This window comes from Triticum urartu, chromosome 2A (genome assembly GCF_056163025.1).
Source record: "Triticum urartu cultivar PI428250 chromosome 2A, HENAU_Tu73, whole genome shotgun sequence".
NCBI lineage: Eukaryota > Viridiplantae > Streptophyta > Magnoliopsida > Poales > Poaceae > Triticum > Triticum urartu.
This window is the reverse complement of record NC_141874.1, coordinates 108,488,688-108,632,866: the sequence shown is the minus strand read 5'-3', so window position 1 is coordinate 108,632,866 and position 144,179 is coordinate 108,488,688. Positions and strand designations below refer to the sequence as shown.

The 144,179-nt window shown below is 45.9% G+C and overlaps 5 protein-coding genes and 1 pseudogene across 6 annotated transcripts; 3 read left to right on the top strand and 3 right to left on the bottom strand.

The window, feature by feature from the left end:
• Positions 1–56,651: 56,651 nt before the first annotated feature.
• On the top strand, positions 56,652–71,166 carry CHR18 (chromatin remodeling factor18). The gene is made up of 24 exons (XM_087543390.1): positions 56,652–56,958; positions 58,230–58,272; positions 58,355–58,446; positions 58,578–58,633; positions 58,754–58,829; positions 59,589–59,655; positions 60,008–60,074; positions 60,555–60,621; positions 60,974–61,057; positions 61,157–61,198; positions 61,990–62,145; positions 63,707–63,784; positions 64,410–64,478; positions 64,567–64,632; positions 64,710–64,838; positions 65,122–65,178; positions 65,723–65,812; positions 66,688–66,753; positions 69,260–69,328; positions 69,413–69,517; positions 70,116–70,241; positions 70,356–70,414; positions 70,501–70,537; positions 70,779–71,166. Exons 1-24 carry the CDS (start codon positions 56,698–56,700, stop codon positions 70,923–70,925), a joined length of 2,109 nt encoding a protein of 702 aa, XP_087399516.1. The 5' UTR covers positions 56,652–56,697; the 3' UTR covers positions 70,926–71,166.
• Positions 71,167–71,312: 146 nt separating this feature from the next.
• LOC147984138 (dirigent protein 5-like) lies at positions 71,313–72,703 on the top strand. The gene has a single exon (XM_087543391.1). It carries the CDS (start codon positions 71,887–71,889, stop codon positions 72,475–72,477), a length of 591 nt encoding a protein of 196 aa, XP_087399517.1. The 5' UTR covers positions 71,313–71,886; the 3' UTR covers positions 72,478–72,703.
• Positions 72,704–77,864: 5,161 nt separating this feature from the next.
• LOC147984137 (Ribosomal protein L7Ae/L30e/S12e/Gadd45 family protein) lies at positions 77,865–83,112 on the top strand. Of its 2 annotated transcripts, none has more exons than XM_087543389.1 (9): positions 77,865–78,118; positions 78,416–78,477; positions 80,322–80,385; positions 81,090–81,164; positions 81,280–81,339; positions 81,420–81,477; positions 81,603–81,740; positions 82,296–82,463; positions 82,552–83,112. In XM_087543389.1, exons 4-9 carry the CDS (start codon positions 81,106–81,108, stop codon positions 82,627–82,629), a joined length of 561 nt encoding a protein of 186 aa, XP_087399515.1. In that variant the 5' UTR covers positions 77,865–78,118; positions 78,416–78,477; positions 80,322–80,385; positions 81,090–81,105; the 3' UTR covers positions 82,630–83,112. The 2 variants fall into 2 exon arrangements, with proteins under 2 accessions (XP_087399515.1, XP_087399514.1); XM_087543388.1 differs by having other exon boundaries at positions 77,868–78,118; positions 81,070–81,164.
• A 911-nt stretch (positions 83,113–84,023) lies between these two features.
• LOC147984136 (uncharacterized) lies at positions 84,024–86,383 on the bottom strand. Its single transcript, XM_087540983.1, has 5 exons — positions 85,628–86,383; positions 85,475–85,526; positions 85,376–85,381; positions 85,060–85,274; positions 84,024–84,287 (listed from the first exon to the last, which is right to left on the bottom strand). Exons 1-5 carry the CDS (start codon positions 86,381–86,383, stop codon positions 84,024–84,026), a joined length of 1,293 nt encoding a protein of 430 aa, XP_087397109.1.
• Positions 86,384–86,542: 159 nt separating this feature from the next.
• On the bottom strand, positions 86,543–88,839 carry LOC147984135 (uncharacterized). The gene is made up of 5 exons (XM_087540982.1): positions 88,794–88,839; positions 88,226–88,690; positions 87,006–88,120; positions 86,790–86,848; positions 86,543–86,717 (listed from the first exon to the last, which is right to left on the bottom strand). Exons 1-5 carry the CDS (start codon positions 88,837–88,839, stop codon positions 86,543–86,545), a joined length of 1,860 nt encoding a protein of 619 aa, XP_087397108.1.
• Positions 88,840–111,434: 22,595 nt separating this feature from the next.
• Positions 111,435–112,008, bottom strand: LOC147984134 (dirigent protein 5 pseudogene; annotated as a pseudogene).
• Positions 112,009–144,179: the final 32,171 nt, after the last annotated feature.

The window sequence follows — 144,179 nt, the reverse complement described above, 5'->3', positions numbered from 1 at the left end:
CTTTGACTAGTCCATTTTGAACTCCTTCAAAATCTTGTCAAGGTATATGAAAGTCCTATCAAGCGTCTTGATCTATCTCTATAGATCTTGATGCTCAACATATAAGTAGCTTCACTGAATTCTTTTATTGAAAAAAAAACTTATTCAAGTATCCTTTTATGCTATCCAGAAATTCTATATCATTCCCGATCGACAATATGTCATCCACATATAATATCAGAAATGCTATAGAGCTCCCACTCACTTTCTTGTAAATAAAGGCTTCTCTGAAAGTTTGTATAAAACCATATGCTTTGATCACCTCATCAAAGCGTATATTCCAACTCTGAGATGCTTGCACCAGTCCATAAATGGATCGCTGGAGCTTGCACACTTTGTTAGCACCCTTAGGATCGACAAAACCTTTCGGTTGCATCATATACAACACTTCTTTAAGAAATCCATTAAGGAATGCAGTTTTGACATCCATTTGCCAAATTTCATAATCATAAAATGCGGCAATTGCTAACATGATTCGGACAGACTTAAGCATCGCTATGGGTGAGAAGGTCTCATCGTAGTAAACTCCTTGAACTTGTCGAAAACCTTTCGCAACAAGTCGAGCTTTGTAGACAGTAACATTGCCATCAGCGTCAGTCTTCTTCTTGAAGATCCATTTATTTTCTATGGCTTGCCGATCATCGGGCAAGTCAACCAAAGTCCATACTTTGTTCTCATACATGGATCCCATCTCAGATTTCATGGCCTCAAGCCATTTTGCGGAATCTGGGCTCATCATCGCTTCCTCATAGTTCGTAGGTTCGTCATGGTCTAGTAACATGACTTCTAGAACAGGATTACCATACCACACTGGTGTGGAACGTACTCTGGTTGACCTACGAAGTTCGGTAGTAACTTGATATGAAGTTTCATGATCATCATCATTAACTTCCTCATTAATTGGTGTAGGCATCACTGGAATTGATTTCTGTGATGAACTACTTTCCAATTCGAGAGAATGTACAATTACCTCATCAAGTTCTATTTTCCTCCCTCTCACTTCTTTTGAGAAACTCTTTCTCTAGAAAGAATCCATTCTTAGCAACAAATATCTTGCCTTCGGATCTATGATAGAAGGTGTACCCAATAGTTTCTTTTGGGTATCCTATGAAGACGCACTTCTACGATCTGGGTTCGAGCTTATCAGGCTGAAACTTTTTCACATAAGCATCGCAACCCAAAACTTTTAAGAAATGACATATTAGGTCTCTTGCCAAACCACAGTTCATATGGTGCCGTCTCAACAGATTTAGATGGTGCCCTATTTAACGTGAATGCAGTTGTCTCTAATGCGTAAACTCAAAATGATAGTGGCAAATCGATAAGAGACATCATAGATCGCACCATATCTAATAAGGTACGGTTATGACGTTCGGACACACCATTACGCTTTGGTGTTTCAGGTGGCTTGAGTTGTGAAACTATTCCACATTGTTTTAAATGAAGGTCAAACTCATAACTCAAATATTCGCATCTGCGATCAGATCGTAGAAACTTTATTTTCTTGTTACGATGATTCTCAACTTCACTCTGAAATTCTTTGAACTTTTCAAATGTTTCAGACTTGTGTTTCATTAAGTAGATATACCCATATCTGCTTAAATCATCTGTGAAGGTCGGAAAATAACGATACCCGCCGCGAGCCTCAACACTCATCGGACCGCATACATCGGTATGTATTATTTCCAATAAGTCAGTGGCTCGCTCCATTGTTCCGGAGAACGGAGTTTTAGTCATCTTGCCCATGAGGCATGGTTCGCAGGCATCAAATGATACATAATCAAGTGATTCCAAAAGTCCATCCGCATGGAGTTTCTTCATGCGCTTTACACCAATATGACCTAAATGGCAGTGCCATAAATATGTTGCACTATCATTATCAACTTTGCATCTTTTGGCATCAATATTATGAATATGTGTATCACCATGATTGAGATTCAATAAACCATTCACACTATGTGTATGACCATAGAAGGTTTTATTCATGTAAACAGAACAACAATTATTCTCTGACTTAAATGAATAACCGTATTGCAATAAACATGATCTAATCATATTCATGCTCAACGCAAACACCAAATAACATTTATTTAGGTTCAACACTAATCCCGAAGGTAGAGGGAGTGTGCGATGGTGATCGTATCAACCTTGGAATCACTTCCAACACACATCATCACCTCACCCTTAACTAGTCTTTGTTCATTCTGCAACTCTTGTTTCAAGTTACTAATCTTAGCAACTAAACCAGTATCAAATACCCATGGGCTACTATGAACACTAGTAAGGTACACATCAATAATCTGTATATCAAATATACCCTCGTTCACTTTTCCATCCTTCTTATCCGCCAAGTATTAGGGGCAGTTCTGCTTCTAGTGACCATTCCCTTTGCCATGTAAGCACTTAGTTTCAGGCTTAGGTCCAGTTTTGGGCTTCTTCACGGGAGTGACAACTTGAGTGTCATTCTTCTTGAAGTTCCCTTTCTTTCCCTTTCCCTTTTCTTGAAACTAGTGGTCTTGATAACCATCAACATTTGATGCTCTTTCTTGACTTCTACCTTTGTCGATTTCAGCATCGCAAAGAGCTTGGGAATCGTTTTCGTCATCCCTTGCAATTATAGTTCATCACAAAGTTCTAGTAACTTGGTGATAGTGACTAGAGAACTCTGTCAATCACTATCTTATCTGGAAGATTAACTCCCACTTCATTCAAGTGATTGTAGTACCCAGACATTCTGAGTACATGCTCACTAGCTGAGCCATTCTCCTCCATATTCTAGGCAAAGTACTTGTCAGAGGTCTCATACCTCTCGACATGGGCATGAGTCTGAAATACCAATTTCAACTCTTGGAACATCTTATATCCTCCGTGGTATTAAAACATTTTTAAAGTCCCAGTTCTAAGCCGTAAAGCATGGTGCACTAAACTATCCAGTAGTACATCATCATACTGAGCTTGCCAAACGTTCGTAACGTATGCATCTGCTCCAGCAATAGGTCTGTCACCTAGCGGGGCATCAAGGACATAATTCTTCTGTGTAGCAATGAGGATAATCCTTAGATCACGGACCCAGTTGATACGTCTCAAACTCATCTATAATTTATGAAGTATTCATGCCATGTTTACAACAATTTTATATGGTTTTGGTATGATTTGCATGGAACTAACCCGGACTGACGATGTTTTCAGCAGAACTACCGTGGTGTTGTTTTTTGTGTAGAAATGAAAGTTCTCCAAATGAGCTGAAACTTTTTGATGATTTTTTTGGAACAAAAGAGACCTCCGAAGCTTCGTGGGAGGGCCAAAAGAGCCACGAGGAAGGCACAACCCACCAGGGCGTGCCTGGTGGGCCTTGCTTGCCTCGGTGGGTTGTGTTCACCTCGAGGCCCATCTTCGCATGAAATTGACGCCAAAATATCCTATAATAGAGAAACCATCAGAAATAAACCTAGATCATAAGTTCCGCCGCCGCAAGGCTCTGTAGCCACCGAAAACCAATCTAGACCATTTCCGGCACTCTGCCGGAGGGGGAAATCATCGTTGGTGGCCATCTTCATCATCATGGCTGCCACCACGATGAGGAGGGTGTAGTCCACCCTCGGGGCTGAGGGTTTGTACCAGTAGCTATGTGTTTAATCTCTCTCTCTCTCTCGTGTTCTTGAGATGTCATGATCTTGATGTATCGTGGGCTTTGTTAATATAGTCGGATCATATGGTGTTTTCCCCTCTCTATCTTGTTGTGATGAATTGAGTTTTCCCCTTTGAGATTTCATTGTTATCGGATTGAATACTTTTATGGATTTGAGAGCACTTGATATATGTCTTGCAATTGAATACTCGTGGTGACAATGGGTATCATATTGATTCACTTGATATATGTTTTGGCACTCAACTCGCGGATTCCCGAGGTGACATTGGGGTAATCTATGCATATGGGTTGATGCATGTTCTTGTATTTGTTTCTCCGGTAGAAATCTTGGGGCACTCTTTGAAGTTCTTTGTGTTGGATTGAGTATTATGAATATGAATTTGCTTTGTTGTTATTTTAGTACGAACTCTAGGATAGATCGAACGGAAAGAATAGCTTTGTGTTATTTTAGTACGAACTCTTGAATAGACCGAACAAAAAGAATAGCTTTGAGGTGGTTTCGTACCCTACAACAATTTGTTCTTATGTTCTCCGCTAGATAGGAACTTTGGAGTGATTCTTCATCGCACTTTGAGGGATGGTTATATGATCCAATTATATTAGCATTGTTGAGAGATTTCACTAGCAAATGTACGGACCCTAGGCCTCATTTTCAAGCATTGTAATACCATTTGTGCTCACTTTTGTTACTTGCTACCTTGCTGTTTTTTATTGTTACTATTACAAAAACCAATATCTACTATCATTACTACACTTTTATCACCATCTCTCCGCCGAACTAGTGCACCTATACAATTTGCCATTGTATTGGGTGTGTTGGGGACACAAGAGATTTCTTGTATTTGATTGCAGGGTTGTTTGAGAGAGACCATCTTCATCCTATGCCTCCCACAGATTGATAAACCTTAGGTCATCCACTTGAGGGAAAATTGCTACTGTTCTACAAAACTCTATGCTTGGAGGCCCAACACGTGTCTACAAGAATAAGTTGCGTAGTAGACATCAAGCTCTTTTCTGGCGCCGTTACCGGGGAGGTGAATGCTTGAAGGTATGTCTTTAGATCTTGCAATTGAATCTTTTAGTTTCTTGTTTTATCACTAGTTTGGTTTATAAAAGAAAACTACATAAAAATGGAATTGAGGTTGCATCATATTATTGATCATCTTTATAATATCTTTCTTGAAAATGATGGTTCAAAAAATTGTGCTCAATTGTTAGAAGAAGAAGTCAATAAAATGTTTGGCACAAAATATTTGAATGATGAGCATTATTGCAATGTTGTTAGTACGAATTCTTTGAATATCCATGATGCTAATGATATGCAAAGCCATAAGCTTGGGGATGTTATATTTGATGAATATGCATGGTATTTTTAGTCCCCCAAGTTTTGATGAGAAAAATTATTATGATGATTGCATGCCACCTATTTATGATGATTATATTGATGAAATTGGATTTGGAGAGGTCATGACTTTATTTAGTGATGAATCCACCATTTTGGATGAGGCTTCAATTGACTATGAGGACAAGGTCGATATCTACGATGATTATGGTGATGACATGTATGCTATATTGAATAATGATAAACGTCAAACTTGTCATGGTGATTTTAATTTTCAATAACATGAGAGTTATTTTGTTGAGTTTGCTCCCACAATTATTGATGAGAATAAATTTTCTTATGTGGAGAGTAATAAATTTTCTATGCTTGTGAATCATGAAAGGGATGCTTTATGTGATAGCTATATTGTTGAATTCATTCATGATGCTACTAAAAATTATTATGAGGGAGGAACTTATGCTTGTAGGAATTGCAATAATATCAAGTTTCCTCTCTATGTGTTGAAAATCTTGAAGTTGTGCTTGTTTTACCTTCCTATGCTAGTTGATTCTTGCCTCCACAAAGTGTTTGCTCAAAAAATCCCTATGCGTAGGAAGTGGGTTAGGCTTAAATGTGCTAGTCAATCATTATCGTTTATGCGAGCATCATTGAACTCATCATGCCTAGCTTAAAAGGCATTAAAGAAAAGCGCTTGTTGGGAGACAACCCAACACTTTTACCTACTGTTTTGTGTGTTCACATGATTAGGCTACTGTAGTAATCATGTTTTATTGCTTTCATTCCAATAAAGTGCCAAGTAAGACCTTTGGGATGGCTTACGGTGATAGTTGATTTTATCTTGCTGAAAAACAGAAACTTTTGCGCTCAGGAAAACAATTCTCATTTTTAACAGAAGCATGACAAAATGATGATTCTTTTTGAAGAAGATTAATAGACAAATTACCCAGGTTTTCTTTTTCAGAATTTTTGGAGTAGCGGAAATATGGTTGGAGTACAGATTACTACAGACTGTTCTGTTTTTGACAGATTCTGTTTTCAATGCATAGTTTGCTTGTTTTCTAGTTTCTATGGCTTATATTGCTCAATACAAATTGTGGAAATGATATGCTACATTAGGAATTGTGTGGAAACAATTATGAATCTTGTCTTTTACAGTACCAAAGTGAAATGGTTTGCTCTTTATCATACTAACCTATCTCACGAGGTTCCGTTAAGTTTTGTGTGATTGAAGTTTTCAAGTTTTGGGTGAGACGTCGATATGAGGAGAATAAGGTGTGAGAAGACCCTAAGCTTGGGTATTCCCAAGGCACCCCAATTTAATATCCAAGGAGGATCCAAGCAACTAAGCTTGGGGATGCCCTGGAAGTCTTCCCCTCTTTCGTCTCCAACATTATCGGTAACCTCACTTGAGGCTATATTTTTATTCGCCACATGATATGTGTTTTGCTTGGAGCGTCATTTTATTTTGCTAGGTTTTGCTTGCTGTTATTTAGAATAATTTTTGCATATTTTATTTCAATAAAAGTGGCATTGATAGCCTTTACCATGCTTATCTTGCAAGTATATATGTTGTTGTTTGAAAATAGAAAGTTTACCATTGTTCCAAAAATTCCCTAGAAAAGTCAGAATGTGATAAAATGTTGAAACTTTTTGCACAATAAGCTCTGATAAATTTTCTTCGGTGTGGTAAAATTTCAAAATTTTGGAGTTGAATAAGTATTGATACTCTTGCATTCTTTATAGTCTGTACTGTTGTGGCATATTGTTGTTATGTTTGCATTGTTTGCATATGTTTGCTTGTTTAATGATTCTATTTGAGGACAAGAGTATTAAATATGCAGAGGAGTTTAGTATGCAATGTTGAATAATAATTTTAGTGACTTGCTACAATAGAGAATGATAAGGTTTTTGCATTGGTTTATACTAACTTATCTCACGAGTTCTTGTTGACTTTTGTGTGGATGGAGCTTTTGAGATTTAGGAAAACCGTGATATGAGAAGAATTAAGGAGACACAAAAGCTCAAGCTTGGGGATGCCCAAGGCACCCCAGGATAATATTTCAAGAAGTCTCAAGCATCTAAGCTTGGGGATGCCCCGATAGGCATCCCACCTTTCTTCTTCAACAATTATCGGTTAGTATCAGGTGAGCCTAAGTTTTTGCTTCTTCACATGAGTTGTGCTATTCTTAGAATGTCATTTTATTTTCACTTTTATTGTTGTTTTAATAAATACTTAGATCTGGAAGTTTTTAAATAAAATAGAGCCCCCAAATAGTTGCCAGGGAGGCTAGGTAAGCGGCATTCACATCCCGTCAACGAAGCTCTTTTCTATGGAATTACTCTTGTGCTTCATTATATCCTATGAGTAAATTGTTGAATAAATTGAATGTCATGAAGTTGAAATCATATCATGCCTAGTGGTAGCTTCACATTGGGTTTAGAAAGTGAAATCTTTTGAGGCTTGACAATCACAATATTGATCATACAAGCAATTCACGAATAATTAGTATAAGGAAGAGAACCTTCACATGCAAATATACTATCTTGGAAATCTTTTGTGATTGTGAGCCCCCATCAAAATATCATGTGCCAAAATGGTTGACCTTGGACAAGGAAGACAACGTAATGGTTTATGTTTGTTCATATTCACATAGAAGTTATATTGTCATAGATCCTTCAACATGTGGTGCTTGCCCCCATCTTTGCTAGCCAAAAATTCCGCACCAAGTAGAGATACTACTTGTGCATCCAAACAACCCTTAAATCCAAATCTTATTTTCAAGAGTCCACCATACCTACCTAAGGATTGAGGAAGATCCTTCAAGTAAGTTGTCATCGGTGCAATAACGCAATAAAAATTGCTTCTAAAAGTGTTGGATCATTTAGTGTGAGCATTGTACGAACTTGTGATGGTGAAGAATAAAAGCGACAGACTGCATAATAAAGGTTGCTACCACAAAGGGCAATATAACGTGACGTTCTTTTGCACTAATGGATTGAGCATACAAACAAATAAGCGCATGGCAACCTCTGCTTCCCTCTGCGAAGGGCCTATCTTTTACTTTTCAGTATTTACTTTTATGCAAAGAGTCAAAGTTTTTATCTCTATTCCTTTTTATTTTTCTATTTTGGCAAGCATCATGTGGTGAGGAAAGATCTAGGCACACATGTCCAGTTGAATATGTGTAGCATGAGTTATTATTGTTGGCATCACCCTTGAGGTGAATACGTTGGGAGGCAAAATTATAAGCCCCTATCTTTCTATGTGTCCAGTTGAAACGTTTTGCTCATGTGTATGCGGTGAGTGTTAGCAATCATAGAAGACAATATGATGCTTGAGTATGTGGAGCTCTTACTTAAACACTGTTGAATAAGTTGAATTGCAATTGCTTGGTGACTCAGAACATAGGTTGTTGAGTTTCAAGAGAATTCATTGTTTGAACCTTAACATGTGAATTGGTTGCTACTACAACATGAGAGGTTTTATAAAAAGAATTGCTGTTATGATGCTAGGAAAAGTGGTTGAAATTATCATTGATCAAACTTATGCATTTTGCTAGCATTCACACTTCATAAATCATTTCTTTTATCATTTACCTACTCGGGGACGAGTAGGAATTAAGCTTGGAGATGCTGATACGTCTCCAACGTATCTATAATTTATGAAGTATTCATGCCATGTTTACAACAATTTTATATGGTTTTGGTATGATTTGCATGGAACTAACCCGGACTGACGTTGTTTTCAGCAGAACTACAGTGGTGTTGTTTTTGTGTAGAAATGAAAGTTCTCCAAATGAGCTGAAACTTTTTGACGATTTTTTTGGAACAAAAGAGACCCCTGAAGGTTCGTGGGAGGGCCAGAAGAGCCACGAGGATGGCACAGCCCACCAATGTGCGCCTGGCTTGCCCCGGTGGGTTGTGCTCACCTCGAGGCCCATCTTTGTGTGAAATCGATGCCAAAAAATCCTATAAATAGAGAAATCATCAGAAATAAACCTAGATCAGAAGTTCCACCACCGCAAGGCTCTGTAGCCACCAAAAACCAATCTAGACCCTTTCTGACACTCTGCCGGAGGGGGAAATCATCACCGGTGTCCATCTTCATCATCCCGGCGGCCACCATGATGAGGAGGGAGTAGTCCACCCTCGGGGCTGAGGGTTTGTACCAGTAGCTATGTGTTTAATCTCTCTCTCTCGTGTTCTTGAGATGTCACGATCTTGATGTATCGTGGGCTTTGTCAATATAGTCGGGTCATATGGTGTTTTACCCTCTCTATCTTGTTGTGATGAATTGAGTTTTTCCCTTTGAGACTTCATTGTTATCGGATTGAATACTTTTATGGATTTGAGAGCACTTGATATATGTCTTGCAATTGAATACTCGTGGTGACAATGGGGTATCGTATTGATTCACTTGATATATGTTTTGGCACTCAACTCGCGGATTCCCGAGGTGACATTGGGGTAATCTATGCATAGGGGTTGATGCACGTTCTTGTCTTTGTTTCTCTAGTAGAAATCTTTGGGGCACTCTTTCAAGTTCTTTGTGTTGGATTGAGTACTATGAATATGAATTTGCTTTGCTGTTATTTTAGTACGAACTCTAGGATAGATCGAACGGAAAGAATAGCTTTGTGTTATTTTAGTATGAACTCTTGAATAGATCGAATGGAAAGAATAGCTTTGAGGTGGTTTCATACCCTACAAACAATTTATTCTTATGTTCTCCGCTAGATAGGAAATTTGGAGTGATTCTTCATCGCACTTTGAGGGATGGTTATATGATCCAATTATATTAGCATTGTTGAGATATTGCACTAGCAAAAGTACGGACCCTAGGCCTCATTTTCAAGCATTGCAATACCGTTTGTGCTCACTTTTGTTACTTGCTACCTTGCTGTTTTTTATTGTTACTGCTACAAAAACCAATATCTACTATCATTACTACACTTTTATCACCATCTCTTCGCCGAACTAGTGCACCTATACAATTTGCCATTGTATTGGGTGTGTTGGGACACAAGAGATTTCTTGTATTTGGTTGCAGGGTCGTTCGAGAGAGACCATCTTCATCCTACGTCTCCCACGGATTGATAAACCTTAGGTCATCCACTTGAGGGGAAATTGCTACTGTCCTACAAAACTCTACGCTTGGAGGCCCAACATGTGTCTACAAGAATAAAGTTGCGTAGTAGACATCACCAGTCCGCATCATTGTTACTATCATCTTTCAACTTAGTCTTCTCTAGGAACATATCAAAAATAAAACAGGGGAGCTATACGCGAGCTATTGATCTACAACATAGATACGCAAATACTATCAGGACTAAGTTCATGATAAATTAAGTCCAATTAATCATATTACCAAAGAATTCCCACTTAGATAGCCATCCCTCTAGTCATCTAAATGATCACATGATCCATATCGACTAAACCATGTCCGATCATCACGTGAGATGTGATGTCGCTTGAAGCTACGTCAGTATTTCCCCAAAGAGGAAGGGATGATGCAGCACAGCGGCGGTAGGTATTTCCCTCAGATATGAAACCAAGGTTATCGAACCAATAGGAGAACCAAGCAACACAACGTAAACATCCCCTACACACAGATAACAAATCCTCGCAAGTCGACGTGTAAAAGGGGTTGTCAATCCCTTTCGGGTAATGGTGCCAGAAATTGGTCCATGATGGGAGAAAGTTGTAATAGATTGAATGAATAGATCGCAAATAAAATAAAGTGCAGCAAAGTATTTTTGGGTTTTTAGATTAATAGATCTGGAAATAAAAGCAAATAAAAGTATATCACAAAGGCAAATAATATGAGAAAGAGACCCGGGGGCCGTAGGTTTCACTAGTGGCTTCTCTCGAGAAAAATAGCAAATGGTGGGTGAACAAATTACTGTTGGGAAATTGATAGAACTTCAAATACTCATGACGATATCCAGGAAATGATCATTACATAGGCATCACGTCCAAGATTAGTAGACTGACTCCTGCCTGCATCTACTACTATTACTCCACACATCGACCGCTATCCAGCATGCATCTAGTGTATTAAGTTCATGGAGAAACGAAGTAATGCAATAAGAATGATGACATGATGTAGACAAGATCTATCTATGTAGACATAGACCCCATCGTTTTATCCTTAGTAGCAACAATACATACGTGTCGGTTCCCCTTCTGTCACTGGGATTAAGCATCGTAAGATCGAACCCACTACAAAGCACCTCTTCTCATTGCAAGATAAATAGATCAAGTTGGCCAAACAAAACCCAAATATCAGAGAAGAAATACGAGGCTATAAGAGATCATGCATAAAAGAGATCAAAGAACTCAAATACTTTCATGGATATAAAAAGATAGATCTGATCATAAACTCAAAGTTCATCGATCCCAACAAACACACCGCAAAAGAGTTACATCATATGGATCTCCAAGAGACCATTGTATTGAGAATCAATAGAGAGATAGAGAGGAAGCCATCTAGCTACTAACTACGGACCCAAAGGTCTACAAAGAACTACTCACGCATCATCGGAGAGGCACCAATGGAGGTGGTGAACCCCATCCGAGATGGTATCTAGATTGGATCTGGTGGCTCTAGACTCTGTGGTGGCTGGATCAATATTTCGTCAACTCCCTTAGGGTTTTGGGAATATTGGGGTATTTATAGAGCAAAGAGGTGGTCCGGGGCACCCGAGGTGGGCACAACCCACCAGGGCGCGCTTGGGCCTCCTGGCGCGCCCTGGTGGGTTGTGCTCCCCTCGGGGCACCCCCGAGGCACAGCCAGGGCCCGTTGTGTTCCTTCTAGCCCATAAAAATTCTTCGTAAAGTTTCGTGGCATTTGGACTCCGTTTGATATTGATTTTCTGCGATGTAAAAAACATGGAAAAACAGCAACTGGCACTTGGCACCATGTCAATAGGTTAGTACCAAAAAATGATATAAAATGACTAAAAATGATTATAAAACATCCAAGATTGATAATATAACAGCATGGAACAATAAAAAATTGTAGATACATGGAGACGTATCAAGATGGAGTAGTTTTCAATGGTGAACATCTCTATGTTGATCATATCTACTATATGATTCACGTTCGACCTTTCGATCTTAGTGTTCCGAGGCCATGTATGTACATGCTAGGCTCGTCAAGTTTAACCCGAGTATTCCGCATGTGCAAAATTGTATTGCACCCATTGTATGTGAACGTAGAGCTTATCACACCCGATCATCACGTGGTGTCTCGGCCCGACGAACTGTCGCAACGGTGCATACTCAGGGAGAACACTTATACCTTGAAATTTAGTGAGGGATCATCTTATAATGCTACCACCGTACTAAGCAAAATAAGATGCATAAAAGGATAAACATCACATGCAATCAAAATATGTGACATGACATGGCCATCATCATCTTGTGCCTTTGATCTCCATCTCCAAAGCACCGTCATGATCTCCATCGTCACCGGCTTGACACCTTGATCTCCATCGTAGCGTCGTTGTCGTGTCACCAACTGTTGCTTCTACAACTATCGCTAACCATAGTGATAAAGTAAAGCAATTACATGGTGATTGCATTTCATTCAATAAATCGACAACCATAAGGCTCCTGCCAGTTGCCAATAACTTTTACCAAACATGATCATCCCATACAACAACATATATCACAACATGTCTTGACCATATCACATCACAACAAGCCCTGGAAAAAAAAGTTAGGCGTCCTCTACTTTGTTGTTGCAAGTTTTACGTGGCTGCTACGGGCTTCTAGTAAGAAGCGATCCTACCTACGCATCAAAACCACAACGATTTTTCGTCAAGTGTGCTGTTTTAACCTTCAACAAGGACCGGCCATAGTCAAATTCGATTCAACTAAAGTTGGAGAAACAGACACCCGCCAGCCACCTTTATGCAAAACAAGTTTTATGTCTGTCGGTGGAACCGATCTCATGAACGTGGTCATGTAAGGTTGGTCCGGGCCACTTCATCCAACAATACCGCCAAATCAAAATAAGACATTGGTGGTAAGCAGTATGACTATGATCGCCCACAACTCTTTGTGTTCTACTCATGCATATCATCTACACATAGACCTGGCTCGGATGCCACTGTTGGGGAACATAGCATGCAATTTCAAAAAAAATTCCTACGATCACGCAAGATCTATCTAGGAGATGCATAGCAACGAGAGCGGGAGAGTGTGTCCACGTACCCTCATAGACCGAAAGCGGAAGCGTTAGGTTAACGCAGTTCATGTAGTCGAATGTCTTCATGATCCAACCGATCAAGTACCGAACTTACGGCACCTCCGAATTCAGCACACGTTCAGCTCGATGACATCCCTCGAACTCTTGATCTAGCAAAGTGTTGAGGGAGAGTTTCGTTAGCACGACGGCATGGTGGTGTGATGGTGATGTGATCCGCGCAGGGCTTCGCCTAAACACTACGTGAATATGACCGGAGGAGTAAACCGTGGAGGGAGACGCCGCACACGGCTTGGAACAATTGGTGTGTCTCCAAGGGGTGCCCTGCCCACATATATAAAGGAGGAGGAGAGGAGGCTGGACACCAGGGGTGCGCCAAGGAGAGGGGATGCCTACTAGGACTCCAAGCCCTAGTAGGATTTGCCCCCCCCCCTCTTTTCCTTCTCATGGAGGGGAAAGGGGGAAGGGAGAGGGAAGAGGAGAAGGGAAGGGGGGCGCGCCCCCTCCCCTCTCCCCTATGGCCCATGTAGGCCCAATATTTCACCGGGATGTTCCGGTAACCCCTCGGTACTCCGATAAATATCTGAAATGTCCGGAAACCATTCCCGTGTCTGAATACCTTCGTCCAATATATCAATCGTTACCTCTCAACCATTTTGATACTCCTCGTCATGTCTGTGTTCTCATCTGGGACTCCGAACAATCTTCGGTCACTAAAACACATAACTCTTAATACAAATCGTCATCGAACTAAAGGAAATATGCCCTAGAGGCAATAATAAGGTTATTATTTATTTCCTTATATCATGATAAATGTTTATTATTCATGCTAGAATTGTATTAACCAGAAACATGATACATGTGTGAATACATAGACAAACAGGATCATGGTGATGCATAACAACGAGAGGGGAGAGGTTGTCCACGTACCCTCGTAGACCGAATGCGGAAGCGTTAGCACAACGCGGTTGATGTAGTCGTACGTCTTCACGATCCGACCGATCCAAGTACCGAACGCACGGCACCTCTGAGTTCTGCACACGTTCAACTCAATGATGTCCCGCGAGCTCCGATCTAGCAAAGCTTCACAGGAGAGTTTCCTCAGCACGATGGCGTGGTGACGGTGATGATGATGCTACCAACGCAGGGCTTCGCCTAAGCACCGCTACGATATGATCGAGGTGGTTTATGGTGGAGGGGGCACCGCACACAGCTAAGAGATCAATGATCAATTGTTGTGTCTATGGGTTGCCCCCTGCCCCCGTATATAAAGGAGAAAGGGGGAGGAGGCGGCCAGCCAAGGAGGGCACGCCAAGGGGGGAGTCCTACTCCCACTAGGAGTAGGACTCCTCCTTTTCCTATTAGGAGTAGGAGAGGGGAAGGAAAGGGAGAGGAGGAGAAGGAAAGAGGGGGCCGGCCCCCCTTGCCCTAAACCAATTCGGTTTGGGCCTTGGGGGCGCGCCCCACACTCCCCTTGCTTCCTTCTATTTCCACTAAGGCCCATGTAGGCCCATTAAGCCCTCGGGGGGGGGGGGGTCCGGTAACCCCCGGTACTCCCGTATATGTCTGAAACCTTCCGAAACCTTTCCGATGTCTGAACATAGTCGTCCAATATATCAATATTTACGTATCGACCATTTCGAGACTCTTCATCATGTCTGTGATCATATCCGGGACTCCGAACTACCTTCGATACATCAAAACACAAAACTCATAATATCGATCGTCACCTAACTTTAAGCGTGCGGACCCTACGGGTTTGAGAACTATGTAGACATGACCGAGACACGTCTCCGATCAATAACCAATAGCGGAACCTGGATGTTCATATTGGCTCCCACATATTCTACGAAGATCTTTATTGGTCAAACCGCATAACAACATACGTTGTTCCCTTTGTCATTGGTATGTTACTTGCCCGAGATTCGATCGTCGGTATCTCAATACCTAGTTCAATCTCGTTACTGGCAAGTCTCTTTACTCGTTCCATAATACATCGTCCCGCAACTAACTCATTAGTTGCAATGCTTTCAAGGCTTATAGTGATGTGCATTACCGAGTGGGCCCAGTGATACCTCTCCGACAATCGGAGTGACAAATCCTAATCTCGAAATACGCCAACTCAACAAGTACCTTCGGAGACACATGTAGAGCACCTTTATAATCACCCAGTTACGTTGTGACGTTTATTAGCACACAAAGTGTTCCTCCGGTAAACGGGAGTTGCATAATCTCATAGTCATAGGAACGCGTATAGGTCATGAAGAAAGCAATAGCAACATACTAAACGATCAAGTGCTAAGCCAGCGGAATGAGTCAAGCCAATCACATCATTCTCCTAATGATGTGATCCCATTAATCAAATGACAACTCATGTCTATGGCAAGGAAACATAACCATCTTTGATCAACGAGCTAGTCAAGTAGAGGCATACTAGTGCCACTCTGTTTGTCTATGTATTCACACATGTATCATGTTTCCGGTTAATACAATTCTAGCATGAATAATAAACATTTATCATGATATAAGGAAATAAATAATAACTTTATTATTGCCTCTAGGGCATATTTCCTTCAGTCTCCCACTTGCACTAGAGTCAATAATCTAGTTCACATCACCATGTGATTTAACATTAATAGTTCACATATTTATGTGGTTAACACCCATAGTTCACATCGATATGTGATCAATACCCAAAGGGTTTACTAGAGTCAATAATCTAGTTCACATCATTATGTGATTAACACCCAAAGAGTACTAAGGTGTGATCATGTTTTGCTTGTGAGAGAAGTTTAGTCAACGGGTCTGCCACATTCAGATCCGTATGTATTTTGCAAATATCTATGTCAGCAATGCTCTGCATGGAGCTACTCTAGCTAATTGCTCCCACTTTCAATATGTATCCAGATTGAGACTTAGAGTCATCTGGATCAATGTCAAAACTTGCATTGAAATAACTCTTTACGACGAACCTTTTTTCACCTCCATAATCGAGAAACATATCCTTATTCCGCTAAGGATAAGTTTCACCGCTGTCCAGTGATCTACTCCTAGATCACTATTGTACTCCCATGACAAACTCAGTGTAGGGTATACAATAGATCTGGTACACAGCATGGCATACTTTATAGAACCTATGGCTGAGGCATAGGGAATGGCTTTCATTCTCTTTCTATCTTCTGTTGTGGTCGGGCTTTGAGTCTTACTCAATTTCACACCTTGTAACACAGGCAAGAACTCTTTCTTTGATTGTTCCATTTTGAACTACTTCAAAATCTTGTGAAGGTATGTACTCACTGAAAAAACTTATCAAGCGTCTTGATCTATCTCTATAGATCTTGATGCTCAATATGTAAGCAGCTTCACCGAGGTCTTTCTTTGAAAAACTCCTTTCAAATACTCCTTTATGCTTTCCAGAAAATTCTACATTATTTCCGATCAACAATATGTCATTCACATATACTTATCAGAAATGTTGTAGTGCTCCCACTCACTTTCTTGTAAATACAGGCTTCACTGTAAGTCTGTATAAAACTATATGCTTTGATCAACTCATCAAAGCGTATATTCCAACTCCGAGATGCTTGCACCAGTCCATAGATGGATCGCTGGAGCTTGCACATTTTGCTAGCACCTTTAGGATCGACAAAACCTTCTGGTTGCATCATATACAACTCTGCATTCCAGAAACCCATTCAGGAATGCAGTCTTTACATCCATTTGCCAAATTTCATAATCATAAAATGCGGCAATAGCTAACATGATTTGGACGGACTTAAGCATCGCTATGGGTGCGAAGGTCTCATCGTAGTCAACTCCTTGAACTTGTCGAAAACCTTTCGCAACAAGTCGAGCTTTGTAGACAGTAACATTACCATCAGTGCATGTCTTCTTCTTGAAGATCCATTTATTCTCTATTGCTTGCCGATCATCGGGCAAGTCAACCAAAGTCCACACTTTGTTCTCATACATGGATCCCATCTCAGATTTCATGGCCTCAAGCCATTTTGTGGAATCTGGGCTCATCATCGCTTCCTCATAGTTCGTAGGTTCATCATGGTCTAGCAACATGACCTCCAGAACAGGATTACCGTACCACTCTAGTGCGGATCTTACTCTGGTTGACCTATGAGGTTCAGTAGTAACTTCATCTGAAGTTTCATGATAATCATCATTAGCTTCCTCACTAATTGGTGTAGATGTCACAGGAACCGGTTTCTGTGATGAACTACTTTCTAATAAGGGAGTAGGTACAGTTACCTCATCAAGTTCTACTTTCCTCCCACTCACTTCTTTCGAGAGAAACTCCTTCTCTAGAAAGGATCCATACTTCGCAACAAAAGTCTTGCCTTCGGATCTGTGATAAAAGGTGTACCCAACTGTTTCTTTTGGGTATCCTATGAAGACACATTTTTCTGACTTGGGTTCGATCTTATCAGGTTGAAGCTTTTTCACATAAGCATCGCAGCCCCAAACTTTAAGAAATGACAACTTTGGTTTCTTGCCAAACCATAGTTCATAAGGCATCGTCTCAACGGATTTTGATGGTGCCCTATTTAACGTGAATGCAGCCGTCTCTAAAGCATAACCCCAAAACGATAGCGGTAAATCAGTAAGAGACATCATAGATTGCACCATATCTAGTAAAGTATGATTACGACGTTCGGACACACCATTACGATGTGGTGTTCCGAGTGGCGTGAGTTGCGAAACTATTCCACATTGTTTCAAATGTAGACCAAACTCGTAACTCAAATATTCTCCTCCATGGTCAGATCGTAGAAACTTTATTTTCTTGTTACGATGATTTTCCACTTCACTCTGAAATTCTTTGAACTTTTCAAATGTTTCAGACTTATGTTTCATTAAGTAGATATACCCATATCCGCTCAAATCATCTGTGAAGGTGAGAAAATAACGATACCTGCCGCGAGCCTCAATATTCATCGGACCACATACATCAGTATGTATGATTTCCAACAAGTCTATTGCTCGCTCCATTGTTCCGGAGAATGGCGTTTTAGTCATCTTGCCCATGAGGCATGGTTCACAAGTACCAAGTGATTCATAATCAAGTGATTCCAAAAGTCCATCAGTATGGAGTTTCTTCATGCGCTTTACACCAATATGACCCAAACGGCAGTGGCACAAATAAGTTGCACTATCATTATCAACTCTGCATCTTTTGGCTTCAACATTATGAATATGTGTATCACTACTATCGAGATTCAACAAAAATAGACAATTCTTCAAGGGTTCATGACCATAAAAGATATTACTCATATAAATAGAACAACCATTATTCTTAGATTTAAATGAATAACCATCTCGCATCAAACAAGATCCAGATATAATGTTCATGCTCAACGCTGGCACCATATAACAACTATTCAGGTCTAAAACTAATCCCGAAGGTAGATGTAGAGGTAGCGTACCGACGGCGATCACATTGACTTTGGAACCATTTCCCACGCGCATCGTCACCTCGACCTTAGCCAATCTTCACTTAATCCGTAGTCCCTCTTTCAAGCTGCAAATATTAGCAACAAAACCAGTATCAAATACCTAGGTGCTACTGCGAGCTCTGGTAAGGTACAGATCAATAACATGTATATCACATATACCTTTGTTCACCTTGCCATCCTTCTTATCCGCCAAATACTCAGGGCAGTTCCACTTCTAGTGACCAGTCCCTTTGCAGTAGAAGCACTCAGTCTTAGGTTTAGGTCCAGATTTGGGTTTCTTCTCTTGAGCAGCAACTTGTTTGTTGTTCTTCTTGAAGTTCCCCTTCTTCTTCCCTTTACCCTTTTTCTTGAAACTGGTGGTCTTGTTGACCATCAACACTTGATGCTCCTTCTTGATTTCTACCTCCGCTGCCTTTAGCATTGCGAAGAGCTCGGGAATTGTCTTATTCATCCCTTGCATATTATAGTTCATCACGAAGATCTTGTAGCTTGGTGGCAGTGATTGAAGAACTCTGTTAATGACACTATCAACACGAAGATTAACTCCCAGTTGAGTCAAGTGATTATGATACCCAGACATTTTGAGTATATGTTCACAGACAGAACTATTCTCCTCCATCTTGCAGTTGTAGAACTTATTGGAGACTTCATATCTCTCAATCCGGGCATTTGCATGAAATATTAACTTCAACTCCTGGAACATCTCATATGCTCCATGACGTTCAAAATGTCGTTGAAGTCCCAGTTCTAAGCCGTAAAGCATGGCACACTGAACTATCGATTAGTCATCAGCTTTACTCTGCCAGACGTTCTTAACGTCATCAGTAGCATCTGCAGCAGGCCTGGCACCCAGCGGTGCTTCCAGGACGTAATTCTTCTGTGCAGCAATGAGGATAATCTTCAAGTTACGGACCCAATCCGTGTAATTGCTACCATCATCTTTCAACTTTGCTTTCTCAAGAAACGCATTAAAATTCAATGGAACAACAGCACGGGCCATCTATCTACAATCAACATAGACAAGCAAAATACTATCAGGTACTAAGTTCATGATAAATTTAAGTTCAATTAATCATATTACTTAAGAACTCCCACTTAGATAGACATCCCTCTAATCATCTAAGTGATCACGTGATCCATATCAACTAAACCATAACCGATCATCACGTGAAATGGAGTAGTTTTCAATGGTGAACATCACTATGTTGATCATATCTACTATATGATTCATGCTCGACCTTTCGGTCTCAGTGTTCTGAGGACATATCTGCATATGCTAGGCTTGTCAAGTTTAACCCGAGTATTCTGCGTGTGCAAAACTGGCTTGCACCAGTTGTAGATGAACGTAGAGCTTATCACACCGATCATCACGTGGTGTCTCGGCACGACGAACTTTGGCAACGGTGCATACTCAGGGAGAACACTTTTATCCTAAAATTTAGTGAGAGATCATCTTATAATGCTACCGTCAATCAAAGCAAAATAAGATGCATAAAAGATAAACATCACATGTAATCAATATAAGTGATATGATATGGCCATCATCATCTTGTGCTTGTGATCTCCATCTCTGAAGCACCATCATGATCACCATTATCACCGGCGCGACACCTTGACCTCCATCGTAGCATCGTTGTCGTCTCGCCAACTATTGCTTCTACGACTATCGCTACCGCTTAGTGATAAAGTAAAGCAATTACAGGGCGATTGCATTGCATACAATAAAGCGGCAACCATATGGCTCCTGCCAGTTGCCGATAACTCGGTTACAAAACATGATCATCTCATACAATATAGCATCATGCCTTGACCATATCACATCACAACATGCCCTGCAAAAACAAGTTAGACGTCCTCTACTTTGTTGTTGCAAGTTTTACGTGGCTGCTACGGGCTTAGCAAGAACCGTTCTTACCTACGCATCAAAACCACAATGATAGTTCGTCAAGTTAGTGATGTTTTAACCTTCTCAAGGACCGGGCGTAGCCACACTTGGTTCAACTAAAGTTGGAGAAACTGACACCCGCCAGCCACCTGTGTGCAAAGCACGTCGGTAGAACCAGTCTCGCGTAAGCATACGCGTAATGTCAGTCCGCGCCGCTTCATCCAACAATACTGCTGAACCAAAGTATGACATGCTAGTAAGCAGTATGACTTGTACCGCCCACAACTCACTTGTGTTTTACTCGTGCATATAACATCTACGCAATAAACCTGGCTCTGATACCACTGTTGGGGAACATAGTAATTTTAAAAAAAATCCTACGCACACACAGGATCATGGTGATGTATAGCAACGAGAGGGGAGAGGTTGTCCATGTACCCTCGTAGACTGAATGCAGAAGTGTTAGCACAACGCGGTTGATGTAGTCGTACGTCTTCACGATCCGACCGATCCAAGTACCGAACGCACGGCACCTCCAAGTTCTGCACACGTTCAACTCGATGACGTCCCGCGAGCTCCGATCCAGCAAAGCTTCACAGGAGAGTTTCGTCAGCACGACGGCGTGGTGACGGTGATGATGATGCTACCGACACAGGGCTTTGCCTAAACACCGCTACGATATGATCGAGGTGGATTATGGTGGAGGGAGGCACCGCACACGGCTAAGAGATCAATGATCAATTGTTATGTCTATGGGGTGCCCCTTGCCCCCATATATAAAGGAGCAAGGGGGAGGAGGCATTCAGCCAAGGAGGGCGTGCCAAGGGGGGAGTCCTACTCCCACTAGGAGTAGGACTCCTCCTTTTCCTATTAGGAGTAGGAGAGGGGAAGGAAAGGGAGAGGAGGAGAAGGAAAGAGGGGGCCGGGCCCCCTTGCCCTAAACCAATTCGATTTGGGCCTTGGGGGGGCGCGCCCCACACTCCACTTGCTTCCCTCTATTTCCACTAAGGCCCATGTAGGCCCATTAAGCCTCGGGGGAGGGGGGGTTCCGGTAACCCCCGGTACTCCAGTATATGTCTGAAACCTTCCGGAACCTTTCTGATGTCTGAACATAGTCGTCCAATATATCGATCTTTACGTATCGACCATTTCGAGACTCTTCGTCATGTCCGTGATCATATCCGGGACATCGAACTACCTTCGGTACATCAAAACACAAAAACTCATAATACCGATCGTCACTGAACTTTAAGCCTGCGGACCCTATGGGTTCGAGAACTATGTAGACATGACCGAGACACGTCTCCGGTCAATAACCAATAGTTGAACCTGGATGTTCATATTGGCTCCCACATATTCTACGAAAATCTTTATCGGTGAAACCGCATAACAACATACCTTGTTACCTTTGTCATCGGTATGTTACTTGCCCGAGATTCGATCGTCGGTATCTCAATACCTAGTTCAATCTCGTTACCGGCAAGTCTATTTACTCGTTCTGTAATACATCATCCCGCAACTAACTCATTAGTTGCAATGCTTGCAAGGCTTGTAGTGATGTGCATTACCAAGTGGGCCCAGAGATACCTCTCCGACAATCGGAGTGACAAATCCTAATCTCGAAATACGCCAACTCAACAAGTACCTTCGGAGACACCTGTAGAGCACCTTTATAATCACCCAGTTATGTTGTGACGTTTGGTAGCACACAAAGTGTTCCTCCGGTAAATGGGAGTTGCATAATCTCATGGTCATAGGAATGTGTATAGGTCACGAAGAAAGCAATAGCAACATACTAAACGATCAAGTGTTAAGCTAACGGAATGGGTCAAGTCAATCAAATCATTCTCCTAATGATGTGATCCCGTTAATCAAATGACAACTCATGTCTATGGCTAGGAAACATAACCATCTTTGATCAATGAGCTAGTCAAGTAGAGGCATACTAGTGACACTCTGTTTGTCTATGTATTCACACATGTATCATGTTTCCGGTTAATACAATTCTAGCATGAATAATAAACATTTATCATGATATACGGAAATAAATAATAATCTTATTATTGCCTCTAGGGCATATTTCCTTCAGTTAGCTGTAGCACTAAAAAGAAAACCCAAAAGATTTCCTTGTTCTTCTTTTGCTTGTTGGGAGCTTTCCCATGTAAATAGTTTTTCTCGTTTTTGCTTTTTTGCTTTTATTTGCTTGTTCCAGAAAACCAAAACCTCCAAAAATATTCCAGTTTGTTTCTCTAAATTTCTTTTCTTTTTATTGAGTCATACCGAGGAGAAGACCACGATGACAATGTTGAGTGGCTCTCATATGCATTATTGTTGATCTAACAAAGAGCCCATTTTACCTTATCTTCTCCTGTTGAATAAAATGTTTGCAGATTCTAGCTTAGTCCACGTCACTCTTGCACTATTATTATTTTCATATCATTCGGTCGTGCAAGTGAAAGACAATAATGACGATATTGGATGACCTGGCCGTGGCAGAGAGAAACGGGTATGAACTCGACTTGTTCTATTTTTGTAAATATGGTTAACCTAGTATCCATGCTTTAACCCATTATGATTAAACATGTTTGCAATGAAAATTAGATATTATAGTTCCTCATGCCATGCATAAGTATCTAGGAGTGGATAATGATTTATCTTGGATGTCAACATTGCGTTAAAATGAATGTGATGTAGTATGATGATATGGTATCCTCCTCTGAATGTTCGAGTGGCTTGACTTGGCACATGTTCATGCATGTAGTTGAATCAAAACCAACATAGCCTCTATGATATTTATGTTCATGGTGATCATATCCTACTCATGCTAGTGTCCAATGTTACTTATGCATAATGCATGATCATGATCGTTGTTGCTCTCTAGCTGGCCGCTTCTCAATCTAATTGGTAGTCTTCTCCTGTACTAAGTGGGAATTCTGCTTGTAGATCAAAAACCTTGAACCCAAAGTTATTCCAAATGAGTCCACCATACCTACCTATATGCAGTATTACCCTGCCGTCCTAAGTAAATTTGCATGTGCCCCCTCTAAAAACTTCTGAAAAAAATATCCTTTTTGTGTGCCTGGATCGTTCATGGAACAACATGAGGTGGTCGGTATCTTCCATGCTAAGCGGGTTATTCTTAGGTCGAGTGTTTATTCACTCGCCATCGCACGAGAAAAGGGCGATAATAGGGATGCCCAGTTTATAACCCACAAGTATAGGGGATCTATTGTAGTCCTTTCGATAAGTAAGAGTGTCGAACCCAACGAGGAGCAGAAGGAAATGATAAGCGGTTTCCAGCAAGGTATTCTCTGCAAGTACTGAAACAAGTGGTAACAGATAGTTTTGTGATAGGATAATTTGTAACGAGCAACAAGTAACAAAAGTAAATAAAGTGCAGCAAGGTGGCCCAATCCTTTTTGTAGCAAAGGACAAGCCTGGACAAACTCTTATATAGAGAAAAGCGCTCCCGAGGACACACGGGAATATCGTCAAGCTAGTTTTCATCACGTTCATATGATTCGCGTTCGGTACTTTGATAATTTAGTATGTGGGTGGACCGGTGCTTAGGTATTGTCCTTACTTGTACAAGCATCCCACTTATGATTAACCTCTATTACAAGCATCCGCAACTACAAAAAAAGTATTAAGGTAAACCTAACCATAGCATGAAACATATGGATCCAAATCAGCCCCTTACAAAGCAACGCATAAACTAGGGTTTAAGCTTCTGTCACTCTAGCAACCCATCATCTACTTATTACTTCCCAATGCCTTCCTCTAGGACCAAATAATGGTGAAGTGTCATGTAGTCGACGTTCACATAACACCACTAGAGGAGAGACAACATACATCTCATCAAAATATCGAAAGAATACTAAATTCACATGACTACTAATAGCAAGACTTCTCCCATGTCCTCAGGAACAAACGTAACTACTCATAAAGCATATTCATGTTCATAATCAGAGGGGTATTAATATGCATATAGGATCTGAACATATGATCTTCCACCAATTAAACCAACTAGCATCAACTACATGGAGTAATTAACACTACTGGCAACCCACAGGTACCAATCCTGGACTTGGAGACAAAAATTGGATACAAGAGATGAACTAGGGTTTTGAGAGGAGATGGTGTTGGTGAAGATGATGATGGAGATTGCCCTCTCCCAAAGAGAGGAGCGTTGGTGATGACGATGGCGATGATTTCCCCCTCCCGGAGGGAAGTTTCCCCGGTAGAACAGCTCTGCCGGAGCCCTAGATTGGATCCGCCAAGGTTCCGCCTCGTGGCGGTGGAGTTTCGCCCGAGGAGATGGCCTATGATTTTTTCCTCATCGAAAGACTTCATATAGCAGAAGATGGCCATCGGAGGGCCACCAGGGGGCCCACGAGGTAGGGGGCGCGCCGGGCGCGCCCCCCACCCTCGTGGGCAGGGTGTGGCCCCCTGGTGAACTTCTTGCACTCAGTATTTTTTATATATTCTAAAAACGTCTTTTGTGAAGTTTCAGGACTTTTGGAGCTGTGCAGAATAGGTCTCTAATATTTGCTCCTTTTCCAGCCCAGAATCCCAGCTGCCGACATTCACCCTCTTTATGTAAACCTTGTAAACTAAGAGAGAATAGGCATAAGGATTGTGACATAATGTGTAATAACAGCCCATAATGCAATAAATATCGATATAAAAGCATGATGCAAAATGGACGTATCAACTCCCCCAAGCTTAGACCTCGCTTGTCCTCAAGTGAAAGCCGAAATCAAAAAATATGTCCACATGTTTAGAGATAGAGGTGTCGATAAAAGTAAAATACGGACATGAGGGCATCATGATCATTCTGAGAACAACAACTTATATAATTCTTGTCAGGTGATTTCTTATGCTAGAGTAATAATTCAATCACAATTTCAAGTATGAACCGTAAACTTCATTGAAAACTAACAAACTATAATCTCAGTCATTGGAGCAATTATAATTTATCATAACATAGGAAAGAGTCAATATATAAGAGCTTTTCAGCAAGTCCGCATACTCAACTATCATATAGTCTTTCACAATTGCTGACACTCACGCAATACTTATGGGTATGGAGTTTTAATCGGACACAGAGAAAGATAGGGGCTTATAGTTTTGCCTCCCAATGTTCTATCTCAAGGGTAATGTCAACAATAATAGTTCATGAAAACTCACATCCAATTAGCCATATATACCAGGATCTTTCCAACATACTGTGCTTGCCAAAGGATAAAATGCAAAAAGGAAGGGTGAAGATCACCATGACTCTTATGCAAGGTAGGAGATAAAAGTAAAAGATAGCCCCTTCGCAGAGGGAAGCAGAGGTTGTCATGCGCTTTTATGGTTGGATGCACAAAATCTTAATGCGAAAGAACGTCACTTTATATTGCCACTTGTGATATGGACCTTTAGTATGCAGTCTGTCGCTTTTATTTCTTCCATATCACACGATCGTATAAAGTTTATTTTCTCCCACACTAATAAGTCATACATATTTAGAGAGCAATTTTTATTGCTTGCACCGATGACAACTTACTTGGAGGATCTTACTCAATCCATAGGTAGGTATGGTGGGCTCTCATGGCAAAACTAGTTTAAGGGTATTTGGAAGCACAAGTAGTATCTCTACTTGGTGCGTTGAATTTGGCTAGCATGAGGGGGAAAGGCAAGCTCAACCATGTTGGATGATCCATGACAATATAATTTATCTTAGATTTAAGAAAACATAACCCATTACATTGTCTTCCTTGTCCAACGTCAACTCTTTAGCATGTCATATTTTAATGAGTGCTCACAATCATAAAAGATGTCCAAGATAGTATATTTATATGTGAAGACCTCTCTTTCTTTATTACTTCCTATTAATTGCAACGATGACCAAAACTATGTTTGTCAACTCTCAACAACTTCTATTCATCATACTTTTTCTATGTGAGCTCATTACTCTCCATAAGATCCATATGATCTCTTTGTTCCCCTTTTATTCTTTCTCTTTTCTTTTATTCACTTAGGCTCATGGCAAAATAATCAAGCCCTTGACTCAACACTAATCTTTATTATATATAGCTCACAGACTCGATTACATAGAGGGATCATAAAGCAAAACTCAAAACTAGATCATGCCATAAACTTTATTCTACTAGATCAAGATATTACCAAAAGGATCGAACTAAGAAAAACGGTAAAGATAAAAGTGATGGTGATACGATACCGGGGCACTCCCCCAAGCTTGGCAGTTGCCAAGGGGAGTGCCCATACCAGATACTCAATTCTTCTTTGTTGGTGGAGAAGGTGATGGTTTTGTTGATGGCGTAGGCTTGTCGTCCTTCTTCCAAGGCATAGGCTCACCATCATAGAAGGATGATCGAGTCTCCTGAAACCTCAAATCTGCATCCAAACTCATCCTCTTGAATCTATATTCATACTCACAGTTTTGATTTTGCAGGTCATAGATCTGGGCTTGGAGGTGCTCGATTTTCTCATGAAGCTTGAAGATGGCCTCCCCAATGTCCTTAACGTCCAGCTTGTGGTTGTTGGTGAACTCTGTGGTCATAATGTGATTGGAATCGAGTCCATGCTCCACCATCTCCTGACACTTGAAAACTTCTAGCTCCAATGCCTCGAGCCTTGCCTCAGTGCTTCCGGTCTTCCTTGGTCCCTCAACATCGCGGATGTGCAACAACCCCTCATGCATCTCAATGGTTTGAGGGTTCCACAAGGACACGAGGCATGTCGTCTTCAAGTGCCCCCAAGGACTATTCCTTTTCGGAGTCTGGAACGTTCCGGAAAGTGTCCCTTATGTATTCCTCCAGGGTTACGGTTTCAATAACATTGGTTTCAACATTTATGGGATTACCTGAGATATAATGTTTGATTCTTTGACCGTTCACCACCTTCGGATTTGTGCCTTCAAAGTTATTGATTTTTATGGCACCGGAACGATAGGCCTCCTCGATAACGTAAGGACCTTCCCATTTAGAGAGAAGTTTTCCTGCAAAAAATCTTAAACGAGAGTTGTATAGCAATACATAATCACCTACATTAAACTCAAGCTTTTGTATCCTTTTATCATGCCATCTTTTAACTTTTTCTTTAAACAACTTGGCATTTTCGTAGGCTTGGGTTCTCCATTCATCGAGTGAGCTAATATCAAATAACCTCTTCTCACCGGCAAGTTTAAAATCATAATTGAGCTCTTTAATAGCCCAATATGCCTTGTGTTCTAGTTCGAGAGGTAAGTGACATGCTTTTCCATAAACCATTTTATACGGAGACATACCCATAGGATTTTTATATGCAGTTCTATAGGCTCATAATGCATCATCAAGTTTCTTGGACCAATTCTTTCTAGATCTATTAACAGTCTTTTGCAAAATTAATTTGAGTTCTCTATTACTCAATTCTACTTGACCACTAGACTGCAGGTGATAAGGAGATGCAATTCTATGATTAACATCATACTTAGCAAGCATTTTACGGAAAGCACCATGAATAAAATGTGAACCACCATCAGTCATTAAATATCTAGGGACTCCAAATCTTGGAAAATAACTTCTTTAAGCATTTTAATAGAAGTGTTATGATCAACACTACTAGTTGGAATAGCTTCTACCCACTTAGTAACGTAATCAACAGCAACTAAAATATGTGTATATCCATTAGAGGCAGGAAAAGGTCCCATATAGTCAAAGCCCCAAACATCAAATGGTTCAATAACGAGTGAATAGTTCATAGGCATTTCCTGACATCTACTAATATTACCAATTCTTTGACATTCATCACAAGATAAGACAAACTTACGGGCATCTTTGAAGAGAGTAGGCCAATAAAAACCAGATTGCAATACCTTATGTGCAGTTCTATCTCCAACATGGTGTCCTCCATAAGCTTCGGAGTGACACTTGCGTAGGATCTGTTCATGTTCATGCTCAGGTACACAACGTCTAATAACACCATCCACTCCTTCTTTATAAAGATGTGGGTCATCCCAAAAGTAATGTCTCAAATCATAGAAGAACTTTTTCTTTTGCTGGTATGTGAAACTAGGTGGTATGAATTTGGCAACAATGTAATTAGCATAATCAGCATACCATGGAGCAGTATGAGAAGCATTTATGACATTTAATTGCTCATCGGGAAAGCTATCATCAATAGTTAGTGGGTCATCAAACACATTTTCTAACCTAGACAAGTTGTCTGCAACGGGGTTCTCAGCTCCCTTTCTATCAACAATATGTAAATCAAATTCTTGTAGCAAGAGAACCCATCTAATAAGTCTAGGTTTAGCATCTTTCTTTTCCATAAGATATTTAATAGCAGCATGATCAGTGTGAATAGTTACTTTAGAATCAACAATATAAGGTCTGAACTTATCACAAGCAAATACAACTGCTAAGAATTCTTTTTCAGTAGTAGCATAATTTCTTTGAGCATTGTCTAGGGTTTTACTAGAATATTGAATAACGTTTAATTTCTTATCAACTCTTTGCCCTAGAACAGCACCTACAGCATAATCACTAGCATCACACATAGTTTCAAAGGATAAATTCCAATCAAGTGGCTGAACAATAGGTGCAGAGATCAATGCTTTATTAAGTATTTCAAATGCTTCTACACAATCATCATCAAAGACAAATGTTATATCTTTTTGTAATAAATTAGTCAGAGGCCGAGAAATTTTTGAGAAGTCCTTAATGAACCTCCTATAAAATCCGGCGTGGCCAAGGAAACTTCTTATACCTTTGATGTCCTTGGGGCATGTCATCTTTTCAATAGCATCAACCTTGGCTTTATCAACTTCAATACCTCTTTCAGAAACTTTATGCCCCAAGACAATACCTTCATTAACCATAAAGTGGCACTTTTCCCAATTCAAGACAAGATTAGTTTCTTCACATCTCTACAAAACTCGATCAAGGTTGCTCAAGCAATCATCAAAAGAAGATCCATAGACGGAGAAATTGTCCATGAAAACCTTAAAAAATCTTTTCACGGAAGTAAGAGAATATAGCCATCATGCATCTTTGAAAGGTAGCAGGTGCATTACATAAACCAAAAGGCATATGTCTATAAGCAAAAGTACCAAAAGGGCAAGTAAAAGTAGTCTTTGATTGATCCTTGGCTGACACAGGTATTTGAGAGAAACCGGAATAACCATCTAGAAAGCAAAAATGTGTATGTTTGGATAATCTTTCTAGCATTTGATCGATAAAAGGTAAGGAGTAATGATCCTTTTTAGTGGCCTTATTTAATTTGCGGAAATCAATTACCATCTTATAACCTGTAATAATTCTTTGAGGAATCAATTCATCTTTATCATTAGGAATGACAGTAATACCTCCCTTCTTAGGGGCACTATGGATAGGACTTACCCGTTGACTATCAGCAATGGGGTAGATTATACCTACCTCAAGGAGCTTTAGTATTTCCTTTCTTACCACTCCTTTCATTTTAGGATTCAGCCGTCGTTGATGATCACGAACTGGTTTAGCATCTTCTTCCAAATTTATTTTATGTTGACATAGAGTGGGACTAATGCCCTTAAGATCATCAAGAGTATACCCAATAGCAGCACAGTGCTTCTTCAGAGTTTTCAATAATCTCTCTTCCTCATGCTCTGAAAGGTTAGCACTAATAATAACAGGATATATCTTTTTCTCATCAGGATAAGCATATTTAAGAGTATCAGGCAACAGTTTAAGCTCAAACGCGGGATCACCCTTGGGTGGAGGAGGATCCCCTAGGATTTCAACAGGCAAATTGTGTTTCATAATAGGTTCCTGTTTAAAGAATACTTCATCTATTTCCCTTCTTTGATTCATAAACATATCATTTTCATGGTCTAGCAAATATTGTTCTAAAGGATCACTAGGAGGTACGGCAATAGAAGCAAGACCAATAATTTCATCCTTACTAGCTAATTCTTCTTCACGGTGTTGTCTACTAAATTTAGAGAAATTAAATTCATGAGACATATCATCTAAACCGATATTAACAACATCCTTTTTGCAATCTATCTCAGCATTAACAGTGTTTAAGAAGTGTCTACCAAATATAATGGGACAAAAGCTATCTTGTGGGTAACCAATAACAAGAAAATCAGCAGGATATTTAGTTTTCCCACACAAGACTTCAACATCTCTAACAATTCCCATTGGTGAAATAGTATCTCTATTGGCAAGCTTAATTGTGACATCAATATCTTCTATCTCAGCAGGTGCAATATCATGCATAATTTCTTTGTATAAGGCATAAGGTATTGCACTAGCACTAGCATCCATATCACATAAGCCATGATAACAATGATCTCCTATTTTAGCAGAAATAACAGGCATGGCTACCACAGGTTTGTTTTTATCTTTAGCACAAGGTTTAGCAATTCTAGCCGTCTCATCAAGGAAATGAATAACATGCCCATCAATATTATCAGACAAGAGATCTTTAACAATAGCAATATCAGGTTCAACTTTAATTTGCTCAAGAGGTGTATAAGTTTTAATATTGCTTTTACGAACCACGGTTGAAGCTTTAGCATGATCCTTTATCCTAACAGGGAAAGGTGGTTTCTCAACATAAGAAGTAGGAACAATAGGATCATTATAAGTGATAGTCTTTTCTTCAACTTTAATAGGTGCAGCTACTTTTACTTCTATGGGAGGATGATATTTAAACCACTTCTCCTTGGGGAGATCAACATAAGTAACAAAAGATTCACAGAAAGAAGCTACTATCTCAGAGTCAAGTCCATATTTAGTGCTAAATTTACGAAAAACATCGGTATCCATAAAAGATTTAACACAATCAAACTTAGGTGTCATACCTGACTCCTTACCTTCATCGAGGTCCCAATCTTCAGAGTTGCGTTTAATTCTTTCCAATAAATCCCATTTGAATTCAATAGTCTTCATCATAAAAGAGCCAGCACAAGAAGTATCGAGCATGGTGCGATTGTTATCAGAAAGCCGAGCATATAAATTTTGAATAATCATCTCTCTTGAGAGCTCATGATTGGGGCATGAATATAACATTGATTTAAGCCTCCCCCAAGCTTGAGCGATGCATTCTCCTTCGCGAGGCCAAAAATTATATATATAATTGCGATCACGATGAACAAGATGCATAGGATAAAACTTCTGATGAAATTCCAATTTCAATCGTTTGTAGTTCCATGACCCCATATCATCACATAGCCTATACCATGTCAATGCATCTTCCTTCAAAGATAAAGGGAAGACCTTCTTCTTAATAACATCTCCGGGTACACCTGCAAGCTTAAATAATCCACAAACTTCATCCACATATATTAGGTGCTCATCAGGATGCGTTGTTCCGTCTCCTGCAAAAGGATTAGCTAGCAGTTTTTCTATCATACCCGAAAGAATTTCAAAGCAGACATTTTCATTTTCAGTAGGTTCAGTAGGTTGAGGAGCAACTCTTTGATCTACTGGTCAGGGTGAAGATACCCTGAACAAGCCCCTCAGAGGATTACTTTCCATAGTAACAAGTGACAGTAAATTTCAGCACACTATATAAATTTTCCTTACCAAATTCCACCTACCAAAGGCGCTTCACTCCCCGGCAACAGCGCCAGAAAAGAGTCTTGATGACCCACAAGTATAGGGGATCTATCGTAGTCCTTTCGATAAGTAAGAGTGTCGAACCCAACGAGGAGCAGAAGGAAATGATAAGTGGTTTCCAGCAAGGTATTCTCTGCAAGTACTGAAACAAGTGGTAACATATAGTTTTGTGATAGGATAATTTGTAACGAGCAACAAGTAACAAGAGTAAATAAAGTGCAGCAAGGTGGCCCAATCCTTTTTGTAGAAAAGGACAAGCCTTGACAAACTCTTATATAGAGAAAAGCACTCTCGAGGACACATGGGAACATCGTCAAGCTAGTTTTCATCGCGTTCATATGATTCGCGTTCGGTACTTTGATAATTTGGTATGTGGGTGGACCGGTGCTTAGGTACTATCCTTACTTCGACAAGCATCCCACTTATGATTAACCTCTATTGCAAGCATCCGCAACTACAACAAAAGTATTAAGGTAAACCTAACCATAGCATGAAACATATGGATCCAAATCAGCCCCTTACGAAGCAACGCATAAACTAGGGTTTAAGCTTCTGTCACTCTAGCAACCCATCATCTACTTATTACTTCCCAATGCCTTCCTCTAGGCCCAAATAATGGTGAAGTGTTATGTAGTCGACGTTCACATAACACCACTAGAGGAGAGACAACATACATCTCATCAAAATATCGAACGAATACCAAATTCACATGACTACTAATAGAAAGACTTCTCCCATGTCCTAAGGAACAAACGTAACTACTCACAAAGCATATTCATGTTCATAATCAGAGGGGTATTAATATGCATATAGGATCTGAACATATGATCTTCCACCAATTAAACCAACTAGCATCAACTACAAGGAGTAATTAACACTACTAGCAACCCACAGGTACCAATCCCGGACTTGGAGACAAGAATTGGATACAAGAGATGAACTAGGGTTTTGAGAGGAGATGGTGTTGGTGAAGATGTTGATGGAGATTGCCCTCCCCCGAAGAGAGGAGCGTTGGTGATGACGATGGCGATGATTTCCCCCTCTCGGAGAGAAGTTTCCCTGGCAGAACAGCTCTGCCGGAGCCCTAGATTGGATCCGCCAAGGTTCCGCCTCGTGGCGGCGGAGTTTCGTCCGAGGAGATGGCTTATGATTTTTTCCTCATCGAAAGACTCCATATAGAAGAAGATGGCCATCGGAGGGCCACCAGGGGGCCCACGAGGTAGGGGGCGCACCCCCCACCCTCGTCGGCAGGGTGTGGCCCCCCTGGTGAACTTCTTGCGCTCAGTATTTTTTATATATTATGAAAACGTCTTTCGTGAAGTTTCAGGACTTTTGGAGCTGTGCAGAATAGGTCTCTAATATTTGCTCCTTTTCCAGCCCAAAAACCCAGCTGCCGGCATTCTCCCTCTCTATGTAAACCTTGTAAAATAAGAGAGAATGGGCATAAGTATTGTGACATAATGTGTAATAACAGCCCATAATGCAATAAATATCGATATAAAAGTATGATGCAAAATGGACGTATCACCAGTCCCAAACTGTAAACACAAAAAGAGTTAATCTCTCAAATAATCAAACAAAAACTCCCAATGGAGTCAAAACCTTTACTTTTTATCGCTTGGGAACCGCCACTAGCGTGTTTAGCATGGAATATATTGATAACTGGTAGTCGTGAAGTAAATGAGAAGGGTGCATGTCTCAAAATATCATTTATCTCTGTTTTAAAAACTTGAGCTCTGACACCTCTGCAAACCACTGCTTCCCTCTACAAAGGGACTATCTATTTACTTTTATGTTGTGTCATCACCTTCTAAAACAAGCGCTAGAAGCTGAGAGCACTGCTGTCATGTTGATGCATTGTGTGTAGCTAATGTTGGGTGCATCATGACTGGATCTTTTCTACCATGAATTACAATGTTTAGTCGCCGCTTGAACTTTGGAGGTGCTCTGCATTTATGTTTTGTGGTCTCAGAAAGGGCTAGCGAGATACCACTATTGTCATGTTATATCATAGTTGTTTTGATAACGTGTTGTTGTTTGAGATATCTTATTATTGCTCGCTAGTTGATTATGTCATTGATATGAGTTAATATAATTTTTAAGAGTTATTATCAACATGGTTAGTTATAATGTTGGCTGAAAACCTGGGTGATGTTTAAGCTTATTTATGTAAACAAGAGCAAAAGAGTTCGTAAAAGTTTTTCTTTTTCACTTTCAATTTGTCAACTGAATTGCTTAAGGACAAGCAAGTGTTTAAGCTTGGGGGAGTTGATATGTCCCCAACGTATCTACTTTTCCTAACGCTTTTCCTCTTGTTTTGGACTCTAATTTGCATGATTTGAATGAAACTAACCCCGGACTAACGTTGTTTTCAGCAAAACTACCATGGTGTTGTTTTTGTGCAGAAATAAAAGTTCTCGGAATGGAACGAAACTTTGCGAGGATTGTTTGTACAACAAAAGAGAATTTCTGGAGCCAAGAACCACCGGATGGGGGGCACCTGGGTGGGCACAACCTGAAGGAAATATGCCCTAGAGGCAATAATAAAGTTATTATTTATTTCCTTATATCATGATAAATGTTTATTATTCATGCTAGAATTGTATTAACCGGAAACATAATACATGTGTGAATACATAGACAAACAGAGTGTCACTAGTATGCCTCTACTTGACTAGCTCGTTAATCAAAGATGGTTATGTTTCCTAACCATGAACAAGGAGTTGTTATTTGATTAACGAGATCACATCATTAAGTGAATGATCTGATTGACATGACCCATTCCATTAGCTTAGCACCCGATCGTTTAGTATGTTGCTATTGCTTTCTTCATGACTTATACATGTTCCTATGACTATGAGATTATGCAACTCCCGTTTACCAGAGGAACACTTTGTGTGCTACCAAACGTCACAAAGTAACTGGGTGATTATAAAGGAGCTCTACAGGTGTCTCCGAAGGTACATGTTGGGTTGGCGTACTTCGAGATTAGGATTTGTTACTCCGATTGTCGGAGAGGTATCTCTGGGCCCTCTCGGTAATGCACATCACTTAAGCCTTGCAAGCATTGCAACTAATGAGTTAGTTGCGGGATGATGTATTACAGAACGAGTGAAGAGACTTGCCGGTAACGAGATTGAACTAGGTATTGAGATACCGACGATCGAATCTCGGGCAAGTAACATACCGATGACAAAGGGAACAACGTATGTTGTTATGCGGTCTGACCGATAAAGATCTTCGTAGAATATGTAGGAGCCAATATGAGCATCCAGGTTCCGCTATTGGTTATTGGCCAGAGACTTGTATCGGTCATGTCTACATTGTTCTCGAACCCGTAGGGTCCGCATGATTAAGGTTACGATGACAGTTACATTATGAGTTTATGCATTTTGATGTACCAGAGGTTGTTCGGAGTCCCGGATATGATCACGGACATGACGAGGAGTCTCGAAATGGTCGAGACATAAATATTGATATATTGGAAGCCTATGTTTGGATATCGGAAGTGTTCCGGGTGAAATCGGGATTTTACCGGAGTACCGGGAGGTTACCGGAACCCCCCGGGAGCTATATGGGCCATAGTGGGCCTTAGTGGAAAAGAGAAGGGGCAGCCCAAGATGGGCCGCGCGCCCCTCCCCTCCCTTGGTCCGAATAGGACAAGGAGAGGGGGCCGGCCCCCCTCTCTCTTTTCCCCTCTCCGCGAATCCTATTCCAACTAGGATTGGGGGGGGGGGGAATCCTACTCCCAGAGGGAGTAGGACTCCTCCTGGCGCGCCTCTCCTAGGCCGGCCGCACCCCCCCCCCCCCTTGATCCTTTATATACTGAGGCAGGGGGACACCAAAGACACAAGTTGATCCACGTGATCATATTCTTAGCCGTGTGCGGTGCCCCCTTCCACCATAGTCCTCGATAATATTGTAGCGGTGCTTAGGCGAAGCCCTGCGACGGTAGTACATCAAGATCGTCACCACGCCGTCGTGCTGACAGAACTCTTCCCCGACACTTTGCTGGATTGGAGTCCGGGGATCGTCATCGAGCTGAATGTGTGCTAGAACTCGGAGGTGCCGTAGTTTCGGTGCTTGATCGGTCGGGCCGTGAAGACGTACGACTACATCAACCAAACGCTTCCGTTGTCGATCTACAAAGGTATGTAGATCACACTCTCCCCTCGTTGCTATGCATCACCATGATATTGCGTGTGCGTAGGAAATTTTTTGAAATTACTATGTTCCCCAACAGTGGCATCAGAGCCTAGGTTTTATATGTTGATGTTATATGCACGAGTAGAACACAAGTGAGTTGTGGGCGATATAAGTCATACTGCTTACCAGCATGTCATACTTTGGTTCGGCGGTATTGTTGGACGAAGCGGCCCGGACCGACATTACGCGTACGCTTACGCGAGACCGGTTCTCCCGACGTGCTTTGCACATAGGTGGCTTGCGGGTGACAGTTTCTCCAACTTTAGTTGAACCAAGTGTGGCTACGCCCGGTCCTTGCGAAGGTTAAAACAGCACCAACTTGACAAACTATCGTTGTGGTTTTGATGCGTAGGTAAGATTGGTTCTTGCTTAAGCCCGTAGCAGCCACATAAAACTTGCAACAACAAAGTAGAGGACGTCTAACTTGTTTTTGCAGGGCATGTTGTGATGTGATATGGTCAAGACATGATGCTCAATTTTATTGTATGAGATGATCATGTTTTGTAACCGAGTTATCGGCAACTGGCAGGAGCCATATGGTTGTCACTTTATTGTATGCAATGCAATCGCGCTGTAATGCTTTACTTTATCACTAAGCGGTAGCGATAGTCGTGGAAGCACAAGCTTGGCGAGACAACAATGATGCTACGATGGAGATCAAGGTGTCGCGCCGGTGACGATGGTGATCACGACGGTGCTTCGGAGATGGAGATCACAAGCACAAGATGATGATGGCCATATCATATCACTTTTATTGATTGCATGTGATGTTTATCTTTTATGCATCTTATCTTGCTTTGATTGACGGTAGCATTATAAGATGATCTCTCACTAATTATCAAGAAGTGTTCTCCCTGAGTATGCACCGTTGCGAAAGTTCTTCGTGCTGAGACACCACGTGATGATCGGGTGTGATAGGCTCTACGTTCAAATAGAACGGGTGCAAAACAGTTGCACACGCGGAATACTCAGGTTATACTTGACGAGCCAAGCATATACAGATATGGCCTCGGAACACGGAGACCGAAAGGTCGAGCGTGAATCATATAGTAGATATGATCAACTTAGTAATGTTCACCAATGAAACTACTCCATCTCACGTGATGATCGGACATGGTTTAGTTGATTTGGATCACGTAATCACTTAGAGGATTAGAGGGATGTCTATCTAAGTGGGAGTTCTTTAAGTAAATTAACTGAACTTAAATTTATCATGAAACTTAATACCTGATAAGTATCTTGCTTGTTTATGCTTGATTGTAGATAGATGGCTCGTGCTGTTGTTCCGTTGAATTTTAATGCGTTCCTTGAGAAAGCAAAGTTGAAAGATGATGGTAGCAATTACACGGACTGGGTCCGTAACTTGAGGATTATCCTCATTGCTGCACAGAAGAATTACGTCCTGGAAGCACCGCTGGGTGCCAGGCCTGCTGCTGGAGCAACACCGGATGTTATGAACGTCTGGCAAAGCAAAGCTGATGACTACTCAATAGTTCAGTGTGCCATGCTTTACGGCTTAGAATCGGGACTTCAACGACGTTTTGAACGTCATGGAGCATATGAGATGTTCCAGGAGTTGAAGTTAATATTTCAAGCAAATGCCCGGATTGAGAGATATGAAGTCTCCAATAAGTTCTATAGCTGCAAGATGGAGGAGAACAGTTCTGTCAGTGAGCATATACTCAAAATGTCTGGGTATAATAATCACTTGATTCAATTGGGAGTTAATCTTCCAGATGATTGCGTCATTGACAGAATTCTCCAATCACTGCCACCAAGCTACAAGAGCTTCGTGATGAACTATAATATGCAAGGGATGAATAAGACTATTCCCGAGCTCTTCGCAATGCTGAAAGCTGCGGAGGTAGAAATCAAGAAGGAGCATCAAGTGTTGATGGTCAACAAGACCACTAGTTTCAAGAAAAAGGGCAAAGGGAAGAAGAAGGGGAACTTCAAAAAGAACGGCAAGCAAGTTGCTACTCAAGAGAAGAAACCCAAACCTGGACCTAAGCCTGAAACTGAGTGCTTCTACTGCAAGCAGACTGGTCACTGGAAGCGGAACTGCCCCAAGTATTTGGCGGATAAGAAGGATGGCAAGGTGAACAAAGGTATATGTGATATACATGTTATTGATGTGTACCTTACTAATGCTCGCAGTAGCACCTGGGTATTTGATACTGGTTCTGTTGCTAATATTTGCAACTTGAAACAGGGACTACGGATTAAGCGAAGATTGGCTAAGGACAAGGTGACGATGCGCGTGGGAAACGGTTCCAAAGTCGATGTGATCGCGGTCGGCATGCTACCTCTACATCTACCTTCGGGATTAATATTAGACCTAAATAATTGTTATTTGGTGCCAGCGTTAAGCATGAACATTATATCTGGATCTTGTTTGATGCGAGACGGTTATTCATTTAAATCAGAGAATAATGGTTGTTCTATTTATATGAGTAATATCTTTTATGGTCATGCACCCTTGAAGAGTGGTCTATTCTTATTGAATCTCGATAGTAGTGACACACATATTCATAATGTTGAAGCCAAAAGATGCAGAGTTGATAATGATAGTGCAACCTATTTGTGGCACTGCCGTTTGGGTCATATCGGTGTAAAGCGCATGAAGAAACTCCATACTGATGGACTTTTGGAACCACTTGATTATGAATCACTTGGTACTTGCGAACCGTGCCTCATGGGCAAGATGACTAAAACACCGTTCTCCGGTACTATGGAGAGAGCAACAGATTTGTTGGAAATCATACATACAGATGTATGTGGTCCGATGAATATTGAGGCTCGTGGCAGATATCGTTATTTTCTCACCTTCACAGATGACTTAAGTAGATATGGGTATATCTACTTAATGAAACACAAGTCTGAAACATTTGAAAAGTTCAAAGAATTTCAGAGTAAAGTAGAAAATCATCGTAACAAGAAAATAAAATTCCTACGATCTGATCGTGGAGGAGAATATTTGAGTTACGAGTTTGGTGTACATTTGAAAAATTGTGGAATAGTTTCGCAACTCACACCACCCGGAACACCACACGGTAATGGTGTGTCCGAACGTCATAATCGTACTTTACTAGATATGGTGCGATCTATGATGTCTCTTACTGATTTACCGCTATCGTTTTGGGGATACGCTCTAGAAACGGCTGCATTCACGTTAAATAGGGCACCATCAAAATCCGTTGAGACAACGCCTTATGAACTGTGGTTTGGCAAGAAACCAAAGTTGCCGTTTCTGAAAGTTTGGGGCTGCGATGCTTATGTGAAAAAGCTTCAACCTGATAAGCTCGAACCCAAATCAGAGAAATGTGTCTTCATAGGATATCCAAAGGAGACTATTGGATACACCTTCTATCACAGATCCGAAGGCAAGACTTTTGTTGCTAAGTTCAGAAACTTTCTAGAGAAGGAGTTTCTCTCGAAAGAAGTGAGTGGGAGGAAAGTAGAACTTGACGAGGTAACTGTACCTGCTCCCTTATTGGAAAGTAGTGCATCACAGAAAACTGTTTCTGTGACACCTACACCAGTTAGTGAGGAAGCTAATGATGATGATCATGAAACTTCAGAACAAGATACTACTGAACCTCGTAGATCAACCAGAGTAAGATCCGCACCAGAGTGGTACGGTAATCCTGTTCTGCAAGTCATGCTACTAGATCATGATGAACCAACGAACTATGAAGAAGCGATGGTGAGCCCAGATTCCGCAAAATGGCTTGAAGCCATGAAATCTGAGATGGGATCCATGTATGAGAACAAAGTATGGACTTTGGTTGACTTGCCCGATGATCGGCAAGCAATTGAGAATAAATGGATCTTCAAGAAGAAGACTGACGCTGACGGTAATATTACTGTCTACAAAGCTCGACTTGTCGCAAAAGGTTTTCGGCAAGTTCAAGGGATTGACTACGATGAGACCTTCTCACCCGTAGCGATGCTTAAGTCTGTCCGAATCATGTTAGCGATTGCCGCATTTTATGATTATGAAATTTGGCAGATGGATGTCAAAACTGCATTCCTGAATGGATTTCTGGAAGAAGAGTTGTATATGATGCAACCAGAAGGTTTTGTCGATCCAAAGGGAGCTAACAAAGTGTGCAAGCTCTAGCGATCCATTTATGGACTGGTGCAAGCCTCTCGGAGTTGGAATAAACGTTTTGATAGTGTGATCAAAGCATTTGGTTTTATACAGACTTTTGGAGAAGCCTGTATTTACAAGAAAGTGAGTGGGAGCTCTATAGCATTTCTGATATTATATGTAGATGACATATTACTAATTGGAAACGATATAGAATTTCTGGATAGCATAAAGGGATACTTGAATGAGAGTTTTTCAATGAAAGACCTCGGTGAAGCTGCTTACATATTAGGCATTAAGATCTATAGAGATAGATCAAGACGCTTAAGTGGACTTTCACAAAGCACATACCTTGACAAAGTTTTGAAGAAGTTCAAAATGGATCAAGCAAAGAAAGGGTTCTTGCCTGTGTTACAAGGTGTGAAATTGAGTAAGACTCAATGCCCGACCACTGCAGAAGATAGAGAGAAAATGAAAGATGTTCCCTATGCTTCAGCCATAGGCTCTATCATGTATGCAATGCTGTGTATCAGACCTGATGTATGCCTTGCTATAAGTCTAGCAGGAAGGTACCAAAGTAATCCAGGAGTGGATCACTGGACAGCGGTCAAGAACATCCTGAAATACCTGAAAAGGACTAAGGATATGTTTCTCATATATGGAGGTGACAAAGAGCTCATCGTAAAAGGTTACGTTGATGCAAGCTTTGACACTGATCCGGACGATTCCAAATCACAAACCGGATACGTGTTTACATTAAACGGTGGAGCTGTCAGTTGGTGCAGTTCTAAACAAAGCGTCGTGGAGGGATCTACGTGTGAAGCGGAATACATAGCTGCTTCGGAAGCAGCAAATGAAGGAGTCTGGATGAAGGAGTTCATATCCGATCTAGGTGTCATACCTAGTGCATCGGGTCCAATGAAAATCTTTTGTGACAATACTGGTGCAATTGCCTTGGCAAAGGAATCCAGATTTCACAAGAGAACCAAGCACATCAAGAGACGCTTCAATTCCATCCGGGATCTAGTCCAGGTGGGAGACATAGAGATTTGCAAGATACATACGGATCTGAATGTTGCAGACCCATTGACTAAGCCTCTTCCACGAGCAAAACATGATCAGCACCAAGGCTCCATGGGTGTTAGAATCATTACTGTGTAATCTAGATTATTGACTCTAGTGCAAGTGGGATACTGAAGGAAATATGCCCTAGAGGCAATAATAAAGTTATTATTTATTTCCTTATATCATGATAAATGTTTATTATTCATGCTAGAATTGTATTAACCGGAAACATAATACATGTGTGAATACATAGACAAACAGAGTGTCACTAGTATGCCTCTACTTGACTAGCTCGTTAATCAAAGATGGTTATGTTTCCTAACCATGAACAAGGAGTTGTTATTTGATTAACGGGATCACATCATTAAGTGAATGATCTGATTGACATGACCCATTCCATTAGCTTAGCACCCGATCGTTTAGTATGTTGCTATTGCTTTCTTCATGACTTATACATGTTCCTATGACTATGAGATTATGCAACTCCCGTTTACCAGAGGAACACTTTGTGTGCTACCAAACGTCACAACGTAACTGGGTGATTATAAAGGAGCTCTACAGGTGTCTCCGAAGGTACATGTTGGGTTGGCGTACTTCGAGATTAGGATTTGTTACTCCGATTGTCGGAGAGGTATCTCTGGGCCCTCTCGGTAATGCACATCACTTAACCCTTGCAAGCATTGCAACTAATGAGTTAGTTGCGGGATGATGTATTACAGAACGAGTAAAGAGACTTGCCGGTAACGAGATTGAACTAGGTATTGAGATACCGACGATCGAATCTCGGGCAAGTAACATACCGATGACAAAGGGAACAACGTATGTTGTTATGCGGTCTGACCGATAAAGATCTTCGTAGAATATGTAGGAGCCAATATGAGCATCCAGGTTCCGCTATTGTTTATTGGCCGGAGACTTGTCTCGGTCATGTCTACATTGTTCTTGAACCCATAGGGTCCGCACGCTTAAGGTTACGATGACAGTTACATTATGAGTTTATGCATTTTGATGTACCGAAGGTTGTTCGGAGTCCCGGATATGATCACGGACATGACGAGGAGTCTCGAAATGGTCGAGACATAAAGATTGATATATTGGAAGCCTATGTTTGGATATCGGAAGTGTTCCGGGTGAAATCGGGATTTTACCGGAGTACCGGGAGGTTACCGGAACCCCCCGGGAGCTATATGGGCCATAGTGGGCCTTAGTGGAAAAGAGAAGGGGCAGCCCAAGATGGGCCGCGTGCCCCTCCCCTCCCTTGGTCCGAATAGGACAAGGAGAGGGGGCCGCCCCCCCTCTCTCTTTTCCCCTCTCCGCGAATCCTATTCCAACTAGGATTGGGGGGGGGGGGAATCCTACTCCCAGAGGGAGTAGGACTCCTCCTGGCGCGCCTCTCCTAGGCCGGCCGCACCCCCCCCCCTTGATCCTTTATATACTGAGGCAGGGGAACCCCAGAGACACAAGTTGATCCACGTGATCATATTCTTAGCCGTGTGCGGTGCCCCCTTCCACCATAGTCCTCGATAATATTGTAGCGGTGCTTAGGCGAAGCCCTGCGACGGTAGTACATCAAGATCGTCACCACGCCGTCGTGCTGACGGAACTCTTCCCCGACACTTTGCTGGATCGGAGTCCGGGGATCGTCATCGAGCTGAACGTGTGCTAGAACTCGGAGGTGCCGTAGTTTCGGTGCTTGATCGGTCAGGCCGTGAAGACGTACGACTACGTCAACCAAACGCTTCCGTTGTCGATCTACAAAGGTATGTAGATCACACTCTCCCCTCGTTGCTATGCATCACCATGATCTTGCATGTGCGTAGGAATTTTTTTGAAATTACTACGTTCCCCAACACAACCCACCAGGGCGCGCCCCCCTCCAAGCGCGCCCAAGTAGGTTGTCCCCACCTGGTGGCCCCGCAGACCCTGAAACTGATGCTATAAAATCCTATTTTTCCAGAAAAAATCAGGGAGGAAGAATTATCGCGTTCCACGAGACGGAGCCGCCATCACCTCTTGTTCTTCATCGGGAGGCCAGATCTGGAGTCCGTTTGGGGCTCCGGAGAGGGGGATCTTCGATCTTATTCATCACCAACCCTTCTCCATCGCCAATTCCACGATGCTCCCCACCGGGAGTGAGTAATTCCTTCGTAGGCTCGCTGGTTGGTGAGGATTTGGATGAGATTCATCATGTAATCTAGTTAGTTTTGTTATGGCTTGATCCTTAGTATCTACTATGTTCTGAGATTGATGTTTCTATGACTTTGCCATGCTTAATGCTTGTCACTTTGGGCCCGGGTGCCATGATCTTAGATCTGAACCGTTTATGTTATCACCATTATATCTATGTTCTAGATCCGATCTTGCAAGTTATAGTCACCTACTACGTGTTATGATCCGGCAACCCCGGAGTGACAATAGTCGGGACCACTCCTGGTGATGACCGTAATTTGTGGAGTTCATGTATTCACCGTGTGTTAATGCTTTGTTTCGGTTCTCTATTTAAAAGAGGTCTTGATATCCCTTAGTTTCCAATAGGACCCCGCTGCCACGGGAGGGTAGGACAAAAGATGTCATGCAAGTTCTTTCCATAAGCATGTATGACTATTTACGGAATACATGCCTACATTATATTTATGAACTAGAGCTAGTGCCGTATCGCCCTAGGTTATGACTGTCACATGATGAATATCATCCAACAAATCGCTGATCCAATGCCTACGAATTTCTATTATATTGTTCTTGCTAAGTTATTACTGCTATCACTGTTACTGTTGCTATTGCTACTACTATCAAAACTATCATATTACTGAGCTACCGATCACTTTGCTGCAGATAATTAATCTCCAGGTGTGGTTGAATTGACAACTCGGCTGCTAATACTTACAAATATTCTTTGGCTCCCCTTGTGTCGAATCTATAAATTTGGGTTGAATACTCTACCCTCGAAAACTATTGCGATCCCCTATACTTGTGGGTTATCATGGATCGACACGGAGAAAAGCCTCGCAGACGGTGATGAACGCCGCAAGGTGAAGGATAGATTTTGGGCTAGATGGTGGAAATCTAGCCGTCATAGAAAAGCACCCCACACACAAAGGGGTGCATGGGGAACCCCAGACCTCAGACGAGGTGGGGAGAGGAAGACTACCCTCTCCCCTGGCTTGGGAGAAGGGATTCGCTGGTTGGGCTCTAGGGCCCGGTAGGTGGCATCGGCGGGGATGTACCCCACGGTCCAGAGCTCCTGGATGACGCCCTCCGTGACGTTGGAGGCCACCCATTGGCCCTTCAAGTTGGCGTCGGCCATCACCGTAGAAGAGCTGCGAGCGCTGGAGAAGGCTTACGGAGGCTTTTGGAATGGATCTAGGGCACTAGAGCTCTAGAGGTTGTGTGCGATGGCGAGAGGATGAAAGTGTGGGGAAAGAGGGATTACTACCCTTTGCCTTTATAGGTTAGTAAAATACCAAAGGTCCCCTTTACTGCGCCGGATTAATCACCACGTCTCAATCCTTGGTGGCGTTATGTGCGCGTGTGGTGAAACAATCCTTGATGATATCCGCCGAAATACGGGGCACAATCTCTACTTTGATGAGACATGTTAATAAGAGCGCTGCCTCGGGCCGCGATCTGAGCTACAGTAACTGGCTCACATGCCATGTATGGTGACGGTTCGGTAAAAGTTGTCATGCCAGAACACTGTTCACACCTATGTGGTTAGCCTTCGAGGCTAAGTTATCTAAAGACTTTGGGTGGCAAAGTGGGAACCTCAAAAGCATGTGGTTGGTGGGCAGTCCCTTTAAGGACAAGCTCGATAAATGCTCTAAGTATGAAAAGACCTCGAGCCACATGAAGAATCATCTGAAGAGAAGAACTCGCCTATCAAGCCAAAGACCCTAAGACAAAGTCATTAGTTAGAGAAATTGTCATCTTCCGACTCAAAAGACAAGTTCAGGGGCTATTGACGGTGTCCTGGACCAAGGGTTGCCAAACTAGTTGGCCCATCGTCCATGGGCTGAGCTCATGGCCCACCGATCTCACAAGGAATGACTCCGGAAGCCTCGAACTCAAACGTTAGACGGTCTCAGCTAAAGACTTGGCGTGTACTTCAACGACTACTTTGTCTATCGGCATGTTTATCCCTAGTTAGTAACCGACCATGTGTAATCCTAGATACCCCTAGTGCCTATATAAGTTGGAGGGTTTAGTCCATAGAGACACAGTCACAATTACTAGCCTTAGGGTTTAGAACACAACATGCAATCCCAAGGTAGATCAACCTGTACTCGATACTCCATCATTAATATAATCAAGCAGGACGTGGGGTTTTACCTCTTCGAGAGGGCCTGAAACTGGGTAAATATCGTGCCATTTGTCTCATGTTCATCATCGATCTAAGATCCACAGCTCGGGAACCCATACCCGGGATTTGTCGGTTTTAGTACCGACACCTAGTGATAAGCATTAAGCATAACAAAGTCATAACAACATCAATCTAGAACATAGTGGATAGCAGGCATCAAGCCCTCACAAATCATACAACGATTACATATGAACCCTCATCCAAATCTCATCTACCTCCATATGCCTACAGAAAATTACTCACACATGGATGTGAGCATCATGAAATTGTTGATGGAGAATGTTTGATGATGACAAGGATGAGTCCCTCTCTCCGGAGATAGAAACGTACTCCAGATCAGGGCTCCCGATGAAGAATAGGAGGTGGCAACGGTTCTATATCGTAAAATGCAATGATAATTTCCTGTGATTTTTTGGGATATATGGAAACTTATGGCGGTGGAATCATCGGAAGGCGGTGGCCAGGGGCCCCACAAGGCCACGTGGCATAGCCCCCCCCCCCGGGGGGGTGCGGCCATGCCACCAGCATGTGTGGCCGCCTGGTGGCTCCCTCTCTGGTACTTCTTCACTCCAAAATCATTATTTATTCTAAAATAATTCTTCAAAAATCCCTATCCAATTTCGAACACTTTTTTTTATGCACAAAAACAACACCATGATAGTTTCATTCAAAACATGCAGATTAGAGGGCAAAACAAGAGAAAAATTGTTTGAAAAAGTAGATACGTTTGGGATGTATTAATGAGTTCGTCGCGGTAGGGCTTGAAATGCTTGTGGTCATGGAACCAAATATGAATGTTGGCCCAAAATATTACGCCTTTTTTGCTTCGTGCCATGTATCGGATTGATGCTAGTGGCCAAACACGCATAGCACAACAACTCGTCTCCCGCATGCTGAAGCTTTCTCCTCTACCCTTCTTTGGATCAGCCGCAGATTCGCCCGGATAAAGGTTTTCCTCGCCCTCCCGCTCCTGCTGGCGGCCGGTGTACGTGCCCGACTGGGTGCACGTGTCGGACTGCGTGTACCTTTCCGACTATTGAGCGTGCACCTAATACTCTGAGTCATCCACCTGCTTGCCCGGTTGGGACATAATGGCGAATCGAGAGCGCACACCGTGCTGCTCCACACCTAACATTCATGACTGGACAAATGAGGCGATGCAGACTCGAAAAAGGAGTGTTGTATCATGGATATCGACACAATAAGGCACGTGTACGGCGGCGGATTCCACGCATTGCCTGTCGAGCTACTGGGTAACGTAGAAGCAGGGAGGCTTGTATTGTTTCGGCCAGGACGACTGTCGGGGGTGTCGTGCGACATATGCCAAAGGATGGCTTATCATGATGGAGGATAGTAAGACATCGCCAGTGCCAGGAAATGGGATGAGGCGTAGAAATGTACGCCGGCGAACTTTACCCAGGTTCGGGCCTCTCCTAGGAGATAACACCCCTAGTCCTGCTCTGCGGGGTCTCCGCATGATCACTCAAGCAACAATAGTGGCTAGAAGCTTACTCCTTGAGCTGTTTCTCTAGAGGGGGAAGAAGAACAAGGCTAGCCCTAGCTTCCGCTCTCTATGCATGTGTGGGTGGACTAAAGTCTGAACCCTTTGCATGGGTACCCTGGGGGTTTATATAGGCCTACCCCCCAGGGGTACAATGGTAATCTGACCGGGTGTAGGACCCGACTGTCAGTGTCTATGGTCGCCGGCTGATGTCTACTACACAACCTTCTTCTTGTAGACGTTGTTGGGCCTCCAAGTGCAGAGGTTTGTAGGACAGTAGCAAATTTCCCTCAAGTGGAGGTTTATCAATCCGTAGGGGGCATAGGATGAAGATGGTCTCTCTCAAGCAACCCTGCAACTAAATAACAAAGAGTCTCTTGTGTCCCCAACACACCCAATACAATGGTAAATTGTATAGGTGCACTAGTTCGGCGAAGAGATGGTGATACAAGTGATATATGGATAGTAGATAAAGGTATTTGTAATCTGAAATAATAAAAACAGCAAGGTAACGAATTATAAAATTGAGCGTAAACGGTATTGCAATGTGTTGAAACAAGGCCTAGGGTTCATACTTTCACTAGTGTAAGTCCTCTCAACAATACTAACATAATTGGATCATAAAACTATCCCTCAACATGCAACAAAGAGTCACTCCAAAGTCACTAATAGCGGAGAACAAACGAAGAGATTATGGTAGGGTACGAAACCACCTCAAAGTTATTCTTTCCAATCAATCAGTTGGGCTATTCCTATAAGTGTCACAAACAGCCCTAGAGTTCATACTAGAATAACACCTTAAGACACAAATCAACCAAAACCCTAATTTCACCTAGATACTCCAATGTCACCTCAAGTATCCGTGGGTATGATTGTACGATATGCGTCACACAATCTCAGATTCATCTATTCAACCAACACAAAGGACCTCAAAGAGTGCCCCAAAGTTCTACCGGAGAATCATGACAAAAACGTGTGCCAACCCCTATGCATAGGTTCATGGGCGGAACCCGCAAGTTGGTCACCAAAACATACATCAAGTGAATCACGTGATATCCCATTGTCACCACAGATATCCACGGCAAGACATACATCAAGTGTTCTCAAATCTTCAAAGACTCAATCCGATAAGATTACTTTAAAGGGGAAACTCGATTCATTACAAGAGAGAAGAGGGGGAGGAGAAACATAAGATCCAACTATAATAGCAAAGCTCGCGATACATCAAGATCATATCATCTCAAGAACACGAGAGAGAGAGAGAGAGAGATCAAACACATAGCTACTAGTACATACCCTCAACCCCGAGGGAGAACTACTCCCTCCTCGTCATGGAGAGCACCGGGATGATGAAGATGGCCACCGGAGAGGGATTGCCCCCTCCGGCAGGGTGCCGGAACGGGTCTAGATTGGCTTTCGGTGGCTACGGAGGCTTCTGGCGGCGGAACTCCCGATCTATTGTGCTCTTCTGGAAGTTTTACGATACGTAGGTATATATGGGTGAAAGGAGTACGTCGGTGGACCGAAGGGGGGGCCATGAGGCAGGGGGGCACGCCCCCTACCCTCGTGAGCACCTCCTTCATCTTCTGACGTAGGGTCCAAGTCTATCTGGTAGGTTTCCTTCCAAAAATAACTTCTCCAGTTGATTTCATTCTGTTTCGACTCCGTTTGATATTCCTTTTCTTCGAAACACTGAAATAGGCATAAAACAACAAATCTGGGCTGGGCCTCCGGTTAATAGGTTAGTCCCAAAAGTAATATAGAAGTGGATAATAAAGCCCAATATTGCCCAAAACAGTAGATGATATAGCATGGAGCAATCAAAAATTATAGATACGTTGGAGACGTATCAACATCCCCAAGCTTAATTCCTGCTCGTCCTCGAGTAGGTAAATGACAAAAACAGAATTTTTGATGCGGAGTGCTACTTGGCATAATTTAAATGTAATTCTTCTTAATTGTGGTATGAATATTCAGATCCATAAGATTCAAGACAAAAGTTCATATTGACATAGAAATAATAATACTTCAAGCATACTAACTAAGCAATTATGTCTCTTCAAAATAACATGGCCAAAGAAAGTTATCCCTACAAAATCATATAGTCTGGCTATGCTCCATCTTCACCACACAACATATTTAAATCATGCACAACCCCGATGACAAGCCAAGCAATTGTTTCATACTTTTGATCTTCTCAATTTTTTTCAATCTTCAAGCAATACATGAGCGTGAGCCATGGACATAGCACTATAGGTGGAATAGAATGGTGGTTGTGGAGAAGACAAAAAGGAGAAGATAGTCTCACATCAACTAGGTGTATCAACGGGCTATGGAGATGCCCATCAATAGATATCAATGTGAGTGAGTAGGGATTGCCGTGCAACGGATGCACTAGAGCTATAAATTTATGAAAGCTCAAAAGAAACTAAGTGGGTGTGCATCCAACTTGCTTGCTCATGAAGACCTAGGGAATTTTGAGGAAGCCCATCATTGGAATATACAAGCCAAGTTCTATAATGAAAGATTCCCACTAGTATATGAAAGTGACAACATAGGAGACTCTCTATCATGAAGATCATGGTGCTACTTTGAAGCACGAGTGTGGTAAAGGATAGTAGCATTGTCCCTTCTCTCTTTTTCTCTCATTTTTTTTATTTGGGCCTTCTCTTTTTTTATGGCCTCTTTTTTATAATTTTTTATCTGGGCTTCTTTGGCCTCTTTTTTTATTCGTCCAGAGTCTCATCCCGACTTGTGGGGGAATCATAGTCTCCATTATCCTTTCCTCACTGGGACAATGCTCTAATAATGATGATCATCACACTTTTATTTTTCTTACAACTCAACAATTACAACTCGATACTTAGAACAAAATATGACTCTATATGAATGCCTCCAGCGGTGTACCGGGATGTGCAATGATGCATGAGTGACATGTATGAAAGAATTATGAACGGTGGCCTTGCCACAAATACGATGTCAACTACATAATCATGCAAAGCAATATGACAATGACGAAGCGTGTCATAAACGGAACGGTGGATAGTTGCATGGCAATATATCTCGGAATGGCTATGGAAATGCCATAATAGGTAGGTATGGTGGCTGTTTTGAGGAAGGTATATGATGGGTGTATGATACGGGCGAAAGGTGCGCGGTACTAGAGAGGCTAGCAAAGGTGGAAGGGTGAGAGTGCGTATAATCCATGGACTCAACATTAGTCATAAAGAACTCACATACTTATTGCAAAAATCTATTAGTTATCGAAATAAAGTACTACGCGCATGCTCCTAGGGGGATAGATTGGTAGGAAAAGACCATCGCTCGTCCCCGACCGCCACTCATAAGGAAGGCAATCAATAAATAAATCATGCTCCGACTTCATCACATAACGGTTCACCATACGTGCATGCTACGGGAATCACAAACTTCAACACAAGTATTTCTCAAATTCATAACCACTCAACTAGCATGACTCTAATATCACCATCTCCATATCTCAAAACAATTATCAAGTATCAAACTTCTCATAGTATTCAACACACTCATAAGAGAATTTTATTATTCTTGAATACCTAGCATATTAGGATTTTAAGCAAATTACCACACTATTTAAGACTCTCAAAATAATATAAGTGAAGCATGAGAGTTCATCTATTTCTTCAAAATAAAACTACCACCATGCTTTAAAAGGATATAAGTGAAGCACTAGAGCAAATGACAAACTACTCTGAAAGATATAAGTGAAGATCAATGAGTAGTCGAATAATTATGCAACTATGTGAAGACTCTCTAACATTTAATAATTTCAGATCTTGGTAATTTATTCAAACATCAAGCAAAGCAAAATAAAATGACATCTAAGAATAGCAAACATCATGTGAAGAAGCAAAAACTTAGGATCAACCGATACTAACCGATAATTGTTGAAGAAGAAAGGTGGGATGCCAACCGGGGCATCCCCAAGCGTAGATGCTTGAGACTTCTTGAAATATTATCTTGGGGTGCCTTGGGCATCCCCAAGCTTGATATTTTGTGTCTCCTTAATTCCTCTCATACCACGGTCTCCCTAAATCTCAAAAGCTTCATCCACACAAAACTCAATAAGGACTCGTGAGATAAGTTAGTATAAACCATTGCCAAAACCTTATCATACTCTACTGTAGCAAATCCCTAAAATTATTATTCAACATTGCATACTAAATGCCTCTGCATATTTAATATTCCTATCCTCAAATAGAATCATTAAAGAAGCAAACATATGCAAACAATGCAAACATAACAGCAATCTGCCTAAACAGGATAGTCTGTAAAGAATGCTGCAACATCCATACTTCCCTAGCTCCAAAAATTATGAAATAAAATTCCCACTGTAGTAAATTTATCATATCTTAATATGCAAAAGGTTTCAACATTTTATCACATTCTTAATTTTCTAGGAAATTATTGCAACAGCGGTAAACTTTCTGTTTTCAAACAGCAACATGTGGACTTCTAAAATAGGCATAGTAAAGGCTATCAATGCCATTTTTATTGAAATAAAAGATGCAAAACATTGTTATAAATAACATCAAGCAAATCCTACCAAAATAAATTGATGCTCCAAGCAAAACACATATCATGCGGCGAATAAAAATATAGCTCCAAGTAAAGTTACCGATGAACGAAGACGAAAGAGGGGATGCCTTCCGGGGCACCCCCAAGCTTAGGCTCTTGGTTGTCCTTGAATATTACCTTGGGGGATGCCTAAGGCACCCCCAAGATTAGGCTCTTTCCACTCCTTATTCCATAGTCCATCGAATCCTTACCCAAAACTTGAAAACTTCACAACACAAAACTTAAAGTAGAAAACTCGTGAGCTCCGTTAGCGAAAGAAAACAAAAGACCACTTCAAGGTACTGTAATGAACTCATTTTTTTATTTATATTGGTGTTAAACCTACTGTATTACAACTTCTCTATGGTTTATAAACTATTTTACTAGCCATAGATTCATCAAAATAAGTAAACAACACATGAAAAACAGAATCTGTCAAAAACAGAACAGTCTGTAGTAATCTGGATCAAACGTATACTTATGGAACTCATAAAATTCTTAAATAAATTGCTGGACATGAGTAATTTATCTATTAATCATCTGCAAAAATAATTAACTAAATAGCACTCTCCAAATAAAAATGGCAGCAATTCTCATGAGCGCTAAAGTTTCTGTTTTTTACAGCATGATCAACAAGACTCTCCCCAGGTCTTTCCAAAGGTTCTACTTGGCACAAACAATAACTAAAAGCATAAAACCACATATAAACAGAGGCTATATGAATTATTTACTATTAAACAGGAAAAAAATCAAGGAGCTAAAATAAAATTGGGTTGCCTCCCAACAAGCGCCATCGTTTAATGCCCCTAGCTAGGCATGATGATTTCAATGATGCTCACATAAAAGATAAGAATTGAAATATAAGAGAGCATCATGAAGAATATGACTAGCACATTTAAGTCTAACCCACTTCCTATGCATAGGGATTTTGTGAGCAAATAACTTATGGGAACGATAATCAACTTGCATAGGAAGGTAAAACAAGCATAACTTCAAAATTTTAAGCACATAGAGAGGAAACTTGATATTATTGCAATTCCTACAAGCATATATTCCTCCCTCATAATAATTTTCAGTAGCATCATGAATGAATTCAACAATATAACCAGCACCTAAAGCATTATTTTCATGATCTACAAGCATAGAAAATTTACTACTCTCCACACAAGCAAAATTCTTCTCATGAATAATAGTGGGAGCAAACTCAACAAAATAACTATCATGTGATTGAAAATTAAGATCAAGATGACAAGTTTCATGGTTATCATTATTCTTTAAAGCATACGTGTCATCACAATAATCATCATAGATAGGAGGCATGCTTTCATCATAATAAATTTGCTCATCAAAACTTGGGGGACAAAAAAATATCATCTTCATCAAACATAGCTTCCCCAAGCTTGTGGATTTGCATATCATTAGCATCATGGATATTCAAGGAATTCATACTAACAACATTTCAATCATGCTCATCATTCAAATATTTAGTGCCGAACATTTTATAGATTTCTTCTTCCAGCACTTGAGCACAATTATCATTTCCATCATACTCACGAAAGATATTAAAAAGATGAAGCGTATGAGACAAACTCAATTCCATATTTTTGTAGTTTTCTTTTATAAACTAAACTAGTGATAAAACAAGAAACTAAAAGACTCAATTGCAAGATCTAAATATATACCTTCAAGCGCTAACCTCCCCGGCAACGGCGCCAGAAAAGAGCTTGATGTCTACTACACAACCTTCTTCTTGTAGACGTTGTTGGGCCTCCAAGTGCAGAGGTTTGTAGGACAGTAGCAAATTTCTCTCAAGTGGATGACCTAAGGTTTATCAATCCGTAGGAGGCGTAGGATGAAGATGGTCTCTCTCAAGCAACCCTGCAACCAAATAACAAAGAGTCTCTTGTGTCCCCAACACACCCAATACAATGGTAAATTGTATAGGTGCACTAGTTCGGCGAAGAGATGGTGATACAAGTGATATATGGATAGTAGATAAAGGTATTTGTAATCTGAAATAATAAAAACAGCAAGGTAACGAATTATAAAAGTGAGCGTAAACGGTATTGCAATGTGTTGAAACAAGGCCTAGGGTTCATACTTTCACTAGTGTAAGTCCTCTCAACAATACTAACATAATTGGATCATAAAACTATCCCTCAACATGCAACAAAGAGTCACTCCAAAGTCACTAATAGCGGAGAACAAACGAAGAGATTATGGTAGGGTACGAAACCACCTCAAAGTTATTCTTTCCAATCAATCCGTTGGGCTATTCCTATAAGTGTCACAAACAGCCCTAGAGTTCGTACTAGAATAACACCTTAAGACACAAATCAACCAAAACCCTAATGTCACCTAGATACTCCAATGTCACCTCAAGTATCCGTGGGTATGATTATACGATATGCGTCACACAATCTCAGATTCATCTATTCAACCAACACAAAGGACCTCAAAGAGTGCCCCAAAGTTCTACCGGAGAATCACGACAAAAACGTGTGCCAACCCCTATGCATAGGTTCATGGGCGGAACCCGCAAGTTGGTCACGAAAACATACATAAAGTGAATCACGTGATATCCCATTGTCATCACAGATATCCACGGCAAGACATACATCAAGTGTTCTCAAATCTTTAAAGACTCAATCTGATAAGATTACTTCAAAGGGAAAACTCAATTCATTACAAGAGAGAAGAGGGGGAGGAGAAACATAAGATCCAACTATAATAGCAAAGCTCGCGATACATCAAGATCGTATCATCTCAAGAACACGAGAGAGAGAGAGAGATCAAACACATAGCTACTGGTACATACCCTCAGCCCGGAGGGAGAACTACTCCCTCCTCGTCATGGAGAGCACCGGGATGATGAAGATGGCCACCGGAGAGGGATTGCCCCCTCCGGCAGGGTGCCGGAATGGGTCTAGATTGGATTTCGGTGGCTACGGAGGCTTCTGGCGGCGGAACTCCCAATCTATTGTGCTCTTCTGGAAGTTTTACGATACGTAGGTATATATGGGTGAAAGGAGTACGTCGGTGGACCGAAGGGGGGGCCACGAGGCAGGGGGCGCTCCCCCTACCCTCGCGAGCACCTCCTTCATCTTTTGACGTAGGGTCCAAGTCTATCCGGTAGGTTTCCTTCCAAAAATATCTTCTCCAGTTGATTTCGTTCCGTTTTGACTCCGTTTGATATTCCTTTTCTTCGAAACACTGAAATAGGCATAAAACAACAAATCTGGGCTAGGCCTCCGGTTAATAGGTTAGTCCCAAAAGTAATATAAAAGTGGATAATAAAGCCCAATATTGCCCAAAACAGTAGATGATATAGCATGGAGCAATCAAAAATTATAGATACGTTGGAGACGTATCACCGGCCACTTGGGCCCGCTGCCTGATGGGTCCCGCCGGTTTCTCGGACTTCACCGACAGGCCGCGCCCGCCGCTTGCGGGTCCTGCCGGCTGCTTAGCACTGTGGCAATGCCACTGATGATGTGTGCTTTGTCAGGGAAGGCGTGGCTACAGTACCGCCGCCTGGCGGGCGTTCACTATAGCCACTCCATGTCTCTTCTGATTAATGGCACACAGACTTTGAGGGAGGGGTAGAGCCGCCTGCTGGGAGTCGGCCTCCCCCTGTGCCGACTGGTCGGAGCTCGCCGCCTTCTGGCTTCTCACGGACTGGTAGGGCCCGTCGCCTGCGGGCCGTACCGATAGTCCGTAGTGGGAGCATGGCCTCCTCCGCCATGGGTGATGTGAGTGCCGCGCCGGACGGGGATGTTCGTCTAGTACGCTGCACTGTGGCCACGCTCTGCCCTGGATTCGGGGGCGGTAGGCTGCACTGTAGCCATGCCCGTCTCGTCGTAATCATGTGGGTGCTAACTTTGAGGGCGTGAGGGGCCGCCTGCTAGGAATCGGCCCGTCTCATGGCTTTCTTCTAAGGACCGTCGCCCTCTGGCAACCGGCCGCTTGGACCAGCCAGCCCTGAGAAGGCGACTCTTTGTCTTCGAGACTTGAGGGGCGCAGCCGGCCCCGATGTCTTGAATCGCCATGGGAAGCAGATGAAGCTACCCGTGGTCATTTACTCCGACAATGATGTCTTCATGGCCGGCGACGACGCCACCCATCCCAAGCCAGGCCCACCCCCTGCACGTTCGCGGTCACGCCCACCTCCCTTCTTTTTGAGCGTCGCTGCCTCCTTTGCCTTCTGTTTGAGGCGACATGCTTGTTCGCCGAGCTGATCTTTCGGGCGACTGCCTTCGCTGATCCTCCACCATCGACGTCTCCGACATCTTTTTGTACGAATCCATGCAACGACGACGACGGAAAAGGGACGAAAATTAAGGCAGAGAACGACGGGATGATAGAGGAGAGGGTTGAGAAAGTTTTTTTTATCGTGGAAACAGTGCGGCCAACTCCAAGTATGCGTGCTCCACTTCAGTTCTATGTGGACGATGGTGTCGGAGTTTTACCTGGCTCATGTCCAAACTCGCAAACTTAAATCAACATCCAAACTGGTCCACGAGCAATGTGGGACTTTATTGGATGGCTCTGCGGTGTTCCGACGCGAGAGGTTTGGGGTCGATCGTTAAAGATGCCCTAGAGTGAAAACGTGGTAAAATATACTGTGCAAAAGTTTTCGGCCCCCCCCCCCCCACCCCCACCCCCAAACAGCTCCCTCCCAAACGCCCGCCTGAAAATGGCGGGCCTAGGCGGCGCCGGCGGCTGGGGCGGCCTAGACGACGACGACTGGGGCCTAAGCGAGGAGCAGTACGCCAAGCTCGAGCAGGACGCCTACCGCGCGATTGCGGAGCGCAAGGCCTCCTCTTCCGCCGCCTCCACCGCCCCCGCAATCTCGCCGCTCCCCAACCGCGCCCTATCGCCGGCGGCCACGGTCTCTTCGCCGCTCCGGAACGAGCACCCCGCCTCCAGGGTCTCCCTGGAGTCTCGCTTCGGCAAGGTTAGGGTTTCCTCTGTTCTTTTGCTGTTTGGGAGAGGTATTTTTGGGAGTTCTTTATTGTTTGAATACTAGGGATTGGGTTTGTGCGTGACACGGAAAATTGGAAATCTTTGTTGCTGTAATGTCCAATGAATTTGGAATGACGGGCCATTTCGTGAATGCAGTACCGTTCACCGCGGTAAATCCCCTTCTTTCTTTTACCTAGCTTTTGTGAATGCAGTAGTGATTTCTTGAAAGAAATAGACATGTTCTTGCCCAAGATTCGTGGGTTGGTGATTTGGTCGGAAATGTGGCAGGGGTTTAGCTTAATGCGCTTGTATTGTGGTAAATCCGTCAATTTTCTCATGCTTTTCGAGTCAGAAATGTTTCTTTATTCTTTGTAGTTTAGAGTTAAGAGAAACTAAGCTTTCTGTTGAAGTATGATGAATTTGGACGTTGTTTTTTACCTTTTAGGCTCACCTTTTTGTGCATAGCATAATTTCAGCAAGTCAAGAACTGAGCCTACCGTTATTAAAGTATTAAGTTTGATATGTTGAAGGTATTTGATTCCATCTTTTTGATAAAGGACTATCTAGCACCTTTGAACCATGACTTGGAAGTTTAGGTCACATGGTCCAATGGTCTGGGTTTGGTGATCTGGAACAAACTTAGATGGCTATAGTTAACTTTTTTTTCAAGCGCATTTCAGTTTCTCTTGCTGACAGTGTTGCATTGAGAATTGAAATTCTATGGTTTGGAAGCTTTGTTAGGTACAACTTCTCTTGTCAAAAGATGGTAATTTTGGAAATAAGCTGGTACAAATTTCTAAACATGAGATAAATCTTGACGCAGCTATAGTCAACATTTTCTTAAAACTGCATACGATACTTTGATGGCCTTTGGGGCATGTAATGAACAATTCGTTCTTAATTCTTCAGAGCGTTGGGCATTTTTAGGAGTAGTATCATTTGCTATTCTGTTGTTTTGAGTTGCCCATCATGATAAATCTTGATGCAGATAGTGTCAACATTATATTTTGAACTGCACACAATACTTTGATAGCCTTTGGGGTATGCAATGAAAAATGCATTATTCGTTCTTCAGAGTTTGGATATTTGGGATTATTCCATTAATGGCCTCATTCATGATTCCATAATTTTGAATTGATTATGGAGATATACATGTTTGATGGAAGCAGAAATTTATCTATTTTGTGTTATATTACCAACTTCCATCTTGCCGACAAAGGAAATCTGTATACTATTCCTTATTATTCCTTCATTATTTTTCAGGTAGAATCACTTTCACCTTCTCGGCTTAGTCAACCAAACGCAGGTATACAACATTCTCTACGTTTTCTGTTTATTCTAACATGAATTGTGGCCCATCTCATTCTTCCTTTCAATTGTCATTGAAGTGAATAATATTCAGGGCAGTTGGCCTAAGATATCTATACATCTTTTCCTTCACTCTAGTGGTGTGATTGCAGCGAAGTTCCCTTATAACCAGGTACATTTCCCTTATTGCCTAACATATCCATACATCTCATTTTGCCTTTATCACCAGCGCCAAATCTTTAATCAGTTGCCATAGAATTATATAGTCTACAATATATTTTCTTACTCCCGTTTCTCTCCCAGAAACTCGTGGATGCATTTCACAAGATCCCGAAAGCTAGCTGGAATGGAAAAGAAAGGTTCCCTTATTCTATTACTTGACAGTTTCACCAGATGTTTTCTATAGCATAGTAAAGTTTGATGCCTTGTGTAAAACACATAACTTATTCCTGGTTCGGTTTTACTTGTGAAATTCTTAGGGTGTGGATGTTCCCTCCGACATCTTTGTCAATAGCGGAGGAAGTTCTTCATGCCGTACCTGGATTAGTTGTTGAGGTAACAGTTATTTTATGCACTTCGAATAGCCGTGTTGCTATTTCTAGTAGTGATCTTCTATTTTGTTTCGTTGAATTTGTTCTATTGCCTTATTGACTGGTTGGCTGAACTGCTCCGTTCCTACTCAGCCACTGAGTCATTCTCATGATGTTTATTAGCTTCCGGGTTTGAGAATATATAATACAAGTTTTTTTAGATGTTGTTGAAGAAAATACTACCCCTGTTGGTTTTACTTGACATCCTAGAATTAGACTTTCTAAAGTTTGACTGGCAATAAATTTAAATCTAGGTGGATATATTCGGAATATACCATTGGATTGGTTATTTTTCTGTGAAGTCATAACTCTACTAGCACATCTTAATGTAAAGTTGTAAAAATAAAGGGCGGAAGTTTGTAAGTAGCATCTCACAGACTTTGAAAAGTCAAAAGTGTCAAGTATTATTGTTTGTGAGGCCATTGGTGTGCGAGGTCCACTATTCTTGTTATTTCAAGGAACTTTGAGAAGCTTGTATTTTCAGTTTCTCGGAAAAAAGAACTCCATAGCCACAAGGCCCAAGACATAGGCCTCAGTGTGCTGTCGTCTGTGCAATTGGAGCCTTTTCTACATCTCAAGCAAGAGTAACTAACAGTTTCTTGCCTGTGAATAATAATCTGTTGGTTCCTGGATCCACCAAATTGGTTGTTTGATGTTTTTATTGGTAGTGCATCTATAGACAATTCGTTTTTGACCATATTATGTACATTTACTTACCTGTCAGGTTCAAAAATTGGACCCATTAGTTCAGCGGGCTTTTGATGCTGCTTTAGCTGCCAAAGATCTCCGAGGTATCTAAATTTCTAAAGTAAACATTGGAAACACCACATGCTTATATTTTTCATCCACTCGTTGCTAAGATGCTGTTTGAATGGACCAAATTACATGCACTTGAGATATTAAGAACTGTGTTACTTTCTAGTAACCTCTAGTCCAGTTATATTCATAATAGACTATGCAGAAGTAAAATATTTCTTCAACAGTTATCACATAGGTGTAAATCCAAATGACCTGTGCAAACATTTAATTTTCCCAGATAGGTCTTGCGTTCAGGTGTGAGGCTTCCATTGCCTTGCCACTTTTCTATTTTTCTCTTAAAATGCTAATCTAACTGTTCTTTTTATTGTTTTTGTTTTGCGGAAGGTTTGTATGACAAGATTCCAGCGGATGTTGAGTCAAAACTTATGCCCTTTCAGCGTGACGGAGTCAGGTATATCCAACATCCTTGCTCATAACAGTGGGAAATGTCTTTTCTTAGATTCATACTGGTGTAATGTTGAACTTAATCATGTAGTTGTCGTGCAGCTATAGGATGTTAAATGTAGCAGATAACCATGGCCCTTAATCAAGACTAGGCAGTGGCACATCAATCATAAGCTAAGCCTAATAGATTAAGCAAGAAATTGATCCTGAAATCCTGGCTGCTTTCGTCCGTCCCCAGTCTACGTATACCTCCCTGTGTACCACTGACACCTTCATGGTTCCTGGTCATGCCATCACAGTATGGTGCTGAGGGTACCCGTCAACATCTATTACTTGGGATGAAACATTATTAGGTTGTAAAATGGGATGTAAGTTGCTTATTTGGTCCTTAACCACTCAGCACATTTAGATTTGGCTGTAAAGAACTAAAGATCAGTGGTACCTTCCCATAGTTGAGCATCGTACCCTTTCTTTCTCGTTATTGTAGGTTCGCTTTGCAACATGGGGGCAGAGTGCTGATAGCAGATGAAATGGGTCTTGGAAAAACATTGCAGGTAATTTATACATTCTCTCTGGACCATAATCACTTCTTTTTCTACAACACGCAGGAGAGCTCCTTATCATTTCATTAAGATGAAATAAAAGTACAGAGAGGGGGGGGGGGTTGCAAAAATACCCCCGCCCCAAACACACACGCCACACCCACACACCCTGAAAAAACTAGCAAAGGATCGCCACACATACAGATGCACATGACCGTCTCGCCCAGGGGAAGGACTTGTGTCTGTTCGTTTTGCTCGGCAGCATGCAGTCAGTAACTTTCAAACCTGCCGAGCGAAAATGTACAAGACAACAACGTCCAAATCTTTCAGTCATTGTTTTTGTTGCCTAATTTTCTCTATGTAGGCAATTGCTGTTGCTTCTTGCCTTCATGATGCCTGGCCAGTTCTTGTTATCTCTCCATCTTCATTGCGATTACATTGGGCTTCTGTAAGTATCTCTGACTTTTAAAACTCATATTTATATTTCAACAGCAGTTTCCTTTATCCTCAAGGGAGATTTGAATTTGCTGCTTTGCGATTATAACAGATGATTCAGCAGTGGCTTAACATCCCTACGGAAGATATCTTGGTATATCCTCTTTGTTTTTCAATGTAAACACTTCTTTCGGTTTGATTGCTCTTAAAATCTCTCACCTACATGTTGCTTGATCATAAATATTCTTAACTAGATTTTCGTAATTGTTCTAAATCCCTTGCCCCATTTTTGGTTTACCAGGAACTCTACTTGTGTCAAATTCTTTCCACCAGTGAATCTGCCCCTTATTTCTATTGGACATGATCTTGTGGCACATAGAAAAAACATTATATGTCTTGCATGTTTGTTTCCTTGAATTCTAGGTTGATTTGCGTGGTCAGGTGAACAAGGATGGATATTTTTTTACTATGTTGAACATTCTATTCATATTCTTCCCCTTAACCACATTTGAGCATAATCATAACCATCTCTTAATTGTAAGACCATATTTTCTGAACATATGTTGCTTCAGTATTTCATTTCTTAGGTGAACAGAACTTAACTCTTTACTTTTCACCCTGCACTTTCTTTGAAGTGTTTTTAACTTCTTATGCCATTAAAATGTATCTTCAAAGCACTGGCTATAAGAAGCTGGTGATAAGTTGCTACAGTTGATGGTGTCACTTGCTGAAGAAATGAAGGAACTGTTAAATCATAAGCAGTTCCCAACTAAACCGCATTTATGGTAGTTGTACTGCATGTTAATAGTTCATATCATACGAATGTTTTTTGTTAATTGGAACTTGTTGTGGAAGTAAATTTACATAGCTAGACAAGTCTTAAGGAAACATATTAGATACATCTTATTTCCTTCTATCCATGGATATCAACAACAGTTTTTTCAGGTGGTGTTACCACAAACTGGAGGATCAAATAAGGCAGGATTCAGATTGGTATATTCAAACACCAAAGGAGATTTTCATTTGGATGGGATGTTCAATGTCATATCTTATGATGTAGTTCCCAAGATACAAAGCACTCTTCTGGACTTGGATTTTAAGGTATGGATTCATCTAATCTTCTGTTTCATTTATGGATATGGGCTGTGTGATTATAAATTTTCATAGAATGTGTTCCCACTTCCCAGTACACAGGCTGTTATTTACCATTTAGCTACTGAACACGTAAACCAATAGCATAGGTTTCTTGCAAAATAACTTCTTTTTTCGAGAAAACGCGAAAGACCTTTGAGTTTCTTTCCATTGAAAAGGCAGAAGTTCAGTTACAATCCTTCGAGGAGGTGGGGGGTACAAAAAAGATGAATGGAAATTAGTGAACATCCCAGGTTGAGGGCAGTACAACCCTGATCCCTCGAGTGCCAGCCTTTGCCCAGGAGGAGGCCTCGTCTTCGATCATGCCAACTAGTGTAGCGATTGAAGGTTGGGCTCCCTCAAAGACGTACTCGTTCCGGTGTTTCCAGACCATCCAAGGCATGGGCTGGGTGATAGATGCCAGACCCTTGCATTGCAGCGTCGGCGTGCCCTGTTTCGCATGCAGCCACCAATCCATTAGCGTAGCTTCATCGTCTGGTGCACGGATCGTCATTCTGAGCCAAGCTAGGATTTCATGCCAGGTTTGGCAGGTGAAGGGGCAGTCCAGCAGCAGATGCCATATACTTTCCAGGGCTTGGCGAGGCTGCGGGGATGGTGCTGGAGTCCACGGCAAGCAAGCCTATCAGTGGTCCAGCATTGATCCTGGTCGGCCAGCCAGTGGAAGAATTTACCCGCGGCAGCGCCCAGCTTTTCTACAAGAGCTTCCAGGAGTAGCACAGCGTGGACCCGTGGGAGGTGGCCAAATAGCAGGACTGTGCAGAGTAGGTGGCATTGGCAGACCACTTCCAGATCAGCTGGTCTGGCTCGTTGGAGAGGGTGGTGTGCTGCACAGCCTGCCATAGCTGCAAAATAACTTATTCGAGTATGAATCTTTAATTCTTTCACCAAATGACTGACGCGGCACCCAGCCATATGATTGATTGCAGAGCATAATCCTGCATCCAGCATTTGCAGTTACACTGAAGTAATGAACATGATTACACAGATTTCAAGTAGATGGAAAGGGCCGTGCATGTAGACTAAAGACTGCTTTTATAAAGATATTTTTAGTTATTGTTTAATGGACGCCATTTAGCATTGGATAGAGCAATCTATATATTTGACGTCTCAAGAATTTATTGTGTTGAGAGCACTGCAGCCTGTTGGCAGGATTAATTATAATTTACCCCTATTCATTAAATCAGGAGTACTTGGGGGATTGAGGTTTCACCTCTGGGACTGACAAATGAGTTTCATCTAAACCTTGTGAAGAAAGTGATAAGTTCCATTTTGTGATGATGCATTTGTTGACTCTGGTTGGTGCTTCCATAGGCAAGCACATCAATTAGGTTTCTTGCCAATGGAAAGCAAAAGGATCAACATGTTCCATTTTACCCCCATCATATGGATATTCGCTTCACTCTGTATTGTGAATATAGCGACCTCTATCATAATTGTCCTAATTACCATGAACTCAGAATATTGCTATTCATAATCCATTTATACTTGCTTTTGAATGATTTTCATTCAGATAGTTATAGCTGATGAGTCACACTTCCTGAAGAATGGCCAAGCGAAGAGAACAATCGCTTCACTTCCTGTTCTGCAGGTTTGATGTCTCTTATGAGGAAACGAGTTTTATTTCTGGAGCAGAAATTTCTTATTTTTTCGTTGTTACAGTTTAATTTGGTTGAATAGGTTTGATAAATTTGGGTAGTCTGCATCACTTCATCCCAACCAAATGCCACTCACAGTATGATCTTTGGTTCTTGTCTAGTTATTTCATACTAGCCCTTCTGATGGCCAGAATTTCCAAACAGGGTCTCAGGTCTCCGTCTTTAATTGTTCATCCATTGAGGGAATTATGAGTATAGTTATTGCAATGTTGCTGCTCTCTATCATACTAAAATATCTTAGATGATTGTTAAGTAGCTTAGTGTGTCACTTAGTTGGGGCTATGCACGGTCATTTCTCTCATTAAATGTTTCTTAGACTTGGTGCTTCCTTGGTCTGGGTGCATGGTGGGGTGTGAACAAATTTACAGTGAAATGGAGAGAGTACATGCTGTGACCTTGAATATTTTTTTCCCGTTAATACCACCAGTTCCTTAGGATGTATTGTGCTCTCTCAGGTTTCATTCCATTGAACAATTTCTTGCCTAATTACAGCATACCAAAAGATAAATCACATGACAGTATCAACAAAATTAACCAATTGTGACTTCATACTTACAGAAAGCTCAATATGTGGTTTTGCTAAGTGGAACGCCTGCCTTATCTCGCCCCATCGAGTTGTTTACTCAGGTACAGGCTGTTTTGAGATTTAGTTGCACATACTTGATGACAGGAGATTTTCCACCATAGAGAAGCAACTAATTCTCTATTTGTGCAGCTCCAGGCGTTATATCCTACTGTCTACAAGAACGTAAATGAATATGGCAATAGATACTGCAAAGGTGTAAGTACTAGCTTAACGAAATTGCTTTCTTCATTTTCTGCCACCAATTATTACTATTTACTGTGGTTCTTTCCCAGGGATATTTTGGGTTATATCAAGGCGCTAGCAATCATGAGGAGCTACATAATTTGATGAAAGCAACCGTCATGATCCGCAGGTTGAAGAAAGATGTTCTTTCGGAGTTGCCTGTTAAGCGTAGGCAACAGGTAACCTCATTGGGTTTATTTCCGATATAAAGATGAAAAATAGAACTGGACTTGCTGTATCTACAAAATTTCATTTTTGCCTTGCATCAAAGTTTACGGTAAACAATTCAGAATGATTTTCATGAGATCTGTTGATCACCAACCCTAATTGTTTCTGGGCCTTCTTGTGTTGATTTGGTTTTCTCTTTTAAATGCTCATTTTTTTTCTTATTATCTTATACAGAATATGTGGATGATCCTTTAACATCTATACCTAATGTTCGTATGTTGCCAATCTTTTCAGGTCTTTCTAGACTTAAGCGAGAAAGAGATGAAACATATCCGCGCTCTTTTTCGTGAGGTACAGTATATCAGTATTACTTTAATGTACTATCTTTTTCCTGCAAATGATACCCTGTAGACTTGTAGTCATAGCATATGAAAACTTGTAGTAATCACTTCTTGTAGCTCAACGCGTCGGCACTTCTAGCCACATTGTTTGATTGTTGGACTTAATTCTTTGGATTAATGAAGAGCTTTTATATGGGTGCTGGGACAGCCTGTCCTCTCCACTTATTTTATCATCCAGTGAGACATTTGATTCATATATACCAGAAATTATCAAAGTTAAAACTTTATGATTGATTTATATACCAGAAATTATTGAAGTTGAAATTTTATGATCTTTTTCTGAAGTTAAGCTAATCAAAATGTTATGGGTCTCTTCGTCGCACTATTTGTTGTCAACCATATATGGATGTTTGAAATGGTTAATCTTTGTTTTTTAATAAAGAAAAGAGAGATATTATATATGATAAATTGGTCCATCCTTTTATGGTTAGATCAGTTATATGATAAGGTAATATTCTAGTGCCAGAGTCGTGATGTGGTTTGTCTTTTTGTAGTTGGAGACTGTCAAGATCAAAATGCAGTCGTGTGACTCACAGGAGACGATCGACTCTCTGAAATTTAATCAAAAGAATATTATCAATAAGGTAATCTAAATATGTATATTCTGTATGCCTTTATGCTACTCTGAAGTTGGTCATCATTTTCTTGATGAACTTTTTTTGATTTTTTTCTTGATGAACTTGAAATATTCCACCCTTTCTGTTGTGAACTTAGTAAACTAAGCTGCATAAAATATAGAGGAAAAACATACTGTTGCCGTATTTCATTTACTTTTTTTCTAGGCATGTGAAGAGATATTATTTACAATTGCGTTTTTATTTTTCTAGTTGAAGTTTTTGCCTTAGACTGGGATGACGAATAAATAGGTACTTTTGCAGTTTTTTTAGGTAGGTACTTTTGCATTTCTTTATCTTCTTAGACCATATTAGGAGCAACTTTATGATAATTAAATAGTTATTTTTTTAAAATTTATATATAACTGATGCCTATTTGATGCAACAATTGATGCAGCTCAACTGCATTGCTTTGCATGAGGATAGTTAATTCTTTTTCTATCTGCATTTAATAGCATGCAGTTACACTGTTACAGTGTTATCTGTTAGACTTGATTTCGACTTTCATCTTCATTCATTCAATATTAGGAGCAATTAAACACAGGGATAGGGTTTTAGGTTCGTCATTAGTAAATTCATACATTTTGCCATATTTTCTTGCTTTATTGAGGACATATTTTTCCTTTTTTAATGTGGTGAAGCACAATTTTTATGCCATATCTTTATATTTAATATTCTTATATGCGCCTAACATGAAGATACACTGAGGACATGCATTTGAAATAGAATATATAATTCTCTCCACAGTTCTTGTTATATTATTTACTATCACAGGCTTGTATTTTCAATCTCTTAAAAGTGATTTGTTATTGGTATCACTGCTCATTTTTCATGCCTAATCGCAGATCTATAATGATTCGGCTGACGCCAAAATTCCAGCAGTGCTTGATTACCTGGCCACTGTAATTGAGGTAACTATATGAGATATTTGTAGATTGTCCTCTTAGCTACTCTAATAAGACCAGATTTGATAAAACTGTCATGACTGCCAGTTTTTGGTTCCAATTTGAGTATCATAACTTGGCTAGCTGAAGTAGACACCCCACAGCTTTTGACTAATTTATATTGAACTATACGTGCCTCACACTTCGGTGGGACCACATTCTTTGCATGCATGATACCATATGAAAAATAGAATCCATTTTTGTAGCCTACCTGTTTCAGTTTAGTAACTTTAGTTTGAGCTGAACTAAATAAGTGAATTATAAGTGGGAGCTGGTGATGCAAAGTTCATCCACATCTTTGACCTCTCTTTCCCACTATGCGAGAAAGTCTGATAAGACATAACAGTTTAACTAACTATAAAATAGAATGAAGCTTGTTCACAGACTAACTTAACCACCTCTTGAAAAATAGAATCCATTTTTATAGCCTGCCTGTTTCAGTTTACTAACTTTAGTTTGAGCTGAACTAAATAAGTGAATTATAAGTGGGAGCTGTTGATGCAGTTCATCCGCATCTTTGACCTCTCTTTCCCACTATGCGAGAAAGTCTGACAAGACATAACAGTTTAACTAACTATAAAATAGAATGAAGCTTGTTCACGGACTAACTTAACCACCTCTTGAAAAATCTCTAATGAAAATGTAGCATGACGGGGGGGTATAGTAGCCATGCTGAGGGAAAATCCAGCTTAGTTGATGATAATGTTAGGAGTAAGCCACAATGCTTGATGGTGGCTGAGTCGTCTACGCGGAGCTGGCAACGAGCAGCAGCTTCGGCCGATCAGTTAGGCAGCCGTGGTGTGCGGTCGTGCATGCATGCGGTAGATGGATAAGATAGCGTGTGTGCCGGTCAAGTAAGAGGCGTGCACGCTGTGGTTAGTTAGCAAGATTACTGCATGTGTGGAGTTAGTGGCCGGTGTGGTGGCCGGGTCTTGCGTGCGTGCGTGTGCTAGTATGTGTGTGTGTCGGATATAAAAGCGCTTGTGTACTGATTGTGGAAGGAGCCGGTGAAGCTCTCAGCCGTGATGTAGCCTATGTGCTGAATATAAATGAGGCGTTTGGGCGCCGGGGCGTTCGTCGCCGGGGCGTTGCTCGCCGGGAAAAAAGTGTGCTCTTACTTCCACCTCTGTCCGGCGTGAGAGAGAGAGAGCGGCAACAACATTTGGTATCATGAGCTTGGTGTCTTGGGCGTGCTTGCCGTGCCGGCGGCTGTGCGATGGAGCTCCGGGCCGTGTGTCGGCCCATGGAGGTGGGCGACGCTGTGGCTATCATGGCGCGTGGCGGAGGCGGCGGGCGGTGACGTCGTATGTGCGGCGACCGCGGAGGCCGCCGAGGCGCTGCGTGGTGGCGCGGCGTGGCGGCATGGAGGGCGCAGCGGTGCAGGGCAATAAGCCGCGGCGGCGAGCCGGGCGCGACCGGTGCGTGTTATGGGTGCGCACCGGACGCGTCGGGCGCGTCGGGACCGCGGGCGCGCGGTGAGCGTCTGGTGCGGTCGGGCTCGTCGGGCGCGTCGGATGCGCGCGGGACGTGCAGGACTCACTGGTGTGGTTGGGCTTGTCGGGCGCGTCGGGTGCGCGCGGGACATGCGGGACGCACTGGGGCGGTCGGGCGCGTCGGGTGCGTGCGGGGCGTCGAGGGACGTCAGGCGTGTGTCGCCGGCGGAGAAGGAGTTCGTTATATGTCGCCGGGGTCGTGACGGAGTACGGTGTGACTGGCGTCAGTGCGCCAGGTCGGGTCCGTGCGGTGTGACCGGCGTCGAAGCGCCGGTTCGGGTCCGCGAGCTGTGTCACGGCCGTGACGACGACAATGACAGGAACTGCAACAACTCTGACGACGGTGGGGTTGTGGCTTAAGGGGAGAATGTTAGGAGTAAGCCACAATGCTTGATGGTGGCTGAGTCGTCTACGCGGAGCTGGCAATGAGCAGCAGCTTCGGCCGATCAGTTAGGCAGCCGTGGTGTGCGGTCGTGCATGCATGCGGTAGATGGATAAGATAGCGTGTGTGCCGGTCAAGTAAGAGGCGTGCACGCTGTGGTTAGTTAGCAAGATTACTGCATGCGTGGAGTTAGTGGCCGGTGTGGTGGCCGGGTCTTGCGTGCGTGCGTGTGCTAGTATGTGTGTGCGTCGGATATAAAAACGCTTGTGTACTGATTGTGGAAGGAGCCGGTGAAGCTCTCAGCCGTGATGTAGCCTATGTGCTGAATATAAATGAGGCGTTTGGGCGCCGGGGCGTTCGTCGCCGGGAAAAAAGTGTGCTCTTACTTCCACCTCTGTCCGGCGTGAGAGAGAGAGAGAGCGGCAACAACAGATAATATCTTAATTGATCAATTTTTTTTATCGGTGACAAAGTATGGGAATTTAGCTAGTATGGCATAATCATCACCCAGCCTGGAATTGGAGAAGCCCTCTGTGAAATGGCTTTGATATGTCTTTTATCAAGTCATTCACATTTGACTGATGGCTTTATTTGTCAGGCTGACTGCAAATTCTTAATATTTGCACACCATCAACCCATGATTGATGCTATTCACCAACATCTCTTGGTAAGTTCCTAAGAGTTTATTTCGATTTGACCTGTTTATGATACATCTGGAGCTACTACATACCTACATACTGCCGTGTTTCAGAAAAAGAAAGTCAAATGTATAAGAATTGATGGCCAAACACCTGTAGCTGTAAGGCAAAATTTGGTCACAGATTTCCAGAACAAGGATGACATCAAGGCAGCAGTGGTATGTGCTAATCCCTATTAATTTTGGCCATTATATTCTAGTTAGTGTTCTGCCAGAGTTGTGCTAATTCCTATTAATTCCGGGCATTATATTCTAGTTAGCGTTCTGCCAGAGTTGTGCTAATTCCTATTAATTTTGGGCATTATATTATAGTTAGCGTTCTGCTGGAGTTTTTTTTTCAATGCATAGCGTTCTGCCAGAGTTAATTGCATATAAGCTGATTAATACCAACGTGTGTGCACAACTGCAAATGATACGGCATATATTTTTCGCATATTGTTCACTTGCCCACGAAAATGATCCTTGGGTGGCACAATGCTGACTGAAACTGCCAGTGAATTATGACCTTTTCTGAAGCCTTTGTGCTTCTAGAGCTGGAAGAGAGCACCAAGGCTAGGCCATGGTAGAGATATGTTTGCCTTATTCAATAATAAGGCGAACAATCACAAAGATTTGAAAGCATATGTAGTTAAGTCACAATTGAGATCACACAGCATAATGCAATGCTCCAACCAACAGACATCATTTTATAAAATTTCTGGATGGAAAGTTCTGTTTATTTATTGTGTGTAACCTCATGGAAGCCTTAACATTGCAGTTATCCATCAAAGCTGGAGGCGTGGGGTTAACTTTGACAGCAGCAAGTACAGTTATCTTTGCTGAGTTATCATGGACTCCAGGTGACATTATTCAGGCAGAGGATCGTGCCCACCGGATTGGTCAGGTGAACATCGCATTTCTTGTTCTAGCCTAATATGTGGCTTCTCTGCAGTTGATAATTTGTGGGTCCACCTTTCTGACCCTTTTTTTTCCTCTTGTTCTCTTCCCAAATTTCCAGGTTTCTTCGGTGAACATATATTACCTTCTCGCAAACGACACAGTAGATGATATTATATGGTATGCCTGAATCTTGTTTTCCATACACAACTGTTGTACTTAAGATCATCCACTGAAGTGTCTTTGCCACTTTTATTGCTCTGTAGGGATGTTGTTCAAGGCAAACTTGAGAATTTGGGGCAGGTCTGCTATTTGTCCCTCTTTCCCTCTGTCCTTGCACTTGCACACTATTTTCTTCTACGATAACCAACATTTCATTCCATCATAAGTGCATAACGATAGCTGACCCCGTTGGCTTTTCTAGTGATTTTAGTTATAATTACCCTGAAACTGTTCGGCAGTTATAATGTCCATTGAGGTTTCTCATATCAACGGTTGATATGCCATGAATGGGTCTGACAATGTGATGTTCTGTTGTCACCAGATGCTGGACGGGCAGGAGAAAACGCTGAACGTCTCGCAGATCGAAACGAGACCAAGCCCCTCGAAGCAGAAGACACTTGACACCTACCTCAAGCGATGCAGCACTTCCACGGAAGCCCAGCCCAGCCCGAAAAGCCGCAGGTTTTGATGGAGGGATCAACGCGTCGCACTGTGATCAAGTGCATGCTTTTGTTGTTTCTTGACCCGATTGGTCCTGCCGTGTATCACCGCCGTTGTAAATGTATGGTAGCACCGTCCGCATTGCCTTGTTGTATTTTGGATAGCAGTAGTATATGTGAGAGTATTGCCATCTTAGTGCCTGGAGTAATGGTGAATGGTGAATATGTGAAAGCTGTGGACATGGTAGAGTTTTTCTAGTGGACATCTTATGGCTGTGTGCATCGCAATAATGCAGAGGCTGTGGGTTAACCTCCTTTAAAAAAACAATGCATTTTTTTAGGGAAAAACAATGCATTGTTAGGGCTACTTTCTTCATTGTCAACACCTCACAGCTGGGCCAAGTATGCTGGTATGTACGGCCAAACCAACGAAGCCAAACATCGCTGGCATGCCAAGTCACAGTCGAGTGTTACTGACGAGTAAATATCATTAAACTTTTCTCTTAGAAGAGTAGTGTTGTAGTTTTGTGACCATGTTGCCTACTAAATGTGCAGTTTGGCGACATGTTTCGTAGGTAAAGTGCACGTAGGGGAGTTTTGCGCATAAGCCTATGTCAGTAGAAAAATAAATAGTACTCCCAGAGGGAGTAGTTGATGAGGTTCAAAGTGACGCGGAAATGGCACCAACGCATGTTATTTTGCACAAGTTTTCACAGCATGGTGCTGGAACAACGACACTATACCAACCACGCCATGTGTGTCTGATCGCTACCGTTACTTTTCACTCAGATTTATGCCCGGCCGGCCGGCCCCCTTTTACCGGGTCGGTCCTTTTCACCGAACCAACCCCACTAGTATTGTCTGCTCCACGCCTATATATATGCGGATTTGCTTACACAGCATGCACGAGCCGAGCCCTTCGATCAGCTAGCTACTGGCACTGCCTGCTTAAGCACATATAGCAGGCAAGAGTTGCACCGATCGACGACAATGCAAGGCCTCGCGGCATCTTCAAGGGCCGTCATGCTCGCGACGTTTCTCCTGATCGGTTTCGGCGTCGCCGCCGCCGCCGACGGCCGGAGGAGGCTCGTCTCCGGCAGCCCCGACGAGCCGTGCAGGCAGATGACGCTCTACTACCACGACATCCTCCACGACGGCGCCAACAACACGGCCAACGCGACGTCAGCGGCCGCGACGAGCCCGCCGGCGCTGAGCAACGACACCTACTTCGGCATGCTGGTGGTGTTCGATGACCCGGTGACGGTGGGGCAGGCGCTGCCCGCCGGGGCCGAGGAGGAGCCCGCGGCGCGCGCACAGGGGTTCTACTTCTACGACGGGAAGGGGTCCTTCAACGCGTGGTTCGCCTTCTCGCTCGTGTTCAACTCCACGGCGCACAGGGGCACCCTCAACCTCATGGGCGCCGACCTCATGGGCGAGGAGACGCGGGACATCTCCGTCGTCGGCGGCACCGGCGATTTCTTCATGGCGCGCGGCGTCGCCACGCTCCGCACCGACGCCGTCGAGGGGTTGCTCTACTTCCGCCTGCAGATGGACATCAAGCTCTACGAGTGCTACGTCTGAGGCTCCGAATATCACCTGATGAGATCATGGGATGCCGTAGGGAGGTGGTGGGATTAATATGCTAGTGCCGAACTGCCGATTAGGAGTGATGCATGTGTGCTGAAGCTGCTGCCGATGTGTTTGTGTTGTGATGTGCGTTGCATGTGTGGGCATGCATGTGGATCGTGTGTCATTGTCGTGTTATACGCCAATACGAGTGTAAAATGTACCGCACCTTTATCCTGTGTTATATAAAGACTCACTTTGCAAATGATAACAACCCTAGCTCATTGCTGTAGAAGTGCACGCACCGGCCAGATCACCCAAAAGCCAAAAAAAAAAAAATAGTTGATAGCATGCCTTCCACCATGGGTGAATCTATGTACCAACCAATTCCAACACTTCACCTCACGTCTAGACTCTTTTGGTGCTTAATTAGGCTAAGATCAATGTAGACCGCAATTACTTTTTTTTTGAGCATCAGTACAGACATAAGCGCTCATATACACGCGCATACACTCATCCCTATGAACGCACACACGCACACCCTACCCCTATGAGCACCTCCGAGAGACTGAGCCGGCATATCATCTTGAGATTTATGAAGTCAACGTAGGCGCCTCGTCGTCGACGGGAACGTCTTCTCCCACTGAGCTATTTTCGCTTTTTCTAACAAAAAGTTTGAGTAGTGAAGTGAAAAGAGGGTAAAGATCTCTTCCATCCTTCCTAGCTCCTTGTGCTTGCACCCTCTTGACGCTTTTTTCATACCCCAACTAGTTACCAGAAAAGTCTAAATTTATGGACAAGAGCAGAGCTGCGCCCCATGTGTTGATTGTCAGGATCAACCAGGTTAAGCTTGAGCCACATAGAAATGAGAAGATGGACAATTACCTTGATCTTGAGGTCTTGTCATCTTCTCTTCTTCTTCCTTCTCCTTCTAGATCTTAATATGATGTCTGTTTGGTCCTTCCCAATGCCTTCAGTGCTTGCTCTGATCCTGAGCTTGGGGTCGAGCTTGAGTGAGGGTGAGAGCATGAGCTTAGAGCAGCCGCGTACGGATCTCCTCTCACATGTACTCCCTCTGTTTTTATTTACTCTGCGTATTAGAGTTGACTGAAGTCAAACTTCGTAAAGTTTGACCAAGTTTATAGAAAACAATATAGACATTTATCATAATAAGTATATACGATGTGAAAGTACATTCAATAATAAATCTAATGTTGTTGATTTGTTATTGTATATCTTAATATTTTTGTTTATAAGCTTGGTCAAAGTTTGTAAAGCTTGACTTTGACCAAAGCTAATATGCGAACTAAATAAAAACGGAGGGAGTATTTATATGCACTGTGCAGTGTGCACTAAGTTGGAGGAAAATTGCCCCCGATCATGACAAAATTGCTGTAGCAACTGGACCACTGATGCAACACTGTAGTAGCAACAAATTATCGACCTACTGTTTAGATGCAAATCACAAAATATCCAAAACTAGGCATTACATATTATTTTAATGTTTTTTAGATAAAATTTTGGAGGTATTACATATATAGAATTTTGTATGGGTCAGGGTTCAGCCCATTGACTGGTCAGCAGTTGACTTTTGACAAAAACGAAAAAAAAATCCAAAAAGCAAAAAGGTTATCGAATTCAAAGAAGTCCTTGGATTTGAAAAACAAGCAAATTCAGTAATAGTTCCAAACTTTTTAAAAACATGGTTTTGAAAAAAAGTTCATGGATTTGAAAAAGGTTCATGAATTTGATTTTTTTTTCATTGATTTTGCAAAAAAGTTCATTTATTTTGACAAAAAGTTCACAAATTTGAAAAAAGTGCACGGATTTTGAGAAAAATTCCACGGATTTGAAAAAACTTCATCGATTTTGAAAATAACAAGGTCGTTGATTTTGATGAAAAAGTTCATGGATTTTTGGAAAAAAGTTCATCAATTCGGGGAAAAAAGTTCATGAATTTTTAAAAGTTTGCGCATTTGAGAAAAAAGAAAGAAAATAAATAAAAAAACAAGAAAAAGAAACAAGGAAAAAGAAAGAAGAACCAAATAAGAACCACCCGAAACCGACTAGCAAACCGGGAAAACCGGTTGGGGAAGCTTTCCAAAACCGAAGGCTTTCGCGAACTGAAGAAGAAGAAAAGGAACAAAAAGAAGGTAATAACCATGAGCGTTAAGATGTCCTAGTTGGTTGGTGCAGTTCTCTCCCAATGAAGAAGTCACGAGTTTGAGTCATGTCGCCTGCACACTTTTTAAAAAGTTTAACAGAAAAAGGGTAAATGGTCATGAGGGGTGTGCGCCGGTTGGCGAATTAGCTTTTAACCGACGCTGAAGGCGCCAGAGAGGCCTCAGGATAACTAGCACATAGATGACACACATTGACTTAAAAAAATATACATGACACACGTGACCAGACGCTCGACCTCATGTTCGACCTCCGCCCGCCGTCGTCATAACGCTCCAGTAACTTCCTCAGCTCATTGGTCATCTGCACGAGTGTCGAGTGCACGGCCCATGTGCCTGCCATCCTGCCGCCGTTCGCTGCCCGCCGACTCCCTAGCGTCCTTGATCGTCCTCAAAACGGACACTATATTTGTCTGCAGACTAGTCCGGAGAGTCCACCGGCATATATACGAGAGCTGGTCATGCAACTCTGTCTCGCAAAACGTCCATTCTTATTTTTTAAGTCCGCAACACTTAGAATAAATATAAAAAATAACATAATTCATTCAAAACTATCCACGGACACTAATGCGGGAGTCGGCCATTCAAAGCTATCCACATACTTTTCAAAGAGTATTTGAACAGGCTGGACAATATTTAATCAAACACGCAAAATTCATTCCAGTTCGATCATAATTTACATAAAACGACCGATATCTCGGTGGTTTTACTGAAAACAAAAAAACCTACGCCATGTATCAGACGACCACCTCATACGCGTGGGCTCCCTTCCCGGCCACACCGTCGTCGTTGTCGTGTAATCGTCGCCATAGACCCTCCAATGGCAATATGGCGCCAGTCCATCATGACAACATTTTTCTGGCCATTGCCTACCGCTCGCGGAGGAGCCTATCTGCTTCCTCCTGCGTGGTGCGGAGGGTTTGCGTGGTGCGGAGGGCCGCCGCGTCCAATGCCAACGGCGCCCATAGAGCTCTAGTGGCGGCCTTGCCCCAACCGGCGTTGGCGGAAGAGTCGCTAAGCGAACACCTCCTCGCCGATCTTGATGAACTCAGCGTCAAGGCCGCGGCGCCCCTTGGCGGCCGTCTGCGATGTGGTGACGGAGCAGTCGATGGTCCAGGCAGCGGCGAGGTCTGGGTCATTGCTGACCTATTCAGCGTCGTGTCAGACTTGGCGAACACGGAACGACAGATGGCGATGCACTGCTCGTAGCATGCCTGTTGTCCTGTCGCCTGTTCCTCCTCAGGCACGATGTCCCTCGAGCCCGAGGGACCGCTGTCACCATCGCCTCCAATGTAGTGGAGGATGTGGCCTCCTGCCTTGGTGATCGCGAACGGCAGCTTGACCTTGATAAACTTTCCGCGGCGGTTGCGGCGGGGCGGGGACGCAGGCCCGTCAATACGGGTGTAGCGGCTATGCACCGGCGGCGACGCCTGCTCTTCCTTCACGTGGCGCCCAATTTGGATGTCGCGGTTTCGTGGCGGGGACAGCGGCTCCTCGTTGATCACACACGACCGCAAGGGTGGCGTCGGGCCCATCTGACGAAGCGATCGCTCCGTCATAAGTTTCATCTAACAGACGAATTCCTCGTCTGTCAGAGAGGCCTTTGCGAGGAGGCACGACTGCTACTCCCGCGGTGGTGCCTGGTCCTCCCTGTCGCGGGAGGAGATGATGATCTCCTTCTTGCAGAAGGAGCCGACCGTCGTGGATGCCGAAGGGCCTGGAGAGCGAGTGAGGTGGCACCATGAGCCTCCTGGCGAAGAACTGTCACCGCCTCCGCCTGCCTGCACGGACAACCATGACTTCGACATCGTCGGAGTTGGAGATGCTCGGGGAGGAGGAGGCGCTCGGAAAGGAGGAGTGGCTCAGAGAGGATGAAGTGTGGATGTGTGCATTGTCGGTGCACGGCTTAAATAACCTTGGCCAGTCCATGTGAAGGGCTGGTTAGCCAACATCAATGCAGCGTAGCGGCCTCAGTTGGTTTCTCAGGACGCAGCGACGCCCGAGACATCGCGTCCGTCAGCGCCGCCCTCCCGTCCAGTCACATAGCTCGGCATCAAAGCCGACTGATGCATGCTCTAGGTGGGCCACGGTTGTCAGACGCGGGCATGGCAGCGGTCCAGACTGATCGGCGGATCGATACAAACCCGCGTTGGAGGGCAAAACACATCCGGACAGCATGGTTCGACTGTTGCCGGTGGTTCGAGGGTCGGCATTGGAGATGCCCCAAGAAAAATGTAGTGTTCTGCGGCATGGCAAATTTGCTGTAGTGGCATGGCATTTTCAGAAAAAAAATCCTAAAAATGATTGATCTAGTAACAAGCTTTTTAGCTAAGTTTCCCATGATCTTTAAAACATTTTCTGTCAAACTTGCCATGGACCATGACAAAATTTAACTCTGGATGTTTTATCATACAAATACAACGACAATTTTATCTTGCATATGTTTCTTTTAATGTATTGTACCACAGGAATTAATTGTATATACCACAGAAAAATTAGCCAGCTTGAGTCGCGCTGAAACCCCGTTTGAGGGAGGGATTTAGGTTTGCTTGATCGAACCTACCCTAGCGAATGAATCGTTCACTCTAGTCGGTTTTCCACCTGATGAGTGACGATCACATGTTATGCGTATCCGTTGATTAACTCGTAATAGTTTAGCTAATGTAAGTTTAATGGATCATTATGAAAGGAAGTTCCATTGCTCATAGTTTCTCCGCAGCTACTGCTACTGGTCCGGGACGAAGTTTTTGAGTTGTGCAGCCATTGTCAAAGCAAGTCAACTTTCAGTTGCCCTGTGAATGTCCTGTATGGTCAAACGACATAGTGACGGAATGCTTACAATCTTCATCGACAGCAACCGGGAAATAGTGTTTACCGACGCGATGCAGTCGTACCAATTTAAACGCCGAATTACCTTGTCCTGTACCAACGGAACATATAAACAGTGTACCGTCAAGCCGTCGTACACCAGGCGTCGAATTCACCGTATGCTACTGTTGGACGCTACCTACCTTTCCCTCCTCCTCCCTACGATGGCATTCAATGCACGTACACAACACGTCGTTGTCCCATTGGCACATGTAGCGTGAGCAGGCGAGCTCGTCCGCTCTGGTGGCGTTTGGTTGTGTGGCTATCCACCCTAGGGACAGGGATAGCCCATTTAACTAGGGATGCCACCCGTTTGGTTGACCAGCCAGGGAGGATACGGATAGCCAGATACTGTCGAATATTCGCCCAAAATCTGGCTGAGGAAAGTCGCGAAATTCTCGCGGGCGAGGGCAGCCACCCGCGCGCGAGCGCCTCTTTTTCCCGCTTCTGTCACCACTCAGCGCGCGAACTGGTTTTCGTTTCCTTCTTATCTCACTCCTCACCCGAGACCCTCACAATCCCCTCACCCAATAGAAGAAGCGGCGGACTTGGCGGCGATTTGGATCGAGGCGGCGGCGCGATTCGGCTTGGATTCCGGCGCAACGGAGGTACAGATCTTACTCCTCCTCGTTCCCCTGTCCATCCTCCCTGTCCTTTGCCTCTCCCGGTTGCTTGGCCAGGGGGGGGGGGGGGGGGGGGGGGCGAGGGGAAGGGGTTTGCTGGGTCTATGGCAGTGGGGAACGGGAGGGTTTGGTCGCTGTGGCAGTGGGGAACGACATGGTTTGGTCGGTGGTTTCAGAGAAACATGGAGCGCCGGCGGGAGGAGCCCCTCTGTTCGTTTCGAACCTCTATATTCTTCCCATATATGCGTCTAATAATTTCTTCCTCTCGTTTATTTTCTGCAGCTTGGACGGGAGACACTCTTTTGCATCCTCTGTTTGTTTGCAACTTCTCTGCTTTTCTCAAGGTATAAACTGCTGTCCATTCTGCTATGTACTTCTGCCATGAGAAAATAAGCAAGATTTAAAAGCATTTGCTATGTACTTCTGCCATGAACATGTATTTGTTATGATATTTCAATTAAGTGGACATTGAGCAGATTCATATCAATTTACTATTGTTTCAATGCTGCATTGTAGATGGATATCAAGCAAAAGAGGCTAATATTTGCGGTTGTGTCATATATGCTTGTCTCGATGATGACATTGGTAGTTCAGTCTAGAAAAAGAAAAAGGCGTGCTGTCATATGTTATGGGCCAATAGATGAGAGGGATAGGATGAGAAGTGAGTACCTAGATAATAAAATATGGAGGGATGAAATGACATGTGTGAACATGCTTAGGCTTGGAAGAGGACCTGACAGTTAAATATCCAAGATTGAGTTGATTCAATGTTGACGTGACATTCAGAACAGAGTCCATTTAACTGTTGTTGCGCAGCTGAATGAACATTAGTGTTCTACAGAAGACAACATTTTCACTTTGCAGCTGACAGCATATATTTAGAGCATGATTTGATACTAAGGACTTGCATCGCGGTATGTAACCCCGACTAGAGTATTTTAGCCCTTCATGAATATTTGACCAGAGATGCAGCGCACATTGAAATGTAGACAGACATAGTTAGACCAGATACATGCTGCTCTTAGTTGATTTGACCTTACAGATGTACATAATGGAGCTCCAAGTCCATAAGAAGGCAACAGTTGTCTCTACTCTCTAAACTCTAAGGCCTTATAGCAAGTTAAGAAACAATAGTAACCTGAAGTGGCACCAAAGGAGCTCTCCGCCTAGCTGTGCTGGTCGGTGCTTCAGTGGAACAGCCAGAACGAGAAGCAGCAGCAGCAGGCATTCGTTCGAGAACCCTTGTCACGTCGTTGACCCCAACAGAAAATTGTTGCTACAAGGGCAAAAATCATGAATGCAAAAGAACATCGGAATATTCTGAATTCACTCATGATAACAGAAGTACTCTATCTGCAGTAAATAACTCTATAAACTTCATGTAAGCAAGGATGGCAATACCTTCATCCATATCTTTTCTGGCAAACCTCCCCTTGAAGCCTTGGCAGCCTCCACGCTCCTACAATAGTAGCTCTTTTCAATATTGGAATAATGCAACACAAAGAAACGTTGGGAGAGTAACGGTATTTGCCTACTAACCTGATAAGTTTCGACAATAGTTCATCAAGGGAATCTCCTGTGATGTAATCTGAAGTTACTCTGTTCATGGAGAAATGCCGAGTGATGAGTGAACTGAAGTACCTTAACTTGAATAAGAAGAAAAATAAAAACAGCTACAAAGATCACTAAAAATACAACACCGTGTGGCGATCATGCCGACGGTTGCAACACCGTGTGGACTTGTATTGCTGGGGCAGTTGGATCATTGGGCTTATAATCTTCGTATGCAGAATGTCTTGGGCTCTTGGCCCATAATTGGCTTACCCAACAGGCCGACACACCGAGAAAGCGGCCCTAAAAAACCCTGAGAAAGCACTGCCTTCGCGAACGCATATCCCCTGCCGCGCCGACGCCGTAGCCCCCCTGACTCCGACGCCGTCACGCTGCCGGCCACCGCCACCCGACACAATACCTGCCGCCACCCCGTGCCGCGCTCCCTGAAGGATCACTTCGCGCCCCTAAGCAGCTGTCTGTTCTGTTGGTGCAGCGTCACCCCCGCGGCACGCCGTCTTGTGCCGGTGCTCAGCCCTTCCTCAGTTTCCCTCCATGTCTCCATTGACGACTGCATCCACTCATTTCAACTGAGACTCTTCTCTCATGCCAATGTGTTTTCATACTGACATGGCAGGTCAGCAGCTGACCAGAGGAGGCTGGGAGCATTAGTACAGCAACCAATTCGCCGCAGGTGGAAGGTGAATTTTCTTCTGATATTTGTAACTGCACTAAAGTAGTCTAGGCATTATCGCTATGAAGTACCGAGTACGATTTTTTCTTTAATTGTCATTACGGTTGTTCTTTTTGTTTTGTATATATACTGTAGTAGAATCTTTTTTTGTAACTCCGTGTACCTAAATCATAAATCTTGCCCCCGCCAATATGTTGTTTTGTAATCTTGAATGTAAGTGTGTTAAATAGTTCGTGGCAGTTTTTGGGATAAGTTTAGTCTGTATAAGTTTGCGCTGGACGTACTCCATTTTGGGATCTGCCACTGTTGGTAGATGAATGTAGAAATTATTGTACATCTAGTATAATAAAAAGGGCAGCCGGTGCACAGGGTCCGGAGAAGGTTCCGACCATTTTGGGTCTATTGTACGCAGCCTTTCCCTACATTTCTGTAAGAGGCTGTTTCCAGGACTTTGACCACTGTGCCAAGGCTCCCCTTCTAGTATAATACCATAAAAAAATGCTCTGTTAGCACTGAACTTCAATTTTACAATGTATACAGTGCTGATGTATGTCACGTTTAAGTATGTTTGAAGTTCTTTGTATTTATCCCATTTCGGATGTTCCTTTCTTGCATGTACTGTGTTTGCTACATAGTGAAGGTAGAAATAAGTGAAATTATAGTTTGATTATGTTACTGCTTCATTTAATAGGTCTTCTTCTCGGTTGATAGCACTCTTTTGGTGCCGATGAGCAAGAAGAACAAACCTGAAAAGTCAATCAAGTTGCTGAAAGATGCTGAACAAACGTACACTCTTTGCCCTGTTGTATTTTTAGTGATCTTTGTAGCTGTTTTTATTTTTCTTCTTATTCAAGTTAAGGTACTTCAGTTCACTCATCACTCGGCATTTCTCCATGAACAGAGTAACTTCAGATTACATCACAGGAGATTCCCTTGATGAACTATTGTCGAAACTTATCAGGTTAGTAGGCAAATACCGTTACTCTCCCAACGTTTCTTTGTGTTGCATTATTCCAATATTGAAAAGAGCTACTATTGTAGGAGCGTGGAGGCTGCCAAGGCTTCAAGGGGAGGTTTGCCAGAAAAGATATGGATGAAGGTATTGCCATCCTTGCTTACATGAAGTTTATAGAGTTATTTACTGCAGATAGAGTACTTCTGTTATCATGAGTGAATTCAGAATATTCCGATGTTCTTTTGCATTCATGATTTTTGCCCTTGTAGCAACAATTTTCTGTTGGGGTCAACGACGTGACAAGGGTTCTCGAACGAATGCCTGCTGCTGCTGCTTCTCGTTCTGGCTGTTCCACTGAAGCACCGACCAGCACAGCTAGGCGGAGAGCTCCTTTGGTGCCACTTCAGGTTACTATTGTTTCTTAACTTGCTATAAGGCCTTAGAGTTTAGAGAGTAGAGACAACTGTTGCCTTCTTATGGACTTGGAGCTCCATTATGTACATCTGTAAGGTCAAATCAACTAAGAGCAGCATGTATCTGGTCTAACTATGTCTGTCTACATTTCAATGTGCGCCATGGATGTAAGACATGGGTGCTTTACTGCATCTCTGGTCAAATATTCATGAAGGGCTAAAATACTCTAGTCTGGGTTACATACCGCGATGCAAGGCCTTAGTATCAAATCATGCTCTAAATATATGCTGTCAGCTGCAAAGTGAAAATGTTGTCTTCTGTAGAACACTAATGTTCATTCAGCTGCGCAACAACAGTTAAATGGACTCTGTTCTGAATGTCACGTCAACATTGAATCAACTCAATCTTGGATATTTAACTGTTAGGTGTATTCAAGAGCAAAAGAATAAGGGGATTTCATAGTATTGTAAATATGTCCATATCCGCAATACATATATGCTGACACTAAAACTGACTACTATTTCACGTCTTTTTTCATGGTACTGTAGGCTGTCATTATAGCCGCTGATTGCAATCCCAAATGGCTAACAAAGCACATACCAACCCTGGCAAGCACAAGGCAAGTCCCCGTATTGTGCCTCAAGGACAACAAAGGAAGCTCGTTGAGGTTAGGTCAAGTGGCGAATGTCCGAACAGCGCTGGCCATTGGGATAAAGGTAACCTTTCTTTCTTTTCTTGCTGACCGCAGTGCCCTATACTGTCTCTCAAAGTCACTGATGAAATCTTTGTTTCAACTCATATCAGGCCAAAGACAGCATAATCAATAAGACTGTTGACGAAGTGCTGAAGGATTATTATAAGCCAGTGGCCGATGAACAGTAAATTACCCCCCATTCCCAGTCCAGTGGCATGATGAGCTAGATCTTAACCTCTGTGTGCTCAACATTACAAGAACATCTCCAAGGGGGAGGTTTCCTTTTTTGCGGGGACATGGGAGGGTCTCTGAATGTTGTCGAATTGTAGTGCATCAGTCTAATCTCAAGACTTTTGGGTGACATCTTTTGCTGGCAAAACTCATGAAGAATAAGCCTGTGGCTGTGGCTGGTCTGTCGGGTTGGTGCAGTTCGGTTGAAGAAGATGTGCCTGGAACAGCATTTTCTATAACACTGCACTGTACCACAATGCTGTTTTATTGGTCGCTGATGCTGAGTTTTTCCGTATGAATTACGCGAAGCAAAGCAATTTGCGGAAATCATTTTTGTTCGTTGTGGAGTTACTGATGATTAATCCAGTTTCATGTTAAGTTGTATATTAGGGATGGATGATTTTCTGACAATGTGAAGGCAGAAACTAAGATTATGTTAATTTTGATTAGTGTGGCCAGTAGCTCACAATCTAACTCTATGTCTCGCATCCAACGAACAAAACGGCAGAAGACCAACAGTAGAGCCTATATCCAATGGCATCGGCCACAATTTTTTGATTGGCTTAAGATTGAGGTATGCTGTAGAGGGGATCCATTGGCATTGGTAACGAAATATATGATGTGATTGAGATTATGGAAGTACAACTACGTGAGTTGGTTTCGTTGTTTCCTTGCAAGAGATTTCTTGCTATCGAAAATAAATCAGCGGGAGCGGGCGGGAAAACCGTCGCTCCAAGGCTCTGCCATTTCGTTGAGTTGCCGATTTGTTGTTTTCTTGCAAGGAAATTCTTGCTATTGGCGATTTTGTTTGATTTCTGTTGATTGATTTGCAAGGGATAACGGTGAGGGAAGGGGCATGTATCGGTTCCAGTACAGATCGGTTGGAGTGGTGAAAACGATAGAAGTGAAATCCTTTAATAGTACGGATATGCAGGTCGATCACCCACGGTGGCTAGTCGACGGAGGTTGCTCCAAGCCTCAAGGCTCTGTCACTTCGTCGACTTGCAGGCTTGTAGCCGTGTGTTCCCACGACCTGAACCGACTATCAGTGTGCCAATTGCTGGACGACTCTGACGTTATGCACGGAGTAAAATGCAAGCGCGGTCCTAATTCTTTTTCAAAAGTGTCGATTGGGTCCTAATTCTTTCAAAATGCACATCTGGATCCTAATTCTTTCTAAGTTGTTCACCCAAGGTCCTAATTTCGTCTGACCGCCGCTGACCAGCTCGTGTAGCGCTTTGACCGCCGCCACGTCGACTCGAGGGCCCACGCGGGAGATTTCCCGCGGTTGGAGGTTGGGAATTTAAGCAGTTTGGCCCCTGGAGTTTATGCTTTCATCATTCCCCAGTCCCTAGGTCTTCTGCTCACTCTCTTCCTCTCTCTGGCGCCGCGCCGTCGCCGCCATGTCCGCCGCCGCTAGCTCGTCTGCCGTGAAGCACCGCGGGAAGAAGGCTGCCCAAGCGCCTCCTCCACCTCCGGCATTAGCCCTTTTCTCGCCGCCCATCTCATCGCCGGCCCAAGCGGGTATGCTCCCGTTGGTACCATGCCCTAGCTGCCGCATTCGATCTACAATTCGTCTTGTATCAAAATCAGAGGCAAATCCTGGCAGGATTTTCTACAAGTGCCCCAACCACCATGTAAGATCTTCTACAAGTGCCCAATCGATTTGATTTTTCTGTGTTTTTTTTTGGCTGAAATTTTTTTACTCAATTTCTGTCAGATTCCACCAAATCCTTGCCAACATTATTATTGGGAAGATGGACCAGACAACTATTTAGATTTTTTGGTGAGAGGTGGATACGTCAGCCCTGGATTGAGCAGTTTTGATTCAGCTGGTGTCATTGCAAGTGAAGAAACAGATGTGCAAGTGAAGAAGCAGAGCACTGTTGAGACTGTGGTGTATGCAGAAGCAATGCAGAAGATGAATGAGCTCATTTTTCTCTGTAGGAGTATTCTCAGTGCACTTGTTGTACTGATTGTAGTAGTGGTGCATGTAGGATTTAAGAAGTGATGTGGTAGTATGATGTATCTAGTGTTCAATGCTTGTTGGTGTATCCAGATGTTGATCATGTACTGTTGCAATGAAATTGAACTAAAATTTGGCAGCATTTTGGTTGTTTTTCTGTACTTTGGCAGCAATTTTTTTACTAGCATTGACAGCACAAATAAACAGTAATATACAAGGCCTTTCTTTTACTAGTAATTGAACTTAAAAGCAGTCTGAAAGATAGATAGATGGATTCAGCATTACAAGGTCTTCAAGTTGTGCAACAAAAGTAGGAAATAGCATTACATTTCCATGGTTTGTGTGAAACCCAAAGCCACATCTCAGCATGAGGTTTCATTACAAACCATCTTGTTTCCTAAGCAAAAGAAAAACATCCTACATTGCTTCTTTCCATAACAGCTTTGTAGTCTTCACTTCTGAATTGTTGGGGCTTTGTTCTCCTTAGTTTTTTTTCACTTTCTTCCTTCTCTTCAAACCTAGTGTAGCAGTAGTATGGCTTCTTGGAGGTGGCAGGGCATCTCTGCAGTTTGCAACGAACTGGCTTTCTGGTAGAGGAGCTGGCACTGCTGTTTGAGATCGTTGAGTAGCTATAGCCTACAAACCAACCAAACATTTAGTTAGTAATGTAGGTGAATTTCTGGAAGAACATATGGCATTGCATTTATTAACATTGCATTTGAATAAAAAGCTCTCACTTGGTCCTGTAAAATCTCAATCACAGTAGATGAAGCAAGATCATAAGTCATAGAAGAAGATATCATATTGGATGTACTTTTGCCCACTTGTGGACATGCCTTTTTCTGCAAAAAAATCAGAAATGTTGTCGAGCATTGCAATTTCAGAAATCTGTCAACATTTGAGGGAAACATTTAAGGGAAATGCACCTTGCAACTGGGCCTTCTCTTGACTGGTAGTTTAGTTCTTTGTTGTGTTTCTGGAAGCACAACCTGAATTGGCACATGTTCTTGTATTGATGGCTCATCTTCAGTTGTTGGCACATGTTCTGTTGCTGCATGTTCAGTTGCTGCATGTTCTGCTGATGCATGTTCTGTTGCTGGATCATGTTCTGCTGCTGCCTCTTCTGCTGCTGGCTCCTGTTCTGCTTCTGCCTTATGTGCTGCTCCAGGATCTTGTGTTGTTGTTGGTTGTCCTCTACCTAGTTCAGGGCACTTTCTTTTGTTGTGTCCTGGTTGATTGCACACACTGCAGTGCCCAATAATGCCATGTCTGCTCATCCTAGTTCCATTGTCCTCCTCTAGTGGGTTCTGCTTTCTCTTCTTTCCAGGCCTACCAACTTTCTTCTCATAGTTTGGTGGCAACATTTGAGGCCCATTAGTTTTAGGCCACACTCTAGGATCACTACATGGCATTATGATCTTGCCATAAGCAGCTTTGAAAGCATCAATGCTGTAGCACTTGTTGACAACATCCTCTGGTTTAATTCTTTCATGTCTTAAACATGCAACTCCATGTCTACATGGAATTCCTGAGAGCTGCCATGCCCTACAAGAGCACCCCTCCTTCTGTATGTTCACATCATACTCCCCAACCATGCCCATAACATGAAATATGTGTTGTCCAGCTGGTAATGCAGTGCAGTTGTTGGACATGTTAATATTTTTATCCAGTTTCTTTCTAATTTTGGGACAAATTTGACCACACATCTCCTCAGATTCCAGATTCTTGCTATAAAACCTAGTCATTAATTGGTCCTTGATCTTATTAAGACAAGTAATTATAGGCATTTCTCTGGCATCAAGTATATACCTATGAAATCACTACAGTTAGAATAAATGAAATGCTACAGTTCCAACAGTATGAAAGGATGCAGTATGACAATTTAAATGATACAGTACTACCACTTACTTGTTGAACACTTCACAACTGTTGTTCAGAAGCAAATCACACTTTGGGAGTTCATGGAAATAAGCCTTGCACCACTGCCTTGGGTCAATTGCATCCAAGTACTCATAGGCCCCCTGGTCCAGCTCTTTCATCTCTTGCATGTACTTCTTCCAGTCTGCCTCATGTGTAGCTCTTGCAATTTGCCACAATTTATTCTTCATTACATCACCTTTCTAGTTCTTTGCAAAGTTTTGATGCAAATGCCTCACACAAAATCTATGTTGTGCATGAGGAAATATTGCATTGACAGCATTAATCAACCCCTACATACATTGCAGAATAAACAAATGAAATGCTACAGTATGATAAAATGAAATGCTACAGTATGATAATATGAAATGCTATAGTATGATAATATGAAATGCTACAGTATGATAATATGAAATGCTACAGTGTGATAATATGAAATGTTATTACTACCTTCTGCCTATCACTCATCAATGTCCATGGTGCTGTGTTTTGTATGTTCAGATCCTCCTTCAGTGTGTTCAAGAACCACTTCCATGTGACAGTATCTTCCACTTCTACTATGGCAATTGCAATGGGAAAGATACAATCGTTAGGATCAACTCCAATAGCAGTCAGCATCACTCCACCATACTTGTTCTTAATGTGACACCCATCAATGCATATAATGGGCCTACAAGCTAGCAGAAAACCCCTTTTGCATGCATCTAAGGCCATGTAGCAGTTCTCAAACTTTCCATTGTTTGCATTCACAAACATGGTACTGCCAGGGTTTGATCTTCTGATTTCAGCTGCAAAGTCCCACAGTAAATTATACTGCTCAAGTTCATCTCCATGAATTTTCTTTAGTGCAATCCTCCTTGCTCTAGCTAGCTTACTTCTACTAGGTTGCATGTTGTAGTCCAACTGAACAAGTCTGCCAAAGTTCTGCAGTGTCATCTTCTCATCTGCTCTAAATGTTTCCACATACTTGCCAGCCAAATATCTTGCTGTAAATTGCTTGAGTGCCCACTCTCTTTCACATGTATGCTCACCCACATACTTCTTCACAACCCATGCTTTGGTCCTGCTGTCAGGTGCAGCAAATAAGAACCAAGGACAATCTCCAACACAACCTGCCCTTATCCTCTGCTTATCATTCTTTATGTAATGAATTTGCACTCTCTGCTTCACAATGTACTCTTGAATTGCTGCTCTTAGTTCAATGACAGACAAGAACACCATGCCTATGTGAAAACTGACTTCTTTCATGTTCTCAGGCCTCCACCTTTTCAGCTTCACTTTCTTTTTCATTTTTTTCCTTCCTTGTGCATCTACTACTTCCACTTCCTCTGCTGAATCACTATCTTCAAGCTCTGAATCTTGTAGCTCCTGCAGTTCATCTGTATCATAATCACTGTCCTGCTCCCATTCAGATTTCTTCTTTTTCTTCTTCTCAAATTTTTCATCAACCCATTCTTCATACAGATCATCATCATCTTTGTCTACTTCATTGTCAGAGTCAACCCAGTCTGAATCCCATTCACTGTCATCACTGTCACTGTCATTTTCATTGGGGATTTCTTCTTCTACCACAATTTTCCTCCTGCTTCTTCTAAGCTCATGTCCAACATTTTGTCCCACTGGCGGAACACTGCTACTCCCTTCATTGCTGCTGCCTGCATTAAATTGGTTCAGTCTGCCTTTATGAGCTTTCACCTTAAACCTGGGACTTCCTCTTATTCCACTGCTAAACTCAGGAGATTTAGGGCTTAGTACAGGAGGTAGCTCAGGTGTACCACTAACATGAATATCATCAATTACATTGTCAAAGGCCATGTCTTTGTGATCAACAAACAACTGAAAGTACTGGAATTTTGGAACAACTGCTGTCATATGCAAAGTGTCAGTGTCACAGTCCACAATCCGCAGTCCATCGCCTAAATTCTTTCCAGGCAGTAACCAGAAAATAACATGCTTAGATTGGTCACTATATCCCAGTTGCTGCATAAAATCAGTGAGCCAGAGAGGATACCATGTATCTACTTCGCAACCATCGAACAGAGCAACTTTCCCATCGACATACGTCTTTGATCGGCCAAATCCGCAGAAAAATCCAGCATAGTTGATTTCTACGGTAAAAACCTCCTCTTGTGGTCCTAGGTATCGAGGGATTCAGTCAAATACTACCATCGATTCGAGCTAAATAGGTATCCGCAGAAAAAGAGGATCAAGGGTTAGGGTTACGGGCACCACACTGACCGTATCGTGGAGGAGGATCTCCGGGTCGCCGATGCACAGGCGCCATCCTAGCGGCGCCGCCGTCGGACAAGCGCCTGCCTCTTCTCACCGGACCACCGCCGTCGATCTCCCCTATTTCGCCAGAGCAGAGAGAGGTGGGGAAGAGGAGAGGAAAAGGACTATGGCTGCGGAGAGATTAGGGTTGGGGGGCTCTTTTGAAAAAACGCACGGCTGGTCGTTATCCCGCGTGGGCCCTCGAGTCGACGTGGCGGCGGTCAAAGCGCCACGCGAGCTGGTCAGCAGCGGTCAGACGAAATTAGGACCTCGGGTGAACAACTTAGAAAGAATTAGGATCCAGATGTGCATTTTGAAAGAATTAGGACCCAATCGACACTTCTGGAAAAGAATTAGGACCGCGCTTGCATTTTACTCTTATGCACGACTCATCGTCCCGCTTAGATCTACTACTTAATAAGGTACACATGATTGCACATACGAGCTAAGATAACCAAAGTACCGGATCTGGGACGGCGCCTCCATGGTGGGAGGCGCTCACGCCTGCATCTCCAGCCAGTCCCCATGGATTGGGCGGGAGGGGCACAAACCAGTGACTGCCGATGGCCACCACTAAGCATGCCCCGACCCTAGCCCTCTGTCCTTGAGCTAGGCGAACATGTATGCCGCCACACCCATGGATTCGCTTCCTCTTTGTCTGTCGCTCCGGTGGAAGGTGGCGGGGAGGGAAATCCTGATGCCTTCGCTCTGTTAGTAGTTTAGGTTAGGATTTTTTAGTGCTCGCAGATGCGGATTGGGCAGATGGCGATGCTTCTTCTTGTAGTTTGTCTTCCGAGCTTCGATCCTTCTTGAGTTCATTCGTCTGGACGTAGTCGATGGAGCTCTGACGTAGATTCTTGTCGTCTCCTTTGGGTGGTGAGGTTAGGGTTTTTCGTCATGCGACGAGATTTGATGTCAGGTGCTTCATAGCTATGCAAGGGTTCAACGGCGACGACTGCGGTTTCAGGGAGCTGGTTCTTAGGGGCACGTACATGAAGACTTCCCGTCTGTCATCGACAAGGTCAAGCCAGCTCCGATAGGGGAGTGGAGACAGTGGCGCGTCGGTGACTCGTTCTAGCGGCAATAGCGGTCGTTCGATGGTCTCAGAATCTTGATGTAATTTTTATTCTGTTTGAGATGCTTTGTACTTTTGATGAACTTTTATACTATACTCCCTCCTTTCCGGTTTATAGGGCTTATTATAATTTTTTCGTTTTTCCAATTTAAAGGGCTCATCTCCATCGCATTTTAAGATTTCGAGGCACATTGAATCTTTGCATGGAAGAGTTAAAAAAGAACACACCAATGCATATAATGTTCCTACTCATCTTAGTGGCCAAGCATGCATGCACTGCAATTAATATAAATTAATGCATCAATTTAATTTGGCTAGTTTTGTAAAGTACGAGATACATTCCTCCACTCACCATCACTCATCATATGCCTTGGTTGATGAGATGTAACGCCCTCGATACGGCTATATCTCCCACGTGTCGAAGCACGACTTAGAGGCATAACCGCATTGAAAGCAATGTCGCAAGTGAGATCTTCACACAACCCATGTAATACATAAGGGAAAGAGATACATAGTTGGCTTACAATCGCCACTTCACACAATTACATGAATAAAGCATTACATCAATCAGATACAATCAAGGTCCGACTACGGAACCAAAATAAAAGAAGACTACCCCAAAAGCTACACAGATCCCCGATCGTCCCAACTGGGCTCCACTACTGATCAACTCGAAACGGAACAACATAACGAACACAATCTTCATCGAGCTCCTCCTTGAGCTTGGTTGCGTCACCTACACGGTTCAACGGCACCTGCAAGCTGGTTTTGGGAAGTATCTGTGAGTCACGGGGACTCAGCGATCTCACACCCTCGCGATCAAGACTATATAAGCTTATAGGTAGGGTAAAAGGTATGAGGTGGAACTGCAGCAAGCGACTAGCATATTTGGTGGCTAACATATGCAAATGAGAGCGAGAAGAGAAGGCAAAAGCACGGTCGAGAAACTATGATCAAGAAGTGATCCTAGAACAACCTACGCCAAGCATAACTCTAACACCGTGTTCACTTCCCGGACTCCGCCGAGAAGAGACCATCACGGTTACACATGCGGTTGATGCATTTTAATTAAGATAAGGTTTCAGGTTTTCTACAACCGGACATTAACAAATTCCCATCTACCCATAATCTCGGGCACGGCTTTCAAAAGTTCAAATCCCTGCAGGGGAGTCCCAACTTAGCCCATCACAAGCTCTCACGGTCAACGAAGGATATTCCTTCTCCCAAGACAATCCGATCAGACTCGACATCCCGGTTACAAGACATCCTCGACAATGGTAAAACAAGTCCAGCAAAGCCGCCCGAATGTGCCGACAAATCCCGATAGGAGCTGCACATATCTCGTTCTCAAGGCACACTCAGATGAGACATCCTACGAGTAAAACCAACCCTCAAGTTTCCCCGAGGTGGCCCCGCAGTCTAGTTAGTTCGGACCAACACTTAGAGAAGCACTGGCCCGGGGGGGGGATTAAAATAAAGACGACCCTTGAGTCTGCAGAACCCAAGGGAAGGTGGTAGGTTGTTAGTGCAAATGGTAAAACCGAGGTTGGTCCTTGCTGGAGGAGTTTTATTCAAGGCGAACTGTCAAGGGGTTCCCATTATAACCCAACCGTGTAAGGAACGCAAAATCAAGGAACATAACACCGGTATGACGGAAACTAGGGCGGCAAGAGTGGAACAAAACACCAGGCATAAGGCCGAGCCTTCCACCCTTTACCAAGTGTATAGATGCATTAATTAAATAAGAGATATTGTGATATCCCAACAAAATATCCATGTTCCAAACATGGAACAAGCTCCAATCTTCACCTGCAACTAACAACGCTATAAGAGGGGCTGAGCAAAGCGGTAACATAGCCAAACAACGGTTTGCTAGGACAAGGTGGGTTAGAGGCTTGGCTTAGCAATATGGGAGGCATGATATAGCAAGTGGTAGGTATCGTAGCATGGGCATAGCAAAAGAGCGAGCAACTAGCAAGCAAATATAGAAGTGATTTCGAGGGTATGGTCATCTTGCCTGAAATCCCGCAAGGAAGAAGAACGAGTCCATGAAGAAGACAAACGGACGAAGTTGAACGGTTCCTCAGAAACGCGACGTTACCGGAACCAACCCGAAGAAGCAAACACCGGAAAGAAGCACACAACATAGTAAACAACCAACACATGAACATGTCATGCTATGCGGGATGCGGTATGTGATGCATATGCATGATTTGGAAAATAATGATTGAACCTGGCCTCTACTTGGAAATCAAAGAGTGCCATTGGAAAGAGGAGTTGATTTCGGTCGAAATCGATATAAAGATCACCGGAATCGGATGCACGGTTTGGAAATGGCAAGCAAAACAAATATAGCACCGGTCTGCGATTAACAGCAAGTAGCCATCTAAATGCATCAAGATAAATAAGCTACTGCACTAAAAAATGGCAACAAAATACATGGCAGGGATCCACTCATGATGCTCGACAAAAGATGAACACTGAGCTATGACTAATTCACCCAATAACAGGTTCAAACAAGCATGGCAAAAGTGCAAAATATAACAGGTTTCAGACTTAGTGAAATTAACATGTCAGGAATTTATCATGAGGAAGCAAAGTTTAGAGCATGATATCTACATGCTACAGGAACATATCATGGCAAAGAAAGGCATGGCATGAAGCTACTCAAAGCATAACATAAAAATCCCTTAGTGACCATGAGCCAAAAGGGATCAGAAAATACAATTGCAAACATGTGAACATAGCAAAAACATAAACAAATTCAGACTTAGTGAAAAACTGGAGCATGCAAAACAGATAACGAGTAGTCATGTTTACGAGCTCGATGCACTCACTATGAGGCATTGCATGAAAAGATAAGCATACACCCAGCAAATAGACATGGCATAGAAGCTAGAAATGGAAAGAACAACAACATAGCATGCATGGATCAACAACAACAAGCTCGGCAAAATTGCTATACATGTTAACAATCTGCCAGGAACATTTTATAGCAAAAGTAGAGCTCGATTGACTCAAGCTAGGGTGCTCCATAAATTCAAACAAAGAAATGGATGGATAGAGCACCACAATATCTACAAAACATCCTTATTGATCATGCTCAAAAGAGGCACGGATCACTAGGAAACAACATGAACATATGGCATAAAAATAATGACAGGGCAAGGACTTGGTGAAATTCTAAGTCCCTGAAATCAGCATCATTGAGTAAGCTACTTTGCATTCTTGTGCTAGTCACCACAAAGATCACAAAAATACATGGCATACACCCCTGTAAAGATGGCATGGCATTCATCAAAACACATGTAGAGCTCAGGATCATAGCATGCACACATTAATCATGACAAAAATGACAAAAGTGCATTTGCTGAAATAGATCTGAAATAATCATCACATAGCCCTCTTCCAACGATATTTCGGGCATCAAGATGGGCTCAAATGAAAATGATGCAATGAGATGAAATGATGTACTCGTCGAGACAAACATTTTGATATGCTACACGCACGAATCGGAGCCACGGTGATGAAATTATGATGTGTCAAAGTATGCAAATAAACTAGGATTTCGGGGGAAAAAGTCAACCGAGGTGCATCTGGATCTGGATCCAGATCGGGCGCAGAAACCGAGGCGGCCGGGATCTCGCCGGAGCTGCAGCTTGGGGGCGCCGGAGTTGACGTCGGCGTGGAGGAGAGGGCCGATCGGAGCTGGGGAAGGGGGCCGGCGACGGAGGGCGGCGAGGAGCGGCGCTCACCGGCGTCGGGGATGCGGCGGCGAGGCACGGCGCGCGTCGGCGTGGAGGAGGCGGTGGAGCGCCGGCGACGGACGAGGCAGCGGGGTCGGCGCCGGCGCGTCCGATGTGGCGGAAGGCGGCGGCGCACACGGGTGCGAGGGGCGGCGAGGAGGTGGGCCGCGGGGGCCCTCCGCGGGCCGGGCGGGTCGCGGCAGCGGCGGGTGGCGGGTGGCCACGTGGCAGGCGGCGGTTGGCGGCGACGACGTGTCCGACGCGCCCGGACGTGTCCGGCGCGTTGAGGACGAAGGGATCTAGGGTTAGGGGCGAAATGGACCCGAGATTTTTGGAGGAGGGGCTATTTATAGAGGTAAAGGGAGCTAGGAGAGTCCAAATAAGGTGCGGTTTTCGGCCACGCGATCGTGATCGAATGATCTAGATGATGGAGGGGGTTTAGGTGAGTTTTGAGCCATTTTGGAGGGGTGTTGGGCTGCAACACACACGAGGCCTTTTCGGTCCCTCGGTTAACCGTTGGAGTATCAAACGAAGTCCAAATGGCATGAAACTTGACAGGCGGTCTACCGGTAGTAAACCAAGGCCGCATGACAAGTCTCGGTCCAATCCGAAAACGTTTAACACCCGCACACGAAAAGAGGTAGAAAGGGACACCGGAGGACATAGGAGCGCCGGAATGCAAAACAGACAACGAGGAAAATGTTCGGATGCATGAGACGAACATGTATGCAAATGAAATCCACATGATGACATGATATGGAATGCATGACACGCAAGCAATGACAAGGCAACAACAGCGAATAACTGGAGGACACCTGGCACATCGGTCTCGGGGCGTTACAACACTCCACCACTACGAGAGGATCTCGTCCCAAGATCTAGAATGGCACCGGAGGGAAAAACGGAAGAGAAAGAGAAGGGGTAAAACTAAGTTGCTTCTTTGACAAAGGAGTGAAACCACGAACCTTGAGAGTTTTAATAAATTGAAAGAAAGAAAGCAACGTATAAGAAGAAAGTTGCAACCACTCAGTTACGAAAAAGGAACAAGAACATATTCGGGCAGCACTCCGGTTGAAAAGAGATGAAAGACTTGATAAAATGAAAGAGCTTGAGCAAAGGGACGCAACACTCCGGTTAAATGGATAAACCAAGAAAAGAACACGATCCTGACAAAACCAGAAGATGGGTTGAAGAGAGCAACATCACCATGCCTTAGGAACAAAAGTAAGAATGGAATGGAATGAACGAAGGAAAACAAGATGTTGAGAGAGCACGCTTACAACAAATGCTAGAACGGAGTTGTTGGAAAACCAACAACGAAAAGAATAAGCTTGATATGGACTTATAGGAGACATCTAAAATTATGAGGTGACTACTTGCCATACACGGAAAATATTTGATTGGTAAGAACAAGGAGACGAGAAACTTATTCATCGGAAGGATAAAGAAGAACTTGGGTCATTTATAAACACCATAAATAGCAACAATCCTTAGGGAAGGCTTTAGGTGAAACATGACACAAGATAACTCCAATGAAGAGATAGATGGGTTTAAATATCTCAATCTTGTGAATGAAGAATGATATATTACCACCTCAAAAGATAAGGGGAAAAACAATTTGTCGGGGGGCTGATCCACGAACACCTATGGGACCGGCGGGCCGAGTCCCTTTCGGTTCGGCGGGGGCGAAGGTCGCGCAAAGAGCAGATCGAGGCGAAGCACACGAGCGATTTACCCAGGTTCGGGCCGCACGGATGCGTAAAACCCTACTCCTGCTTTGTGGTTTGTATTGATTTCTTGCTCGGGAGCGCGGAGTGCTACAGTACACACCAGCAGCTAACAAGACCGAGCGTGAGTGTTCTTCCCCCCGAACCCCCCTCCACGTTGCGCATGGGCCTCCTTTTATATGCTCAAGGGGTCACCAACAGGTGGCAACGGAGGCGAAGGGTAAAAATGGAAAGGTACTGCGGTAGGTACAGCTACCTACTACAGTGTATCATACCTAACCCTGACGGCAGGGGACAAGGGCCTTAAATGCCCGTCTGTGTCGCCTAAATAGTGCAAAAAAGGGACCGTCAGGGGCGCCACCGCTCGCCACGATGGCGATCTTGTCAGCGCCGCTTGCCACCGCGCACCGCAAGCTGCACAGCCTCCCGCCACGTACGCCTGGAAGGGTCCCAGAGCGACACGTTGGTGGATGTGCTGGAGCGCGGGCACAATGGTCTCTTGCCGCGGCAAGCGCCTTGCCGCGGTTGTTGTCTTGTCGCGCCTGGGAGCTTGTCGCTCACCGGGCCTTGTCGGGACGTGCGACGCGTCGCGACAAGTTCCTTGAGATGCCTTGGTTGGCCTTCCCGGCAAGCTCCTCTTGCCGGGGTCTTGAGGTGCCTTGGTTGGCCTTCCCGGCAAGCTCATCTTGCCGGGGTCTTGAGGTGCCTTGGTTGGCCTTCCCGGCAAGCTCATCTTGCCGGGGTCTTGTCTCTTTGACTTGGATACTTTGTTCTTGAATGGCTCCAAAGGAGCCACGGAGGACCTTGGCAGTTACCCGGCAAGCCTTGCCGCGGGATGCTGCGACTGCCCATGCACAAGTTCGGGATACTAGGGTACCCCTACTCTAGTACACCGACAGGAGCCCCCGGGCCTGGGCCATACACGGTGCCGAGCGTTGTTGGGCGAGGCCCAAAACAGGGCACGGGCACGCGTGGCCTAGGTTACGCCGTATGCCACTCCGTATCCACCGCGCCCTCCCCGAACGACACGCGTTGAATGCGGTGTCATGGGAGAGGTCGTGGGTGGTTTCTTTATTCGGAAATGCAGAACGTCCGCCCCCTCCCTCTTTATAAGCAGGGGCAACAGGGGCAGTTTGCCCATTCGCCCGTTGCTATTCCAATCTCAGAAATCTCCGCCGCTCCCTCATCTTCCCAAAGCCGAAAGAGAGAGAGAGCAGCGCTCCGCCCCCCATCGCCACCAGCCCCACCAACGCTGTCGACCTCCTCCACTACTTCCGCCATGGCTCCAAAAGCCGACAAGGGGAAGGTCGTGAAGTCGACCGAGGCGCAGCGGCTTGCGGCGCTGCGGAAGGAGCGAGCAGTCTTCCCCCCAAGCTTGCCGCGAAGGAGCTGAGGGAGAACTACTACCTCTTCTGGTCGACGGAGACGCGAGCGCACCCGCGCACGAAGGTACTCCCCGCCGCCGCTTGGAAGAAGGCCCCAAATGGATACCCCTTCTTTGCATTGTTCTTCTACTACGGGCTCTGCCCGCCTTTCTCTGAATTCTTCTATGACATCATGAATACCTACGGATTCCACCTCCTTGACTTCACCCCCAACGCCGTTCTGACCATGGCAGTTTTCGCACATCTCTGCGAAAACTTTGTCGGAGTCCATCCCAGCGTAGCCCTCTTTCGCCATTTCTTCATACCCCGAGTAGAGAGAGGAGAGCCTCTGTCCGGCGGAATCGCCTGGATCTCAAGGGCCGGCAAGAAAGAAACCTATATGGAGGGAGAGTTCCGCGGCAAGTGGGAGGAGTGGAGAGCAGATTGGTGCTGGATTGACGAGGAGAACCCGCAGCCATTCACCACCCGGCGCCAAACCCCAGTAGCACGCGGCAGCGATTGGAGTGACGTGGCCCCGGAAGACGACAGGCTGAAGATTGCCGTCACCAGGATCCTGCGCCTCAGGCTCGCCGGGCTCACTGTAGGCGCCGTTGGCGCGGATTTCCTTCGCCGCCGCATCGCCCCCCTGCAGGAACGGGGGAGGCCCACTTGGGAGTTCAAGAATGCGGCAGACATCATGAGGCTACGGCCGGGCCTCAACTTCAACTTCACAGTCCTGGAGCTCAACGCGATGCTTCAGGAACTCTTCAAGTATGACCCCCAACATCCCGAAGTCTTCAGGTTGCCGGGGGGTGTTGTTCCGTTGTGCAACGATTCCGCGCTCGACCGCATCCGTGCAATGATGCCGGAGTGCGACTCGCATGGAATTGTGCCAACTTGGCAGGAGCCTGCAGACGACGTCATGCAGCAGTTCTTCGATGACTTGGTGGAAGTGCCAATCCGCTCCGACGAGAAAGACAGCCTCACCCGCGACACCACCGATGCAGAGATGGCGCTCATCGCCACTAGGCTAGAAGAGGCAGCGGCAGCCGCAGCCGCGGGCGAGTTTGGATTCACCGTGGAGGAGGCAGATGCAGCAGAAGCGGCAAGCCGTGCCGAGCGAGGGGAGCCCGCCGGCAAGAAGGAACTTGCCGGGCGTGATGCCGAGCCGAGCGAGCCCGCCAAGGACACGAGCGGCTCGCTGGAAATCAACTCCTCTTCCACCTCGTCTTCAGACAGCTCGCCGCAAGCAGAGCCTCCATCTCCACCAAGGAGGCGTCTCCGCAAGGTCGGTGACGTAGCGGAGCGGCAAGCGGGTCAAAAGTCGCCGCGCCGCGTGACACGCTCCACCGCGGCAAACACCATTGCCACGGGAGCGCCTCATGCTGCAACGGCAACTGGAGCAGGGTCTAGCCGGACCACCGCTTTAGTTCTTGCCGCTGCTCACGCCGCGCCGGCAGCCGGGGCGGGGTCGTCTCAGACCACCGCCACTGCTCCCGCCAAGCGGCCAAGGGAAGCTTCTCCTCCGCCTCCTCGCGCCGGGCGCGCGCCGGACTTCGACTTCTCCGCGTTCAGCTCCGACGAGGAAGAAGAAGAAGAGTAAGCTTCTCTTGCTGTACTTGCAGTTCTTCAATTCTTGCTGTTTTTCTTGTATCTCATTTGCTTTTCTTTCTGAACTTGTTCCTCTTTAGAACTCTGGCCCAGAGAGCGGCAAAGAGAGCTAAGGTCCCGATGATCGTCATCGAGGACGAGCCCACTGCGACAGTAGGTGGAGCGCCCGAGACAACCTTGCCGGACCCGACGACTTTTCTCCAGAGCAGCCCCCAGCGTAAGTGTATGATTTGCTTCCCGCTACGAGGTGCGCATGAGTACTTGTCTTTGCTGATATCTGCTTGCTAATTTGTGTAGGAGCCGAGCAGCCCCACCAGGAGCCAAGGGAGAGTCCTCCGACGAGGGAGGGCTTCCCGGTAAGGGAGAAGTCTCCGGCAAGGGAGGATTCTCCGGCAAGGGACAGCGCCAGCGGCCCTCCGACGGCGGAGAACCTGACTGCAGAAACTGGCTCAGGTAATCCTTTTGCTGCAGAACTTCCCTTGGGTCCTTCTTCTCTTGCTCTTTCTGGGTTTTTGCTGGATTTTGCTTGACTCTTCTCCCCTTGCCGGCTGTCAGACCCATCTGCTGCGGAGCAGATGGAGACCGAGGTCGCCGCCGAAGACGCAACCGGCGCTGGTGATCCCGCCGGTGCCGAGGCCGCCAAGGCTGCCGCCGCAGCAACTGGCGAGGGGTCTGGCAATCGTACTGACCGCCCAGAGGCCGCAGGAGCGCCAGGCGCTACGCCGACCGCCGACCCGTCCGCCGAAGCCGCAGCGCCAAGCACCGAGGAGCCCCAGCCGGGCGTCTACTTGAAGGCCGGCGATAACGTCTTCATCAACCTCCCCTGGGCGTCAAGCTCCAGGGCGCCGGTCGAGGGGGAGATCTTCGACGGGGAGGTGCTCGCCTCCGCCGGGTTGACGGTGGTTGACGCGCCAAGCAGCAGCAGCAACGAGTCTGAAGAGGAGCGGCTGCTGCGGAAGTTGCTGTCGCTCTACCGCGCGCGGCAAGCCAAGCTGGAATCCCGCGAGGCGCTTGTCGCGAAGGCGGGAGCAGACATTGAAAAGCGCGCGGAAGAGCTCGGGGGTTTCCACCGGGAAGCCCTTCGATCCCTGGCGGAGGAGCGGGAGCAGCTCGCTGAAGCACAGAAGGCCTTCCTCCTCGAGAAGGCCGAAGTCGAAGAGCGGCAGCGACTTGCCTCTGTGAAGCTAGCCACGGAGGAGGGCGAGCTGGTGCAGCGGAAGGTCAATCTCGACGCCCACGAGGAGGAGCTTGCCGCGCGCAAGGAAAAACTCGGCGGAGCCCTCAAACAAGCAGAGGACGCCGCCGCCACCGAGGCCGCCAAGGAGGAGTTGAAGACGAAGGTGGCGCGGCTGGAGGCCGATCTTGCCGAGAAGGGCAAAGAGCTCAGCGCCGCCAAGGACTCCAACATGGGTCTTGAGCTGAAGCTGACCGCTTTGACCAAGGCTCTGGATGGCGCCAAGAAGCAGGAGGCGGCCTTGAAAGAATAGATCAAGGCCGACAAGGTGTTGCTGGAGAGTGTTGCCGCCACCCAAAACGCCTTCAGGGAGACTGTGGAGCATTGGACGGAAAGTCTGGTGAATGCTGCCACAGACATTGATAGGGAGCTGGCACGGCTGGGGATGGAAGATCTCGCGTATCCTTCCGATGACAACCTCCAACCCAGCGCCAAGCTCGTCCTGTTCTTCAAGGGCGTGGCGACGGCCCTCCAGCGACTCCGAGAGAGGATCCCGAAGCAGCTGGCCGATGAGTCGCGCAAGATCTGCGCGGGAGCTCTTCAGAAAGTGTTGGTGAAGGTGGCCTTCCGCAATCCGGGCCTCAACCTCACCAACGTCCTCAAGACCCTGCCGCCGGATGCTGATCTGGAGGTGCTCAAGGCCCTTGTCGCACCCATTGTGGACAAGGTGAGCGGGATCAAGAGGATCGAAGGCGATCGCATAGACTAGGCCACCCATTTCTTCTTCTCTTGCCGCTGTATGTCATGTTTATGAAAACAATCTATTAGAACCGCGACAAGCTATCTTTGTAATATAACTTTATTCTGGATATTGATTGCAATGTTATTCCCTTTACTTGATTCCTCCCTTTGTATGTTTTTGCCCTACGCTTTCAGGGGACTTGCCGGTGCAGGCACCTGAGCCGCGAGCGCTGAGTGCGGGACGTCAGCAGCCTGCTGGCGGTGCCGCTACCGACAAGAAACCTTGTCGCAGCTAGTTGCAGCTCACTTAAGTTGTTGAGCGGACTCGAAACAAAGTAAGGGCGCAACTAGCTACGAGTTGGTTCCTCTGCGCACAGGTTTTCCATACAAAGTGCGGTCGTTCAAGGGAGATAACTTAAAATTTAAAAAATCTGATTGCTCAAATTTTGGCAACTTAGATTTTCTGTTGTTTGCTTCCCGGTAAGGCGAAACTTCCTTGAATGACGCCCGGTCCATACCACTATCTTCTCCTTTCCCCCCCGGCAAACTTGTGGGCGAGGGAACCTTTCTTTCCTTGAGAAAAAAGAAAGAAGAGGAAATAAAGATATGGAGCCTTATGGCTCGTTATTGCTTACCGTGGAGTAGGTGCTGCACAAAGTGTCAGATAACACATGCAAAAAATAGGAAGCATGAAATTGACAAAATGTGCGGAGCACATGAGCTTTACTTATGCACGGGGAAAGGATTACATGCAACAGTGGCAAGACTTGTACAAAAGGTGGTTGCCGGAACAGGTTCCGGCAACCGCGCCTTACGGGTAAAACTTACGAAGATGCTCAATGTTCCAGGAGTTGCTCACCGGAATGGCATCTTCGGTCTCAAGGCGGACAGCGCCAGGCCTAGTGACTCGTTTCACCCGGTAAGGGCCTTCCCACTTCGGCGTCAACTTGTTGGAATTCTTGGCGGACTGAACATGCCGAAGGACAAGGTCGCCTTCCTCGAGACTTCTGGCGTTAACTTTGCGGCTATGGTAGCGGCGCAAAGCTTGCTGGTAGCGAGCAGCTCGCACAGCAGCCTGAAGACGGTCTTCCTCAAGGAGCAGCGCGTCATCTTGTCGCAGCTGCTCTTGCTCGAGCTCATCATAAGCGAGCACTCGAGGTGACCCGTATACGAGTTCCGTGGGGATAACTGCCTCTGCTCTGTAGACTAGAGCGAAAGGTGTCTGGCCAGTGGCTCGATTTGGCGTCGTTCTGATCGACCAAAGAACCACCGGCAGCTCCTCGATCCAGTTTCTTCCGCACTTGTGCAGCCTGTCGAAAGTTCTGGTCTTGAGCCCGCACAACACTTCAGCATTTGCCCTCTCCGCTTGACCGTTGCTTCTCGGGTGAGCAACAGAAGCGAAGCAGACCTTGGCGCCAAGATCTTGGACGTACTGCATGAAGGTGCGACTCGTGAATTGCGTACCGTTGTCGGTGATTATCCTGTTAGGGATCCCGAAGCGGCAAACAATCGACCTGAAGAACTTGACTGCTGACTGTGCTATCACCTTCCTCACTGGTTCCACTTCCGGCCACTTTGTGAACTTGTCGATTGCAACGTACAAGTACTCAAAGCCCCCGACTGCTCGGGGGAAGGGGCCGAGGATGTCGAGCCCCCAGACCGAAAATGGCCAGGATAAAGGGATCATCTGGAGAGCTTGAGCTGGTTGGTGTATCTGCTTGGAATGGAACTGGCACGCTTCACACTTGGTTACTTGTGCAGTTGCATCCTGGAGGGCTGTCGGCCAAAAGAAACCTTGCCGGAAAGCTTTGCCGACAAGTGCTCTTGCGCCAATGTGGTGACCACATATGCCTCCGTGTATCTCTGCCAACAGCTTTTGTCCATCTTCCCGGTGAATACACTTCAATTTCACACCGTTGAGTCTTCTTCTGTACAGTGTCTTGTCGACAAAATGATACATACTTGACTGCCGGGCTACTCTTTCCACTTCTTCTTGCTCTTCGGGAAGTTCTCCTGTCTGAAGGAAACGGACAATCTGCTGTGCCCATGCTGGAGCTTGTGGCTCGACAACAAGGACTAAAGGCAAATCTGCTGCTGCGGGAACATCTGCTTCTACGGCGAGAACCTGAGCCTCTGCCGGAGCTTGATGTTCCTCGGCAAGCTTGCCGGAGCAAAACTCGTCGGGAGCTTCTGCTTCAACGGAACAAACCCTAGGGCTTGCCGGAGCAAACTGCTCCTCAGCGCTCTTGGCGTTGATCTTGGGGACTTTCTTGGCGGCGGCTTCGGGAAGCTCTGCCGGCAAATAGTCACCAGAAACCAACTTCCTCTTCTTGCTCTGTCCAGTTGATGGCGTTACGGACGGCTGAGTCAGCTTGAGCACAAAGATCCCTGGTTCCACAGGTAACTTAAGTGCGGCGCACTTTGACAGGCCATCGGCAATGGCGCTCTGAGCTCTTGGAACATGCTCCATCTGTAGGCCTTCAAAGTGCTCTCAAACTTGAGGCCAAAGCTTGACAGTTCCAGTGCCCACTCAACAATCCTGCCTGTCGCTTCTGGATTCTGTAATATCCTCTTCAGCGGAAAGCGAGTGACAACTGTGATCTCATGTGCTTGGAAGTAATGGCGCAGCTTTCTCGAGGCCATGAGGAGGCCGAAAAGCAATTTTTGCACGCCAGAGTACCTTGACCTAGCCCCTTGCAGAAGGGAACTGACAAAGTAAACTGGGCGCTGTACCATTTTCTTCTGTATTTCCTCGCGCATCTGCGCATATCCATCTTTGTTAGGACCAGAGCTTGCCGGGGAAGCCCGTTGCTTGTCGCTGGATGTGCTTGCTGTGGTTGCTGGCTCGTCATCTGCCTCCCTCTCTACTACTAACGCAGCACTAACCACTTGATTGGTTGCTGCTATATACAGCAGCAACTTCTCTTGTGGCTTAGGTGCGACAAGTATTGGAGGGGAGGACAGGTATCTCTTCAAGTCTTGCAGCGCAGCCTCCGCTTCCGGAGTCCATTTCATTGGACCTGCCTTTTTCAATAATTTGAAAAACGGCAGGGCGTGCTCAGCAGACCTAGAGATAAACCTGCTGAGAGCAGCCACACAACCGACAAGTCTTTGTACATCCTTGACGCGCTTTGGTGCTTCAATCTGCTCAATGGCCTTGATCTTGTCGGGATTGGCTTCAATTCCCCGCTGAGACACGAAGAACCCGAGAAGCTTGCCGGAGGGGACTGCAAACACACACTTCTCTGGGTTGAGCTTGAGGCTGATCTTGCGCAGATTTGCAAAGGTCTCGTCTAAATCTTGGATCAGAGTTGCCTTGTTCTTGCTCTTGACCACTATGTCATCCATGTAGGCTTCTACATTTCTGTGTATTTGTTGCTCAAGAGCGACATGGACTACTCTTGCAAATGTTGAACCAGCATTTTTTAATCCGAAAGGCATCCGTATGAAACAGTACGTGCCACATGGAGTAATAAATGCGGTCTTCTGCTCATCCTCTTCTGCCATGAAGATCTGATGGTATCCTAAATATGCGTCAAGAAATGAAAGCAAATCACATCCGGCTGTGGAGTCAACAATCTGGTCAATGCGCGGCAAAGGAAATGGGTCATTGGGACAAGCTTTGTTAACATCGGTAAAATCGATACAAAGTCTCCATTTCCCGTTTGCCTTGCGCACGACAATAGGATTGGCCAACCACGTAGGATGGAGCACTCCTCTGACAAGGCCTGCTGCTTCCAGCTTCTTGATCTCTTCTACAATGAATTCTTGGCGCTCCACTGCCTGCTTCCTGACCTTCTGCTTGACGGGCCGCGCATGAGGACAAACGGCAAGGTGGTGCTCAATTACTTTCCTGGGAACACCGGGGATGTCAGACGGTTGCCATGCAAACACGTCGACATTCGCCCGCAGGAAAGCAATGAGCGCGCTTTCCTATTTAGGGTCGAGAGTTCCACTGATGGTGAAGATACCACCAGTGCCGTCCTCCTTGGCGGACACCTTCTTCGTCTCTGGCGGAGCTGCCATTATCTTCTTGCACTTGCCGGTGGAGCTCGATGGTGCGTCCTCGACGGCAGCGCAGCACTCCGAAGAGGTGCGCTTGCCGGAGTGGGCATCAGAACTCTTGCCGGACTTGGTCTTCTTCTTCCCCCCGGGAGCTTCAGCGGCAAGTGACTTGCGATCTTCTGCGGCTGCCGCTTCCCAGTAGATCTTGTCGGCGCAGATAAGAGCATCCTTCTTGTCGCCGGGGACAGAGATGACGCTTATCGGGCCTGGCATCTTCAGCATGTTATATGCATAGTGAGAGGCTGCCATGAACTTGGCAAGTGCTGGACGGCCAAGTATCCCATTGTAAGGCAATGGAATATCGGCAACGTCAAAGGTGACCCTCTCAGTCCTGAAGTTCAGCTCGCTGCGAAATGTTACTGGCAACGTGACCTTCCCCTTCGGCTTGCTCCTTCCTGGGTTGATTCCTTGGAATGTGCCGGTCTCTTCGAGCTCGCTGTCAGGGATCTGGAGTTTCTAGAGTACAGCGGAGGAGATCAGGTTCAAGCCGGCCCCGCCGTCAACTAACATCTTAGTGACCTTGAGGTTGCGGATAGTTGGTGAAACCAACATCGGCAAGCACCCGACCGTAGTTGTGCGATCAGGGTGGTCCTCAATATCAAAGATGATAGGCGTGCTGGACCATTTCAGAAGCTTGCGCGACTCGACAGGTGGCTCTGCTGCATTGACTTCCCGCACCCACTGCTTGAGTTGGCGGTGTGAAGAATGCAGAGAAGCACCGCCGTCAACGCACAAGACCTCTGTGGCTTTCTGGAACTCCTGCTCACTGGTCTCGACATCATCCATGTCTTCGTCGTCGTCGTCGTCTTCATCCTTGTCGCGGCCGTGGGGAGGTCTGTCTCCTTGCCGCTGCTTGGCCTTGCCACGGCGTCCTCCCCGGCCGGCGCGCTTCTTGCCAGATTCTCCAGCGCCTCCTTGGGCCCTCTCCTTGTCTCGTCGCTCGTACTCAGCTTTTTGTTGCTGGACAAGCTGCTCGACCTTCTTGCAGCTCTGGAGGTCATGGCCCTTGGTGCGGTGAATCTTGCAGTACTGCTTGTCGGTGCCGTCCTGCTTGTCGGCGACTGCCACAGCCTGGCAGTTGGTGCATGCGGCAATCTCCTTGCCGGAGCTACCAACCTTGGCTTTCTTGGCGCCACCTCCATTGCCGGACTGCTCAACGACTAGCACATCTTTGCCTTTCTTCTTCCTGTTCCGCCGCCGGTTTTTCTTTGCCGGGGCAGCATCTTCGCTGTCAGATCCTCCTGCTCCTACATTCTCTCCGGGGAGTTTCCTCCCTTCCTCAGCACGTGCACACTTGTCGGCCAGGGCATACAGCTCACCGACGTCTCTGATCTTGCACATCGCCATCTCCTCCCGCATCCTGCGGTTACGCACGTTCTGATGGAACGCGCTGATGACCGCGGCAGGGTGGACATCTGAGATGTTGTGCTGTACACGGCTGAGCCTCTGAATGTACTTGCGCAGGGGCTCTCCTTCCTTCTGGGCGAGCAAATGAAGGTCACTCTTTTGGCCATGAGGTTTGTGGCCGCCTGTAAAGGCGCCGACAAACTGATGGCATAGATCTGCCCAGGAAGATATGGAGTTGTCCGGCAAGTGCATGAGCCAGGACCTGACGTTGGGCTTGAGTACCAGCGGGAAGTAGTTGGCAAGGATCTTGTCGTCCCGCCCCCCAGCAGCCTGCACCGCAATGGTGTAGATGCTGAGGAACTCCGACGGATGCGACTTGCCGTCGTACTTCTCTGGTACGTCTGGCTTGAAATTCTTCATGCTGGGCCACTGGACTTGCCGCAGCTCACGAGTGAACGCAGGGCGACCTACCGCGTACGGCAAGTCGCCTGGTTCCCCTAGCGCATGCATGTCAACAGAGGGCCCAGCGCGCTGGTCTGATTGACGTCGCGCTTCTCTTCGACGCTCGATGCGAGTACGAGCGTCTTCTTGCTGTCGTTCGTGAAGAACTTGGCGCTGATCGCGGCGAGCTCGTGGATCTGATGACGCGGTGGAGCCGCTGTCAAGGTGGATCCGGTGAGTCGGTGATCTTGGCCTTCGGGGCGGAGAGTGCACAGTAGTTGCACCCCCACCGGTCTTGTCGTCACCGGCTCGTGCCTGGCTGACTTGCCGCGGTTGCGACGTGCTCGGCTGCCGTTGAGTGTCGCCGTTGGCGAAGCCGATGAGACTCTGGATGGTGGCCCTCCAGTCGTCGATCTTGTCCGCCGTTGGAGGGTAGTCTAGGAGCAGCTGAGCTCACGCTAAAGCTTCTGCTATAGTGGCGGGTGGTGGTGGCGAACGGTGCGAGGAGCGGGATATGCTCGGACTTCTAACTACGTTAGAAGGAGCAATATCCTGTCCAGGCGACCGTGCCTCGCTCGTGCCAGCATGTTGACGTGCATGGTGGTCTTGAGCGCTCCGAGATCCACCAGCTCGATCTTGGTCCAGCAAACGCATGGTACCATGAGCACCATGACGCTGCCGGTCCCGCACCTCATGAGATGGGCGCGGTGCATGTACGGACGCCGAGGTCTTGGAGTGCGCCCGGTCGTTGTGGGAGCCGGCTACGCCACCGATGGGCAGTGCAGCCTTATCCTTGGAACTGGCGGCACCGTGAGCTCCTTCGTCGACGCTCGTTCTTCTGCCGGCGTCCGCCCCATTAGCCGTTTGCTCCGGCGGTGGTGGGTAAGGCGCGGACGGAGCAGCCGCCTCCGAAGCCTTCTTCTTCGGCAGCATGTTGATGAAGATGATGAAGATCTAGCTCGCGCGAACGCCGGATCTGGTTCACACAACCTCGACGCCCCCTACCTGGCGCGCCAAAGATGTCGGGGGGCTGATCCACGAACACCTATGGGACCGGCGGGCCGAGTCCCTTTCGGTTCGGCGGGGGCGGAGGTCGCACAAAGAGCAGATCGAGGCGAAGCACACGAGCGATTTACCCAGGTTCGGGCCGCACGAATGCGTAAAACCCTACTCCTGCTTTGTGGTTTGTATTGATTTCTTGCTCGGGAGCGTGGAGTGCTACAGTACACACCAGCAGCTAACGAGACCGAGCGTGAGTGTTCTTCCCCCCGAACCCCCCTCCACGTTGCGCATGGGCCTCCTTTTATATGCTCAAGGGGTCACCAACAGGTTGCAACGGAGGCGAAGGGTAAAAATGGAAAGGTACTGCGGTAGGTACAGCTACCTACTACAGTGTATCATACCTAACCCTGACGGCAGGGGACAAGGGCCTTAAATGCCTGTCTGTGTCGCCTAAATAGTGCAAAAAAGGGACCGTCAGGGGCGCCACCGCTTGCCACGATGGCGATCTTGTCAGCGCCGCTTGCCACCGCGCACCGCAAGCTGCACAGCCTCCCACCACGTACGCCTGGAAGGGTCCCAGAGCGACACGTTGGTGGATGTGCTGGAGCGCGGGCACAGTGGTGTCTTGCCGCGGCAAGCGCCTTGCCGCGGTTGTTGTCTTGTCGCGCCTGGGAGCTTGTCGCTCACCGGGCCTTGTCAGGACGTGCGACGCGTCGCGGCAAGTTCCTTGAGATGCCTTGGTTGGCCTTCCCGGCAAGCTCCTCTTGCCGGGGTCTTGAGGTGCCTTGGTTGGCCTTCCCAGCAAGCTCCTCTTGCCGGGGTCTTGTCTCTTTGACTTGGATACTTTGTTCTTGAATGGCTCCAAAGGAGCCACGGAGGACCTTGGCAGTTACCCGGCAAGCCTTGCCGCGGGATGCTGCGACTGCCCGTGCACAAGTTCGGGATACTAGGGTACCCCTACTCTAGTACACCGACACAATTGCACTCCGAATTACAGGATGAAGAAAGCAAGAGCTCCTCTGGAAAGAATCTCCATGAAAACTTCGAGAATGAATTAAATCCTTGATGAACCATCATGTAGAACCTCCATGAAGAACTCCGGTAAACAAAAGAATGATCAAACGGAAGGAAAGAGAAGTTGAAAACACAAGGTGAATCCTTGTACCGATTTAGATGAATCTCCATGGTGAAATAGTTGAAAACAGGTTGGAACTCTGGGAAAAAGAGAAGATGAAACAATTGAAATCAGGAATTGATGAGCCTCCGGAATAGGGAATTAAATCACTTGGATGAAACAAGAATAAGAATTACATTATGCTTATCCTTCATCAATTTAAATTGATGACCAACAATGGATTTGGCATACTACTTATTCTCATTGAAAAGGATTAAGAGAGATATCGATAACTTGATAAGGTCTTCAACGAAACACCGGTAGGATTGAAACAACAAATGAATTGATATGATAAGCAAGGAAGAGAAATCTTGAACGAACTACCGTAAGAATTGAAAATGAACGAAGTAAAGATAAAGAAACACCGGGAAGAATTTATAAAAAGAACGAAGATGCTTGAGAGGATTTAGATATATGAGAACGAAGAGATGATGAGCTGATTAGAGAATACTTGAATGATGCACCGGTAAGGTTTGGAGAACGAGAGCTGAAAGCTAGAATGAATAAATCTTCTGAAATGATGGGCTTCGTAGACAACAAACTGAAATACTCTTGAAATGATCCGGATGGGTGAAAATAATTCTCACAATCAAAACAATAAAGAGAGGATAGTATTAAGCTAGAACCACGAATCTTCGAGAGAATGGAGAAGTTTTGAGGAAAAACTCTTCTTCGGTCTTCAAAATCTGAGAATGACGATGAGAAACACCACCAAATTGTTGAGATACTCCGGGATGAAAAATGGAAAGGTTGAGCCAACGATGAAAAGGATTATGAAAGATCTTGGAGAAAGCATTGGACTGATGATGAATCATTCTTACATCAAACTTTGAAAAGAATTTGGGAGTAACTCCGGGAAAATAGAAGAGTCAGGTAAGATCCTGGGACAAGACCCGTGGGTTAGGGCCCACTCAAAAGAAACACCGTTGAACGATTACTTGAAAAGGAGATAGCACCGGTTGAATTAAACGACTTGAAAGAGATAACAACCTCGAGATATCTTGGACGGATGATAATGGAGACACAAATCTTTTGAGATATCTTCAGCACTCCGGAACAATTGAATAGCGTGAAATGACTGAATATGAGGTGCACCAGTAAGAGAAGGCATTGAAAGGAGGAAAAGAGATATGATCAACACCACAAGCTTGATTTGAATCCACCGGAGAAGAAAAGAATGGAGAATGATGAACTAGAAGCTCCGTTAGAATCTCCATGAGCATCACCGGGTAAGAACATTGACGGAAAAGAATGGAGAGACTTCAATGCATAAGATGGATACTTGATTAAGAAATCTGAGTCCTTGAAGAAACAAGGGTGGGAGGGTGGGTAAAAGAAAAGCAACTTGGGACGAATGAAACGACCCACGTTGAGAAGACTTTGAGTTGATCTTGTGAATGTTGAAAAGATTGGATCCACCTGAAGAGAAAACGTCGGTTGAGAAGGATTTACATGACAATCTCGATTACCATGAAGGATTAGTATTCACACCGGAGCTGGGGAAGGGGGCCGGCGACGGAGGGCGGCGAGGAGCGGCGCTCGCCGGCGTCGGGGATGCAGCGGTGAGGTGCGTCGTGCGCCGGCGTGGAGGAGGCGGTGGAGCGCCAGCGACAGACGAGGCAGCAGGGTCGGCGCCGGCGTGTCCGATGCGGTGGAAGAGGGCGGAAGGCGGCGGCGTACGCGGGTGCGAGGGGCGGCAAGGAGGTGGGCCGCGGAGGCCCTCCGCGGGCCGGGCGGGCCACAGCGGCGGCGGGTGGCGGGTGGCCACGTGGCAGGCGGTGGTTGGCGGCGGCGACGTGTCCAGCGCGCTGAGGACGAAGGGATCTAGGGTTAGGGGCGAAATGGACCCGAGATTTTCGGAGGAGGGGCTATTTATAGAGGTAGAGGGAGCTAGGAGAGTCCAAATGAGGTGCGGTTTTCGGCCACGCAATCGTGATCGAACGATCTAGATGATGGAGGGGGTTTAGGTGCGTTTTGGGCCATTTTGGAGGGGTGTTGGGCTGTAACACACACGAGGCCTTTTTGGTCCCTCGGTTAACCGTTGGAGTATCAAACGAAGTCCAAATGACACGAAACTTGACAGGCGGTCTACCGGTAGTAAACCAAGGCCTCATGACAAGTCTCAGTCCAATTCGAAAACGTTTAACACCCGCACATGAAAAGAGGTAGAAAGGGACACCGGAGGACATAGGAGCTCCGGAATGCAAAACGGACAACGGGGAAAATGTTCAGATGCATCAGACGAACATGTATGCAAATGAAATGCACATGATGACATGATATGGAATGCATGACACTCAAGCAATGACAAGGCAACACCATCGAATGACTGGAGGACACCTGGCACATCGGTCTTGGTGCGTTACATGAGATTTCAGATTTGAGCTCTATAAACTGGAAAGGAGGGAGTAGATCCTTAGACTACCCACAGTGGGAGTAACATATGTAGTAACATCACACATATCTAGATAAAATAGATGATGTGGCAATCAATTAATGAAGAAAGAGAGGCATGTGGTAACATAGCTAGTTACTAGTAGTATGAGCAACATCACATATACCAAGACAAGATGAGTCTATAACCTAATAAATGATGTATTGCATGACACCACACATATGTTACTTCCCACTATAAAGGTAGTAACATAGACTAGTAACATATGCATGTTACTAGTCTAAGTTACTCCCCATTGTGGCTAGTCTTAAGACTAGCCACAGTGGGAGTAACTTCAACAGTAACATTGAGTCCAACTCAACATATTTGCTTATATGGCAATGAGTTAATGAGGAGAGAGGTAGTTTGAGTAACTTAGCTAGTTACCGTAGCATCACATGTCCCAATGCAATATGAGTCGTCTATAACCTAATAAATGAAGCTTTGCATGACACCACACTTATGTTAATACCCACTATGAAGGTAGCAATATAGTCTAGGGATATGTGTATGTTACTAGTGTATGTTACTCTCCATTATGGCTAGTCCAAAAAAAATTAACACACAATAAAGTCAAACTTGGGGAATGACACACATAGGCCTGTGCATGCAACTCTCACACCACACCAAACATCAAAACAAACACCGCAGCAGCATATCACTCCTTATTGGCACACGCTCGCAGATATCCCACCTTCTTGCCGACATCAGACATAGCACTCGTAGAGTTTGATGTCCATCTGCAGGCGGAAGTAGTACAAGCCCTCCATGGCATCGGTGCAGAGCGTGGCGATGCCGCGCGCCACGAAGAAGTCGTTGGTGCCGCCCATGATGGAGATGTCCCGTGTTTTCTCGCCCATGAGGTTGAGGGTGCCCTTGTACGCCGTGGAGTTGGAGCATGAGTGAGAAGGTGAACCACGAGTTCAAGGACCCTTTCTTGTCGTAGAAGTAGACCCCTACGCGTGCCGCCGGCTGCTCCATCCCAACGGGCAACGCCTTCCTTTTGGTCATGGGGTCGTCAAACACCACTAGCGTGCCGAAGTAGGTGCTATCGCTCAGCACCGCCAGTTTTGTGGCCACTGCCGACGTGGTGTTCACTGTGTTGTTGCCGCCGTTGTAGAGGATGTCATGGTAGTAGAGCATCATCTTCTTGCACGGCTCATCGCCGCCGCTGGAGACGAGCTTCCTCCTACTATGGGCGGCGCCCGCCAAGCCGAGAAGAAACACCACCACGACCACTATGGTCAGCGACAACTTGGAAGATGCCGTGAGGCCTTACATCTCTATGGCTACCCATAGTGGGAAGTATCATATACTAGTATATATCATGCATATGATACTAGTATATGATACTACGTTCATAGTGCACAGTATCATAGAGTAGTATCATAGATGATCTTATTTATTACCATGCATGACACAAAGTAGCATATCATTTAATATGATACGGTATCTACCTATGTTATTGTAACCCTCTCTCTCTTCTTTAGCTCTGTATCACATCAGTGTGTTTGCTATTCCCAAGTGCATGATACTAGCTAAGATAGCACCTCTATGGCCAGCCTACTAGGAGAAATATTATAGATAGGATTTTAGCAGTGGCGCGTTACAACTGCCCAACGCTACTGCTAGTTAGTGGTAGCGTTGTACATATACCAGCGCTACAGGTAGTGAAGTAGCAGTAGCGCTGGGCCGAGGGGCAGCACTACTGCTAAGTGCGTGCACGGGCTAGCAGGTGGACCCCCATTAGCAGTCACTACAAAAAAAGACACTTCCATGATGATACGTGTTTGTCATAGTAGGTCACGTTTTCTGTCATGCATGTACATCCATGACGATTTTATGATAGAATCAAGATAGTCATACCTGTGCTGTCGTAGAAGTGTTCCATGACATTACCAAAATTATCATCACGGAAGTGTTCACTTCCATGACGATAAATGCCGCGTCATGGAAGTGCTTTCATCAAGGGTGACTGACACGTGACATCCATCGTAACGGAACACCGTTAAGCTATCGGATCCGGTTTTGGATCCGATAACCCGTTAACAACCCAGACCAATGGGGATTTTCCACGTGTAAAGTACTCATTGGCTGGAGGAAACACATGTTTGCTCACCGTTGGGACAAGTGTCACTCATCCAATGGGCGAGATGCGCCTATAATACGTTGACACGTGGACCGGCCCAAAAGTGGCCCATAAAGATTAAATGGGCCAATCAACTAAAGGCCCACAAAATTTAGCAGGCCATAATGGGCCGGCCCAACAAATGGCCCGCAAAATTTAGCAGGCCATAATGGGCCGGCCCAACAAATGGCCCACAAGATTTAGGAGCCCATAATGGGCCGGCCCAGCTAACGGCCCACAAGATTTTGCAGACCATAATGGGCCGGCCCAGCTAAAGGCTAAACATTCTCAGTTAAGGACCGTACGGCTAGTGTCAAATCGGCCCATCAACGGCCCGTCCTAAACTTGTCATCATCGCGGCCCATGGTCACTTCTGGCCCGTTAACAGTCCGCTAAGAATTTGGGCCGAATTACGACCCGGTGTGTTTCCGACCTGTTAAAGGTCTTGCTTCATTTGTGCCCATTTATAGGCCATTGAAACTTTCGGCCCATAGATGACCGTGAAGGATATGGGTCATATTCGGCCATGTCTGACATTTGGCCTGTTAGAGGCCCACTACAGATTTGGGCCACTTTCAGCCTGTTGTGACTTTCGGCATGTTAATGTCGGACGAAATCCATGAGCCATATGTGGCCCAATGCCACATCGGGCCTACTAACGGCCCATATAAAAATGACACTAATCAAGCCCGGCCGAACTTCCGGCCTGTTAAAGGCTTGTGTAGTAGGTCGGTGCATTTACGGCCCGTCTGAATTTCGGCCTGTGGACGATCTGCATTGTAAACGGGCCACCATTTCGGCCTGCTGAGACCAGTGGGTTATTTGGCACAATCAGGGCCCAATCTACCTTTCGGCCTATTAAAGGCCCTGCTACCTCTTGAGCACTTGCGTTGGTTTTCCCTTGAAGAGGAAAGGGTGATGCAGCAAAGTAGCGTAAGTATTTCCCTCAGTTTTTGAGAACCAAGGTATCAATCCAGTAGGAGGCCGCGCACGAGTCCCTCGCACCTACACAAAAAAAATAAATCCTCGCAACCAACGCGTAAGGGGTTGTCAATCCCTACACGGTCACTTACGAGAGTGAGATCTGATAGATATGATAAGACAATATTTTTGGTATTTTTATGATAAAGATGCAAAGTAAAATAAAAGGCAATAAAAATAACTTAGTATTGGAAGATTAATATGATGGAAAATAGACCCAAGGGCCATAGGTTCCACTAGTGGCTTCTCTCAAGAGCATAAGTATTCACTGTGGGTAAACAAATTACTGTTGAGCAATTGACAGAATTGAGGATAGTTATGAGAATATCTAGGTATGATCATGTATATAGGCATCACATCCGAGACAAGTAGATCGACTCCTGCCTGCATCTACTACTATTACTCCACACATCGACCGCTATCCAGCATGCATCTAGAGTATTAAGTTCAAGAGAACAGAGTAACGCTTTAAGAAAGATGACATGATGTAGAGGGATAAACTCATGCAATATGATATAAACCCCATCTTGTTATCCTCGATGGCAACAATACAATACGTGCCTTGCTGCCCCTACTGTCATTGGGAAAGGACACCGCAAGATTGAACCCAAAGCTAAGCACTTCTCCCATTGCAAGAAAGATCAATCTAGTAGGCCAAACAAAACTGATAATTCGAAGAGACTTGCAAAGATAACCAATCATACATAAAAGAATTCAGAGAAGATTCAAATATTGTTCATAGATAAACTTGATCATAAACCCACAATTCATCGGTCTCAACAAACACACCGCAAAAGAAGATTACATCGAATAGATCTCCACAAGAGAGGGGGAGAACTTTGTATTGAGATCCAAAAAGAGAGAAGAAGCCATCTAGATAATAACTATGGACCCGTAGGTCTGACGTAAACTACTCACACTTCATCGGAGAGGCTGTGGTGTTGATGTAGAAGCCCTCCGTGATCGATGCCCCTTCCGGCGGAGCTCCAGAAAAGGCCCCAAGATGGCATCTCGTGGATACAGAAAGTTACCGCGGTGGAATTAGGGTTTTGGCTCCTCTCTGGTAGTTTGGGGTTACATAGGTATATATAGGAGGAAGGAGTACGTCGGTGGAGCAACAGGGGGCCCATGAGGGTGGAGGGCGCGCCTGGGGGGGGGGGGGTGTAGGCGCGCCCCCTACCTCGTGCCTTCCTCGTTGATTGCTTGACGTAGGGTCCAAGTCCTCTGGATCATGTTCGTTCCGAAAATCATGTTCCCGAAGGTTTCATTCCGTTTGGACTCCGTTTGATATTCTTTTTCTGCGAAACCCTAAAATAGGCAAAAACAACAATTCTGGGTTGGGCCTCCGGTTAATAGGTTAGTCCCGAAAATAATATAAAAGTGTATAATAAAGCCCAATAATGTCCAAAACAAAATATAATATAGCATGGAACAATAAAAAAATATAGATACGTTGGAGACGTATCAAGCATCCCCAAGCTTAATTCCTGCTCGTCCTCGAGTAGGTAAATGATAATTTTTTTTTGATGTGCAATGCTACTTGGCATAATTTCAATGTAATTCTTCTTAATTGTGGTATGAATATTCAGATCCGAAAGATTCAAGACAAAATTTCAATATTGACATAGAAATAATAATACTTCAGGCATACTAACTAAGCAATTATGTCTCTTCAAAATAACATGTCCAAACAGAGTTATCCCTACAAAATCATTTAGTCTGGCTATGCTCTATCTTCACCACACAAAGTATTTAAATCATGCACAACCCCGATGACAAGCCAAGAAATTGTTTCATACTTTTGGTGTTCTCAAACTTTTTCAATCTTCACGCAATACATGAGCGTGAGCCATGGACATAGCACTTTAGGTGGAATAGAATGATGGTTGTGGAGGAGACAAAAAAGGGGAAGATAGTCTCACATCAACTAGGCGTATCAATGGGCCATGGAGATGCCCATCAATAGATATCAATGTGAGTGAGTAGAGATTGCCATGCAACAGATGCACTAGAGCTATAAGTATATGAAACCTCAACAAAAGGAACTAAGTGGGTGTGCATCCAACTCGCTTGCTCCTGAATACTTAGGGCATTTTGAGGAAGCCCATCATTGGAATATACAAGCCAAGTTCTATAATGAAAAATTCCCACTAGTATATGAAAGTGATAACATAGGAGACTCTCTATTATGAAGATCATGGTGCTACTTTGAAGCACAAGTGTGGTAAAAGGATAGTAGCATTGTCCCTTCTCTCTTTTTCTCTAATTTTTTTATTTGGGCCTTTTCCCTTTTTTTGGCCTCTTTATTTATTTTATTTTTCGTCCGGAGTCTCATCCCGACTTGTGGGGGAATCATAGTCTCCATCATCCTTTCCTCAGTTGGGACAATGCTCTAAAAATGATGATCATCACACTTCTATTACTTACAACTCAACAATTACAACTCGATACTTAGAACAAAATATGACTCTATGCGAATGCCTTCGGCGGTGTACCGGGATATGCAATGAATCAAGAGTGACATGTATGAAAGAATTATGAAGGGTGGCTTTGCCACAAATACAATGTCAACTACATGATCATGCAAAGCAATATGACAATGATGGAGCGTGTCATGGTAAATGGAACGGTGGAAACTTGCATGGAAATATATCTCGGAATGGCTATGAAAATGCCATGATAGGTAGGTATGGTGGCTGTCTTGAGGAAGGTATATGGTGGGTGTATGATACCGGCGAAAGGTGCGCGGTATTAGAGAGGCTAGCAATGGTGGAAGGAAGAAAAGTGCATATGATCCATGGACTCAACCTTAGTCATAAAGAACTCATATACTTATTGCAAAAATCTATAAGTTATCAAAGCAAAGTATTACGCGCATGCTCCTAGGGGGATAGATTGTTAGGAAAAGACCATCGCTCATCCCCGACCACCACTCATAAGGAAGACAATAAATAGATAAATCATGCTCCGACTTCATCACATAATGGTTCACCATACGTGCATGCTACGGGAATAACAAACTTTAACACAAGTATTTCTCAAATTCACAACCACTCAACTAGCATGACTCTAATATCACCATCTCCATATCTCAAAACAATTATCAAGTATCAAACTTCTCATAGTATTCAACACACTCATAAGAATTTTTTTATTAATCTTGAATGCCTAACATAATTAAAGAAAATTACCATGCTGTTTTGTAGGACTCTCAAAATAATCTAAGTGAAGCATGAGAGAACAATAGTTTCCCACCGACGTGCTCTAAAAGATATAAGTGAAGCACTAGAGCAAAAACTATATAACTCAAAAGATATAAGTGAAGCACATAGAGTATTCTAACAATTTCCGAATCATGTGTGTCTCTCTCAAAAGGTGTGTGCAGCAAGGATGATTGTGGAAAACTAACAAATAAAGACTCAAATAATACAAGACGCTCCAAGCAAAACACATATCATGTGGTAAATAAAAATATAGCTCCAAGTAAAGTTACCGATGGAAGTAGACGAAAGAGGGGATACCTTCCGGGGCATCCCCAAGCTTTGGCTTTTAGGTGTCCTTAGATTATCTTGGGGTGCCATGGGCATCCCCAATCTTAGGCTCTTTCCACTCCTTGTTCCATAATCCATCAAATCTTTCACCCAAAACTTGAAAACTTCACAACACAAAACTTAAAGTAGAAAATCTCGTGAGCTCCGTTAGCGAAAGAAAACAAAACACCACTTCAAGGTACTGTAATTAACTCATTATTTATTTATATTGGTGTTAAACCTACTGTATTACAACTTCTCTATGGCTTATAAACTATTTTACTAGCCATAGATTCATCAAAATAAGCAAACAACACACGAAAAGCAGAATCTGTCAAAAACAGAACAGTCTGTAGTAATCTGTAGATAACGCAAGATCTGGAACCCCAAAAATTCTAAAATAAATTGCTGGACGTGAGTAATTTATCTATTAATCATCTTCAAAAGGAATTAACTAAATAGAACTTTCCAAATAAAAATGTCAGCAATTCTCGTGAGCGCTAAAGTTTCTGTTTTTTTACAGGAAGATTAAAAAGACTTTCCCCAAGTCTTCCCAACGGTTCTACTTGGCACAAACACTAATTAAACACAAAATAAACAACCAAAAAAGATGCTAGATAAATTATTTATTACTAAACAGGAGTAAAAATCAAGGAATAAAAATAAAATTGGGTTGCCTCCCAACAAGCGCTATCGTTTAACACTCCTAGCTAGGCATAAAAACAAGGATAGATCTAGGTATGTTTAGTTGGTAATTCTTTAATGAGACATCTATCACCTTTAGGAATTCCTTTCCTTTTATCAATAACCAAACTTCTAGGCACAAGTTCGAAAAAAATCATTAGTAGCAAATGGTTCCTTAATGATAGCAAAAAGATTAGGATGAATACTTATAGATTTGAGATCCACAGTTTCTTTGCTAGAGGATTCACCCTTATTTTTAGGAACATACATAAGCTTGGCAATTTTAGTTGGAGGACTTGGAGTATTATTTACGTAAGAAAAAGAGGTTCCCAAGTTGGTAATGATACCCTCAAGTTTATCGATTCTAGTGGAATTATGATTTATTCTTTCATTAAGTATATGTTCCTTCTCTTTAATATTTTTCAAAGTTACTCCCACTTTAGATCCATATTGGGTAATTTGGTTGTGGATCTTTTTGTTGAAATTTTCAATTAACTCAACGGTAGCAACTTTATTTTCAATAATTTCAAGTTTTTGCATTACATGCTCCAAAGTTAACATAGTTCCATTAACCAAAAGAGGGGGTGAGCCAAATAAATCTATCATAGCATTATAGGAATCAAAAGTGTGGCTACCCAAGAATTTCCCTCCGGTAATGGTATCAAGGACGTGCTAAGGAATAACACCTACATAAAAATTGCAAAGAAGAATAGAATTAGATTGCTTCCTAGTAGATCTATTTTGAGCTTTGCAAATCCTATACCAAGCGTCTTTTAAATTTTCTCCTTCCCTTTGTTTAAAATTAAGAAGTTCATTTTCGGGAGACAACAGAGAAGATAGGGGACTAGCCATAATGACAAGTAAGCAACACAATCGAACAAGAGACGAGCAAAAAGAGGAAAATAGAGAAAGAGAGGGAGGATGGAGAGAGAGAGGGCAAATAAAATGGCAAGGGTGAAGTGGGGGAGAGGAAAACGAGAGGCAAATGGCAAATAATGTAATGCGGGAGATAAGGATTTGTGATGGGTACTTGGTATGTTGACTTTTGCGTAGACCTCCCCGGCAACGGCGCCAGAAATCCTTCTTGCTACCTCTTGAGCACTTGCGTTGGTTTTCCCTTGAAGAGGAAAGGGTGATGCAGCAAAGTAGCGTAAGTATTTCCCTCAGTTTTTGAGAACCAAGGTATCAATCCAGTAGGAGGCCATGCACGAGTCCCTCGCACCTACACAAACAAATAAATCCTCGCAACCAACGCGATAAGGGGTTGTCAATCCCTACACGATCACTTACGAGAGTGAGATCTGATAGATATGATAAGACAATATTTTTGGTATTTTTATGATAAAGATGCAAAGTAAAATAAAAGGCAATAAAAATAACTAAGTATTGGAAGATTAATATGATGGAAAATAGACCCGGGGGCCATAGGTTCCACTAGTGGCTTCTCTCAAGAGCATAAGTATTCACTGTGGGTAAACAAATTACTGTTGAGCAATTGACAGAATTGAGCATAGTTATGAGAATATCTAGGTATGATCATGTATATAGGCATCACATCCGAGACAAGTAGACCGACTCCTGCCTGCATCTACTATTATTACTCCACACATCGACCGCTATCCAGCATGCATCTAGAGTATTAAGTTCAAGAGAACAGAGTAACGCTTTAAGCAAGATGACATGATGTAGAGGGATAAACTCATGCAATATGATATAAACCCCATCTTGTTATCCTCGATGGAAACAATACAATACGTGCCTTGCTGCCCCTACTGTCACTTGGAAAGGACATCGCAAGATTGAACCCAAAGCTAAGCACTTCTCCCATTGTAAGAAAGATCAATCTAGTAAGCCAAACCAAACTGATAATTCGAAGAGACTTGCAAATATAACCAATCATACATAAAAGAATTCAGAGAAGATTCAAATATTGTTCATAGATAAACTTGATCATAAACCCACAATTCATTAGTCTCAACAAACACACCGCAAAAGAAGATTACATCGAATAGATCTCCACAAGAGAGGGAGAGAACTTTGTATTGAGATCCAAAAAGAGAGAAGAAGCCATCTAGCTAATAACTATGGACCCCTAGGTCTGAAGTAAACTACTCACACTTCATCGGAGAGGCTATGGTGTTGATGTAGAAGCCCTCCGTGATCGATGCCCCCTCCAGTGGTGCTCCGAAAAAGGCCCCAAGATGGGATCTCGTGGATACAGAAAGTTACGGCGGTGGAATTAGGGTTTTGGCTCTGTCTCTGGTAGTTTGGGGGTACGTAGGTATATATAGGAGGAAGGAGTACGTCGGTGGAGCAACAGGGGGCCTACGAGGGTGGAGGGCGCGCCGGGGGGGGGGGGGGGTAGGTGTGCCCCTGTCGGAGTAATGGGCCACGGGTAGGCCAACCCGAGTCCCATAACCTTTCAAGACATCGGGGCAGGCTGCGCCCCTCAAGACCCTAGGACAAAGAGCCACCTCCTGAGGAGTCGACGGCAAGGCGGCCGACTGCCCGCTCATGGCCGAGTCCCAGGGACGACTTCCAAAGAAGCCGGCTTTGGGGAGTCGGCCTGCGACTCCAACAAACCCCATGACCTCATCAAAGGGGACGAGGCAGGGGCGTGGCTACAGTGAAGCCCACCCCCGCCCCTCACCAAGGGCGGGCATGGCCACAACACGCCGTACCCCGGAAGATCTTCGTGCGGCGTGGCACTGTTGCCATGCCGGCCCTGACATCAGCACGGCAGGGCCGAATCCTGCACCCACGACGGCTTGTCTGTACGGCCTGGAGGCAGCAGGGCCCACCAGTCAGTGAGACCTCGGGAGACGGTGGGAGAACCACCTGTCGGACCCGTCGGGAGTCAGCCCGGGGGAGTCGGTCGAGCCCTCCCCCGGGGCCCACGCGCCATTAATCAAGATGAGATGGGGAGTGGCAACAGTGATCGCCCGCCAGGCGGCGGGGCTGTTGCCATGACCTCACGATCAAGCCCGCGTCATCAGAAGTACGACTACAGTAATCAGCAGCCGGCAAGACCCGCCCGTGGCGGACGCGGCCTGTCGGCTCCGTACCCGGCCAGTCGGCGGGGCCTGCCAGTCGGCGGGCCCCAACGGTCAGCAAAGAAGACGGAGGCCAGAGACACTGACGGCTGGGCCCGCGCCCAGCCGGATTACCATTGTACCCCTGGGGGTAGGCCTATATAAACCCCCCAGGGCACCCATGCAAAGGGTTGGAAGCCATTAGCCCTAGACCAGATCACATAGAAGGGAGAGAGCTAGCCTTGCCCCCTCCTACCACCAGAAAACAGCTCAAGGAGCAACCGCGTAAGCACTTTGCCATAGTGATCATGCGAAGACCCCGCAGAGCAGCAGTAGGGGTATTATCTCCCCGGAGAGCCCCGAAGCTGGGTAAGATTTGCCGGCGTGCATGTCTTCGCCTCATCCCGTTTCCAGGCACCGGCGACGTTCTACTCGCCCCCACCATGATAAGCCATCCGTTGGCATATGTCGCACCAAACCGCCGACATTTGGCGCCCACCTTGGGGCGTGGTGCACCATCGTCCGGAGATCTGTTCTGGACGGGAACCCTTTTCCTCCCTGGCGAGCGCAGCCAGCCAGGCACGCCAAATGGAGTTTGCGCGGACGCGCTAAGCAGCATTGAGATCGCCTGCACGGTCAGCTCCTTGCCCGAACTCGTCGGCGAGGTCCGCCTCTCCGACGAACTTGCATCCAACGCAGGCACGGACGGCCCCGAGAACCTCCTCGCGGGCCTCCTTGATCAACTCCATGTTTCCGGCGAGCCTGCCGTAGACTTGGAGTCCGTAGGCTCCACTGACCCGATGCTGGTCGACTCCGACACCGCGTCGCTCGACGCGTTCCCCACCAACGTGGTGGTCTACGACGAACCTCTCCCCCACGCAGAGAGTGACGGAAGCACCATCACTGAGGTGCTAGTCATCAGTCATGACGAGTTCCCTGGCGGAGGAGCACCCGACTCACTCGGCGCGGCGCTGCAAGACCTCACTGCGCCCATTCCGAAAGACGCTGATGCAGAGACGTTGGAGGCGCGCCGCCTTCAGCTCGTTGAAGGCGCGAAGAAGCTGGCCAGCATGAGGCGCTTGTCAGAAGCCTACCAGCGGGAGATGGATCGCGCCGTCGGCGGCTCGCCGGCCCCGGCGGAGCCCAGCCGCCTTGGCGCAGTCCGGCAGCGCGGTGTAGCCATCGCCAACCTGTTTGGGGCAAGCCGCCCTGTGTACGCTACACCAGCAGAGAACATCCGAGCCGCCCAGGCAGCGGCGGACGAGCTGGACAATTTCGAGGGCGAAGAACGCCGCCTCATGATGGAGCGAGTCCAATGGCTTCTCGACGCGGCCGCCGCGCAGAACGAGGCCGGCTGCCGCGCGGAGGTGCCTCAATGGCCCAACGATGACCTTCACCGAGACCAAGGCGCGACATCTCAGACGCCGACTGGCGGCGGCCGAGGAAGAAGAGACAAGGAGATGACTGTCAGCCACAGTCGGACTCGCATTACCATAGAGCGCGGCCGAGACGGCCGCCCAAGGGCAGTGGAACGATGGGACGACTGTCCGGCTCCCCCTCCCCGCAAGGAGAGGTGAGTCTCCCCGCCGCCTGTTGACCATCCGACTCTCGGTGACTGCCTTGGCCGCCGAGAGGGAGTTGGAGAGAACGACGCCCGCCATCGGATCGACCGACTCCACCGATCCTTAGCACTGGAAGAAGAAGACGAGCTGGGTCCGCCTTGTTTCGGGCCCCGCATTCGGGACGAGCCCTTTCCCAGAGGGTTCACGCTCCCAAGAGACACGCCCAAGTATACCGGCTCCGTGAAGTCGGAAGACTGGCTAGTCGACTACTCCACGGCTGTCAGCATAGCAAACGGAAACAAGCGTGTCGCCGTAAAGTACGTTCCGCTCATGCTCCAGGGCACGGCCCGGACATGGATGAACAGCCTAAAGCCCCGCAGCATCAACAGCTGGGTCGAATTCACCGAAGCGTTCGTCCGCAACTTCACCAGCACGTACAAGCGTCCTCCCAAGCCTCGTCAGCTCTCCTTGTGCGTGCAAGGCCCCAACGAGTCGACTCGCGATTACCTCACGCGTTGGGCTGAGCTCCAAAACTCCTGCGAGGGCGTGCACGAGGTGCAGGCCATCGAGTACTTGACGGCCGGGTGCAGAGAAGGCACCCTCCTCAAGCACATGCTCCTTTGCGACGAGCCAGAAACCCTCGACGAGCTGCTGATCATAGCGGACAAGTACGCCACGGCCGACTCCTCCATGAAGGCGGAAATTCAAATCAGCACGACTGGCAAAGTGGCTCCTCAAGCTCCAAGAACTCCGGCGGCAGACGCCGGCCGGCGACAACAGCAGGGCGACAACAAGCGCAAGGCCCCGCAGTCGGCTTCCAGCAGCCGGCAGGTCGCGACCGTTGAAGCCCATCAGCCAGAAGAGCAGCCTCCGCCCAAGCGACAGAAAGGCGGAAAGCCAAACTGGTTGCCGACCTTCTCCTATGAGCAGACCTTGGATGGACCTTGCAAGTTCCACAGCGGCGCAAAGCCGTCGAATCACACCACCCGGAAGTGCCACTAGCTCACCAGGATCGCCAAGGGAGACGGCCTCCTGCCTCCCCCGCCTGTTGGGCAGCCGCCTCCGCCTCCGCCCCAGTAGTCGGCTGTCAGGCCAGTCGGCGCAGTACAAGACGAATACCCTGAAGAGCATGGAGCCTATGTGGTGTTCACCAGTGTGGCTGATGATTGACACAGCAGGCGGCTGCAGCGACAAGAGGTGAATGCGGTAGCATCAGAGACGCTAGAGTTCATGCACTGGTCTGAGAAGCCCATCAGCTGGAGCAGGGCTAACCACCCAGAGGTGATGCCGAGTCTGGGCTCCTACGCCTTGGTCCCGGACGCCACCTTTGCTACGGACAAATGAGCTGCGCGTTTCTCGCGAGTTCTGATAGACGGGGGCAGCAGCATCAATATCCTGTACAAGGACACCATGGAGAAGTTAGGAATCAAGCAAAGATAGCTTCAGAACAGCCGAACTGTGTTCCACGGCATTGTTCCTAGGCTTTCCTGCTCGCCAATCGGCAAGATCTTGATGGACGTCCTCTTTGGGGACAAAGATCACTTCCATAGAGAGCCCGTTTGGTTTGAGGTGGTGGATCTTGAGAGCCCATACCATGCGCTGCTTGGCTGACCTGCCTTGGCCAAGTTCATGGCGGTCCCCCACTACGCCTACCTCAAGATGAAGATGCCCAGTTCCAAGGGAATTCTGACTGTGGCTGGCGACTACAAGAAGTCGTCTGCCTGTGCAGCAGAGAGCAGTCGGCTGGCCGAGTCCTTGGTAATCGCAGCTGAGAAGCGGCTCCTTGAGCGAGTTGTGGCGATGGCCGGCAAGCAGCCTGAGGTGTCGCCCAACCCAAAAGAGTCGGAGACTGAGGGTTCGTTCAAGCCAGTGAAAGAGACAAAGAAGATACCATTGGACCCAGAGCACCCAGAGAGGTACGCCGTCGTAGGTGCAAACCTCGACAGCAAATAGGAAGGCGAGCTCGTCGATGTCCTCCGTGAGAATCGAGACATCTTTGCATGGTGCCCCAAGGACATGCCAGGTGTACCGACGGAATTAGCCGAGCACAAGTTACATGTACGATCTGATGCAAAGCCGGTCAGACAGCCCCTGCGCCGCTTATCAGAAGAGAAGAGAAGAGTTGTCGGAGAAGAGATAGCCCGACTCCTAGCAGCCGGCTTCATTATGGAAGTATTCTTTCCAGAATGGCTAGCAAATCTGGTCCTGGTACTAAAGAAGAACAAGGAGTGGCGAATGTGTATTGACTACACGAGCCTCAACAAGGCCTGCCCCAAGGACCCATTTGCTTTACCAAGAATCGATCAGGTGATAGACTCCACAGCCGGATGCGAGCTGTTGAGTTTTTTGGATGCATATTCAGGATATCACCAGATCAAGCTAAACCCGGCTGACAGACTGAAAACCGCCTTCATCACGCCGTTTGGAGCCTTCTGCTACCTCACCATGACGTTCGGCTTAAGGAACACCGGCGCCACCTTTCAGCGTTGCATGCAGAAGTGCCTCCTCAAGCAGCTCAGCAGGAACGCCCACGTTTATGTGGATGACGTGGTGGTGAAGAAGGAAAAGCGTGGGACACTGCTGGAAGACCTCAAGGAGACCTTTGAGAACCTGCGCCGGTTCCAGATCAAGCTCAACCCCGAGAAGTGTGTCTTCGGAGTACCAGCCGGCCAGCTCCTTGGCTTCCTGGTCTCTAAACGCGGCATAGAATGCAACCCAGTAAAAATCAAGGCCATTGAGAGAATGGAGGTACCCAGCTGACTGCTGGATGTGCAGAAGTTCACCGGCTGCTTAGCGTCCATCAGCCGATTCATCAGTCGGCTGGGCGAGAAAGCTCTCCCCTTGTACCAACTCATGAAGAAGACCACTTTTTTTGAGTGGAACCATAAGGCGGACGAAGCTTTTCACCAGTTGAAGAAGATGTTGACTACTCCACCTGTCCTGGCGGCTCCGACTCCCAAGGAACCTATGCTCCTGTACATCGCCGCCACCAACCGAGTAGTCAGCACGGTCATTGTAGTGGAGCGCAAGGAGGAAGGCAAGGCGCTGCTTGTCCAGAGACCGGTATATTACCTGAGCGAGGTACTGTCAACCTCCAAGCAGAACTACCCCCACTACCAGAAGATGTGCTATGGCATACACTTTGCTGCCAAGAAATTGAAGCCTTACTTTCAAGAGCATCCAATCACGATGGTCTGCACGGCCCCACTTGCCGAGATCATTGGTAGCCGAGATGCTTCTGGCCGAGTGGCCAAGTGGGCCATAGAGCTGGCTCCTTACACCATCCACTACCAGCCCCGCACCGTCATCAAGTCACAAGCACTGGCTGACTTCCTCGTCGACTGGGCCGAGACCCAATACCTACCTCCAGCACCTGATTCCACCCATTGGCGGATGCATTTCGACGGCTCCAAGATGCGCACTGGCTTGGGAGCCGGCATCGTCCTCACCTCTCCCAAAGGCGACAAGCTCAAGTATGCACTGCAAATCCACTTTGCCGCCTCCAATAACGTCATGGAGTACGAGGCGCTCATTCACGGGCTCCGGCTTGCCAAAGAGCTTGGCATCCGCCGGATCTTGTGTTATGGCGACTCAGACTTAGTGGTCCAGCAATCATCTGGTGACTGGGATGCGAAAGATGCAAACATGGCGAGCTACCGTTTCCTCGTGCAGCAACTCAGCGGGTATTTCGAAGGGTGCGAGTTCCTCCATGTGCCAAGGAATGACAACGACCAAGCAGATGCATTAGCACGAATCGGCTCTACCTGCCAAGGAATACCATCTGGTGTCGCCCTTCAACGCCTTCTCAAGCCGTCTGTCAAGCCTTCACCAGAATCAGACTCCATTTTTGTGCCAGCTCCTCCCGAAGACGTCGGATCCGACTCCCGAGCTCCGGCAGCCGGAACGAGGATTTTGGCGGAAGACCCCAAAGCTGCCATAGCCAAATCCGGCCCGGGGACATCGGTGGCGGACTCGAAGACTCTAGAACTCGGCCCAAGGACCGCGCCAGTCGGTCTGGGGACTTCAACAACCCAGCAAGCAGCTATTGACTCCACCACGCCGCCTCCCAGCCCAACCGCCCTCGTCCAAGTCGCAGTTCTGGCAGTCGAAGAAGTAGCAGCACCCTCATGGGCCCAGCCCATCCTCAAATTCCTGGTGAACAAAGAGCTGCCGACGGATGAAACTTCAGCTCGGCAAATACAACGCCGGGCGGCAGCCTACACCATAGTCAACAGAGAGCTGGTCAGGCGCAGCGTCACTGGTGTCTACCAGCGCTGCGTAGAGCCAGAGCAAGGCCAAGCGATTTTCAAAGACATCCATCAAGACGAGTGCGGCCACCATGCGGCTTCAAGAGCACTCGTCGCCAAAGCCTTTCGACACGGTTTCTTCTGGCCAACTGCCTTGGAAGAGGCCAAGGAGCTGGTCCAAAAATACAAAGGGTGTCAGAAGTTCAGCTCCAAGCCGCACCAGCCAGCTTCTGCACTCAAGACCATCCCCATTGCCTGGCCTTTCGCAGTTTGGGGTCTAGACATGGTGGGACCATTCAAAACAGCACGAGGTGGTTTAACTCACTTACTTGTCGTAGTGGAAAAGTTCAACAAGTGGATAGAAGCAAAGCCAATCAAGAAGCTGAACGATCCGACTGCCGTAACTTTCATCTTCAATATCACAATTCGGTACGGCATACCACATAGCATCATCACTGACAACGGCACAAATTTCGCCAAAGGCGCCTTGGCCCATTTCTGTGCAATACAGGGCATCCGACTAGACCTAGCGTCCGTCGCCCATCCGCAGTCAAACGGCTAAGTGGAGCGAGCAAACGGCCTCATCCTGTCTGGCATCAAGCCTCGGTTGATCGAGCCTCTAGAGCGCTCGGCTGGCTGTTGGCTCGACGAGCTGCCAGCCGTCCTCTAGAGTCTGCGCACGACTCCAAACAAGTCAACCGGCTTCACGCCCTTCTTCCTCGTCTACGGTGCCGAAGCCGTCATCCCAACGGACATAGAGTTCGACTCCCCACGAGTCACCATGTACACCAAGGAGGAAGCAGAAGAAGCACGACAAGACGGCGTCGATCTGCTGGAAGAGGGCCGGCTGTTGGCACTCAGCCGGTCCAGCATCTACCAACAGAGCCTGCGCCGATACCACAATAGGAAGGTCAGGCCAAGATCTTTCCAAGAAGGCGACCTTGTGCTCCAGCTGATCCAGCGAACAGCCAGCCAGCACAAGCTGTCGGCGCCTTGGGAAGGCCCTTTCATCATCAGCAAAGTACTGGGAAACGATTCCTACTACCTGATCGACGCTCAGAAGCCCCGAGCACGCAAGAGGGACGACTCTGGCAAGGAGACAGAGCGGCCATGGAATGCAAATCTCCTCCGAAGATTTTACAGTTGATGCAGTATGTACCACGCTACCCTTTGTATCAAAGTACCAAGACTTCGGGCCCCCCGAGGCGAGCTCAGGGACTGCCCTCTTTTGTCTGTATGATAAAAATTATGACTGCGAGTATGTTACTCTTTCTTATGCCGTTTGGTACCGGGCTCGACAAGTCGGCCCGGGGACTTGCCGCCTTGCACTATGAAATGCTTCATGCAGTCGGACAAGTAGTGTGTAAACGCCTAAACCGTCTCCTGTCAGAAGCCACAGCTCGCAGAGCGACTGTACGGTGGGCAGCAGTAAGGTAGAATGGGCATTCGCATGAAAAATGGCTAAGGACTCAAAGCATAAAACATAGCTCAAGACAGCTTCCAGCCTTTCTCACAAACCGACTCTCGGATAGTCAGATCACCGTCTTCTATCTAACTTGCTCAAAAAATCTTGAAAACGGCTAAGTACTTGCTTTCCCAAAGTAGCCTAGCACTTGATCCAGCGACAGTCCGCAGAATGGCTGTCCGATTGGCAAGGCAGGCAACTAAGAGAAAGCGGCAAAGGAAAAAAGCCAAAAGAGCAATGAGCAAGAAAAGATATATATATATATATATATATATATATTTACATAACATAGGCCCTTGGCCGAGTTGTCGAGTAGAGGTTCAAAATACACCCCGCGGGTGGAATTGTGCGAATTAACAAAGTTCTTCAAAGACTACTGAAGCAGACAAAACAAAGATACAACGGCAGCTTAGGAAGCAGCAGACGGACTCCGAGGGTCGGAGGAGGCGCCAGCGCCAGGCGTCGGGGCGGCCGGCTGGCTAGTCTCGGCTTGATCGCCTCCGGCAGCAGTCGGGTCGGTTGCACACGGCTCGTTGCTGGAGGCACAGTCGAGCTGAGACTGGCCGTCTGCTCCGTCTTCTGGTGCCTCCGCCTCGCCTCCGTCCTCCGCCTCGCCCTCTTCCTCGACGCTGGAGCCAATCACCTCCGCCGAGTCCTCGCCGTAGTTTGGGTTCATCCCAAACCACTCCGGCGGTACCTCCTCACCATCTTCAGATCGCTCGGGGACGAAGATGCTGGTGTCGGTGTACTCGGCGATTGCCGCAGCATGCTTGACGAGGGCGTCTTCCGCGGCCGCTAGCTCCGGCTGGGCCTCCGACTGAAGCGTGGCCAGCCGGTCTAGGTCCAGCCCTGGATACCATGCCTTGACGAACTCCAAGGCCCGGCGCGCTCCAGCTCGGGCCGAAGAGCCCTTCCAGGCCTCAAGACGACCAGCCGCGACCTCCAGCCAGTCGGCCGTCAGGCTGGGGGTGCGCGGAGCCTGCATATCCGGCCACAGGGCGGCAATCGCTTAGGCACCGACACGCTGAAGCTGGCGCAGCATCCAGTGAGCCGGCCAGAGGCGAGCCTCGATGCTCAGGATGTGCTCGTCAAGAGTTCGGGGGGCATCGGCAGCAATCTCTGCGCCCTCCGCCCTCCGACCTTCACGGTCAGCCTCGATGGCTTGGATGGCGGCCTGCGACTGCCCAGGGAAGAAGTCTGCAAAGACGCGAAGAAACGAAGAAGCTAGTCAAAAACCAGGAGTCGGCACGACTTAAATCGGCAGCTCAAAGAAAGAAAATAAAGAGACTCACCATCAACGATGTCTTCAATCTCGTGGAAGCCGGAGGACAGCAGCGCCTCCTTGTCAGACCAGGAGGAGCGCTCGCTCGCGAACTCGGCCAAGAGGGCGGTTTCCGTCTCCTCCGCCTCCCTCTGCGACTTCACAAGCAGCTCCTTCTGCTCTGCCAATTGAGTGGCCAGCAGATCGCGCTCCGTGGCGAGCTTGCTGCACTCCTCCTCTTTGGCGCGCAAAGTGGAGTTGGCGTCGCTCAGCTGCTGTTGAAGAGCAGCATTGGCCCCTGAGAAGAAGAAAGGAAGAAGGCGTCAAGCCGCCAGTAAAGAAGGTCACCGGGGAGATCCGGCCCGACTGCTCAGCAGTCGGCCCGAATCTCGGGGACTACAGCCCGCGGGTGCGCCAGCGCGCCCCCGTGAAGAAGGAAAAGGACTTACTCCGGCTCTCCGACTGATCGGCGGTCCGCTTGCCCAGCTCTTCAATGTTACGGTTGAAGGCAGTGATCCGGAGGTTGTGGTAATCCTGCGACGAACGTTTTAGACAAAAAGTTAATACCCAAAGTTCATCAATTGAAGTTCCGGGCTGCCTGCTCAGCAGCCAGCCCGAAACTCGGGGACTACACCCAGTGGGTGCGCTGGCGCGCCCCCACAGAGAGGAACAAGAAAAACAAAGGCCAAAAGGAAACACATACCCGGACGGCTGCCCGCGACGCTAGGTACACCTTGGTACAATTCTGGAGAGCGTCGCCCTCGGCATGAAGCTTCGCCTGGATGTCCAGAAGCGCCATGTTCAGCGGACCTGTGCCGCCTCCTCGCACCCACCCAATGGGCGCGGCGCTCGTCGCCTCGGCGTCTGGGATCGCCGAGCTGCCAGCGCCGGTTTCCAGGGGACGGGGCGCCGAAGTCGCCTTCTCCAGACGGCGGCGCGTTGGCGAGCCGACTTGGAGGAGTAGCCTCGCCACGGCCTCGTCTTCGGTTGGCGGCACCGGAGGGCCCGTCGGCTGCTCGCCCTGCGCACCTTCAGACGGCAGCGGAGGCGGCGGCGGAACATTCGCATCCGGCGTACAGGGGTCGCCGCCCTCCCCCTCCACGACGGGGTTCTCCTTGCCGGCTTCCCCAGTCTGCCCCGTGAACTCTGGAGGCGGCGGCACAGAGTTCAACGGGGTGACGAGCACTGCCGACTGGCGACGTGCGGCTTCCTCAGCCTGCTGCTTCGCCGCGGCGGCGGCTTCGGCCTCTGCTAGTTTTTTCTTAGCGGAGGCCTCCGCCCTGTCGGCCTCCGCCTTCTCCAGGCAGAGGGCCTCTTCTTCATTGCGCTTCTCCTGCGCATTCCGCTCCGTCGCCTCCCGGAGGTCAGCAGCGGGGTCAATCCGCCGAGTGGTGGCGAACGTCTCCGCTGACCCCATGACGGAGGCGGCGGTGACCCTCTCAAGAGAGAGGGGAGCCCTGAAGCAAGAGGGGCAAGCAGAGACTCAGACAAATCACGAAGAAAGAATAAAACTTTGAAGACAGAATACTTACGCGGAGACCAACGGCGGCTTCTTCACTTCCTTACGGAAGCGGATGGCCTTCGCGGCCGCCTCGTCTCGCCGGGTCGCCGCAGCCGAACCCTTGGGCTTCTTCGGCCGACTGCCGAACAAGGTCGGCACAGCCCTGCACTTCTTCCCGCCGCCTGGAGCGCCTGGCGCGGTAGAAGAACCCGCGCCAGGCTGGCTGGCTCCTGGCCGATGGCGAGGGGCGACTTCTCCCTCGGCGTCGTTGTTAGGCCAGTCGGCGAAAGTGGCCGAAGGCCTGAAGTCACCCGCTGTTCCTCCTCCTCCCTCGGCGTCATCTTCCAGAGCCGCCGCCCCCAGATCGGGGTCGTCGACGTCGCTCTTCGCCCGGTCGGTCGGCGAGGAACTCGCGGGCCGGCTCCGAGGTGCCGGCTGGTGGGTGAAGGAGGGGATTCTAACCAAAGCCGACTGGTCAAAACAAAACTCAGCAAGAAGAAGACAATCCAAAGAAAGAAAAGAAAGGCGACTCACCACGGGCGGGGGGTTGGCGCGGGAGTACGGCTCCTTGCCGAATCGCCAGTCCTCCAGGAGCCTGCTGTCCGAGAGATACTTCACCATGAAGGCCACCTCTTTGTGAGGCATGTCCTTGGTGCACATCCGACTTGGGTCGCGGTGCCCGCTCATCTGGCATATCATATGAGGGCGACCTTGGAGTGGGAGAACTCGGCGCGAAACGAAGGCGGCCGGCAGATCCGGACCAGTCAGACCCTCCGACTGCGTCAGCACTCGGAGTCGCGTGATGGCGCCGGCTCCCGCAGGTGTCAGCGACTTGGCCCGGTACGACCAGTTGGGCAGTCGCCCAGCCGGCGGGCCGGCTTCGAAAGCCGGCAAGTTGACCCAGTCTCCCCTCGCGGAGGCATTCTTGACGTAGAAGTAGGATCTCTGCCACATCTTCACCGACTTGATCAGCGATATGGAGGGGAAGGGATTGTCGGCCCCCGACCTTCGCACGACGATGAAAGCGCCGCACTGAGCTGGCACGCCCGCAGCCTGGGTGCCGAGCTTGGAGAAGAAGAACTCCCCCAGAGCTCGAGGGTGGGGAGGACTCCGAGGAAGCCTTCGCACATGGCCACAAAGGCGGACAGCAGCACCACTGCGTTGGGGGTGAGGTGGTGCGACTGGAGGCCGTGGAACTCCAGGAAGGACTGGAAGAAACTGCTCGCTGGCAGCCCCAGCCCGCGCAGGCAGTGCGAGCGGAAGATGACCCGCTCGCCCTCCTGCGGTGCGGGGGAAATCTCCCCCTTCAGCGCAAGACGCACCTGCACGCGATCCTCGCCGGGAAGCCGACGGGTCCGGCGGAGGAACTCAATGTGGTCTTCATGAACTTCGGAGCCGTCCCAGGTGCCGGAGCGCACTGGGGGAGGCGCGGCGGCGGAGGAAGAACTCATTGCGAGCTGTCGCCGCAGCGTTCACCGGAGCTTGGGCGTGCGGCGGAGCGAAGAAGAGAAGAGGAAGGAGGAGAGCGAGGAGCAGCAAAGAGGAAGAGAACAAGGAGTAGTGGGAAGGAGGGGCACGCGTGCCCCCTCTTCCCCCTACTTATAGCCTCGTGGGCTGTGAAGCCGAGGGGGCGGACGTGGGGATTTACTGCGCCCACAACCCCACGACCCCCACGATCCACGATAAAGTTACTGTGCGCAGTAACTCCACGGGAATCCCAACCGTCCATCGGGGCCGCAGCGGATCCGCTCGGGCACCGAGGCGCGGTAGTGGCGGGCCCTGCCTATGGGCCTGTCCCGTTGCGCGCGTAGGCTGGCAGGACGGCCTAGCCACGTGCCCTCGTGTGACAAGCCAAGAACGGGCGGCGGCCTGGAGGCTTAGCAAGCACGCCACTTAAATCCCGCCGCGATGTTCGAAATACTGAGCGAGTCGGAATTGAGTGAGCCCGAGTTGAGCAAGTCCGACTCCTTCTAGTCGGCCCGGCAGAAGTCAATCAAAGACCATGTGTTGAGCATCCGGAAAGAGAAACTGTTGAGGCTTCTCGGCCGATCGTCCACGGCGCCTCACCAGCTTCGGGGACTACTGTCGGAGTAATGGGCCACGGGTAGGCCAACCCGAGTCCCATAACCTTTCAAGACATCGGGGCAGGCTGCGCCCCTCAAGACCCCAGGACAAAGAGCCGCCTCCTGAGGAGTCGATGGCAAGGCGGCCGACTGCCCGCTCACGGCCGAGTCCCAGGGACGACTTCCAGAGAAGCCGGCTTTGGGGAGTCGGCCTGCGACTCCAACAAACCCCATGAACTCATCAAAGGGGACGAGGCAGGGGCGTGGCTACAGCGAAGCCCACCCTCGCCCCTCACCAAGGGCGGGCATGGCCACAGCATGCCGTACCCCGAAAGATCTCTGTGCGGCATGGCATTGTTGCCATGCCGGCCCTGACATCAGCACCGCAGGGCCGAATCCTGCACCCACGACGGCTTGTGTGTACGGCCTGGAGGCAGCAGGGCCCACCAGTCAGTGAGACCTCGGGAGACGGTGGGAGAACCACCAGTCGGACCCGTCGGGAGTCGGCCTGGGGGAGTCGGCCGAGCCCTCCCCCGGGGTCCACGCGCCATTAATCAAGATGAGATGGGGAGTGGCAACAGTGATCACCAGCCAGGCGGCAGGGCTGTTGCCACGACCTCATGATCAAGCCCGCGTCATCAGAAGTACGACTACAGTAATCAGCAGCCGGCAAGACCCGCCCACGGTGGACGCGGTCTGTCGGCTCCGTACCCGGCCAGTCGGCGGGGCCCGCCAGTCGGTGGGCCCCAGCGGTCAGCAGAGAAGATGGAGGCCAGAGACACTGACGGCTGGGCCCGCGCCCAGCCGGATTACCATTGTACCCCTGGGGGTAGGCCTATATAAACCCCCCAGGGCACCCATGCAAAGGGTTGGAAGCCATTAGCCCTAGACCAGATCACATAGAAGGGAGAGAGCTAGCCTTGCCCCCTCCTACCACCAGAAAACAGCTCAAGGAGCAACCGTGTAAGCACTTTGCCATAGTGATCATGCGGAGACCCCGCAGAGCAGCAGTAGGGGTATTATCTCCCCGGAGAGCCCCGAAGCTGGGTAAGATTTGCCGGCGTGCATGTTTTCGCCTCATCCCGTTTCCAGGCACCGGCGACGTTCTACTCGCCCCCACCATGATAAGCCATCCGTTGGCATATGTCGCATCAAACCCCCGACAGCCCCCTACCTTGTGCCTTCCTCGTTGATTCCTTGACGTAGGGTCCAAGTCCTCTGGATCATGTTCGTTCCAAAAATCATGTTCCCGAAGGTTTCATTCCGTTTGGACTCCATTTGATATTCTTTTTCTGCGAAACCCTAAAATAGGCAAAAACAGCAATTCTGGGCTGGGCCTCCGGTTAATAGGTTAGTCCCAAAAATAATATAAAAGTGTATAATAAAGCCCAATAATGTCCAAACAGAATATAATATAGCATGGAACAATAAAAAATTATAGATACGTTGGAGACGTATCAGGCCCATGTTTTTTAGGGGCTCGAGATATTTACACATGTAAACGGCCTATTATAACCGAGGGCCCAAATTATATTTAGGCTTGTTAAAGGCCCACTATGGGCACAGGCCTACCTAAAAAAATGAGGGCTTATGCTGATTTAGGCCCAGATATTTTTAGTGGGCTACATACAAATTTCGGCCGAGAATCATTTTTAGCCCAATTGGAATGGGCCCGACGAATGTTGGCATGTTGGGCTCCTACGAAGCTTTCGGCCGAATACATTACTAAGATAAACCTACACTATACAAAAATATCATCGTAATTACTGCATCCTTTGGCAACATCATAAATGATGTATCACAACAAAATAAATTCCAACCATACAAAAAAGGCCTGTTGGCATAAAGTTTTACAGTCCTTGCAGATAAAAGCACCATCAGATGTATAGAAGCACCGATCATTTGACCTGAGTGCTTATGTTTCAGGCTGTAGAATCTGATGGAGCAGCACGATCTTTCCCTTTTTTCCGCCATTGCTCTTGAACAACGAAGCAAATGTCTGATAGTCTGGTTTCAAAACCATTCATATCTTCACGACATTTGTCAACCACTATTTTTGTTTCCGACACAACATCCATTAGGGATTGGACTTGTGTCTAGAGCACAGATATATCACTCTGTCTAGCCGGAAGATTTTGTTCAGTAGGCGATTTGGACGAGGTTACCTTGACAACCAACCCAGAATTACGCAGGAAGGTGCTTTTTGCACTGTTAGTGGAGAGATACTGACGCATTGCAGCAAGAGGTGACATTGTGCCTGTGGTAGCCTCGTCACCTTCAGGTGGTTGTGGCTTTTCAATCATTCGTTCCATAGCTTGCTGAAAGTTTAAACTTGTAGATTAGTGTACCAGATAAGTTACTAATGAGACAAAAACAAACAAAGTAGGTTTCACGTTTATACATAACTTATTTTGGTGAACTACTATAATACATTAGCATGTATTGTAGTGCCAACTACATAATAAAATCACTTTCGGAACATATGTCCATGTAGCATGCCTACTGTATTGTCTATTTCCTCACATTCGTTGACATCTAAGGATAAAGAGACATGGTTTAAAGTAGGATGAACATAGTATGACTTCATTCATATCATGGGAAAACAGATATAAAACAAACATGCTATTCTATGATGGTGTGCGCACGTGAACATCACAACTAGATTACAGATCAAGATCAAAAGAGTATCCTTCATCTCTTTTAAACCATGTAAGGTGAATTGATATGTTAAGACAACTGTGTATAAAAGTGAACAGAGTAACTGACATTGGCTGCAAACCAAGCAGTTAAATGAACACATCACAATACCAATAAGTTCAAAGGTAGGAGGAGTAAGGACTTACAACAGCGGCCTAAACTGGTGTGCTCATGCCCTTCATCTTGCTGGTGTGGCAATCCTTGAAGATTTGCACTGCATTCGGTTCAGGTTCTTTTTGGTCCACACGGGTTTTCCTCTGTATTTGGAACAAGTCAATATAGATACGATAATATGGCACATAAAAAAGAAGGAAGTAGCAGCTATTTATAAGAGCCTCGCAGTGTGCAATATAGCTACGAGATCATGTTGTCTGTTGGAATTTCACTTTAGAACAGTTGGTCTTGTTATTCAAACAGTTAGCCTAGAAGAAGATACACTTGTAAGGCACATACATAAATACAAGTTCAATATGTGGTCTGATCAAATACATATACCCTACCTGATACTGTGGATCAGACCAGTGTTTAACAAGGGCTGTCCAGTCTTCATCTGTAATATATTCCACTAGAGATGTTTGGGCGATTTCATTGTTAGCTTTGCCTTCAAAGTGAGATTTTCTAAGGTGGTACCGATATTGTCGTAGAGCAGACTGAAAAACATGAGTGCATGCTTGTTTAGTTGCATCATCTTTCGAATCCAACTTGAACCTCATTTGTTGAAAAAAGAATGTGAGTCTTATTAGGAGGAAGCTAGAAAGTATGGCACATAGCAAGACAATATTACAAATTGCGATGAATAACATTACATACAGATAAATGGTCAAGGAAGGTGTTAAACTGGGTATTGTCTTTCTCATTCCTGTACTGGATCCATGTTGGGAGGATACCTGCATGACACCTAACGGCATTGGCTGCCTCTGATACTAACTTGGCTGACTCTGTAGCATCGCGTGGCCTTTTTAAACCTGCCTCAAAATGAATCTCCATTCTTCCTCCTTTAGATTTTGTTAATCTGTCAAGCATTATCCCTGATGTCTGTTTCCGCTTGCGCCATGGTTCTAGTTCAACAACGAATATGGAAAGTGTTAGTGCACATCAAACTGTGAGAGTACATATAAAGGAGCATGCAACTGTAACTTGACTCGGCCAGGTACCGTCTTGGTGTTGATGCTCATGAGGTTCATCTGATCTTGCCAAGTCCTGTTGTGTCAGCAGTGCTTTGGAAGTAGTGTTAGGTGTGAATGCAGCTTGGGAACTGGCCAGTTCCGGAGCAAACGAACGAGTAACTCATTGAGATGCTGGTACAGTCGAAGCGGATGCTGCAGCTGGTGGAGGAGGTGATACCGTGTTTATAGATTTAGCCAGTGGACTTGGACCTTCTACTGCACTATAAGTACCAACAGAATCTCGAGGGCAGATCCTTTCCCATTTCACCCGACGAGTAACACCATTCCCTACTATATTCTTTTCCTTGCACTTTTTTGACTTTGCCATGTCAAGGCATACCCACAACACAAAAGAATAAAATCGCTCTTCAGAACTCATTGATGCATGATACAGACAAGCAATACTTTGATGTAAGACAACCGTATGAGGATGGAATATGTAAAAAAAGGACGACGTGACATATTGACAGCTATGATGTGTAAACTAAGCAGAAGGATATTCAAAAAAAATAGAAGTAATGCAAGCTAGACACCATATGAAAGATGCGACTAATATCACTCTGCCTAGTTAAAAGTGTCTTGTCATAAGTGGCATTCCGAAAAATTAGAAGCAGTACAACGTACAAATCAATGCAAGATGCAACCACTATCAAACTGCCATGTTAAAAGCGTCCAATCATGAGTGACTGATGCGGGATACACAACAGCAGTACTTTGATGTAAGAACATGGTATGATTGATAGATGCAGTGTATTCTAGACACAGAAAGGCATGTCATATGCACATGTATAACATATAAACTCACCAGGTGCAGTTTAATCAAAATATACGAAATACATGCTAGACAACATATGCAACATGAAACCAATTATCACACTGTCAACTTAGAGCAAGCACATGCGATGGTGGAGTACGGGAGATGAACTCATCATGTAGACTTGGGACTTCAACTTCATTAGCAGTGGCAGTGGCAAATCTAGAGAGTCTCTGTTTGCGTCGGTCCGGAGGACCACCAACATCCCCTAACTTACTCTTTTCCTTCCTATTTTCTGATATTGCCTTATGAAGTCAAAACCAAAAGAAGATGAATAAAATTAGCTCTGCATAACTGGTTGATGCATGATACACACAAACACTACTTTGATGTAAGGAAAGCGCATGATAGGAGGATGGAATATATACAAAAAGAAGACAACATTGCATATTCAGACGTACGATAGGAGGAGGGAATATGTATGAAAAAACAGTAAGCAGAAGGCATTTCAACAAAATTAGAAGAAATGAAAGCTAGGCACCATATGAACATGCAACCAATATCACTCTATCAGGTAAAAATTGTCTCGTCGTAAGTGCCATTTCAAGAAACTAGAAGCAGTACAAGCTAGAAGACAATGCAAGATGCAACCTACATCACACTCCCAAGTTAAATGGGTCTTATGGGTAAGTGATCATTGCGGGTATAAGTTGTAGGCTACGCAGATGCAATTCAACAAAATCAGAAGCAATACAAACTAGAAATCATATGGAACACGCAACCACATATAACAATTCCAAGTTAGAGCAAGCACCTGTGATGGTCGAGTAGGGGAGATGTGCTCATCATCTACACGTATGTTCTAGAAACAGGAACATGTGTCATATTCATAGGCATTATGTGTAAAGTAAGAAGATGCAATTCAACAAAGTTAGAAGCAATACAAGCTACACATCATACGCAACATGCAACCACATATAATAGTGCCAAGTTAGAGCAAGCACCTGTGATGGTGGAGTAGGGGAGATGTGCTCATCATCTACACAGCTACGTTGACTGTCCAGCCTTGTGTTGTCTTGCGAATCTTGTTGGTAGGATGGCAGAGTAGAATCTGTAGAGACCCTCTATTCGAGTTGCTCCGAAGGACCACCATCATCCACTGCCGGACTAATTTCCTTCAGCTGTATTGATTTTGCATTGTGAAGTCAAACCGATAAGAAAAAGGAATAAAATTCGCTCTTCAGAACTCATTCATGCATGATACCGACGAACACTACTCGGATGAAAGGCAAACACATGATACTAGGATGGAATATGTACGAAAAACAGGACGACATGACATATTCACACCTATGATGTGGTAACTAAGCAGAAGGCATTTCAACAAATTAGAAGCACTGCAAGCTAGACACCATATGAAAGGTGCAACCAATATCACTCTGCCAAGTTCAAACTGTCTGGCATTTCAACAAATTAGAAGCAGTACATGCTCGAAATCATATGCAAGACACAACCAATATCACAGTGGCAACTTAAAGGTGCCTTATCATAAGTGACTGATGCGGGATATGCAAGAACAATAGTCTGATGTAAGAACATGGTGTGATCAGATATAGTATGTTCTAGAAACAGGAACATGTGTCATATTCACATGCATCATGTGTAAAGTAAGCAGATGCAATTCAACAAAGTTAGAAGCAATACAAGCTAGACATCATACGCAACATGCAACCACATATAATAGTTCCAAGTTAGAGCAAGCACCTGTGATGGTGGAGTAGGGGAGATGTGCTCATCATCTACACAGCTACATTGACTGTCCAGCCTTGTGTTGTCTTGCGAATCTTGTTGGTAGGATGGCAGAGTATAATCTGTAGAGACCCTCTGTTCGAGTTGCTCCGAAGGACCACCATCATCCACTGCCGGACTAATTTCCTTCAGCTATATTGATTTTGCATTGTGAAGTCAAACCGATAAGAAAAAGGAATAAAATTCGCTCTTCAGAACTCATTCATGCATGATACTAACAAACACTACTCGGATGAAAGGCAAACACATGATACGAGGATGGAATATGTACGAAAAACAGGACGACGTGACATATTCACACCTGTGATGTGGTAACTAAGCAGAAGGCATTTCAACAAATTAGAAGCACTGCAAGCTAGACACCATATGAAAGGTGCAACCAATATCACTCTGCCAAGTTCAAACTGTCTGGCGTTTCAACAAATTAGAAGCAGTACATGCTAGAAATCATATGCAAGACACAACCAATATCACAGTGGTGACTTAAAGGTGCCTTATCATAAGTGACTGATGCGGGATATGCAAGAACATTAGTCTGATGTAAGAACATGGTGTGATCAGATATAGTATGTTCTAGAAATAGGAACAGGTGTCATATTCACAGGCATTATGTGTAAAGTAAGAAGATGCAATTCAACAAAGTTAGAAGCAATACAAGCTAGACATCATACGCAACATGCAACCACATATAATAGTGCCAAGTTAGAGCAAGCACCTGTGATGGTGGAGTAGGGGAGATGTGCTCATCATCTACACAACTACGTTGACTGTCTAGCCTTGCGTTGTCTTGCGAATCTTGTTGGGAGGATGGCGGAGTAGAATATGTAGAGACCCTCCATTTCAGTTGCTCGAAAGGACTACCATCACCCAATGCCTTACCAATTTCCTTCCGCTTTATTGATTTTGCATTGTGAGGTCAAACCGACAAGAAAAAGGAATAAAATTCGCTCTTCAAAACTCATTCATGCATGATACTGACGAACACTACTCTGATGAAAGGCAAAGTCATGATACGAGGATGGAATATGTACGAAAAACTGGACGGCTTGACATATTCACACCTATGATGTGGTAACTAAGCAGAAGGAACTTCAACAAATTAGAAGCACTGCAAGCTAGACACCATATGGAAGGTGCAATCAATATCACTCTGCCAAGTTCAAACTGTCTCGTCATAGGTGACGTTCATCAAACTAGAAGCACTACATGCTAGAAATCATATTCAAGACACAAACCAATATCACACTGCCAACTTAAAGGTGTCCCATCATATGTGACTGATGCATGATACACAAGAAGAGTAGTTTCATGTAAGAACATGGCATGATAGACAGATATAGTATATACCAAAAATAGAAAAGCATGTCATATTCACACGTATCATGTCTAAGCTAAGCAGATGCAGTTTACACTAATTAGGAGCAATACAAGCTAGACACCATATGCAACACCTTGGATGGTGGAGTAGGGGAGCGGAGACTTGGAACTTATAATGCACTAGCAGTACAAGGAGAATCCGTACAGATGCTCCGTTTACTTTGCTACATAGGACCACCATCATCGCCTTTCTTACTCTTTTCCTTCCTCTTTTTTGAGTTTGCCTTGTCAAGTCAAACCCACAAGAAAAAGGAATAAAATTTGCTCTTCAGAACTCATTGATGCATGATACTGACAAGCACTACTTTCATGTAAGACAACCGCATGATGGGAGGATGGAATATGTATGAAAAACAGGACGACATGACATATTGACATGTATGATGTATAAAGTGTAAACTAAGCACAAGGTGTTTGAACTAGTTAGAAGCAACACAAGCCATAAACCATATGAAAGATGAAACCAATATCACTCTGCCAAATTAAAAGGGTGGCCTAACAAATATATTTGACCAAATTAGAAGCAATACATCGCAACAGGCTAGAAATAATATGCAATATGCAACGAATAAATGTGTCTCATTGTAAGTGATTGATGCAGGATACAGAAGAGAGGTAGTTTCATGTAAGAACATGGTTAACACATAGATGTAGTGTGTACAAAAAATAGGAAGGCATGTCATATTCATAGGTATAATGTGTAAACTAAGCAGATGTAATTTACCCTAATTAGAAGCATTACAAGCTAGACACCGTATGCAACATGCAACCACATATCACACTGCGAAGTTAGAGCAAGCGCCTGTGATGGTGGTGTAGGGGAAGTGCAGTCTTCAAGTACAGAGCTAAGTTCAATATCTTCAATTCGGCTTGCTGTTTCTTGAGAATCATGTGCAGAGGATGAAAGTACACTCTTTATAAGAGCAGCACGTCTCATACTAACCCACATGCGTGACTGTCTCATCATAAGCGATAGATGCAGGATACACAAGAACATTAGTTTGATGTAAGAACATGGTGTGATAGGCAAATGTAGTATGTACCAAAAACAGGAAGGCATGTCATATTCACATGTATAATGTGTAAACTAAGGAGATGCAATTTAACAAATTAGGAGTAATACAGGCTAGGCACCATATGCAACATGCAACCAGATATCACACTGCCATGTTTGTCGGGGGGATGGACCCCGGGCAGGCAACAGAACCCGGATCCTCTTAAAAACAACGGGGTTGGCACCGCCCCTCAATACCGGCACGCGCTTGGCTGGGTCTCTCGACCCGGCCAAGCCCCGCAAGCCGGCCAGACTAGCCGACCCGGCAAGACACGTCGACTCGGCCCCAAAACTAGCGCAAGACAGCCGAACTCGGCACGACCAAAGCCTCCTCAATAAGCCAGCGCCACCCGTGGTGTGCTACGCAATCTAGCCGTGGGTCAACTCCCGTCCCATCCAGGCCGTATGATGGGGACGAGACTTCAATCAATGGTGACCGAGGCAACAGTGGCCCGCCCATACCTCTGGTCAGAAGGAACGTGGCAACGGTGCCCCTCACCTACCCACTGACCAAGGCCGGCGTGGCTACAATGCCCCCGCCTTCACCGCTGACGATAGCAAGCGGCAACCTGACGGAGAGCACTGTACGTGACTCGACTCGGCCACGCCCTGACGATCGACAAGACGGCACACAGTCCCCCTAGGCATGCGGGGCCCGCACCTAGGGGAACCCGGCGAACCACAAGCCCTCAGCGGGACCCAGCCCGGGTCCCCGGACACCGACAATACGGACCCACCGACTTGTAACATTACCATTGTACCCCCGGGGGGTTGGACTATAAAACCCCCCGGGAGCCCGCGATCATGGAAAGGAGAGCGAGAGAGAGGGCAAGCAGAAAACACGTCCGAGAGAAAAGCAAGTAAGCATAGGACTAGCCACAAAATAGCAACACCGGAGAGATGGAGCAACCCAAGCCTTGGCCAGCTTCCTTCCTCCTCCATACAGCTCCAGGAGCAACATTGTACTATCGATCATCCAACTACACTCGACAGGACTAGGGGTATTATCTCTCCGGAGAGCCTCGAACCTGGGTATGTCCGGCGTCCCGCGCTCGCTCATGCCAAACTCGCCTCTGGAGTCCACCAGCGCCCTCGAGCCTCCTCCTCTCTTTAGCCATCCCTTGGCATCTGCCGTGCGCCCACCACGATAGTTGGCACCCACCGTGGGGCAGCTCGAGGAGCTGGCCAGGAACATGCTTCAGACGGGGCCCTTCTCCTACATCGGCGAGTCCGTCGCGCTGGCGGACGACGTCGTCGGCGTGCTTGCCACATCCTTCGCCGCGCTGCGCATCTCCGATGCGTTCGCGGCTGACGAGTACCCCAGCGAGGTGCTCAGCTACTCCGACTCTCCCCTCTCCCTCAGCGGTGGCATTTCCGCCGGGGCAATGGACGTCCATGTGGAGGTCTTCGTCACCGGCGACGGCGCCTCCTCCTCATCAAGCAAGACGAGGAAGGCTGACGAAGCCAGGGCCGTAGCGGAATAGATCGAGCCGTCCGATCCATTGCGCACCGCGATGCAGAGCCTCCGCATCCCCGTCGGCACCAACGTCGATGCCACCAACGTCGCTGAGGCCCGAACCCAGCTCGAGGAAAGGCGCCAACAGATGCTGGACCTGTCCGAGGCACTCACCGCCACTCAGCGTCGCCTGGACGCCGTTCAGCTAGAGCGCGATGCCGCCTACAGATTCACGCCCGCCGCGGCCGGGCCAAGCCGGGTCGCCGATGTGCGTGCCTGGGGAGGAGCGATCGGCTGGGCCCTCGACGCCATCCCAACCATCTACGAGATCCCAGTGAAGAACATGCGCGCTGCCCAGGCAGCCGCAGCCGGCCTGGACCAGCTCGCGGGTGAGAAGCTGAAAGAGCGCATCGGGCGGATGCGCGAACTCCTCCATGCCGCCAACACCCAGCAGGACCGCCTCAACCAGCTCGCCAAGCCGGCGGGATCCGGCTCCGCCCGCCTTGGTGGGCTCGGCGAACTTCTGCACACCGCTTCCTCGCCACCCGGCGAGGCGCACTCCGGCTGAGCCCGGACTCGGTGCGACCCGGCCGCTACAGCCACCGGCGGATTAGGCGACGAGCCCGTCCTAGAGATCCAGCATGGACCCGACCAGCATGGCCGGTGTCCGGCTCCAACCGACCTG

What these genes read in the sequence shown, in the direction of transcription:
- LOC147984138 (XM_087543391.1), top strand. Translation starts at nt 71,887, where the DNA reads ATGCAAGGCCTCGCGGCATCTTCAAGGGCCGTCATGCTCGCGACGTTT.
- CHR18 (XM_087543390.1), top strand. Translation starts at nt 56,698, where the DNA reads ATGGCGGGCCTAGGCGGCGCCGGCGGCTGGGGCGGCCTAGACGACGAC. An exon ending in TTCTGGACTTGGATTTTAAG is followed by an intron (nt 62,146 to 63,706) that starts GTATGGATTCAT and finishes ATTTTCATTCAG; the next exon opens with ATAGTTATAGCTGATGAGTC. An exon ending in ACCTGGCCACTGTAATTGAG is followed by an intron (nt 66,754 to 69,259) that starts GTAACTATATGA and finishes TTTATTTGTCAG; the next exon opens with GCTGACTGCAAATTCTTAAT.
- LOC147984135 (XM_087540982.1), bottom strand. Translation starts at nt 88,839, where the DNA reads ATGGCGCCTGTGCATCGGCGACCCGGAGATCCTCCTCCACGATACG. An exon ending in TGATGAGTGATAGGCAGAAG is followed by an intron (nt 86,849 to 87,005) that starts GTAGTAATAACA and finishes CAATGTATGTAG; the next exon opens with GGGTTGATTAATGCTGTCAA. An exon ending in CAACATAGATTTTGTGTGAG is followed by an intron (nt 86,718 to 86,789) that starts GCATTTGCATCA and finishes GCAAATTGCAAG; the next exon opens with AGCTACACATGAGGCAGACT.
- LOC147984136 (XM_087540983.1), bottom strand. Translation starts at nt 86,383, where the DNA reads ATGACTAGGTTTTATAGCAAGAATCTGGAATCTGAGGAGATGTGTGGT. An exon ending in AAGAACATGTGCCAATTCAG is followed by an intron (nt 85,527 to 85,627) that starts GTTGTGCTTCCA and finishes AAATGTTGACAG; the next exon opens with ATTTCTGAAATTGCAATGCT. An exon ending in CTGTTATGGAAAGAAGCAAT is followed by an intron (nt 84,288 to 85,059) that starts GTAGGATGTTTT and finishes GGGCACTTGTAG; the next exon opens with AAAATCCTGCCAGGATTTGC.
- LOC147984137 (XM_087543389.1), top strand. Translation starts at nt 81,106, where the DNA reads ATGAGCAAGAAGAACAAACCTGAAAAGTCAATCAAGTTGCTGAAAGAT. An exon ending in CTGAAAGATGCTGAACAAAC is followed by an intron (nt 81,165 to 81,279) that starts GTACACTCTTTG and finishes CTCCATGAACAG; the next exon opens with AGTAACTTCAGATTACATCA. An exon ending in CGCTGGCCATTGGGATAAAG is followed by an intron (nt 82,464 to 82,551) that starts GTAACCTTTCTT and finishes AACTCATATCAG; the next exon opens with GCCAAAGACAGCATAATCAA.